This window comes from Medicago sativa, chromosome 4, assembly GCF_051527215.1.
Source record: "Medicago sativa cultivar Bolivia chromosome 4, Bolivia_mono, whole genome shotgun sequence".
Classification (NCBI taxonomy): Eukaryota; Viridiplantae; Streptophyta; class Magnoliopsida; order Fabales; family Fabaceae; genus Medicago; species Medicago sativa.
Window position 1 is genome coordinate 68764958 of NC_140752.1, and position 132642 is coordinate 68897599.

Below are 132642 nucleotides of genomic sequence, written 5' to 3' on the forward strand. Positions count from 1 at the left end.
ATACGAACATGGTTGTACTCCAACCAGTTCATACCAGGTATTGGTTCTCTACATAACAATCAACAATAAGTACAACTTAAATACAGTACAAAACTGTAAAACGACACAACACGACTCAACTACTTGGCCGGATGGACCGACCTGCTCTGATACCAATTGTAACACCCCGCTTTTCCCAACATAAAAATTTCATTTAAAATCAGAGTATTTAATTCATAACGGAATGCCACACACTACTTTAACATCTCAAAACAGATAATAATAATTATCCTTCAAATTCAACATCATGAAAATCTTAAACTGTTGCAGCGGAAAATATTTCAACATTTAAAAGTCTTGGCACGCAGGCCTTATTGGAAAATCTCATAGATTAGTTCATAAAAGAGACACGTAAGGAATAGAAGTAAAAGCAAGCCCCCATCCCGTTACGTATCAGAGCACCTAGACACCAACTGAGAATCCACTCATGAACGCCTCTAATCTTTATTACCTGCACATTACCCACGGTCGAGGCAACATATACGCAGAAGGGGTGAGATTTCATAATCAATACATTAAGCATATAATCCAATAAAATGCATTTAACAGCTTAAATATTAATATCATATCAACGATTAACAATTAGCATATTTTTCATTTCATAACAAATACAATCATCAATACCATTACTAATTTTCATCATAAATCATAATCAACTTAGCACTTAACTTGACGACACAACTCATCTTTGACCATGCAACTCTATCAACTCAACAACAACTTAACAACACAACTCTTCTTTGACCATGCAACTCTATCAACTCAACAACAACTTGACAACTTGAACATCATGAACTTCTTGATATGCAAATGCATGTGGTACCAATCAACAACAAAATGAGCATAATGGCTCTTCAACGTGTGAGCACAAAGGCTGCCGGGCCTAAAGCCCCCAACTTTAATGAGCACAAAGGCTGCCGGGCCTAAAGCCCCCAACTTTAATGAGCACAAAGGCTGCCGGGCCTAAAGCCCCCAACTTTAATGAGTATGCAATGAACTCAACTTCCAACAACTTAGACAACAACATAAACAACTCATACGACTCATAATCATGGACCACTCCTTGAATTCTACAACATAGACCGACTCATGCAACTTCAAGACACTAACAGTCAAAAGCAGGGGACAGCAACAAGATACAATATTTAATAACACTTGAATGCGTTAACATCATCTAAGGTATGAATTACATCAACATAAATACCATAAAGCATCATTATAACATTCATGCAACAACACTACTAATCTCAGTCACCTGAACAAACTTCTGGAGCTTATGAAAGTATCCTAAACAGCTCTCTTACTTACTTCTAAGGTCAACTCAAGACTACACGTGCGAAAGGATCGCATCAGACAATTTTGGGCAACTATCAGCCTAACTCACAGTGGCGAGTAACTCTGCTCGCAATGGCGAGCAAAGCGTGCATTCTGGGTTCCTAAGTCCTTACTCGCAGTGGCGAGTTATTTTGCTCGCAATGGCGAGCTTACAGGTCACTCGCAGTTGCGAGTTGCATTGCTCGCAGTTGCGAGCTATGGGTTCTAGCTCGCAGTTGCGAGTGTCCTTGCTCGCAGATGCGAGCGATGAATGTCAGTACGGCCAGAAACCTAAAAATCACAACTTTTCACCTATATTCATGATTCCTTCATCCAAATAGCATCTAATTATCATCTTAAGTAATATCTAAGGTCTGTACACTAATTTTGCATCAATCTAACATCTGTTCATGATTCAATCATCAAAATTGATCTTAAACCTAATTCTCAATTCTCACCAAAACTTAACCTAATCATGCTAAATTCATCCTATAGAATTATACCCTTAATAATATTGAAAATTAGTCTCACCCTTACCTGATAATAGCAGAATCGCAGCCCTCCTTTGGTTCTTCTCTCTTTCTGACTTTTCTCCCTTTTTCTCCAAAAACGTACGTACTACTTTTCCTAACTTATGTCTGTCTATTTATCTCTCCTTTTTACTCTTCTCACTACTAATTGCTCATCTCACCACGCAGCCCAATCTTTAATATTTTTATTTTATTTCTCATATCTTATTTTATTTAATAATAAAATAAGTCACACCAACATAACAACTTCGCAACATCACTATACTTCACGTCATTCTAGAAAATCACATAATTTATCTATAAATCATGCAAACTATTTAAATTCTTAAATCATATAAATATATATATAAATAAATATATAAATCCTCATTAAATTAAGTAAATAATTAAGACGGGCGTTACAGCACCCATGTATTATACTCCACAATGGGGGTGTCTATTTAATGTGGTGCTAAATAGGTGAAACACCAACCATTGTGGATGGTCTTAATCCCTAATTTGTTGTTATGAAATTAAATGCATGACTAAAAGCACTCTTGAATGTAAAAATTTGCGACAAAAATTGAATAATTATTTTTGTAGTGACTAAACCTAAAAAGTTATAATTTATTAGACTGAAGTTATATTATATCGTTAAATTTAATATGTTGGTTTTATAAATATTTTATTCAAAAAAAGTATTTTATTTTTTCTTTAAATTTGGCCCCTGCGTGAAATTTATGCTAGCTTCGCCGCTGGTCTATGGTGGTTTGGATATTATTAAAAACCCTGTTATTACGTTCATTCCAAACCACCCAGACACTAATTAACCAAAGAGGAGTGTTATTTGAACAACCAATTTGGTGACAACTTATTTGACAACCTTATTTTACAAAGAAAAAAGTGGTATTGACATGGAAACCATAGCAATAGAGAGATAAAGTAAAAAAAATAATGTGAGTATGAGAGAGAAAGTTGCTGCAAAAGTTATCACTAAATGGATGTTCAAATATCATTTCACTTAACCAAATGAGCTGGAGGAAGGATGTCCTCTTCTTTGAAGAACCTGTATAATGAATGAACTGATAGAAATGATCATTAATGTCGTAAGGTTCTATACCTGCAACACCGAGTCAGGACCGAATAGTCTTCCACAACAAACCAAATGTGTCACAATGAAGAAATAAATGAGTTGTCGATTCGTCATGACCACACCCAACTATGCAACCAGCTGCCTCGGCATTAAGCAAGCCACGCCTAACAATGGATGTATCAAGAATACAATGTTTTAGGAATGTTATTACCAAGAATACAATGGATGTATCAATAATGAATTGATCTAAATAGTAAGATATTTCGAACCTCTTAAACAAGTGGGAGGAGATTCAATCTCTAATTTTATTATGGATGCTATTGTCAACAGAAAAAAATAATATTAAAGACGAGTCACTTATTTTAGAGCCTTGCATGTTATGAATATTTACTGATCTATGTGTTTATATATTGTTTTGACGATTTGCTATATGTGGTTGATGACCATGTGATTTTTTTTTTTTTTGTGTTACAAAGTAAGAAGGCAAAACAAAAAAGAGAACAAAAATAAAGCAGAAATTATGTCAAATTTATCTCTTAGGATAGAAGGTGGGAACTCCTAGTTAGGAGAGTACCTTAAATATGATCCCTCTTTGATTTTAAAACCCAAACAAATATTTTGTTTTCTAAAGAACATACACGTTGATTATATTAGTGAACTCTCCGAAAAGAAGGAAGGAATTGAGGCTATTGCAGGGCTAAAGAAGAAACTATAACCAACCGTCTAAAACAAACCATGGTCGTTTAGAAACTTCGTCCATCTTCGTCTCATGTCAAATATTTCTGATTGAAAATATACCACATACTATTACTATCAATAAAGATTTAATATCTTGCTCCGTCTAAATACACACATACTAAAATCATACACATAATTAATTGTGATGTGCTAATAATGTAACTTTTTTTACATTGATGCTATATGAAAATTAATGTATTTTCCTTTTTATAGTCAAAATTGCAAATACCTTATAAAACTCATACACAACTACAAAGTTCACTACAAAAAAAAAAAAAACAACTACAAAGTTCTATATACGAATTCGAGTCAAAATATTCAATCTAAAATATCAATATTGTCAATTGAATTAGGTCAACAAACATTTATGAATATGACATTAAATCACACATATTAAATTCATTTCCTTTTCCTTAAACTCACCGATGAAATAGTAGAAAAAATAAATAAAAAAATTGGAAGTTGTACCACATTCTTAACTGCAGTGACCGTTACACACACAAAACCCCAAACACAAACGTGCTTCCACACTCACTCACTCACTCACTCCATCTATAAACTTCAATTTCAACTTTCAATCTGTGTGGACGGTTTCAAATAACCAGTATCATTAACGCTAGTGGGTAGAAGTTAGTTCTGTCCCCACATCCTCACGCGCCTAACCTGCGTTTGCATCACAATCGCTTACACCTACGTAACGTTACCTCCACACAGCACCTTCCATCTGTTTACACTGTCACGTGATCGCTACACCTTTTTCTTCGATAATCCAAAACAAAGTCACCAAAAGCAAGGTCATATTCGTCTTTTGCATATTTTTGTTATTTTTTTAATTTTTCCACCTGGCCAAAACAAAAGTCAAATTAAAATAATAATACAATACAAAAACTGAAACATCGAAGAATTTGTGACACTTTATCAGATTCATATCAATTCCAAAAAATGATCGTGTAAAGCACACAAAAAAGAGAAATAGACTCTCTCTCATTTCACTCACATTGCGTGTTGAATTTGGTAGGTTACTTCTTTTTCTTCAGATCGTGGCTCGTGAATTGTTTCATATTTTTCAACTGTTTTATTACTTTATTTATTTATTACTAGTAAGTATTTTTCTCATGATGTATCTGTCTTTTTCTTTTATTATTATTCTTCTTTATGATCTCGGTGTGTCGGTAACGATTTAATTCTATATATCTTTTTCGGTTAATAAATTCGAAAGTTTAATGCTATTCTGATTAAGTTTAGACTTTACTTCCTCCTGTGTTTCAAATGATTCAGTTGAGTTCTGAGCTTTGATTTGAAACACTTACGATGTCCCAGACACCAGACACCAGACAGGACACTGACACGTAAACACCGATGATTTTGAAAAACAGAGAACAAGGATGGATAGTGTAAACTGAAAAACAAGGTAGGACCTGTTTTGTTAGGGACCAGTAAAAAAATCTGTTACTTTGTTCTCAAGCATTGTTTAAGGTGGTCGCTGCCAGAAAAAGTTTTCTATTCTAAAAATCATAATTGGTTACTGTAGAAGGAAGGTTTCAAATACATGAGTTCTGGTGTGGCCCATCATCACTTTTTCTCTTTTTATTATTCTATTCTTTGTTTGAAGCTTTGTATCAAAGAATGGCTTTTAATTTAAAGCATATTATAAATTATAAATATGATTAGATTTTGATTATGATATAATCTCTCTCTTATAACAGAAGTCTTGTTTTTGGTCGTGATAATATTTGCCAACTAACTATGATAAAAACGTAATTAGATAGCATTCTGTTTTTGTCTTTGGTCTTTCTTTTTCTTAGTTGGATATAATCTAAAGTTAGATAGTTGTTATTGATATTGTCTAATTTTATTAACTACCGCAATTAATGGGTTTTTGTTACCTTCTTCGTTTGGTAAATCCATCATTATGATTAATTTATGATCATTATGTTATGCAACTTTTCTGTTAAATGTGTTGCATTTTAAGAAATGAAGAATCACTTTAATAATGACCCGTTTCACTTTTTCTCTTTTAGGAAACATGGGTTGTTTTTGAAATGGGATTAGCTTGTTAATTGAGGTGGAAAAAGAGGGTTTGGAAGTGAGAAAAAATGGGAGCTATTGCTGGAGAAGAGTTGTCGAAATGGGAGAAGATGAATGGAGTTAGTGGTTGTGAAGAGAAGATTCTTGTGTTACTTAGGCTTAGGCCTTTGAATGAGAAGGAAATTTCTGCTAATGAATCTGCAGATTGGGAATGTATTAATGATACTACAATTTTGTACCGGAATACATTGCGTGAAGGTTCTACGTTTCCAAGTGCCTACACATTTGGTAAGTTAAATCTCTATTTCAAATCTAAATGTTGCTTTATTTTTCTGAAATTTGTATAGAGTTGTATTTGAAGTAGTTTCAGATTCTACTGTTTCGAATCTTGACTAGAACAATCATTGTCCAAACCCGACCGAACTTAGAAGTATCAAAACCCCTTCTCCCTGGAACTGAGGATTAAGACTCGCGAAAGATTTCACTGCATTTGACTCGCCCTAGCTTAGATGTACTCTTTTCCCAATTTACATGGTCTTAACTTTTGAAAATATTTAATGTTGATATGAACATTTGGTCAATTTTTATTTGCCTGTTGGCTAAATCAATTTACATAAATTGGTAAGGTGTCAACTGTCAAACACATTTTTCCTTCAAAAAAAAAACTGTCAAACACATTTTGTTTTTCTTCTCCAAACTTGGATATTTATATCGATCTTAATTTATTATATTTGAAAATGAATTTTACATAGTTATTAAATGACAATATTTCTGAATTTTTTATACTATTATAACACATCAGATTGATGGTAATTTATCATGAACAGAGTTTTTCTGAATTTTTGTTGTGATTGGCACTTTGGCAGACAGAGTATTTCGGGGTGACTGTGAAACAAGGCAGGTATATGAGGAAGGAGCTAGAGAAATCGCTCTTTCAGTAGTCGGTGGAATTAACTGTGAGTATAAGTTATTATGTTTGCTAGTTGCTTGTGATCCACCTTCCACTTTTTGATTAACATAGGTGTTTATACATTCTTTCAGCAAGTATTTTTGCATATGGGCAAACAAGCAGTGGAAAGACATATACTATGGTTGGAATAACTGAATTTGCTGTAGCAGATATTTTTGACTATGCAAAAAGGGTAATTAAAATATTAATAATTTGTATAATTTATAATATGTCAAGCGCTTCAGTATCATTGTTCTCTGGAACTCTTGTTTTTAACATAACATAGTGCTATTAACACAAGGTTCTGCTTTGACTTGTTTAGCATGAAGAAAGAGCATTTGCATTGAAGTTCTCAGCAATTGAGATTTACAATGAAATTGTTAGAGATCTTCTCAGCACTGACAACACTCCACTTAGGTTGCGTGATGATCCTGAGGTGAATGCCTTTTAAATATATTGGACTGATTAGATACAAGTTTAATACATAAAGGTTGCATAATTAACAATTATATCATGATTGTTTTCCCTTTTTGTTAGAGAGGACCCGTTCTAGAGAAACTTACAGAGGAGACTCTACAGGATTGGGGGCATTTTCAAGAGCTCCTATCCTTTTGTGAAGGTAAAGGAATTGGCATAGCTTTCTTGTTATATATATGGTAGTCAGTAGTCAGCGACCCATTGCATCCAATGTTAAATAGCGGCGCTATAGCGCTGCAGAATTGGAATGCGTCGCTATTGTTATGCGATACACTATTAAATACAAAATGTTGAAAAGTAGTGACTATAACGGCACTATCGCACTATTGCGTTGCAGAATTTGAACGAAATGCCATTTTCTGCGATCTGCAATTATGTCATACTGATTGTTTACCTTATTCTTGCAGCTCAGAGACAAGTAGGAGAGACATACCTGAATGAAAAGAGTTCAAGATCTCACCAAATTATCAGATTGGTATGTGTCTGCTAAAAATATAGTGCTTTATGTTTCTTACCGATAGACTTCAGTTAATAGAGTGTTTTATGTAACCTTTCAGACCATTGAAAGTTCTGCCAGGGAATTTCTGGGCAAAGGAAACTCAACCACCCTATCAGCTAGTGTAGTAAGTTAACATTCTTTAAATCCATCACTTATTCAGGGGATAAAATAGTCAGGGGATAAAATAGTTATCGAATATTATATAGTTATATAATTTCGCTTTATTTCTCTGCAGAATTTTGTTGATTTGGCAGGGAGCGAGCGTGCATCTCAGGTATCATCAGCTGGGGTGAGATTGAAAGAAGGTTGCCATATAAACCGGAGTTTACTTACTCTTTCGACCGTCATTCGTAAGCTGAGGTTGTTCACTTCACCCTCGGAAGTTTAATTTATTTTGACTCTTTCTTCTACGAAAGTTTGAAATTTCGCTAACATAATGTGTCTGAATGCAGTAAGGGAAGACATGGACACATCAATTACAGAGATTCTAAGTTGACACGCATACTGCAGCCTTGCTTAGGTGGCAATGCTAGAACAGCTATCATTTGCACTTTGAGCCCTGCACGGAGTCATGTTGAACAAACTAGAAACACACTTCTTTTTGCTTGTTGTGCAAAAGAAGTTACCACTAAAGCACAGGTTAATGTAGTGATGTCTGATAAGGCCTTGGTCAAGCAATTGCAAAAAGAGTTGGCCAGGTTGGAAGGCGAGTTAAAAACTCCTGCTACCTCCAACACTGATTATGTAGCTTTGTTGAGAAAGAAAGATCAACAGATAGAAAAGGTCAAAATTTGCTGTCTTAATTCTTATGCTATTATATTAATGTTGATCATGTTACATACTCCTTACTCCTTACATGTTGATAACACGAATTTTAATTATTCAGATGGATAAGGAAATTAAGGAGCTAACTAAGCAACGTGATCTTGCTGAATCAAGGATTGAGGATTTGCTGCGCATGGTGGGGAAAGATCAGATATCTAAAAAGGTAATTCACATTTCGTAATAGCTGAAAATCTATTATTATGTTTGAGTTTATGCCTCTAAATTTGTATTTGCTCGTTTTTGTTCTGCCTTGCATTAATATTAATAATTATCTTGATTTGGCAGGAAGAAGATTTATGGGAAGATGACTGTTCAGTATCAGAGTCCTCAAGCATTTGTGGTCCCAACATACGCATTAGAGAGTTCAACAATCCTCAATATAATAGTGGAGACAGTGGAAGTATTCAAGATGGTAAGTCCTTTTATATTCCTTCCTGTATAGTAAATAGTTTGGTAAAATTGATGATGTATTCTTGAGTAGAATTGAATGATGTCCGGTCATTATTTTATTTGTTAGCTTTTGCTTGTACAGAAGAAGACCTTGATGAATACTGCAAAGAAGTTCGATGTGTCGAGTTGGAAGAGTCAAGTAGAGACAACTCAGAATTACTTGATCCGTCCTTAAGTGACAACGGGGATTTGGCTTTGACAGTATCTGGAGGGGAAAATGGAACAAGCCAGGAAATGTCTACACATTTGAATGAAGACAGCCATGATGAACAATCTCTACATGCCATGTCAGGAAACATGTCAAATTATAGAAATCACAAATTAACTAGAAGCCGGAGTTGTTCGGAGCATCACATGACTGCTTCCCCTGAGACAGGAGAAATGGAGAGGACGCCATTCAATGGGTTTGAAAAAGGATTCCCTGGAAGACCAGATGGTTTATGGAGAAAGTTCAATCCATTAAATTTAGATGGTTCAACAAGATTTTCAAGGAACGATTCTCAGTCTTCTATTGGAAGTCCGTCAGTGGATGACCTTAGAGGCAACAGCTTGAGATCATCTGGTGATGAGGACATTACTAGCATCCATACTTTTGTTGCTGGGATGAAAGAAATGGTCAAACTTGAATATGAAAAGCAGCTTGTTGATGGTCAGGTGAGTATAAATAATTTCAGTTGCCTTATTGTTTCTTGAATTTCATGTGAAGAGTTAATGATCTTTTAATTCTCTGCATAAGTCACTTCTTTTTTTAGAGGAATGATCAATGTCTCGTTCTTTAAAAGTATTTTGTATCTGCACAAGTTCTTTTTATATCCTCTAAAAAAGATATCTTTATAAAATATATCCTCTAAAAAAGATACCTCTATAAAATTTTGTTACCAGATATAGGACTTGTCGTAACTTGAATTTAAAAAATTTCTTGTATCCATGTAGTATCGTATCTGTGTCCGTACTAGGTACCCTGGGTTTCCTAGATATTAGCAAACATGGATATATGGGTTGACATGATTATATTTATATGCAGGAACTTGTTATGCCACTACAATCTACATCTTGATGCTTCACGATGTTTTTGACCTCATTCTTTTCTGAATTGCAGGGTCAGGAGACAGATAGAAAACTGAGGAATGTGAAAGATGTAGGTGTTGATCCAATGCAGGAGGCACCAGGAACTCCTTTAGACTGGTCTCTGCAGTTCAAGAGGCAGCAAAAAGAGATAATTGAACTGTGGCAATCTTGCTATGTACCATTAACCCACAGGACCTACTTCTTTCTTTTGTTTAGGGGTGAACAAACAGATTCCATTTACATGGAGGTAGAGCTTAGAAGACTATGCTTCCTGAAAGAAACATTTTTTGATGAAAACCAGTCTGAGAAAGACAGCCAGACAATCACGTTAACTTCAAGGTTCACTATTTGTCATTCCTACTTTTATTTCAGTATGTGATATATTTAGAATCTAAGTGGTCGTTTACTCGTATACCTGTGTTGACATGTGTTTGTTTTGGGACACAGTGTGAGAGCTCTTCGGCGGGAGAAAGAAATGCTTATGAAGCTTATGCGGAAGAGGCTTTCTGAGGAAGAGAGGAAAAGGCTATTTAACGAATGGGGCATTGGATTGAATTCAAAGCGCAGGAGAATGCAGCTAGCAGACCGTTTATGGTGCAACACTGATATGAACCACGTAATGCAGAGTGCTGCAATAGTTGCGAGGCTAGTGAGGTTTTCAGAGCAGGGACGAGCCCTCAAGGAGATGTTTGGACTTAGCTTCACACCTCAGCTAACACGGCGAAGCTATTCATGGAAAAGTTCAAGAGCATCTCTTCCTTAGTCATTCTTTTTTGTTTTGCGTCTCCAAAGTGGCATTGCTAATATACGTCTTCATTAGGAGTGTGTACAGCAGGGTTAGAATTTTTTTTTTTATCACAGTTTCTGATTGATCTTTGTTCACTTGTTCAAACGATACAAACTACTCACTTTAGAGGAGTTAAATACCGAAACAAGTGTCTCTCCATTGAGATAGATATGTGTATTACTATTAACCTACATTCTAGAGGGTTGTATTGTATTGTATCGTATCGCCATTATGGTTATGTTGTACCAGATGACGAATTTGACTGTCTTTTCTTCTCTTTCCTCCTTGCTGCAAATTAAGGTTTGTTGTGTTGCTTGCTGTGTGTAGACTCTTTTAATCATTTTCCTCCTCTGGACATATTAAAACATCGTTTATAATACATTATATTTATTTTTATTACTCATACTTGAGTAGTTCAGTTTAAGATTTTTTTTAAGTGTTGCAGCTACAGGAACCCTTAGATGTAAGGGATTCTTTCTTCTAACAAGGGATTCGTTATTAAAGGAGACTAGAGATTAGAGAGTATATACATGAATGAAAGTTGCTTTTCTGACATCAAAAGTTTCCTAAAGACACAAGTAAAATACTAAAATGCCCCCAGCGGTAGTTAACTACCGTTGAGGACCCGGCGGCAGTTAACTACCATTGAGGACCCAGCGGTAGTTAACCACCGCTGAATTCATTTCTTCAATTTATGTCTCAACGTTTGCTAGTGCCATTCCACTTTCTCTGTCTTCTTTTCTTCTTCTCCATCTTTGTTGCTTTTCTTCAATTCACACTACCTACTGTTGGCATCAATTATACATCATATTTTCACTACAATACTCTTGTTTCATCAATTATACAGCCTCACCAACTTTTTTCCTCATCAATCTGTTGAAGAATTGCATCTTTTTCCACAGCCAAGCTTTTGTTTTTTTTTCTTCATATCCATAAATAACAGAAATATTGGACTTTTGTTTTGAGTTCCTCTTTTCATTTGTATCTTGCAGCAATTTATATCCTCCAAGTTTTGACAAGTAAATAACATAAGTTTTTGAGTAATTAATTTATGATTGTTTTTCAACAAATCAACAAAGATGAAAAACATTTTTGAGAAATTGAGAAATTTGCATCTGTGACAATGGCTTCAAAACTGCATCCATGTGAATATCAACCACAAAAAAGCCAGTTTTTCAGATTCCATAACAAAACATAAATATCAACCACAAAAAACTTGTCCAGTTTTTCAGATTTGGAATCAAGTATCAAATGCAAGTTGATAGGAATTGAAAGTCAGGTTAGCTTAATCACAACTAAAACCATTCAGACACTATAATACTAAAAAACTATGGTTCATGAATGAATCAAATAATCATCAAAATCTTCATAAAGAAGTGGCTTCTTGAATATGAAAATGGAAAACATATGTTTCATTTCTATCTAACACTATAAGACTGTGAGAATTTTATTTGGGTAGTGAAGAAAAACAATGAAGATGGAGAAGAAGAAGTGCTGTGTAGTGTGAGTGTGAACTGAAGAAAAGATTTCAGCGGTAGTTAACTACCGCTGGGGCCAGCAGTAGTTAACTACTGCCGGGTCCTCAACGATAGTTAACTACCGCTGGGGGCATTTAAGTATTTTACTTGTGTCAATGTGAAGTTTTTTATGTCAAAAAAGCAATTTTCTACATGGATTCAATGAAGAATCTAGCTCGAGAAGCTACTTGTGGCAATCTCAAGAAAGGGTTGATTCTCATGAGTTAAGTGCTTAAAAAAACCATCAATATTACAACATCTGGAGTCACCGGTATCCTTTTGTTGGATAATATTGCAAGCAACAATGACACGAACTAGATTGCACAAACGAAAAACAGTGAACAATCAAATTTACACTGGTATCCTTTATTTGGAACATAAATATGTTTTGAATAAAAAAGATCTCAGAAAAATTAAAATACTGCGTTATCCAGTACATATTAACTATCTAGAACAAAATGTAAACTCTAAATTTGAGTTTTCCGAAAATACGGTATGGAGAATCAAATTTCAAGTTTTTCAAAATGTTTTTGCTGTTCAGCTAAATGTGAAAAAACTCAAATTCCATGTACGAAAATATATAAGACTTGACATAAGTTTATAAAGAGTACTCTCATTTTACAAGCCAACTTTTAACAACGAATTAGGACTAATTTAAAATCATAATATGGTGTAAGAGTCTGTCCATTCAAGGCTATGCATCCACCATGTATAGTCACACACCAAGCATTAATAGCGATTAGCGAGTGTACTGAAAAAAAAAATCAACGAATTAAGACTAATTACTCCCTCCGTGCTTAATGTAACCCCCTTTGCTTTTTTCACATTTCTTAAGAAAAATTGTCAGTGTAATTAATGTGTCTGTTTTATGTATTAATATTACCAAATTGTCTTTTGTTTGTATGTGTAATAAATTTGACTATTCATATTTCAATACAAATTAGTAGTATTAATTAGGGGTATGTTTAGGAAAAAAGTAATAAATGCATCTAGTAATTTGAAAAAGAGTTTACATTTAGGGACAAAAATAAAATCAAATGGGTGTTTAGATATAGGGACGGAGGGAGTAGAAATCATAATACGGTGCAAGAGTCTATCCGTTCAAGGTTATGTATCCACTATGTATAGCATGCACCAAGATTAATAGTGAGTGAATTGGAAAGAAAAAATAAAATCAAGTCGTATATGTAAGTAAGTATTTGTAAATAGTGGTATTTCTCGCCTTACGAACTACTCCCTCCGGTCCTATTTACAAGAGAAAGTTGACTTTTTAGATACATTGAATAATTTATGTATCTAGTCAAGAACCTAAACCAAATACATAAATTATTTAATGTATCTAAAAAGTAAATTGTCTCTTGTAAATAGGATCGGAGGGAGTAATTTTTTTAAGGGTTAAATATGTTTTTAGTCCCTATAAATATGTCAACTTTTCGTTTTAGTCCCTCTAAAATTTTCCTTCAACTTTTAGTCCCTATAAAATTTTCAATCACTACTTTTGGTCCCTATTTTTAATTTAATTTTTGTATTTTTTTAATGAAATTGTGCAGAAATGTGTAAAATATTCTAAACAAAAATTCCTAAAATAAATTAGAATTTTTTAACAAAACACAAATTAAATATGAATTTTTAACCTTAAAAAATATAAAAATTCATATTAAATTCATGTTTTGTTAAAAAATTCTGAATTTTTTTTGGAGTGATTCTTATAATATTTTGAATTTTTCTGGAAAATTTTATTAAATAATATGAATTCTACATATGAGTTTACTTTAAAAGAGTGACCAAAAGTGAAGATTGAAAATTTTATAGGGACTAAAAGTTGAAGGAAAATTTTAGAGGGACTAAAACGAAAAGTTAACATATTTATAGGGACCAAAAACATATTTAACCCTTTTTTAATGATGATGGATCGTTCTAAGCCTAAGCCTAAGCTAAGCCATTACCGAACTAGATAACACTGATTCGAATGACAATTAACTGTCATGGGGGTAAATGGGTCATTTTGAAGTGGATGAGAGAAATTTGAAAGCCTAAAGAGTAACTTTTCTAAGACAAAAAAGATCTCAAGCCCAACTACTGTACACACCGGCAGATTTTCACTAAAACAAATCAACTATAAATATGCTCACCAAAACGATTAAATTGGCTAACATTTTAACTCAAAGTTCAAATCAAATTAACCTACTATATAGTGAATTATGTTTTTATTATCTTTCTGATCAATTAGTGTTAGTATTAAACATAAGTGAAGCACGTATAGTATTAAACACAAGTCTATATTACGTGACTGTTATTACTCACCAAAGAATCCAATTTTGTTCATCTCTATCTATCATTGAAAATTGGCTTTGAAGTTTCCAATTCGTTCAACAGTAATGTGCATAATAATGTCTCTCATTGCAATCTTCTTGCTATTATGGTCCATCAGCTATGGATATCACAACTCAACCATAAAAGCAATTATGGATTACGTGTTGGAGTTTTGCATGTTTTGTGGTTTCTATCTTTTCGCTAAAGGCATTCAAACAACTGTAGAATTGATTGTATGGTACTTTTATTTTTATTTTTATTTTTATTTTTTAGAGCATTGATTGTATGATATTTTTTTTTGTGGTGGTCAGGGTTTTAACCCCAAATTTTGTATATATTATACATTGTCCCTATCAATTGAGCTAAGCTCACGAGGACGATTGTATGGTATTTATCACACAAGGAAAAATATGAAAATCATGAAAATTATTAGTATATTGCAATACGAAAGTGAATTTCAGAATATGAAAATCGGCTTGCTTTGTGTTTTTTTTTTCTTTCTAATATATATTCTCTATTAGATGTTCTTTACTTTCTTGGTGTAAATTTTTTAGTTTTCTTTCTTAATTAATATTTCTTGATGTCTTAGGAAATCAAAAAACATTGTTGTCAATATCTCTCCTTCAAAAAAATAAATATATATTTACTATAGCTCGGACTTCAGAGTTGTATCTCAATTCTATAAAATAAATTAAACGACCAAATCATATATATTAAAATATAGCTGACTATTATTTCTTAGGATCCTGTTAACCGGTGCTCCCGGGGCATTGGTTAAGAAACTAAATGTAGAAAGAAAAAACAAAATTTGCACTGAAAAAAAAAAAACATTTTTTCAACTTTCAAAAAGTAGAATACACAATTTTCGAAGTAATATTTCCTTTTATAATTTCTTAACAAGTGCTCCGGAGGCCCTTGTTAACATTTCCCTATTTCTATATCATTTGATTATTGATTATAACTTGAATCATTTTAGTATTCATATATGACATATCATTTTTAGTTTCCCTGTGTCACGTGTCGGTTGTTTTGCCATGGGGCACTAGTTAAAGAATTATAAAAGAAAATGTTTTCTTGGAAATTATGTATTTTATTTTTTGAAACTTGAAAAAATTGTTGTTTTTAATGTTGACTTTATTTTTTTCTATCCATTTTTACCTGTTTAACTAGTGCCCCGAGACAGTGGTTAACATGACACATATTTTTATTGATAATATATTTTACAATTTATAATAAGATTCGATTCACCGTTCTAAAAATAGATTTATCACTTCACAATTGTATCTCGATTTGTAATGAGATCCAAACCAACCAGAGTGTATTGAAAGCATCCTACAAAATTGTTTCTCTATCTTGGTTCACCATATAATTTGAGGTTAGACCAGTCCCTTTGCACTTTCAGAAGATTTTCCACTATAATCATACAAGATTACAGTTACTTAGATACACAAGTCAAAGATTCCCTTGCCTCACACAAGAGAACTTCTACAATCAGAGTTTACAAAGAAAGTTTGATCACTTACACTTTGTACTCAAATGGTGGTAAACTAACTATAAGCTCAAAAGACTTCTGACACTTAAGAAATTCTAAGATATGAAAGTTTGTAAGAATTTTTCTAACTGTTTGTGACTATATACTTTGACAGAGTTTGGGCACTTGTAAAATTACATGTAGTCTCTTAAGCTCTTAAAATTGCTCAGGTCCTTAAATAGGAGATAATAATAGAGTTGTTGTTTGAAGAGGTGTCAATGTGCAAATCGTCCTTTATAAGCTTTGGTCAAGTTTGAAATATTTTGCCTCTGATAGATAATTTTGTTGAAAAGTACCAGAGGGATCCTTTGCTTCTCGGGGAATGATTTGTTGCATTCTCTTTGTCTTTGAAAAACATTGTTTATTTATGCACGTTGTCAGAAGAAGGCAACCAATACGATCAGAACTTGAAAGCGACGTTCCTTCAGAAGACAAAATTGGTCAGAGTGACGTGTCCATCAAAACTTGCTTTCATCATAATCTGGTTTCATCAAATTTTGTTTCCATCAGAACTTGTTTCTATCAGAGTCTTCAAGGCTTGGTGCATCTTGTGATTAGAGCTTTGACTTTTTGTTGATCTTTCTTCATATCATCTTCTAAGTCTTAAGAGCTTCTCTTGAGTACCAAAATGATTTCCTTTGCTTTCAGAGTTTGATGTTTCAAAACCAATAACTTGACTTTGAAGTAAGAATATAATTATATGGTCCTGCACACTTAAACACACATTATAGTATCAAATTGTTCTTTCATAAGTTGTTATCATCAAAACCTAGAAACATTGTTTTAAAACCCACTTTCATTCAACATGGATTTGTATGATTTTGCTCTGATAATGAGCTTCAAGATTGTAGCAATTATGCGGAAGGGCAGTTGTAGTTTCTAGCAAATATTATTTTAAATTTTTGCTTCAAAGCTTGTCTTCATGTCTTAGCAAATTTTTGTCTTTGAATTCTTTTAAAAGAAAAATAGCTCCATTGCAATAAACTTGGTCTAGAGAAATTAACGTTGAGGAATTGAACAATTCAAAATTGATATCATTTGGCAAACCACTTAACTAGTGGATTTGACTTGATGTTTTGATTGTCAACCAAATTAAGATGATATTGATCTAGTAGTTGGATCAATGACCGAGATTTGAGCTTGATCCAGATGGAATGATCTGAACAATACTCTAGATTGACTTCCTGAGTATTGATCCACACATATTATCTTGAATGTTGTCCCAAACAAAATGTTTTGCTACTAGGGGATGAGAACTGTTTCGCTTCACTTGCTTTGCTTTGTGACTATCACTTTGCTTTGGTGTATTATAGACATACGACTTTAGAGTTGATGGACTTTTGACTGTAGAATGCTTTCGAAAAATCTTCTTCCATTCCAAAGTTTCAATATGTTCCCAGAGCTAAGTGATCATATGATCAACATCAAACTTCTTTCTTCACATTCCTTAAGAATGTGTTTGGAAGGAGGAATGTTTTGAGGGAATTCAAATACTTTGAGGTGAATTCTATTGTTTGGATAATAATTTGAAGAATTTTCAAAATGATGAAAATTTATGAAGTATTTTGTTCAAGTTAAATTTAGAGAATTTCAAATGACACATGAAAGCTAAGAATTTTAAATTTCTTCATTGTTATAATTTTTCAAATTTTGCATTTTGGTCTTCAAATTTTTCAAATTGACTCCAATAAATTTCCAAAAAATGGAGAATTGACCCCTCAAATTTTTTGAAATTTACAAATTGACCCATAATTTCAATTTTCAATTTTGGTGCCAAAAAAATTAAAATTTATAAAAGTTTCCCAAAAATATGACAATGAATTTTTTTTATTACTCTATGCAAACAAAATATTGAAAAATAAAAGTAATTTAATTGAATCATTTAAATTGACTAGAATTCAAAATTCTTTAAAAAAATTTAATTAATTCATTCAAACACTCTAAGTGTTTTATCTAACTTTCCATGTATATCTACACTTAATAATGTTTCCAAGAATTTGCTTTAATCAATGTTTCCACTTCAATATATTAAACACTTACTCTGTTAGTATACTTCATTTATTAAAATCAACGAAAACGATATGAAATTGGATTTTGCTGCTTGTCTATTTAACTGTAATGTGGGAAAAATACTTTGCATGAAATACACAACGAAGTCTGATTTTTCCTTAAGAAATTGGTATCAAAATTGATGGTTACTAAAAGGACCGACTCATTGTTTCGAAAGTTTTCTTGACAATGGTGGTCAGGCGACGTGTTTCATTGATGTGGTGGGTGTTTACGATATGAATTTGGTTCATTGGGGTGTCATTTGATCTTAACCATATACATATAGATACGCATCGTCGAACCAACTTACGAATCAAACGAGTCGAACTATATATAGCTCAAGTTTAACTCATTTAATTAACAAACTAAATTTTCAGCTCATTTGTCGCATGAACCAAGTTCAAGGAGTTAATTATGGCGTCGAGTTACAAACTATATTTGAATGGGCTCAGTTCATTGTCATCTCTAACGGTTGTACAAGTGTATGTGGATGAAAACACTTTCCCATTATTCATAGAGAAATGATATTTGTACAACCATTTTATGACAATTTTTTGACAACTTTCTCTCTCATACTCACATTATATTTTTATTCTCTCTCTTCCTTTTTCTCTCTCTATTGTTTTGGACCAATGAGAAAAGAGAAAATGTAAGTTGTCATCAAAGTTGTCACAAATGGTTGTACATATATCACTACTCTTATTCATATAATGAATGGACTCACAGTTTAAGGGAAAGATTGTTGTAACAAATATGATTTAGAAGTTCACATTGGATGAGAAAATTAATGTTGAACAAGATATAAATGAGATGACTCATCTACTTAATATCTTATAATGTGGTGTCAATTTCTCTTTGTCCGATTGTTTTTAGCCAAATATGATAATTTTATACCCCAACATAAAATTACTAGGAGACAAACTCATATGATTGTTCATTATTTAAGCAAGGAGGACATACTACATTATTATATCCAAGCCCCCATGACTTTCATACGTTATCCCTATGTTTCTTGAGTCATTAATTATGAGTAAAATGCAATGAATCCTTTTACTAAAGAAAAAAGTATCTTCATTAAAACAAAGTTGATTTATTGTAGAGTTTTTTCAACATAAATGTTTTGTCCAACTATCCTTGGAAAAATTAGGCCAATCAATACTTTAATTATGGTTCAATCATAAATCCTTTAATTGCTGATCCACTTAAGTTCCACAATATCATAGAGTGAAATACACGACATGTCTGGTTTATCACGCAACGTTGTGTCTATAGTTCATGTCGAAGAAAGAACCATGTGGGCACCCAAGAAGATATGCTGAAGTAGCCAAATTAAAATTCTTCATCATCAGTTCAACTTATTATTATCCAATTTATTCATGAAATGAAATCATGACCTACTATACCAAATTAAAATAAACTATTTTTAGAAAAGGCCAAATTAAAATAAACTATATGGCCTAATTTTTTCTGGTCATCAACTAGACCAATCACAACTGTTTTGTCATTTAGCATTTGAAAAGCCCTAATCGTCTGGAAGATAATGGTACAATAATATTATGACGATGACGATTCGATGATATAAAGTGTAGCATTTGCACTTTTATTGTAATGGCTTAGCTCTTCTAGAGATTTTTTTTATGATGACAACACTTGTTAAGCACTTTTTTGAGGGAGGTGAAAACTGGGAACCAATCATCTTGCCAATGATCGTTATCTTGTTTGTTTGGGGGGTGTACCCCAATGACATATTTCTGGTTAAAGCAGCAACCACACCATACATTGTGAGCCACAAAATAGCAACTACTCCCTCCGGTCACTATTATAAGCAAATTTCTACTTTTTAGATTCATTCAATGAATGATGTATGTTGTCTATATTATAGACTACATACATAATTTATTGAATGAATCTAAAAAGTAGAAATTTGCTTATAATAATGACCAGAGGGAGTATCAATTATATACTCACTTGTAACTTTTTTTGGTGGAAGACTCGGTTAATTAATTACTATTGTTTTAATTCACATACGAGGAAAAGGAAATGTAGATAAGTTTATTTTTGTTTATTTTTTCCTTTCTGAAAAAAACTATCAATGTTAGTATTGTTACCATTATGTTAGGTTTGAGGATGGAATCATTCATCTTTTTTATCATTGTACTTCTTAACTCTTTCACCTTACCCGTCAAATAAATTGTATATCCTTTAAAATATACATAAGTAATGTTAGATAATAAAGTATCGGTTTTAAACTATTCGACTTTATATTATTAAGTTAATAATTCATTAGGTTTTATTATATATTCGTTCGTTCTTTTAAAAAAATTATATATTCATTTGTAATATATGTTATGCAAGGATATAATGTCATTGTAATATTATTGAAACCCTAACCATCTCTTTGTCCTCTATTGAAACCTTAATTGTTAACAAGTAATACAATGCATGACGTGATTACACTTGTGATGACTATTAATGAGAAATGGATATCCAAGACCCAAATTTCTTAAATCTAACAGTTAACTTCACCATAAATTATTTACATATGATAAAAAAAATTAACAAAATATTATCTTACATGCATGAACAAATCCTCTATTGTAATTAATTCTTATTAGGATTCAAGCATAATAACAAGGTCGAAAAACAAGTATTTTAGCAAAAACCGAAAGTAAAAGGCGGTATATTTGTATGAATCAAAACATATTTAAATTGAAAAATGTACATAGAAAATAAATAAATAATCTATAAAATTTATGGGACCACAAATGCCATGAAATCGAAAGATGCAAACCATGAGACAACAAGTAGAATGAGTCAAAAAAGAAAAGAAAACAACAAGTAGAAAAAGCGAGAATATTAAAATCGAAGATGTCCATAAAAGCTAGAGGTTGATGATAGTTTATATTATTATCATAAGAACTTTTTTGTTTATATAAAGATCGAATCTACATAGGATTAAAAAAATACAGAAAAGAAAAGTGAGATTAAAGAAACATACAATGTGACAACAAATGTAATTTGAAAGGGATCCATTCACATTGGAATAAGAATTTTAATTTTGCTAAACCACTAAATGATATATTATTGTTTAATGAAGAGTTGGGTGATTCAAATTAACAGTCTGTGAGAAACGTTAAATAAGTCAATGAGTTAAAAGATTAGAGCTTAAACTCAGGTTATATATATTTGACAAAAATAAATTTAACTTGTTTGATTAATCAAAATAGGAGCAATACAATCCGGCAAGAAATCAAATACTTGAGGATTATAGTCGTAGTTAATGCATAGAAGATCACATTGGCTTGTCTACTATATGACCCAATCAACGAGCTTGAACATAAATTTAAAAAATGGAGATAACAATCTCTAGTGATGAAACCAAAAGAAGACAAATCGAAACAGAAGTTGTTGAAACCATCGACCACTACTTTCGCATCCAAATTAAATATAACATTGTTAAGGCTCAATTCACCAATCCAATTGATAGTTTGTGGTAGACCAAATGCTTCCTCCTCCTTGACTTGAAGAGGTGGAGGAAAAGAAACGGTTTTAGCCTTGACAAATTTCCCCTTGTGATCTCTAATACACATTTCAGCACCAACTTTGTTATGCATAAAAGTTGCATCCACGTTATATTTCCACATACATACGGGAGATTTCTTCCAACGTACCACATTTGGTCAAGGACTTGAACTTGTATTCTATTGCTGTTGTAAATTTGTCCATTGCCATTGATTGGAAAAGGAAGGGACTCGATGATATATTGTTGTAACATTTTCTTCCATTTCATCCCACAATTTTAAATCAGGACTTTTCTGTAAACTCCATAAAGTTGTACACCAGATGCTACGTTTCATCTGGGGTTTCTTTTAAACAACTTTAAATAGCTAAAATTATATATTATTGTTTAATATTTTATATAGGTAAAATTAATATAATAAATTTCATTCAAGATAAATATCAAAATTACATTGTCATTATTTTTTTTACAAGAATTAAAATTATATTTATATATACATAGACACACACTAGGAAAAAAAATTGGCAAAATAATATAAAACAACGAATATACATAAAAATTAAATTTCTCTTTTCTAGTATAAGACCCTTTTTGAGTGATTACCACATGAATTATTCTTATCTATCATATGTCGGAAAATTCTACGGTTCCATCGTCTCTTATGGTCCAGTTTTTTTTTTTTTTTTAAAGTACTTAAAAATGCCTAAAACATTTTCTATATAAAAAAATATTTGTTGGAGGAAAACAAGGGGATATAAAAAAAAATATTTGTTGGAGGAAAACAAGGGGTAAACTAAAATAACAATAAATACCTATTTTGTTGTTCTTGAAATCATTTTAATATTTTTTATTTATTTCAAAAATTGTAACTAATCGTGTATATACCATGTAGAAATTGTAATAATTGATTAAAAAAAATTTAACATCTTAAATGCTATTTTATTTTTTGTGAACCCTCGGATCCTAGAGGAAATTGACCCTAGTAATCAGAATTCAGTTGGGTGCTAAGTAAAGTGTGATTAATAATTATTCCTATCAGAAATCCAATTTAAAGTCTCCATACAATATTCTTTCTAGAGGGGGTCATTAACCACTTGAACTCAATCACTTGGTTAACATCTTAAATACTATGAAAACGAATAAGAAAGCTTCCATTTTTTTTTACTAAAATATTAGGAAAAAAAATATATGAGTGATTTCAAAGCTAAAAAAAACGAATAAGAAAGCTTCCATTTTTTTTACTAAAATATTAGGAAAAAAATATATGAGTGATTTCAAAGCTAAAAAAAAGTTGTAAAAAAAAGCTAAAAAAAGTTAGTAAGTGTGTTATTTTATATAAGTTAGTAAGTGTGTTATTTTATATTTTAGTTTTTTATAAGAATTTTTTTTTTTTTTGGTGGTGGGCGAGGTTTGAACCTCAGACCTATAAGAATTTTTTTTTTTTGTGGTGGGCGAGGTTTGAACCTCAGACCTTGCATATAATTATGCATTACCAACTGAGTTAAGCTCACGAGGACAGTTTTTTATAAGATTAGTGTTATTTTAGTTATTTCTTAGTTTTCCAACAAAGAAATATAAAAAAAAAAAAAAACTGTTTTAAGTGCATTCATTTTTTATTTTATTTGAAAAAGTCAAACTAATCCATTAAAATCAACATCAAAGAGAATTTAACTTAGAATCTTAAGAAGAACACACTCTAAAGTCTCAAGATAATATCATCATCAACCCAAATAAATTTTTAAATGCTTTTAATTGTTTTTTAGAAAGACAGTGCTTCTAATATCATCATCAACCCAAATAATCCTTGTAACTACTGATGTCCCAATTTTTTCATGTCGGGACCATAGAAGCTCCCTAATATGACATTAGTAGTTACAAGGATTATAATGAAAACCTAACATAATTTTCAACAAATTGTGTTACGTCTACTTTTTTTTTTTATTTGAAGGAAATGTTACGTCTACTTTTCTTACTACACATGTTATACTAAATACGTAAGCAGTGTCCGCATACCTAATTAACCGGTTTTCAAATTTTCTTTTCTCAGCTTCGATAGGATAATTTTCTTTAATCTCATAAAATTATTGAAAAGCACAGACATCCCTCTCTGGCTACCTAGTACTGGGTCTTAAACACGTTTCCATTATTTTTCTTTTGTACGTATTCACTTTTGTCTGCTTTCCATTCCAATTCCATGCACATTAACACTTTATTTGAGGAGGGGTAGATCATTTGGTTCGGTTATGAGATTAATGAATTTAAAGAGTTAAAAGTTTATTGTTCGAATTTTAACAAGAGATAAAATATTAATATAACAATTAACATAGGGATGTCTGTTAATTTTAAATGAAAGAAAATAAAATAGGAAAGTTCAAAGTAGAAATGTTATCATGAAAATGGTGTATTCAACAAATTGAAACTTTAAAAAATTATTTTTCTACATAAAACTTATGAATTGTTTCCTTTTTTTAATCAATAAAATAATGAGATGAGTTTTTATTGGTTTTTTAGGAGATAAAGTAGAAGAAAAATTAGAAACCAAATGTTAAAATTAAATTTTATATTCTTTCATTTGGTTGAATAAAAAATTGAGAGGAAAAAACTTGTATATATATGTTTTGACAAAAAAAAAAAAACATGTTAAGAATCTGTCTTAAACTCAATGTTTTTTCAACTTCTAAAGTATGTTCAGGGCCGTTTTGAATATTCTAGAGGCCATGTTTTAATTTTGAACCCTCAAAATTTTGGAGTCAAAAATGGTATATGCAGGAATTTAGGACATCAAAATCTTGCTTACCTCTTCTCTAGACTTCCACGCCCTTAACACCCTAAAGGATTAATACACATATCCACTCATTTTAACACGGTATTAAGTTTCACTATTTTCTACATACCTACATTCTTAATTTGCAATATACCCAAACATAAGGTGACGTGTTCCCCATAGATATGTATAGTGTATTTTTTCATCACTACCATATAATTCCTCACTCTTTCGGTGCATAATGTCTGCACATGATATACTAGTCTTATGTCCACTAACACCACCAATGCTTAAGAAGTTTTGTCCTCTTATGAAATGAGCTGATAGAATTGAAACGGAAAATCTCAGTTAGAGAGAGAGAGAGCACGATCATGTAGAATTTCTGAGGATCAATGAAGTTCAAAATGAATGCTTATTATGTTTTGAATATATAGAGGAAGTTCCCTGGTTTCATAAAAAAGTAGCTGTAGTTAGTGTCCATCCAGCCTTATGGCTTGCTACCTATCATCTTAAACCAAGCTTTTTCATACATACAAGCCCTTCCCACACTATTAAATAATATATACCGGTTGTGATCAAAAGTAATGTATTGTTGATGCCTACAGCCTCATGGTGCATTTTGAAATGTTATTTTTAAAACTAATGGTTGAAGTCCTACAGGCTACATCGGAACTTTGAAAAATAAAGGATAGATAAGGTGGACAGAAATATGCAGTGTAGTCTAACTAACATAAAAATATGTTAGATCGATCTATAGGGGTCCACGATCTAGTTTACGATAAGTCAGATAAGACATTTTTCTTAAATAGATAAGGTCTGGACTTTTTTTAGAAGCCTATTTAGCGAAAAAGACTAACTGTTGATCATAAAAATAAAAAAAAAGTCATTTAGACTTATCAGGTCATCCTAATTAAGTAAATATGAATAATATTATTTAATACTAATATTATTTTTTTTGACAAAAACAAAAGGATATTCATTCATTCAAATTGATAGAATACATCAAAGACAATAACATGATCAATATCGCTAAAAACTTAAAGGGTGAATCTACGAACAAACTCACAGCACCCAAGTTAACAGCATACAACGGCAAAATGCCTACAAATAATATGATAAAATCTAAATCACTAGAAAACCCAAGCTTCTGGATCTGCAATGTTGACGTCCAAATCATTGATTGAATTTGTGATTGTCTGAAGTTGATCTTTCAATATGAACCAAACGAACACCACACAAGAAAATATGTGAAATCAAACAATGTCGCACAAGACGACGAACAACGCAACGTCGCACTAAGACGACGAAATCACGAAAAAACACGAAAGAAAAAACTTGATGTATGTGGAAATCACTTATTTAGATTGAAAGAAAAGGGAAAAAAGATGTAGGGGTGATTCTAGGTCAAAAATTGACCTAAAATCACCCCTCCTCAATGAGTGAAAGAGGAAGAAAACTTAAAGAGAATGTGGTGTTTCTCTCACTATGTTATGAAAGGAAAATGTCTATTTACTAAGAGGGGGGATATTTTGACTCCAAGAGTTAGTTTGATTACTTACTCCAAATCTTGGCCTTTAATTGTATTGTCAATTAGTGGTTTGGATTGATTAATAGTAAATGGTATGATAGCCTATAATTTTCTTCTCTATTGGAGTTAACTCTCATCACCCAAAAATGGCAAAACATTTAATATTGAATTGATTGTTTTTTTATTCTCTTTCCTCTGGTCTTTTTCTACACGTATAAGTATATTTTTTAGGCTAAAGTGCACTTTTCCCCCCTTAACTTTCAAAAAGTTGCGATTTTGGCCTCCTATAAAAAAAATTACAATTTTGGTCCCCTTCGTCCCAAAATTGCTGAGAAGGCGACACGTGTCCCAAAAAAGGGGCCATAATCGCAACATTTTGAAAAGATAAGGGGTCAAAAGACATATTTCCCTTATGTTAGGGGGTTAAAAGAGCATATTTCCCTAAACATGGGGGGCCAAAATTGTAGTTTTCATACTTAGGGGGCCAGAATCGCAACTTTTTGAAAGTTAAGGGGGGAAAGTGCACTTTAGCCTATTTTTTATATTTGAAGGAAAAAAATTGTATATTTTTTTTGTAGGGAAAACGAAAAAAATAAAGTTGTATAGTTGCGTAGAGGGAAAAAAAAACTACCACATATGGATAACACGATATATATTGTTAACGTCAAAAAAAAGATATATATTGTTTGCTTTTTTCATTATATAAAAAAATATTACATGTTTTCTTCACTACATTATGTAGGATTATCACTTTTTGTTTCGGATCAAATGTAGGATTATCACTTAAAGAAACATGTGTGTGTGTGTTTTCACGATATATTAATACATACAAATATACAATTACATTTTATTAATAATTTATTTGAAATTTTTAGCACTACGGATGTGTTTGTATCGCCCTCTCTCTCTATATAGTTTTTCTCTACACAACTACACAAATTATATTTTATGTTCTCTTTTCAGAAAAATATACAATTTTTTTGCTAAAAAAATACAATTTTTTTTCCTTCAAAAAGAAAAACTATACAATTTATTATGCGTGTAGAAAAAAAAAAAGCAAAGGGAAGAGAATAAAACAATCAATTCAATTCCTTCAAAAAAAAATCAATTCAAAGTCATTAAATATTATGCCATTTTGGGGTGATGAGAGTTAACTCCAATAGAGAAGAAAATTATAGTCTATCATACCACTTATTATTAATCAATCCAAGCCATTAATTGACAATACAATTAAAGGTCAAGATTTGGAGTAAGTAATCAAACTTACTCTTGGAGTCAAAATATCCCCCCTCATTTACTAATATTATTATATTATATTTTATAATTTGAATTAAATTATAAATTTATTATCAATTTCAAGAATTTAAGCTTATTAGTAGACATTAATTTTTCGTATATTTAAATGTATTATTATAAACTAGAATTGAAATATGATATAATATATAGTCAAACTCTCTAAAAAGTCATGTTATATATAAAAAGTAGTTTAATCTCATTGATCTATTAGTTTCGTAGTTTATTTAAACTTAAATCACGTTATTCATTAATTTAAAAATGCTCAAAATTAAAGAAAACGGTTTTTAAATAGGATAGCATGTCATATCAGGCTTTCAAAATGTAGACTCAAACGTAAATAATAAGCTTATAACAGGCCATAGGATGCAAATCCTAACTCAACCTAACCTTAAAAGAATTTGATACTCCAGGCTTAGATCTTACAAAGCCTAACCCGGCATAACCTATTCTCACTTTTACCTTTGACATAATAACTTAGTATTGACCAAGACACAACTTGTTTCTTTTTTCCTTCTGAATTAGTCCGACTATAAAAGGCATAGTAACAAAATTGAGGGGGGGCCTTTTATTAGGCTCTGTGAAGTGGGCTTTGTTGTACCTCACAAGGTTGGTCTTAAGTATGTGATTTGAATTAGAATATTGTGTGATTCAAATCAAGATGAAAAATGAGTTATTGTTGGTTGTTGCTATGTGTAATTAGAATTAGGTTGCTTGGTAATTCGAATTTGATTGTTACATTGCATCCTAGGATTTGCTATATTGTGTAATTCGAATTATTGTGGAGAGTGATTCTAGTTACTCTGGATTTTCTATGAAAATAGAATTTTTAAATCAGTTTTAAGAAGTCCCGAGTAGAGGAAGCTCAATGGAGGATTAAAAGATTTTGGGTTGAGTGATTTTTGGGAATTGTCTTGGGTTCAAGAACAAGAGAAAAGGAAAGGGAACACAGAGAAGATTAAGGGTCTGTTTGAAATAGTTTTTGTTTTTAGTTTTTGAAATATACAAGTCCTCCCTCTTCTCACAATAGTTATCTTTTTACATGTTTTAGTTTTTTAGTCCCAAAACTAAAAAATTCAAAACAGTTTCCAAAACTGTAATTTTAAAAATAGTTTAGTAAACAAGTTTTTAATTTTCAAGTTTTTAAAAACTAAAAGAGTTTTTTGGGAAGTGTTTCAAATAGGCTCTATGACTCTTGTGTGGAGTGCTTCTTGTGAGGTTAGTGAATGAGAAACACGCTGCAAAAGAGGGTGAAGTTGTAGCCTTGTAGGGTTGAAAAATATATTCTAAAATCTAAATACATTTGGATAGTTAGGAACTGTGAAGCTCCGATACTTCAAAATGGATGACGTATTGTATCCCCTGTGTATCCTGCACCGATACCTGCCTGATACTTCCCGATACGTATCAGGAGAGTATCCGAAGATTAAATTTTATTTTTTTAAAAAAATAATTATCCGATACTTCCTGATACGTATCAGGAGAGTATCTGATAATTATCATGCACTGATACCTGCCTCAATATTTCCCAATTAATGTTAACTAAAATAACTTAACTGTTGAGTACTGATGTTTTCTTTTTTTGAGATAGTGCTTCTTTTTTAGATCGATAAAGTATACATTAACTGATATAGTATAGCAATGATGGTGCTCTTTTTGGGGTATATTGTGTATGTAATTGACTAATCATCACTCTCTTAATCTGTTATACCCTAATTTTGGACCTAAAAATACTTGATCAAAATCTCTTTCCATCTCTGATATGTGTCTTTGACTCTTGAGAGGTTGCCAATTTGATATTGTTTACCCTGATATTTTACTATGTTTTAGCTGCATGCTTTACTGTCTTTGTTTTGAAAATTCTCAATTGTGACTTTGTCAATGTTTTCTTGCATTTTAAACCATCCAAAGGGTCTTTCTTGCATTCCAAGTTATTTGAAATTGTCTCTGATCAATTGCATCTTTCTCTGCATTTTATTTCAATGTTATTTGCAAAATTCATAAAAAAGGGCATTTTAGTCATTTCCTGTGTTAAAACTCTTTTTAATCCCTAAAAATTGTCTCTGAGTCTTTTCAATTTGCTTGTATAAACTCTTGCTTTAATTCCCTGTTAAAAACCATTTTAAAATTGCACTTGAATCATTTCGAGTCATTTTAGTCCCTAGGGGCATTTTGGTCATTTCACACAAAATTTTGACAAAGAGAGGTTACTTTGAAGTACCTCATTTATGTAGCTGGTTCATTTTAGTCCATTTTGTGTTTTTATTGGTTTCACTTTACGTTATTTTTAATTTACATTTTTTTACCAAATTTTATTAAGTATTTTCATTTTAGTCCCTATTGTTCTTTTATTTTCATTATGGTCCTTTTTGTTATTTTTCTTTTTAGTCCTTCAATTTCTGATAATTGCACTTTAGTCCTTTTTCCATTTTGTTTTCCTTTCAAGTCTTTTTCAATTTAGTCCCCTGATTGTTTAAAATTGTTTCTTTAGTCCTTTTTTAAAATTGCAGATTGGTCCTTTTAGTTTTTAAAATTGCAGAAAGGTCCTTATGCCCAAAATTAGTCCAAGGCCGAGCCAAACAAGTCCAAGTCCAGGTGTCAACTTTCCATTGGATCACAAGTACACATGTCACCTATATAAAGGCCACATCACCAATTGCACAGTAATAACGCCACTCATTTTCTGCCAACTCACAAAAAACACATTTCCCAATTCTCTCTCTTCTCCTCAGAATCAAAATCATAACCGTTTTTCCAGATTCATCAAGAACACCAAGAACATTCATCAAACCCTAATTTTTCCAGAATCACAAATTGAACCAAATTGAAGTGAATTTCGTGAAGTTCTCAGAGATTCAAAGTTGAATCTTCATCATCGAACCAAAAGCACTGCAATTCCAGTACAAATTCGTCACCAAAGTAACAAATTCACACGATCACAGTGTTCGAAAAAAGAAGAAGAAGAATCGAAGCAAGTTTTGAACCAGTGAAGAAGAAGAAGAGAAGAATACCGATTTATTTTCGGTTCAAACTTACCAGAAGAATCTGAAGCGTTCTTGAGGATCTTTTCGTTCGAATCTCCAATTAAAACCAGGTAATCACCAAAAACTTCTTCGTTTTCATCGCAAAAGCTCATCGAAGGTCTATTAACACAAATAAACGGTGAATCAGAGTAGATCGGTGACTTAGAAACATTTTCCTTCGAAAAAACTTTGAAAAGATCGAAAAAAATTGAGACCGTAACTTCAAACGTAGATCTACGAAGATTCACCGTTCATTTTGTAAAACTAAGTTCAGATTCATAATTAGTGTAAAAAATAGGGCAAGTTAGGGTTTAGATCCATGTAGATCGAAGTTATTTAGGTCTCGCCGGAATCTGGAATTCACGGCGGTGACGATTAAGATTCCGATGAATCTTCATCTTCTCCAGCCGTTTCATTCCAGAAACCGGCGGTGGAAGATGATCAGAGAAGAAGAGAAGTTGCTGAGCTTCTCTCACTAGGAGAGAAGTTAGAGAGAGAAAGAAGAAGGGAAAATGAAGAAAACGTGAGAGCAAAGGCTTATATAAGCCTCAGGGATGCTTCCTCACCGTTAGATCTAGGTTTAGATGGAGCTGGATCAATCCAACGCTCCTGATGCGTTTGGATAGTCCAGATCCATCAAGGACCTTGGGTCTGGGCTTCTTTGTACTGAATTTCGTTTTCTTGCTTTGGTTTTGCTATTTCAACACTGTTTGCACCCCTACGTGTTCAAAAACTTTGATAAAAAATTCCTAAAAAAATTCCTAATGTTTTTCTTGATGTTTTTTGTTGATTCCTGGTGATTTTTACCTGTTAATATTGGCTAGAAAAATATAGGTAAAAATGTTGATTTCTTGATTAGTTTAGTACTTTTAACTTTGTTAAAATCTTATTAAAACTTCTAAAAATTTTGTGAATTTCCTTGCAACTATTTTTGACACTTGGAATTTGTTTCTCATGATATTTTGGTATGTTGAAAATTGAAAAAAAATATGTGGAAGTTTTCTTGTGATTTTGTGTTGTTTTTTTCCTTGTCTTTGTCAAATTTTGTGGAGCTTCTTGCATGTTTTGATTCCAATTCTTTTGCTCATAATAATTGTTGCTTGTTGAGTAATTTTGAGGTTTTGTTTGTTGTTCAATTTGGAATATTTGGTGCTGTTTCTGATATATGATAATTGGTTTCTTATATGGCAAGTTACTTGAATTTTAATATGTGAATTAGTGCAAAATAGACTTAAGAATATACCATAACTCTTTGGCTTGTGATTCCCTTGTAACTCACATATTAGGGCTGAACCTTAAAACTCTTTGAAAAATGTCATAATGTGAGGGTTATGAGCCTTTTGTTTGCTTGGGATTTTGGTATTTTATTAAGTGTATTTTGTCACTTTTTCTTGCCATTTTACCATGTTGTTATGCCTTTTTCCTTGCCTATTTTTCTATCATTCTATGCCTATTATTACTAACCACTTTATTCATTGTTTCATAAGCATCCCTCATCATCTTCATCTCACTTTCCATTTCTTTTCTATTGCACTTTATTTTTGGCTTTAATTCATTTTATGTGAGATTAAGTTCTCACAAGAGAAGTAGTTTGTATTTAGGCCAATGATGTAAAAGGACAATGGACTCTAATGATGTACACCGACACAAGCACCGACACATGCACACACATCACATGGATACTTTAGATGTATGTTTAGGGTATGCATGCTTTAGATGTATGTTTAGGGAATGTATGCTTTAGATGTATGCTTAGGAATCACGATACTTAGAAAAATTCTCTTTTCCAAAAAAACATGAACAACTTCACCCAAATAATTTTCCAAAGAAACCTTGGGATCAAAATCCCATTGAATTTTCCCTTTATTTTCTTAAACAAAAACTTTAATGAATTCTAATGATACTTAGGCCTTTTTGCTAAATAACTAATTCCACCTCACATTTTTCAAATCTTATGCCCTTGAGGCCTCTCTCTCTCTCTCTCTCTCTCTTATTCTTCAAAATTCCATTTTCAAAATTAAAATCAACCAACAAAAACAAAAACATTTTTTGGAAGAGAACTACATGGAGTTTGATCCCTTAAAAGGGTATGTAGGCAAGAAGTCAAAACTTCTCCAAGTCCAATAAAACAAAAATTCAAACACTTTCTTCTCCCTCCAATTCTTGACTTAGTAAACTCTTAGGTGTAAATATCATTTTTTCAAATAGCATTTAAAAATAAAGCGCGCGTGTAGAAAGTAAAGACGGTTCCTATAGGATACTATAGTCGTTATGGGTGCCTAACACCTTCCCGTAACGAAAACAACTCCCGGGCCTCGATTCTCAAGGGTTTTTCTTATTTTTCCCTTCCCAAGAAAAAATGAGATATCAAAGGTTAAAAAGGTTCAAACTTAATCAATGTTTGACACCCGAAAAACCAAGATAAAACATAATCGTCAATATTATTTATATTTATGTTGATGTGCTACAAGCCTATGACTGGTTTCTTTTGTTTGTTAATATATTTGCATATTAAAAAATGGTTATAATTATATTGTACATTTAATTATATAATTTTTTTTATTAACGTATCTCAGCCGTATCGTATCTTGATTTTTGAAATTTTTCTGTATCGGCGTATCGGTGCAATATCGTATCTGTATCGTATCTCGTATCCGGGCTTTGTAACACCCCGTTTTCCCAACATAAAAATTTCATAATAAAAATCAGAGTAATTCAACATAAACGGAATGTCACATTCTTTTCTTAAAATCATAAACTGAATAAATAAATATTTATCCTTCAAAATCCAACAACGTAATTATTTTAAACTTCGCAGCGGAATAGTTTCAACAACTTAAACATAATCTTTGGCACAAGGGCCTCAACATAAAATCTCATAAAACTTAGTTCAATAACAATTCATGAAAACTTATGAAAATAATACGTAAGGAACAGAAAAGCTATAACAAAATTCTCATCCTGTTACGTAACAAAGCACCTAAGACACATACTTGTGAGGAGTCCACTCACGACCGCAACTAGTCTTGGTTACCTGCAAGTTACCCATACGAAGAGCAACATTTTCAAGCAGAAGGGGTGAGATTTCACAAACAACAGTATTAAGCATATAATTCATCAATTACATTTAACAACATAAACATCATCAACATATCATAATAATAATCATGTAACATCATATCATCATCATAAACAACTTCATATTAATCATCGACATCAACTTCATAATCAATCATCAACATCAACTTCATAATCAACTTCTTAAATTAATCTTTAACAACTTGACGACTTTGACTCGACTATGCAACTTCAACTCGACTATGCAACTCTTAACATCTTAAATCATCATGACAATGCAAATGCATGTGGTACCAATCAGGGCATCAAGCCCCCAACATATTTGAGCAAAAGCTCCAGGGCATCAAGCCCCCAACATATTTGAGCGTAAAAAGGCTCCAGGGCATCAAGCCCCCAACGTATTTGAGCAAAAGCTCCAGGGCATCAAGCCCTCAACTTTGAATGAGTATGCATGGACTCAACATCTTACATCTTAAACATCTTGAACATCATGAACATCTTATATGACTCCAATAATTTGGACGACATCTTACAACTTTACAACTTAGACCGACATTTACAACTTTATGACATTAATGGTCAACAACAGCAAAACAGCAACATATGCAGCAAATAACAACTCTTATACATCATATAATCATTAAAGAATGAATCGCATCAACATAATCATCATAAGTAATACTTAAGGTGCATATTTAACAACATCAATAACTTTCATTTCCTACCCCAAGGTCATCTCAAGACTACACGTGCAAAAGGATCGCAAGGCAACAATTCAAGGCAACCTACCACTAGTTAGACTCATCACAACATAGGTTAAATACTCTTAACACCTTAATTAAACTCATAGTACACAAGCTTTGAAGTTTGGAGACAATCCATAAGTTTTGGTTTAACTTAGAAATAGTTATGCTGAATTTTCATAAAGTTTTATTAAGACCCACTTGGAGTATTTTCATCATAACTCAAAATCTAAAAATCATTTTTGAGCCAAACCAAGACCATTAGAAAGCTAACACAATAATCTAAAACTTTCATGTTTACACCTAAGGCCAATTCAAAACAGAAATGTGTGAAAAGACACAAGAACGCAAAAATCGAAGTCCTGACAACACGCAAACGAAGGCACAACGAAGCAGTCATCCATGAGGGGCTGCCTTGCTGCACTCAGGCGCTGGCAAGCTGCGCCCAGGCGTGGGCAGGCAGTAGCCAGTGACCTGCGCTGTAGCTCTGTGCAGTCCTGGTTTTTCCCCGGGTTTACCGTTTCGTCCGTAAAAACCTAACCGTTACCCCGATTCCAATTCCGTTTTTGCCTATGCGTTCTATTCGACAAATCCTATCATTTTTTTACTGAAAAAAATCATATTTTCAAATCTCCAAAACAGCTTATCCCAGAATCACTTATCTCCCAAAAACACTTAAAATCACTTTTTTTCTCAAAATCTCAATTTTCATCAATCCAACCCCAAAACTGGTTCTAATCATTGTACTATGAAAGTTCTAAGGTCTGAACACTGTTTTCCTACATCAATTCAACAGGTTTCCATCATCTAATCCACAATTTACAACTTCTAACCCTAATTCCCAAATTCTCACAAACTAAATCTACAACATGTTAGATGCAATTTCAGAATCACAGACTTAATATTACTGAAAGATCGTCTCACCCTTACCTTAGAAAGTAGAAATCGTAGCACTTCTAGGTCTTCTCCTCTTCTCTTGACTTTTCTCTTCTCTTCTCTTCTCTTCTCTGTAAACCTTGTTTTTTCCAAATCCTTGTTTTTGCACATAATAATCTTTCAACCTAATCTCTCCTCTATTTATATTACTAATTATTGTTCTTAAATCTAATTAGTCTCAATAACTCTCTTCTTTCTATTTCAGCCCCCAAATCTACTTATTCTAATATTTATTATATTTCTCCACTAAATATATTCTTCCACTAAATATATTCTTCCACCAAATATATTCTCCCACTAAATATAAAATAGGGGTTACTAATAAATATAAACACACAACAAAATATCACTCATCAAATAAATTAATTAAATTATAAAAAGACTCTAAACTCAATAAAATAAATAAATAACAAGGAGGGCGTTACAAGCTTCAGAGGTAAGGAATCATTAGGGAAAGAAATAAATCCTTTTTTGGTTGGTTGTTGAGTGAAAATCATTGAAGGATTGAGAGGAAAGGAGAAATATATTAAAGATTGCTCTTGATAAGTAATTGATGATATGGATCCCACAGGGTAGGGCTATAATTTGGAGGGATTTTGTTCTCCCATTCCCCTTTCACATTGAAAATAGTTATGTCCGCAAAGCTCCAAAGCAAACAGGCTCCACGAGAATTCTTACATGTGGCTAGAATTGACATCTCTAATGTTATGGTTGCTTCATAGAGTTGGTATATGATTTTTGGTCTACAAACCTACCTATTTAACCCATAATTCTTGCGAGCAAGAACCCTTAAATATTTGGTCCATTTAATTATCGGACTACCTAGCCGTTTTGTTTAGCCTAAAAATTATATACGATGTCTTTATAACTGAACTAAACTCACAAACACTTATTTAATTTCATATACTTTTCATCAATGTAAATGTTTTTCTTTAAATTTATGCATTTCTCTTCTTCTGTCAATCAAGTTGTTTTTAAGACCATTTGAATTCTTTAATTTATTTGCTTCAAAATTGTGATAGGATTTGTCTCATTTACCGAAGAATCTCACTCTCGTTTGTTCTCGATTATTTGCTGTCGAATTTAATCTCAAAGCTAAAAATCACTATCAACACACCTACAATTAGTAATGACATTATGTCACCCAAGTATTTTCCGTAATGACATATGTCTCCAATAAATTTCCATCTTCTTCCTACTGTTTTAGCACCATGCTCGAGAAATGATGGCAGGATGGTGGAGAGGGAGAGAGACAAGAAGTGGTTGCAGTAGAGGAGTGGTGAATTGGTGTCCCTTTTCGGGTATATAACATTATTAATTCTACATAAATACAATGACATGTATTTTCCTTATTGGTCACGTCAGTTTAGGATCATAAAAAAAACGTGCTTGTTATGAAAATATTGTAGATAGATAAGGGACAAAAACTTCTGCTAAAAGTAAAAAAGTAAAATAAAAAATCTTACTGTTCAATTTTTGAGTTTGGTTAGCAAACCATTTCAAATTTTCAATTTTTTTTTCATCTAAGTAGTGTTTCCTATTCACACGACGAAGTTTTACAGGCACAAACTGTAACATCCCAGACTTTTTTTCATCTAAGTAGTGTTTCCTATTCACACGACGAAGTTTTACAGGCACAAACTGTAACATCCCAGACTGCTTTCAGGATTGCCGACTAACCCCACAAACCAACACGAGTCTTTTCAGCATGCTTTGTCCTCACTCACATGCTTTGTCCTCACAAGCCAAACACGCTTAACTGTGGAGTTCTTATGGAATGGGCTACCGAAAAGAAGATGCATCTTGTTGATATGGGTAGTACTTAACAATTCTTATAAGCCTTCCTTCAACCATGTAGTCCCATACCTACACGGCCTCCGGATCCCTCTCATTCCGATGTGATTCGGTTCCTCTTATTAACGTGGGGTCATCCTTACGGATAGTGCCCGTTCCAACTGGCGGGAACCTTTCGTATCCAACTGGCGGGATATCGAAAGCCACGTTGTGGGTGTTACACAAACTCAACCTTTTTTTTTTGTTTTTGACAAACGGCACAAACTCAACCTATTGGTGCTTCATTTTCCTTCGTTTAGTTTATTTTGGCTACTCTTTCTATTTATTTTAGGGTTAAATGTGTTTTTGGTCATCATAAATATTTCAATTTTTCATTTTAGTTATTTTAAAAAATTTCTTCAACTCTTAATCTTCCGAAAAAAATTCATCTTCATTTTTTGTTTCTTCTTTAAAGTAAACTGATATATATGTAATTCATATTTTTTTAATACAATTTTGCAGAAAAAGTTATAATATTATAAGGATCTCTCCAAAAAAAAATGTTAACAAAACTTGAATTAAATATGAATTTTTATATTTTTTTGTCATCAAAAATTCATATTTAATTTATGTTTTGTTAAAAAAAAATTATTTTTTTTGGAGTGATTTTTATAATATTCTGCATAATTTTATTTAAAAAATACAAAAATCGACATAAAAATAGGGATCAAAACAAAAAGTTGATATATTTATAGGGATAAAAACATATTTGACCCTTTATTTTATTTGTGTGGGTTGGTCTATAATGTAGTCATGTAAATCTTCATGAATAGTTAGTTCTTTTTAGGACTTTTTAATGTCTTTTAAACCCCTAAAAAATTCGAAAGATAATTTTCGAATGACATTTTCTAAATTTTAACGCCAGTAAACAATTCTCAGAGGATATTTTTAAGCCAAAAGAGATATTGAGGTTGTAAAAAACCCTCATCTCACTACTACAATTTTGACATATAATAGCGCCACTGTTATAGCGCTTGTGCAAAAATGCTATTAAAAAGGCCATAGTCAGCTGTTTGATAGCGCTTCTGAAAAAACGCTATTATTTGCTACCACTTAGATAGCGCTTCTGTGTAAACGCTAATATTTAGCTACCTTCGTTAGCGTTTTTATGTGAACGCTAATATTTGGTTACCCTTCTTTAGCGCTTTTATGAAAGCAATAATATATGATTGTATAATAAAATAAAATAAAGTATATGCCTAAATTTATTTTTATTTTCACCCATTATCAAAAAAAGAACATACATCGAACTCATCTTTCTTTCTCTATCGTTCTTTCTCACTCACTCACTCACAACCTACATCAACTCATCTAGATGGGCCAGATCTTGGAACTCGCTCTCCGTCGAACACCACCATCTTCATTTGAAACCCTTTCTCTTCAATCGATTTAACCCTAAAACTCTTCATCTCCATCGTCACTCATCCTCATCTCCCTACCGTGTTTGAACCCTAATAAAATCAAAAGGGGGAAAACTCGTTCTGCACTTCAATCGTTCTTCTTCTTCCAACTGGATCATAAATTTCAATAGCTCTTCGAAGTTGTGATGAATTCAGGAAAGGAATTTGGATCCTCAACCACCGTCGGTAGCTAGCTTTGTTCCTCTCTTCGTTCATCTCGTGAGGTGTGACCCAACCACGTGAAATTCACTCCCATCTCAACCTTTGTCCAGATCAATCCTTCTTCAATCACTAATCCATTCCCATCTCACATGAATCATAATCATTGTGAAATTTGGTGTGAGATTTGGCTCTAAACTTCAATTGTTTTAACAGGAAGGTTGATGACGCCTCGGTGGCACAACACCGAGTAATTGTGAAGAAAAGAGTGTGGTATCTAGACGCTGAGAACGGTGACAGGTTTCAGCAGTCTCAAGGTGAAGATGGAAAAAGATCACAGCCGAATCCAAAGCTAAGTAACCCACGGAAATTTTTACATGGGGAACATGTTGCTGCTGTATGGCCAATTTGGCTCACTGCAATTTGTGGGGAGGCTCTCAGTGGTTGAATTCCATGAAAGGTTGACATAGATTTGATAAGGTTCCTTTCTATTAAGTACCTTGCATTTAATTTAATAGTTCATGATTTATCAAGATATGTCCATGTGGTATGAAATAAAGTCACTAGTGCAGACTATTAAGGATGTCAAAAGTTAAATTCTTGTTGAATTATTGATGAATCATGGTAGTATTTTGGCTCAGTGCACTTGTTTTATATTCATCTTTAGTAGGCCTTTTGTATATGCATGCTGGATTTATAGCTTAGGTGTGTGATATTTGGCCCTGCATGCTAGTTGCTTTCGGCTTATTTAGAATGAGAATGTACCATATGTGTTGTGTTTTTAACAACTCTTTGATGTCACTGAATATTGAAGCATCTATAAGGTTTATCAAGTCTAATGCCAGTTGAAATAGAGCTTTATTTTATTGGGGGTAAATCTTAATTTTGAGGTGGCATGCTTTTGATTTTCTAATTGAATATTCAATATTCATGTTCTGTATGATTTTGGTTTCGAGCGATATTTAACCATGTCTTATTAGAAACTCCACAACAACAACAACAACCAAGCCTATTTTTACAAAATCGTCGACAGATTTGTCTTTAGAAGCAATTCACCGTACATCGATTCTACTTTGTTTTGGCAGGGAAGCTAGAGTTGTCAAATGAAAAGAAATGTATCTTTTCTTGTTATATTAACAAGTACATTTATAGGAGGAGCTCACTGAAAGATTGAGTGTACTTTGGTCCTTCAAAGATAAGTGATATCTATTTATTTTTATAATGAAATTGACATACATGTTCTAGCGTATGAAGCTTCTATAATGAAATCATTAAGCATTCAATCCTTGCTAGTTACTACTCTCATTCTTAAGAAAGAGAATGAAAATGAATCACTTAAGAAAGTGAGAGATAGTTAGAGAAATTAATTGAAATGAAAATTAATCATATAGATGAAACCAGTGCCTTTTTTTTTTTTTTTAAATATGAGAGAATTAATATGATATAATGATCCGTGAGGACTACACAATGGATTCTATGTAAGCCAAGTGTTATGTTACAATTAATAGGAACTTTAACAGATATTTATCCCACTAGTAACTGTTAACATAATTGTTAATTACTTGGCTAATTCGATGTGCTTACTTGGCTCCTCGGTTAAATTCAACTTCATTATTTTGGTGTTAATGATGTATTCTAAAATTCATTGTTTAGTTATGAAGCAATGTGTGGAATAAGAACCTTGGGATTTTGTTTTAGATACCATTGAGTAACCCCATATCATCAATGACAAACACGTATGGATGGTTTTTATGTTAATAATGATTTTGCACAGGATTTTACATATTAGTGTTTAGTTAATGGATACATAAATGGCTCTTATAAGGTTTTGGGATTATTATATTTAGTTAATGGATATATAGGTGGCTCTAAAAAATGTTTTATGCTTTTGTAACAAAAAAAAATTAGTATCATTTCTAATGCTATCCATAGTACTAGTTTTAGTAGAGTGTGCTACAACTTGGTGCTTGTAATGGGTCTTTGACTATAATTTTCTGATGATAGACTTAGCTATTCAGAGATTATGACTCAGCTGAACTTGACTAATGAAGAGGTATTGAAGATATAGGTGATATGCTAAAACTTGACCGCCTGTCGATGAAAGGAAGGTTATTGAAGATGTTGACAAATATAGGTGATATGCTATTGATGCAACAATTGTGCGCATCATGAAGAGTAGGAAAGTTTTGGTCCATCAACAATTAGTTTTGGAGTGCGTTGAGCAATTGGGGCGCATGTTCAAGGTATACTTTGCTTGAGTTAATTTATTGTTAATGTTAATGAGTTTTGGTGCAGAAAGTACCTTAGTTGCTGTATAAATTTTATCACAACATCATAGGCTACCTACCCTCAAGCTAAAGTGCAGGCTTCCTTCCATTGATTTTATGTTAGGCTTTTACTACCTTAGTCACTTTTTATAAGATTTTTTTTTTACGAAAACAAACTCAATTAATTACATTAATAATTTTTTTTTGTTAAATGAGTATTTTGATGCTACTTTTATGTTGTTTATGTATGAAATCGAATGTTTACTTTAATAGGTCCAAATTAATTATGTTTTGCATGAGTAACCTCTCATACTTCTATACATCTACAAATGGCTCTTTACGTGTGAAATTGTTTGCCCTTTAACTTCCATCAAATCAATAACAAGCTTAGGAGTAGCCTTTTGATGACCACCAAGAGTTTCAATGGCACAAACAAAGCAACGATCAAGTTCAGGTGTCCATCTTAAACGAGGAACCTTTGATCTTACACACTACACCTTCCCTTCCACCGCAACTACTCGTTTCACCTTCTTCTTTCTAAGCTTTGCCTTATCATGGCTTGTGTTTTGATATCTACGAAGGACACATTGTCCTGACTAACAAGTTAAAATGGATTCATTCCGTAGTGTTTAGATGCCTGGCAGCCGCTGTTTTTATGGGTTTATTGTTATTGATTCTCATTTTGAATGTTAATTATTCTTTATGCTACTCTCGTTGTTAATAACATCTTTTACAGGTGAATGACTTCAACTAATGGTAAACGTGGTGTGACCCCGCATGCGAAAAAATTACAAAGCTGCATGCGAAAAATTCACAAAGCTAGAAGCCATGGAGATAATATTGAGGTAACTACATGCTTTATTAACAGTTTTTGTGATCTATATTTTTGTGATTCTATATTTTTGTTTAAGATGAATTTGAAGTTATTGTTGGACATACTTATGCCCTTGCATTTTATATGGTTCTGTTGGTTTTTGTGTTCAAGTGATGTTTGTTTACTATGTCATGTCCTTTGTTGAGATTTTTTGGACTTGTTAATGCATTGCTGGATTCATTTTGTATACCATGCAATCTTACTTCAAGTTCCTTGGAATATTCAAGGTCAACCAGTTGGGGAAGAAAGCTAAGGTTTTGTCAATTACATTGGAGTCATCGTTCGTCGGGAGGTTCCAATTAGTATGGAAAATTGGAGGAAAAAGGCCAAGGTTTTGTAAGTTACTTTAGGTTTGTCATTGTTCATATATACATATTGTGCACAGACTTTGCATTTTATGCAAGTGTACATTAGATGTCATTTGTAATTAAGATTTTGATCAACACATTATGGTTGTTTATGTCTATTAATGGATTACTAGTGTTTCTGATCTGTATATATATATATTTTTTGTCTAGTCAGTGTATTATTATGAAGCTTTTGCTTGTAGATTTAATTTTTAAAATTAAAAAAATTGGGGCTTTTATTAGCGCTTTTCTAAAAGTGCTATTAATGGAAGGTAGTTAAGATAGCGCTTTTCGAAAAACGCTAAGAAACATCTGTTTAAAAAAAGCAAAAAAATAGGCTATATTAGCGCTTTTCTGAAAGCGCTATTGATGTGTTGCTATTTAATAGCGTTTGGAAAGCGCTATTATAGGCACCTGACCTTTTATAGCGGGGGCTTTCTTAGCGCTTGAGAAGCGCTATTAAGAGCCAAAATGAGTGCTATTAAAGGGGGTATTTTGTAGTAGTGTCTTCATTCAATTGTTAGCCAGGTATATTTTTATTTTTTTTAGATTTAGGTTCATTAAACATGCTTTTTCAGTTCAAATAAATAAATATAAATAAATGTATGTATATAATAAAGAATAGAGTGGTAGTTCTAAACTCAGTAAATGGCTTTATTCTAGAATATTTCATTATGCATGTGATTGATGCAAGATGTACAATGGTGTTAGACCATATGCAGTAAATTTTGCAACTAAACAAATGGGAACATATTATACTGCCACCCACCCCCATCATGAGTAAACAGTGGAATATAACTAAGGGAAAATTCAAAGTGGATCAAATGAACTTGTGGACATGTTAAATCCATTAGCCAATAACGAGTCAGACTCAACATGGATCAAATGAAAGCCGCAAGATAGACATGTTAAGATAGACTAGAACTCATCATGAAGCACTAGATTCCTAGCTTAAAGAATAAAAAATGCATCAAAAAGTAAGGGTTTTTGGTAAGAAGTGTACCGGGAAATTTGTTGAAGATTCAAAAGTGAAAACAATCGATAGTTTTTATATAGAAAAAGTTGATTTTTAATGTTTTAATGTGTTGAATGAACAAATTCTAAGATAACATTTACTTTTATTTAAATATCTTATCAAGTGTCCTAAAAGTTTGTTAACATTTTCATAAAGTAAAGCTACCGAGTATACTAATAGAAATATGGAGAATGTTAACTAAAGCCCTATAGAAATTGCTTTATGACCTCTCAGTTTTGTTCAAAAGTCCTTTGATTTATTGGAGCGTAATTTTTTATACCGTAAAATCTACTAGAGATACAATATTGTTTTCGACCGATCAAACGCTCCTGGACCCATTTTCATAGGCCTAATCTAAAATGAACCAAGTCCAACGTTTATGCTACTTACTCGCAACACACATCGTCATCACGTGGGAGGTGCTCGTAGAAGGTTGGGAGACCCATTCAAACCTGAATGGTAACGTCTCTCACACGCTCCTGCGAATCTCGCTCCGCGGTTATGGTTCCCACGAATTTGTAACCGTCAAAGCCCTACGAGTGCCCTACAACGGCTCATGTGGCTCCATACTACATAAGGGGACTCTCTACAGTCCCTAAGGTTAGATTCTCTCTACTCTCCTGGCCCTCGTTCTAAACTCAATTACTGACTTAAGCGTCGGAGTGTCTACAGGTACACCCTCTTGTTTTAGTCAAAGCAAACTATTCGTATTGGTAGTCACATTCTAATCAGTTACGATCAGTGGCACCGATTGTGGGGATTTAGTTCTCCCCCCTTTTTACTTAAAAAAAAAACTTTTAAAAAATCACCTTGAAAAATGACTATCCACGGTGCTACCTCACAAATACGGAGCAAAATCCGCCGCGTCCAACGTGACGGTTATATATCAACGTCGTCATCTGTTGACAGTCCCAAAGAATGATAAAAACCACTGCAAACCACCACCTTTACCAGTTGAAAACTACCCTACTTTTGTCTTATTTCCTAAAGTCACATGCATTTCAACACAAGCACTAGAAACATAAGGAGGGATAAAACTAAGAGGGATCAGTACCAACCTGTGTAAATGGAAGATACAAAATGGAATGTTGATGAAGTTTCAAAGGCAAGGGAACTTGAAAAACTTGATGTTCCAAGATTCTGCAACGAAGGAAGTTGAAAGACTTGAGATTGCAAAAAGCTTCAAACTGAGAGGGAAAGTTTTGAGGGAGAACGTAAAAAACTCTCAGTCAAAAAACTTGGTAATCTGAAGCAATCATTCGGTGTGACGCATCCTCTGTGAGTCTCGGTCTAGATTAAAACTAACGGTGTATCCAATGGATCACACCGGATCGTCAAGCATCCAAACGTCATGATCAAACAACCAGTTGCAACGAAGCCTCGAAAAACTACACCGACATAACCACTCACATGCCTATGTACTCAAGTGTGTTACTAGTTGTCGCACGTGGCACTCAACAACTAAAGATCATGCACCCTCAATCTCATACCCGAGATGCATGCATTTAATGCTGAACGGATAACAATCCCACTACTATCGAGGAAATCAAATGGGCACATCCCAGATGAACTAATCAGGCCAGCATACTTAAAGAACTTATTTAAGCACTCAATGTTTGACCCATCTCGAACAATCCGACGACGAATAAAGGTACTTCGCTGATGAATCTGAATCCTTACGAGCACTACTGCTCCCCGCGAGCATGAAACTTCCTTCTGATGAACCGCTCCTTGTGAGCGCGTCACAAGCACACATTTATAATAGTTGTTTGCGAGCATTTTTCTTTGATTGTCCTAACAATAAATTTCCCATAAGAGATACATAAGCACTTCGGGGGAAACTATTCTAGACCGAGCAACGATTTTGGGGGTAACTATTCTAGACTGAGCAAACGCGCACATGCCGATTTTCATAAGGCCAGTCCAAAATGACCCAAATCTAACATTAGTGCTATTTACTCACAACACACCCCCCCTCATTACGAGGGGGAGCTCGTACCAGGTCGGGAGACCCATTCAAACCTGAATGGCAACGTCTCCCCCACACTCCCGTCAATCTCGCTTAGCAGTTACGGTTCCCACGAATATGTAACTATCAAAGCCCTACGTGTGCCCTACAACGGCTTATGCGCCTCCATGCTATATAAGGGGACTCTATGCAATCCCAAAGGTCAGATTCTCTCTACTCTCCTAACCCACTTCCTGAACTCAATACTGACTTGAGCGTTGGAGTGTCTGCAAGTACCCCCCCCCCCCCCCCATTTAGGGGGGTGATGTAAGTAAACCCCATTCGAGCATGTATAATGCGCTTTTGATAAGTCCATTTGCATAATGTTGGATTGACTTGACATATTAGTAAATTGCTTTTTTGACAAAGAATACATCCAATTGACACAAGTAAATGACCTTAATGCCCCTGGCGGTAGTTAACTACCGCTAGTAAATGCGCCGGCAGTTAACAACTGCTGGCATCCAAAGGCTGTTAACTACCGCTGCTGTCTTTCCCCCCAAAACCAGCAAACCCCTACCTCACCTATTCATTCATCACCTTACATCAGCCATTCCTATACCATGCTCCCAAAAAAACCCATTTCAAAATTTTTGTGTGAAAATCTTGCCTCAAAATCATTGCTGATCGATTGCTAAGACGTTTCTACACACAAAATGCATCAAAGAACATGTATTACAACGTTAATATCCATTACATTTGATTGATTTTTCAGGGTTTTTTTTGCACTGTCACGCGTTGTAGCGACAGTTAACTACCGCTGCGAGTGAGTGGCTGTTAACTGCCGCTGGTAACTTAGAAAATTTTGAAAAATTTTCTAAGTCGCAGTAGCTACTGCCAAATTTTTTTTTTCCATTTTTTTTTCTTTTGTTTTTTTGTTTGTTTATGTTATTATATGATATTAGATACATGTTTATTAATTAGTTTAGTAATTGTATGTTGTTTATTTATAGATAATGTTGAGAATGCGAGTGATGATGCGGGTGATCGAAAACCTAGAGTTGTCGATTCCATTAAGGTTGAAGCTCCCGCTAAGGTCGAAGTTTCCGTTAAAGTTGAGGCTTCAAGCGTCAATTCCGATGTGTGGAAACTTCATGACAACGAAGTGGACACGGCTCATTTCTTTTCAACCCAAGACACATGGAAAGATAAAAACGAATTGCTCGGTTGGGTCCGTCGATAAGCAAATAGGAAAACCTTGTGCATTGAGAAGAAAACTTGTGGTTGTGTTCAAAGGACGTCGTATGGCCTACCTTGTGCATGCTTCATTGCTATGAAAATCCGTCACAACATGCCCATTCGATTGGATGAGATACACCCGCATTGGCATAAGTTGTACATGGGTGAAGAACAAAGTAATGAAGAATTATTTTCAGTCGCGGAGGAGTGACGTGGTATCCAAGAACGTCTCCAAAGAGTTCCGTTCCAAATGAAACTAGAAATCAAAGAGGCTTTGCGGTTGTTAGCGTTTTCGGAGACCACATTGTTGTCACCACCTCCAAGAAAGGTGGCAACCAAAGGAGCTCCCAAAAAAATCAAAACCACACGTAGTAGGATCCCATCTTCGTGGGAGACTATTGATTCTCAACATCCGAAAAGTCAATCTTCACCACGGAAAAAATCTTCACAAACTAAAAGAAAAGGTGCTCGCATTGGCATTTCTCCGGTTCCGGTTCCTAAGCCTAGCTTGTTTTCAACAAGTTATGATCCATCCAATCCTATGTATTACATGCCAAAATTCATGAGACCATACATTGAGAGTGTAACACCCCGTTTTCCCAACATAAAAATTTCATTTAAAATCAGAGTATTTTGATCACAACGGAATGTCACATACTTCATTTAAAATCATAAAATGGATAATAATAATTATCCTTCAAATTCAACATCATGAAAAATCTTAAACTATTGCAGCGGAAAATAGTTCAACATTTAAAAGTCTTGGCACGCAGGCCTTATTGAAAAATCTCATAAATTAGTTCATAAAAGAGACACGTAAGGAATAGAAGTAAAAGCAAGCCCCCATCCCGTTACGTATCAGAGCACCTAGACACCAACTGAGAGTCCACTCATGAACGCCTCTAATCTTTATTACCTGCACATTACCCACGGTCGAGGCAACATATACGCAGAAGGGGTGAGATTTCATAATCAATACATTAAGCATATAATCCAATAAAATGCATTTAACAACTTAAACATTAATAACATATCAACAATTAACAATTAGCATAATTTTTCATTACATAACAAATACAATCATCAATACCATTACTAATTTTCATCACAAATCATAATCAACTTAACACTCAACTTGACGACACAACTCATCCTTGACCATGCAACTCTATCAACTCAACAACAACTTAACAACACGACTCATCTTTGACCATGCAACTCTATCAACTCGACAACATCTTGACAACTTAAACATCATGAACCTCTTGATATGCAAATGCATGTGGTACCATTCAACAACAAAATGAGCATAATAGGCTCTTCAACGTGTGAGCACAAAGGCTGCCGGGCCTAAAGCCCCCAACTTTAATGAGCACAAAGGCTGCCGGGCCTAAAGCCCCCAACTTTAATGAGCACAAAGGCTGCCGGGCCTAAAGCCCCCAACTTTAATGAGTATGCAATGAACTCGACTTCCAACAACTTAGACAACGACGTGTACAACTCATACGACTCATAATCATGGACAACTTCTTAAATTCCAACAACATAGACCGACTCATGCAACCTCAAGACACTACAGTCGACAACAGAAAACAGCAGCAACATACAACAATTAACAACACTGGAATGTGTTAACATTCACATAAAGAATTAATTACATCAATATAAATAGCACAAAACATCATTATAGCATTCATGTAGTAACACTTCTAATTTCAGTCACCATAACAGACTTCTGGAGCTTATGAAAGCATCCTAAACAGCTCTCTAACTAACTTCTAAGGTCATCTCAAGACTACACGTGCGAAAGGATCGCATCGGGACAATTTTGGGCAACTAACAGCCTAACTCGCAGTGGCGAGTAACTTCACTCGCAATGGCGAGCAAAGTGTGCATTCTGGGTTCCTACGTATTTACTCGCAGTGGCGAGTTATTCTGCTCGCAGTTGCGAGCTCACATGGCACTCGCAGTTGCGAGTTGTGTTGCTCGCAGTTGCGAGTTCTGGGTTCTAGCTCGCAGATGCGAGTGTTCTTGCTCGCAGGTGCGAGCGATGAATGTCAGTACGGCCAGAAACCTAAAAATTCCAACTTTTCACTTAATCTCCTAATTTTATCCTCAATTCAACATCTAATTATCATCTTATGGTGTATCTAAGTTCTGTACACTAATTTAACATCAACCTAACATCTTTTCATGAATCAATCATCAAATTCGGTCTTAACCTAATTCCCAATTCTCACCAAAACTTAATCTAATCATGCTAAATTTATCCTATAGAATCATACTCTTAATAATATTGAGAATTAGTCTCACCCTTACCTTGTAATTGCAGAATCGATAGCCTCTCCCTCTGGTTCTCCTCTTCTGACTCTTTCTCTCTTTTCTCCAAAAGCGTTTCACGTAAAAACGTTTCCCACTTATGTCTGTATTATTTATTTACTCTTATTACTCATCTCACCTATAAACTTACTCTTTCCACCTCACAGCCCAACTTCTAATATTTTTATTTTATTTCTAATATCTTATTTTATTTAATAATAAAATAAGTCACACCAACATAACAACTTCACAACATCAAATACTCCACATAATTCATTCATAAATCATATAACTTACTCAAATCATAAATCACATAAATTACACAAATTATAAATCATATAAGCATATATTTATAAATATATTCTAAACTTCATTGCATTAATTAAATAGTTAAGACGGGCGTTACAACTCTCCCCAACTAATAGAATTTTCGTCCTCGAAAATTTACCTCAAGAAAACAACTCTGGATAAGACTCCATCATCTTACTCTCTAGCTCCCATGTCAGGCTTTCACCAGTCGTTCCACTCCAAACAACTCTCACTAGAGGAATCTCCTTGCCTCTCAACGTCTTCATCTTGCGATCATCAATCCTCAAGGGTAAGGTCTCTACCGTAAGGTTGTCTCTAACTTGCACATCATCACTCTGAATCACATGGGACGGGTCTGGAACATACTTCCTCAATTGCGACACATGGAATACATCATGCAAATTTGATAAATGCGGTGGTAAGCCAACTCTGTAAGCCACCGTGCCAATTCTCTCTGATATCTGATAAGGACCAATAAACTTTGGAGTCAACTTCTTTGACTTCAATGCACGGCCAACCCCGGTCGTTGGAGTAACCCTCAAGAACACATGGTCTCCCTCTTGAAACTCAAGGTCTTTCTTACGCTTATCATGGTAACTCTTCTGTCGACTCTGCGACGCTTTCATCTTCTCTTGAATCATTTTCACCTTCTCGGTAGTCTGTTGAACAATTTCTGGTCCTAGAACCACACTTTCACCTGTCTCAAACCAACACAACGGAGTCCTACACCTCCGACCATACAAAGCCTCGAAAGGTGCCATCCCAATACTGGAATGATAGCTATTGTTATAAGTGAACTCTATCAACGGAAGATGACTATCCCAAGTTCCACCTTGCTCAAGCACACATACTCTCAACAAATCCTCAAGTGACTGAATCGTTCTTTCCGACTGACCATCTGTCTGAGGATGATAAGCCGAACTCAATCTCAACTTAGAACCTAAAGCCTCTTGCAAACTCTTCCAAAATCTAGAAGTAAATCGTGGATCCCTATCTGACACGATGCTTGAAGGAACACCATGCAATTTCACTATGTCTCGAATATAAATCTCTGCCAACTGAGCCACAGGAAAACTAATATTAATCGGAAGGAAATGTGCCGACTTCGTCAATCTGTCAACAATCACCCAAATAGCGTCATTTCCCTTAGGAGTATTCGGCAAACTTGTCACAAAATCCATGGATATACTATCCCATTTCCATTCTGGTACATCTAACGGTGTCATCAACCCAGCAGGTTTCTGATGCTCTACCTTCGACTTCTGACAAATCAAACAAGAGTACACAAATTGTGCCACATCACGTTTCAATCCTGACCACCAAAACAGCTTCTTTAAATCATGATACATCTTTGTAGCTCCCGGATGAATGCTCAAGCTACTCCTATGACTCTCTTCCAGAATCATCCTTTTTATCTCATCATTGTCTGGAATACAAATCCTACCTCGGAACCTCAACACACCTTGATCATCGACTTTAAAGTCACCATCTTCAGTTTGATTACTAGCAACCAACAAGTCCACAAACTTAACATCAACCTTCTGTGCATCTCTAATACTTTTTAAGAAATCGTTATCAATTTTCAGCATTCCTAACTTAACGCTCCGAGACGACATTTCACAAACTAAGCTCATATCTCTAAATTGTTCAAGTAATTCAAATTCCTTCACCATCATAGCAGACATATGTAAACTCTTCCTACTTAAGGCATCCGCAACAACGTTAGCTTTACCCGGATGGTAATTCAAGCTAAAGTCATAATCTTTCAACAATTCGAGCCACCGCCGCTGTCGCATATTCAATTCTTTCTGATCAAACAAATACTTCAAGCTCTTGTGATCACTAAACACCTCAAATCTCGAACCATACAAGTAATGTCTCCAAATTTTAAGGACAAATACGACTGCAGCTAACTCAAGGTCATGAGTAGGATAGTTTCGTTCATGAGTTCTCAACTGTCTTGATGCATAAGCAACAACTTTACCATCTTGCATAAGTACACCGCCTAAGCCCAATTTGGACGCATCACAATACACTGCAAAAGGTTCATCAGGTTTTGGCAAAATCAAAACTGGAGCCGTCGTCAAACGCTTCTTCAATTCATTAAAACTGTTCTCACAATGAACATCCCACACAAAGGCTTTACCTTTACACGTCAACTGTGTTAACGGAAGTGCCAACTTAGAAAATCCTTCTATAAATCTCCGATAGTATCCTGCCAAACCCAAAAAGCTTCTAATCTCTGTAACTGACCTAGGAGTCTCCCATTGTGATACTGCTTCAACTTTAGATGGATCAACCGCAATACCACTACTAGAAATAACATGGCCCAGAAAACTTACCTCGTTCAACCAGAATTCACACTTAGACAATTTAGCATACAACTTCTTCTCCTTCAGCACTTGCAAAACGATTTTCAAATGTTCTGCATGTTCTTCTTCTGTCTTAGAGTAAATCAAAATATCATCGATGAACACAACCACAAAGCGATCCAAAAATGCATGGAAAATGCGATTCATATACTCCATAAACACGCCAGGCGCATTACTCACACCAAAAGGCATCACCTTATATTCATAATGACCATATCGCGTCCTAAAGGCCGTCTTCTGCATATCTTCATCTTTTACCTTAATCTGATGATAACCCGACCTTAAATCAATCTTGCTGAACACACGTGCACCCACCAGCTGGTCCATCAAATCATCAATTCTAGGAAGTGGATATCTATTCTTTATAGTTACTTTATTCAGTTGTCGATAATCAATGCACAACCTCATACTTCTATCTTTCTTCTTAACCAACAATACCGGCGCTCCCCAAGGTGAAACACTCGGTCTAATGAACTTCTTATCTAGCAAATCCTCCAACTGTTTCTTCAACTCAGCCAACTCAGAAGCTGACATACGGTAAGGTGTCATAGACACAGGCTTCGTTCCCGGAACAAGGTCAATAGAAAATTCAACTTCTCTTTCCGGTGGTACATCAGGGATTTCATCAGGGAAAACTTCAGGAAAATCACACACCACTTGCAACTTATCAATCACTGCTTGATTCTCCAATGATAAGGATGCCATCAAGGAAAACATCAAAATCCCATCACGTTCTAATTGCTTCAGCTGCTTAGTAGACAAAAATTCTGCTCCACTTTCCTCTTCGGCAGAAGAGAAACGCACCGTTTTACTAAAACAGTTAATGAGAACATGGTTGTACTCTAACCAGTTCATACCAAGAATTACATCCATTCCACTCAGAGGCAGACAAACTAAATCAATCTCAAAATCACGATCAAACATAGACAAAGGACATCGTAAGCAAACAAGAGAAGTAGTCACCGAACCCTTAGCTGGAGTTTCGACGACCATTTCTCCACTCATATCAGACACAGCAAGACCCAACTTAGAAGCACAATCAAAAGCAACAAAACAATGTGTAGCACCAGTATCAATAATAGCAACTAAAGGAGTATTGTTAATATAACAAGTACCTCTGATCAAACGAACCTCATTTTCAGTCTGAGTACCAGTCAAAGCAAACACTTTCCCTCTAGTCTGAGTCTTCTTCGGATTCGTACACTGAGACCCAATATGACCCTCTTCTTTGCAGTTAAAACACACAATGTCCGCATGCTTACACTCTGCAAGTGTATGTCCTTTACTGCCACAACGAAAGCACCGTTTAATATCCTTAGTACAAGCAGTACTCTTATGGCCTTTTTCGCCACAAGTGTAACAAACAACCTCAGCACCAGCATCCTTCTTATTAGACCTCCTCTCATCATTAGCTCTTCCTTTTCCTTTGTCAGCAGGAGCACTGTAAGGCTTTGGGCGACTTTGTTGGCCCTTACCCCTCTTCTCACTCATAATCTTATAATGAGCTTTGCTGTCATCTTCATAGATTCTGCATCTGCTCACCAAAGCAGAAAAGTCACGGATCTGTTGGTAACCAATGGCTCGCTTAATATCAGCACGCAAACCATTCTCAAACTTGATACACTTGGAGAACTCAGCATTGTCCCCCGTGTAGTGTGGATAGAACTGAGCCAGCTCCACAAACTTTGCTGCATACTCTGTCACCGACATGTTTCCTTGCTTTAGCTCAAGGAACTCGATCTCTTTTCTCCCGCGAACATCCTCAGGAAAATATCTGTTTAGGAATTCTCTCTTGAACACAACCCAAGTAATAACTGCATCATCCTGCTCTAGGGTAGGTTGGAGGCTCACCCACCAGTCATCAGCTTCCTCAGCCAGCATATGCGTTCCAAAACGCACCTTCTGATCATCAGTACATTGCATAACTCTGAAAATTCTCTCAACCTCCTTGAGCCACGTCTGTGCTCCATCAGGGTCGTACCTTCCTTTGAAGGTAGGAGGATGATTTCTCAGAAAGGTCTCCAACATTCTCACATCAGCATTCGCACCAGCACCAGCATTTGGATGTTGTCCCACAGCTTGGGCTACAGCTTCCAAAGCAGCAGCAATCGCAGCATCATTTCTTCCAGCCATTCTAGTCCTCTTATAGCAAATAAGATTCGCAGCCTCCAGGTCTCTTCTCTGCACAACACACAACGTTTAGAATATCATAATAGTGGTATTCCAACTGCTAAGGACACAACTCGACTCACTACTTGGCCGGACGGACCGACCTGCTCTGATACCAATTGTAACACCCCGTTTTCCCAACATAAAAATTTCATTTAAAATCAGAGTATTTTGATCACAACGGAATGTCACATACTTCATTTAAAATCATAAAATGGATAATAATAATTATCCTTCAAATTCAACATCATGAAAAATCTTAAACTATTGCAGCGGAAAATAGTTCAACATTTAAAAGTCTTGGCACGCAGGCCTTATTGAAAAATCTCATAAATTAGTTCATAAAAGAGACACGTAAGGAATAGAAGTAAAAGCAAGCCCCCATCCCGTTACGTATCAGAGCACCTAGACACCAACTGAGAGTCCACTCATGAACGCCTCTAATCTTTATTACCTGCACATTACCCACGGTCGAGGCAACATATACGCAGAAGGGGTGAGATTTCATAATCAATACATTAAGCATATAATCCAATAAAATGCATTTAACAACTTAAACATTAATAACATATCAACAATTAACAATTAGCATAATTTTTCATTACATAACAAATACAATCATCAATACCATTACTAATTTTCATCACAAATCATAATCAACTTAACACTCAACTTGACGACACAACTCATCCTTGACCATGCAACTCTATCAACTCAACAACAACTTAACAACACGACTCATCTTTGACCATGCAACTCTATCAACTCGACAACATCTTGACAACTTAAACATCATGAACCTCTTGATATGCAAATGCATGTGGTACCATTCAACAACAAAATGAGCATAATAGGCTCTTCAACGTGTGAGCACAAAGGCTGCCGGGCCTAAAGCCCCCAACTTTAATGAGCACAAAGGCTGCCGGGCCTAAAGCCCCCAACTTTAATGAGCACAAAGGCTGTCGGGCCTAAAGCCCCCAACTTTAATGAGTATGCAATGAACTCGACTTCCAACAACTTAGACAACGACGTGTACAACTCATACGACTCATAATCATGGACAACTTCTTAAATTCCAACAACATAGACCGACTCATGCAACCTCAAGACACTACAGTCGACAACAGAAAACAGCAGCAACATACAACAATTAACAACACTGGAATGTGTTAACATTCACATAAAGAATTAATTACATCAATATAAATAGCACAAAACATCATTATAGCATTCATGTAGTAACACTTCTAATTTCAGTCACCATAACAGACTTCTGGAGCTTATGAAAGCATCCTAAACAGCTCTCTAACTTACTTCTAAGGTCATCTCAAGACTACACGTGCGAAAGGATCGCATCGGGACAATTTTGGGCAACTAACAGCCTAACTCGCAGTGGCGAGTAACTTCACTCGCAATGGCGAGCAAAGTGTGCATTCTGGGTTCCTACGTATTTACTCGCAGTGGCGAGTTATTCTGCTCGCAGTTGCGAGCTCACATGGCACTCGCAGTTGCGAGTTGTGTTGCTCGCAGTTGCGAGTTCTGGGTTCTAGCTCGCAGATGCGAGTGTTCTTGCTCGCAGGTGCGAGCGATGAATGTCAGTACGGCCAGAAACCTAAAAATTCCAACTTTTCACTTAATCTCCTAATTTTATCCTCAATTCAACATCTAATTATCATCTTATGGTGTATCTAAGTTCTGTACACTAATTTAACATCAACCTAACATCTTTTCATGAATCAATCATCAAATTCGGTCTTAACCTAATTCCCAATTCTCACCAAAACTTAATCTAATCATGCTAAATTTATCCTATAGAATCATACTCTTAATAATATTGAGAATTAGTCTCACCCTTACCTTGTAATTGCAGAATCGATAGCCTCTCCCTCTGGTTCTCCTCTTCTGACTCTTTCTCTCTTTTCTCCAAAAGCGTTTCACGTAAAAACGTTTCCCACTTATGTCTGTATTATTTATTTACTCTTATTACTCATCTCACCTATAAACTTACTCTTTCCACCTCACAGCCCAACTTCTAATATTTTTATTTTATTTCTAATATCTTATTTTATTTAATAATAAAATAAGTCACACCAACATAACAACTTCACAACATCAAATACTCCACATAATTCATTCATAAATCATATAACTTACTCAAATCATAAATCACATAAATTACACAAATTATAAATCATATAAGCATATATTTATAAATATATTCTAAACTTCATTGAATTAATTAAATAGTTAAGACGGGCGTTACAGAGAGAGTTGTGGATGTTATTGGTGGTGGGCATTGTGGGTTTAGGGCTATAGCGGAAGCCTTGGGTTTAACGCAAGAAAGTCATGTTATGGTGCGGAGAGCACTTATTCAAGAGTTGAAAGAGCATGGGAGCAAATACATCGAGATATATGCGAGCGAGGACCGTTACAACTACATCTTGGATGGATTGTATCCTCCCAAAAATCCTAGTAGCTTTGCACCTCCCGACAAATGGTTGACATTGCCGGATATGGGACACATCGTTGCATCATGTTACAATAGGCTGGTGTTAGAGATGACTACATGGAAATACTACATCTTCGAGACTTTTTTCCCACTTAGAGGACGGCCTCCGGTTAACCCGAAAAGCAACATGATTTGCCTTGGTCTAATCCCAAATCATTTTGTCCTTCTTTAATTAAAAGATGGTTGCCCACTACCTCCAACATCCCCGGAGTGGAGAAATCATAGGAGCGAAGAGGCGGCAACATGGGAGGATGAATTCTTGGATCAACACGATCGTTTCCGAACACTCATGGACATTGAGCTCAAAGAGAGACCGGTTCCACCAAAAAAGCCAACAAATGAAGACAATCCAATTATGTTTGATGACACTCCGGTTAAAGAAAACATCGAATTTGAAGATGTTCTGGAACATTTAGATGATATGCTTTTATTAGATGAAATGTGACACTTTTTGGTCGGTGTTAATCCGTTTTTTGGTTGATACGCGCCGACATATTTTTTTGGATATATAATGTAATGACCAATTTTTTGGGTGATATGTAACTAACCTTTAACTATTTATATGTATATCAATATATTTGAGTTTCGCATTTATTAGTAATTAATGTACATTACGTGTAATGTTTTGCATAAAGTGGAAAATTTGATGAATTTCAAACAATTGTTAAACGTTAACGCATTATCGGTTTGGTGTAATGTAACCGAATAATTGATAAACTATGAAATGTTGATGTTTATGATTGCTGGATGTTGTTGTTTCAGTTTGATTTCCTCCGGAATTGCCGTTTGAAATTACAGGTAAAACAGTACACATTTCCTGGGAAAAACCAAGTGCAGACTGCACTTGTTCTGTAACTGGTGTGAGCGGTAGTTAACTGCCGATGGATGCCAGCGATTGTTAACTGCTGGCGCATTTACCAGCGGTAGTTAACTACCGCCAGGGGCATTAAGGTCATTTACTTGTGTCAATTGGAAGTATTCTTTGTCAAAAAAGCAATTTTCGACATATTAACTTTTTTTGTTAGAGTATCCTCACGTGCGCTTGTTTTTATTGTTCTCACAACCTTTAAAGTGAGCATTGACGTATTCCTTAATTTCATCTTAATTTAAAACTTACTCGATTGTTTCCTTCGTGGGCGCCAACTTCCCTTTTTGTCTCTACCTACACCGTGTTTTAGTTTTTCAATTCTCCCATGTGTTTGCCGAAGATTTCTTGCATTAATTCCTTTCGTCAACTGCCAAATGCTATGTTTCGCACGTTGTTCTCCATTTGTTGCCTTTTGAACGTTATTTAAATCACTAACAACCAATTGTCTAACACCGTTATTATGTTTCCCATATCCTCTACAATTAATTATGGGATATTCTCTTCTGAAACCCTAACCCACGAATCACTGATTTTATAGGACAACATTGAATACAAGTTGCACCCCCCGGGAGCAGATTCTCTCCTGTGACTGTAGAGTCCAGTGAGATCTAAGTCATTCATTTCCAACTACTCTATGCGGGACCCTCAGCATTAAAATAATTGAATGGTATTGATGTCCACTGTTCTCTCTCAAGTGAAAATTTCACTGGAGGGGATCTGCACCCCCCCCCCCCCATCCACCACTTTAAATTATATCCCTTTTCTTAACCAACTTGGTTTTTTTGTACAACTAACCATGGAACTTCGTCTCACAAGTCATAATGATATTGTTTATTGAAATATATAAACATAGGTGCATATAAGAAGCAAAAAGAAGTGATAAGATGAAACTTAAAAACATGGGTGTGTAGAAGTTAAATTTGTTTTTCGTCTTCTTCTTCGTGCTTAGGTCTAAATAGAACCAAATGATTTCATAATTTTCACATTAAATATAAAGAGGTGAACCAAGATTGCACCATCTTTGATTTCTCTTTTGATGGTGCTTCCATAATGGTATGTCCTTGGCCTTTCCTTACTCCATCATCTCCAGCGGGAAAGGAAAAAAGGAATTTCTAACAACAAAATTTTCACACAAGTAGTTTCCAATGCTTGTGATCAATTTCTACCAATTACCATTAAGAGCGATCAAGGGTGACACAAGATGCATCAAGATCAATCAACAAGAGTATGAACTGGGCATTGAAGAGTCAAAGAAAACATGCAATGATCACTTATTACTATATAAAGGGGATAAACCAGACACAGCTAGAAAACTCCACACGAAGCTTTCCTCTATTTGGAAAGAATATTGGGGTTTGAAGGCTAATCCTCTTGGCAAGGGATTTTATGAGTTTCATTTTTCATCTGCAGATGATATGAAAAATATTTGGTCGTCTGAAACTCTTAATCTTAAGCCATGTACACTACGTTTAATATATGCTCCCCATACTTCAACCCTTACACACAAAAAACTAGCAAACAGTTTTGTTTGGATATGTCTCATGAACATTCCACAAAGAACGTTGACATCCATATATTCCTTTTGAAATCACATGGTGTACCACTTACGACTGATGACGCAATTAAGAATAAATTGTTTGGTCATTATGGGCAGATTTTACTAACTATAATTTTTTTTCTTAATGTGACTGTAATGCTTTTTATCACAATTAATTTTTTTGACCGATATGCATTAGATGTATAGATATTTTGTTTATTGTTAATAAAATGCAATGAATTATGTCCACGCGAGCTTAACTCAGTTAGTATGGACAATTTATAATATATGCATGGTTCAGAGTTCAAACCTTAGACACTCCAAGTGATTTGTGGTTATTTGACATGTATTTTTAATTCTTTTTTACTAAGGCAATGTAAAATTTTCGTGTTATGTTATTTTGACACACATGTTTAATAACAAAATTCGTCTACAAATTGAATGGTTAACATCGTTCAAATATATAGTTAATTAAACTCATCTGACAAATAACTAATTTAACCAAACTATCACAACTTATTAACATCTACACTAACAAAATCAAATTAATGTGACTGTAATGCTTTTTATCACAATTAATTTTTTTGACCGATATGCATTAGATGTATAGATATTTTGTTTATTGTTAATAAAATGCAATGAATTATGTCCACGCGAGCTTAACTCAGTTAGTATGGACAATTTATAATATATGCATGGTACAGAGTTCAAACCTTAGACACTCCAAGTGATTTGTGGTTATTTGACATGTATTTTTAATTCTTTTTTACTAAGGCAATGTAAAATTTTCGTGTTATGTTATTTTGACACACATGTTTAATAACAAAATTCGTCTACAAATTGAATGGTTAACATCGTTCAAATATATAGTTAATTAAACTCATCTGACAAATAACTAATTTAACCAAACTATCACAACTTATTAACATCTACATAACAAAATCAAATTAATGTGACTGTAATGCTTTTTATCACAATTAATTTTTTTGACCGATATGCATTAGATGTATAGATATTTTGTTTATTGTTAATAAAATGCAATGAATTATGTCCACGCGAGCTTAACTCAGTTAGTATGGACAATTTATAATATATGCATGGTACAGAGTTCAAACCTTAGACACTCCAAGTGATTTGTGGTTATTTGACATGTATTTTTAATTCTTTTTTACTAAGGCAATGTAAAATTTTCGTGTTATGTTATTTTGACACACATGTTTAATAACAAAATTCGTCTACAAATTGAATGGTTAACATCGTTCAAATATATAGTTAATTAAACTCATCTGACAAATAACTAATTTAACCAAACTATCACAATTTATTAACATCTACACTAACAAAATCGTATTAATGTGACTGTAATGCTTTTTATCACAATTAATTTTTTTGACCGATATGCATTAGATGTATAGATATTTTGTTTATTGTTAATAAAATGCAATGAATTATGTCCACGCGAGCTTAACTCAGTTAGTATGGACAATTTATAATATATGCATGGTTCAGAGTTCAAACCTTAGACACTCCAAGTGATTTGTGGTTATTTGACATGTATTTTTAATTCTTTTTTACTAAGGCAATGTAAAATTTTCGTGTTATGTTATTTTGACACACATATTTAATAACAAAATTCGTCTACAAATTGAATGGTTAACATCGTTCAAATATAATAGTTAATTAAACTCATCTGACAAATAACTAATTTAACCAAACTATCACAATTATGTTATTTTGACACACATATTTAATAACAAAATTCGTCTACAAATTGAATGGTTAACATCGTTCAAATATATAGATATAGTTAATTAAACTCATCTGACAAATAACTAATTTAACCAAACTATCACAACTTATTAACATCTAGTGGTTAGAGGAGCTCACACAATTAAATGTAGAGAAGTGGGGTGTCCGGGATTCGAACTCCGGCCCCTGCATAAATTATGCAATATCTCTACCAACTGAGTTAAGTTCACGGGGACAAATCAACCATTATTTTAAATCTTATTAAGCTAGTATTCAAAGATACGTATATAGCCCCTTCAGAAACAAAACAAATACATATATAGTCATTAACCATCCAAGTTTGTGTTCTATTATATATAATTTTCAAGACAAACAATGAATTGGTTCCAACAGTAAGAAAGATGAATTTTTTAAATAAGTGGTTAGGCATTCGATCATCGACTATTGCATATGAAAAAAATTGTTCAAAAAAGGATAACCTACATTGTGATAGCTATTAGCAACCCACATGCAGAGGCTACAGCAGAGGGAAATTTCCTGCTGGTTTCCTCCTTTCCTTTGAGAGAATGTGGTCTCCAAAGTTATCGCAATATTTCAGTCAATAAAGGAAAACCAACTAACGCAATAATTTTCCCATTAAAAACAAAACTAACGCAATATTTTTTTTTCATAAATGAAAAGGATCAATCAATAATAAAAGAAGCCACGCGGCTACTCGACGCCGATTATTCGTCATTGCAAATCGAATACGTACGTTGATTGATGTTATTAAAAAATATTATTTTTTGTTTTCATAAATTTATTTATAAACTACAAGATATATATTATTTTAAGATCACTTAAATTAAAAATGGATTTAATCATTTCTTTCTTGTGTGAAATGGATGTCGTCTACTGAAAATGCTAATCATTTTCAGTATATTTACCGAAAATGATAAGATCTCAAATTAAAAAGAATTGCAATCAATGACAAAACATTTTTTTTCTAAAGTTGAAAATTACTTTTACCATTTCTAAGTAAAAATTTAATTGTTATACAAACAATGTAATAATAACATATTGTTATATCTATCTTAATGATTAATGAATGACGTTCCATATTAATCTCTTTAAAAGTTATACCCAGCCAATTTAAAACGTTATATTCAATTTTTCTTTAAAAAAATATTATGTTCAATAAAAACATATTGTTCTTATAAAAAAAAACATGTTATGACCTTTTCTAGGTGTAAGTTGGGCATCATCACCGTACGCAACTGTGGATATTAATTCCTTACCATTATCAGAACTAAATGGGCGACAAACTTTCCATAAGAATTTTAACGTCAGAGCATGCTCAAGGTTAGGTTCGAATTTAAACGCTCTTAAGTGCATGTTATAATTTTAGTTAGACTAGAATATCACTCACTCTTCCCGTGAGTTTAACTTAGTTGATATCGATATTGTATAATATATGCAGGGATCAGGGTTCGAACCCGAAACACCCCACTTGTCCACATTAAAATGTGTGAGCTCTAGTCACTAGACTACTTAAAAAAAATCACCCACTCATCTTAAATTGTTCTTTTACAAAAATAAAAACACATTGTTATATCATCTTTTTTCTGTATTTTATTTTTTTAAGGAAGTTATCAAAATTTTATTTTAAATATATATTCTCACAATCTTATAAAATTACATTAATCTAAATATTAAATTTATTCTTTTTTTTTACATTAAAATTAAATTTTTAGTCTTTTTTTTACATTAAAATTAAATTTAGTCGTGATCCTAATAAATAAAAGAAAGCACATTTTCCACATTTCAACCATATAATAATTTTAAACTAGCTCACTCAAAAGAACAGTCATTTTAAACTTTTATTTTTTGACTGAAAATAGCAATTTTAAACAAAGAAGTCAATATATTTTTAATTTCCCCAATATTATTCTATTTTATTTAATAATAATTAAAAAAATTAAAAACTTTGAAAAGGTGGGCCCATGAGACATATTCGAGTCCAATTGATTACATACGGGCCCAATTCACCACCTTCCTCCTATCCCTCCCTTATATAAATTCCCTTCTCCTCCCATGCATTCTTCGCTCACTTCCTCCTTTCACAACACACGTCTTCTAATTTCAATCACAAATCTTTAACAACCTCTTCCCTCAAATTTCTCTCAATTTTACCCATTCTCTTGACTCATTCCCTTATTCCTCTCGTATAACCGTTTTCTCACCCTTAACCACAAACACAAACACCCATTTTCTTCATATATTACTACATTCATAGATCTACTTTTACCTTACTGCTTAATTTCCATTTCCATTTTCCGAACACAAATCTCAATTACCTCAAAGAAATCCATCTTCTTCTGATTGATAGTTGTGGGGATTAATTTTGTTACTGAGAGGTTCGTAGGGAAGTTCTCCTTTTTTGATTAGATCTCTCTCTGTCTTCTTTTGGGGGGGTAGCCGGGGCTTTTGCCTCGGCGGGTTTCAAAGCCCCCACTTTCACAATCTTACAAAAAAAAAAACCTAATTTTTTTTTTGTTTTAACCTAATTTTTTGTTACGGAAAACATGCCTGCTTTAGCTTGTGTTGATGTCACTACTGCCCTCCTTCCTCCTCCCGGCTACGCTCTCGCCGGAGATACAACAACTCTTCCGCCGCCGCTCACATTCACCACCACCGGTGTGACAGCAATCAACAACAACGGAGATGAAGTTTCTGACACCAATTGGTCACCTTCACTTTCTGCAAAATTGTTCAAAGTTGATGGCTGGGGTTTCCCTTACTTCGGTGTGAACTCCGCCGGAGATATCTCCGTCAGGCCACATGGCTCGGCGACGATGTCTCACCAAGAGATTGATTTGTTGAAGGTTGTGAAAAAGGCTTCCGATCCGAAATGCTGTGGTGGATTGGGTTTACAGCTGCCTCTCCTTGTTCGTTTTCCAGATGTGTTGAAGGATAGGCTTGAATCTCTTCACGCTGCGTTCGACGGCGCGATTCAATTGCATGGGTATGAGAATCATTACCAAGGTGTTTATCCTGTGAAGTGTAATCAGGATAGGTTTGTTGTAGAGGATATTGTTGAATTTGGTTCGCAGTTTCGGTTCGGGTTGGAAGCTGGATCGAAGCCTGAATTGCTTTTGGCTATGAGCTGTTTGTGTAAAGGTAACAGAGAAGCTTTTCTGATTTGTAATGGTTTTAAGGACAGTGAATATATTTCATTGGCTTTGGTTGCGAGGAAGCTTGCTTTGAACAGTGTTATTGTTCTTGAGCAAGAGGAAGAGCTTGATATGGTGGTTGAGATTAGCAACAAGCTTTGTATTCGTCCTGTGATCGGTGTTCGTGCCAAGCTGAGGACCAAACATTCTGGTCATTTTGGTGCAACTTCTGGTGACAAAGGTAAATTTGGTTTAACAACAATTCAGATTTTGCGTGTGGTGAAGAAACTTGAACAATTAGATATGCTTGATTGTCTCCAATTGTTGCATTTTCATATTGGGTCTCAAATTCCCACCACTGAATTGCTTGCTGATGGTGTTGGGGAAGCTGCACAGATTTACTGTGAATTGCTTCGTTTGGGTGCCCAGATGAGGGTTTTGGATATTGGGGGTGGTTTGGGCATAGATTATGATGGTTCGAAATCTAGTGATTCGGATTTATCTGTTGCTTATGGGTTAGAAGAGTATGCTGCAGCTGTTGTTCATGCTGTGAAGTTTGTATGCGATCGTAGGAACGTGAAGCATCCTGTGATTTGTAGTGAGAGTGGTAGGGCCATCGTGTCTCATCATTCTGTTTTGATTTTTGAGGCTATTGGTGCAAGTTCAAAGAGTGCCCCTTCATTGTCCACCATTGGATTGCAGTATTTAGGAGAAGGGCTCTCTGAGGAAGCACTTGCTGATTATCAGAACATATCGGCTGCTACGCTTCGTGGTGACCATGAAGCTTGTTTGCTCTTTACTGATCAATTCAAGAAACGTTGTGTTGAGCAATTCAAGCAAGGGACTTTGGGGATTGAACAACTTGCTGCAGTTGATGGTTTGTGCGATCTGATAACGGAGACAATTGGGGTTAAGGATCAAGTTAGGAAGTACCACATGAATCTTTCTGTGTTCACCTCCATTCCTGATTTTTGGAGCATAGATCAGTTGTTTCCCATAATCCCGATTCATCGTTTGGATGAGAAGCCAACTGCTAGGGGTATTTTATCTGACTTGACTTGTGACAGTGATGGGAAGATTGACAGGTTCATTGGTGGTGAGTCAAGCTTGCCACTGCATGAATTGGAAGGACATGGTGGAGGATACTATCTGGGAATGTTCTTGGGCGGGGCTTATGAGGAGGCACTTGGTGGGTTGCACAACCTGTTTGGTGGCCCTAGTGTTGTTAGGGTGTTGCAGAGCGATGGTCCACATGGTTTCGCAGTTACGCGTGCTGTGGCTGGACCGTCTTGTGCCGATGTCCTCCGAGTGATGCAGCACGAGCCGCAGCTCATGTTTGAGACGCTTAAGCACCGTGCACTCGAGTTTTGTGGACAACATGATGATGACAGTGTGGTGGATGCAGCAGGGTTGGCAAATTGTCTAGCTCGATCCTTTGATAACATGCCTTATCTGGTTTCATCATCGGCTTGTTGCTTGAATGCTGTCACTAACAATGATGGTTTTTACTACTGTTCTGGTGATGATTTCAGTGCAGATTCAGCTTCTGCTGCTACTTCTGTTGCTGGAGAAGATGAGCATTGGTCTTATTGCTGTGCTTGAGTTTCGTCTTTTAGCATTCCCTTTTCATTATGCTGTTGTTGGTTGTTGTCATGGTGGTCTTTTTTTTTTGTTATTTTAAGATTCTGTTTTTTTGGTTTAGTTACAGGATGTAAGAAGAAGCAGAACAGGGTTCTTATGTGCCTTTGTTTGCAATTTCGACATGTTCATGTTCATTTCTGTCATGTTGAATTCTAGTGTAGCCAATTAAAAAATTGTTGCTTTGATTTTTATGTTTAGAATAAATAAACAATTCAACTTCATATTCTTTTTTCGGCCAAGTTGTTTTCATCAACTTCATATTCTTTTTTCGGCCAAGTTGTTTTCATTTTCTTCTTTGGTGATATGACAGTTTAATTCTGTCCGATAATAAAGAACATAAACTATGTTACCGTGACATAATCTAATGAATTTTGTGTTATTGTTTATATGATTCAATGAATTATGTTGAAATGGATAGTTTTAATTATTTTATATCTTCTTTAAATTCATAGAAATTAATCTAAAGTTATTCTCTCTCGGCACCCTTCTTAAGAAAAGTCAGGGTTCTCAATGTTTCTCACTGAGAAAATTCAGACGGGGCATGGCATAAGGTTTTGTGCAATGTATTATTTTTGAAGGAATAATTGTGCAATGTATAAATAATATACTCGTTTCTCAACCAATATTCGATAATTTTTGTTTTTTGACAAAACCAATATCCATATCATGTGACAGAAATATAATTGTTATACAAGTTGTCAATATACTAATTAGTGTCCTTGAGATACTAGTTAAGAAAACAAATAAATAAATTCCTTCAAAAAAAAATTATATTGAAAAAAACAATTTTTACATTTGTAGTTTGACTATAAGTTTCTTCAAGATATTTTTGCTATATTTATTTCTTTTAAATGGTAAGTTTTTTACTGAAGTTTTGATGATATCCTATATTTATTAAGAGTTTTGACCACAAACTTTTTTAAGATATCCAATATTTTTACCAAAGTTTGACTAATCATTTTTAAAGATTTTAAATGTTAAGTTTTTAAAATTTCACTATAAATCTTGTTTAAAACTTTTTTTTTCTGAAATTGAAATGTTTGATTTTTTTTTAAGAAATAATTTTTTAATTTAAGAATCCTAAAAAATTATTTCAAGGACACTTGTTGATGGTTAACAAGACCCTACTCTTAAAAATATAACGATGAAGCCTAATTCAAGTTTTCCTCCTTATGCGTTTTGATTCAAAGCATAGGACTAACTCAAAGGGAATGGTCAATGTGCTAATCCTCTCTATATATAATCATAAATCCTACTTCAAGTTTTCCTCCTTACGCAGCCTTTAATTCAAAACATGTGACCATGTTACAAGATAATGGTGATATGATTTTTTTTGTTGTTGTCGAAATGAGAGCATCTCAAGAATAGAGAGATTGAAAGTGAAAGGAGAATGGAGATATCTCAAGGAGTACAACTTATGTTATTTTAATTTTAAACAACATAATTATCTTTTTTAAGTATTTATTCAAAAGAAATGTCGACGTATATCATCAATAAATTAAGAGCATAATTACTAAATATACTTCTTGAAAGTTAAACACCAAGAGATTGGTTGCAATTAGTTAATGTGCTGAAATTTTAAGATCGAATAGTTCATATAATTTTGATCATCGAAAAAAAATTGAACGAGACTTTTTATTTTATTTTTTTGATTGAACTTCATAATATTTGTAGCTCTGGGGTTTGGTATCATAACAATCTCTAAACTGATTTGAGCTAAGTAATTAAATGAGTAGAAGAGTTAAATGTCCAAAGCTCAAGTCTTGGTAAAGGAAAAAATACTAACATAACAATCAACATACTAACATTTGTTATTAAAATTACAACTTTATTATTGAAAATTAGAGAGTAAATTAAATAAACGTTTCTTATTTTTTTTATATTTTTTTTGAAGGAAAACGTTTCTTATTTTTAGTTCAAAGTTCATATCAATTATCAATGTTTCAAAATAAAAATACTATACTCTCACCCAAAAAATATACCACAACATCATTTATCTCTAAATTGCATTGCAAATTAATATCAAATATAGTTCATATTAGTAGGGGTGTGCATGACCCAATTCAACATAAAGACTTGTTTGGAATCAATGATTTTGGTTGCACCCAACCCTTTCCAATACAAAGAGATAGACACAAAGTCAGCCTCAAATATTAATCTAACTTAGTTAGGATGTTAGGGTTGACCCTCAAGTTATATCGTCTCATGCCTAATATGCATTTATAGAAGAGTTTAATTGTGTGTGTTCTTTTGGTGGTGAGTGTTTAATTGTGTGCGTAATGCTGACTAGGCATGGCAACAAAACCCATACCCGCGGTTACCCGCCCGAACCAAACCCAATTTGACGGGTTTTCCCCGTTTTGACTGGGTTTGGGTATGGGTATGGGTTTTCTCCGATTTCAAAACACGGGTATGGGACGGGTAACGGGTATATAGGTACCCACCCCGAACTCATACCCAAACCCATCCCAAATGTAAAAAATTACTTTATGATGATATGTCATGTTATTTTGTTTGATAATTGTCATTTCAATAAAAACTACCATTGATATTTAAAGGATCAATTGAATCAATCTGTTTAACAAATGTTAAAGTGGGTGTATTGTTGGATAATGTATTACAACGTTGCTTTTGGGATGAAAAAAAACTTATATTTTTTATTAAAAAAATTATTCAATGCGGGGACGGGGATGGGGCGGGGATACCCGAACCCGTCGGGGACGGAGATGGGATTCAATTTCTCATCCCCGTTAGGTATGGGTAGGGTAACGGGTAAGTATATTCAAATCGGGTATGGGGACGGGGAAGGTAAAACCCGTCCCCACCCCGCCCCATTGCCATGCCTAATGCTGACAAAAAAATTCTCTGAAAGAACACACTAGTAGAAAAAATTAACATCGTATTCTACTATTCTTTACTTGACACGCAAGGTTGAATTTTGACTATTTTTTGACTATTGTTCAACTAGCATTACTTTTGGGAATAGACTTAGGATGACTATATTATACACTAGAAAACGAAAATGAATGAAAAGAAAAAAAGGTTTGCAACATAAATAAAAAAAAAAACAGATATGTCGTATAAAACGGATAAATTGAGTTCAACTGATCGATGAACTTTATAATGATAATGACTTAATCAGGAGAACCTGAATTTGTTTTCTCGTTGAAACAACTATTGGATCGAACTTTAATTATTTTCGAACTTCGAATTATCAGAATACATTTCCTCTCGGAAGCGGGTTAAAACCGAAGAAAAATGACAAATTGATAGCAACACGCGGCAGTTGAAGTTTGGAGAAGCAACTATGCATGGCTGGAACTCTTTACGCGTAAATAGTGTGTTAATAGTTTGACCACAATTTTGTGATTTTTGTGGCTTAGATAAAGATGCTGGCTGAAATTATGGGATTGAAGATGCAAGTAATGTTCGTTTTGCAATTAGAGACACGCAAGTGTCGTAACAAGAATCTTTGTTAATGTTTTTTTTCTTATTTTATTTTTTGGGAATAAGAATCTTTGTTAATTTAGCGTATCAACTAAGTGGACTTTTTTTTTTTTTTTACTTGTGCTTTTTAAAGGCAGGTTTGTTGTGATACCATCATGACTCACGAGGAATAAAACTCTCACAAATTCTTGGCGCAAGTTATGGAACAACTTCAAGGTGTAATTAACATGATTTTAGTATGTGACAAAATTAATCTTTTGTGCTTATTATGGGGTAGTAGGTAGTTGAATATCCTAGGAAAATCCTTAGTGGGACAAACACTTAAACACACAAATTCATGTTTTTTTATATTCTTTTTTTGTTGTTGGGTTTTAATAATTTATCAATCAACAAAACGTTGCTTACTTATCTTTGATATTATATTATTTTAACATATAGTTCTGTCTTAGATAATGCCTTGCACCGAAGGTTTTCTTATAGAATGTGAATGTTCATTGATTCGGAAGGAACAAATTTTATTAACTTTAGCATTAATATAGCATAATAGAATACTAGTCAGCAGGGCCGTCCCTGAGAATTCGGAGGCTCGGCTCTGGGAATGAAAAGAGGCCAGTGATAAAATCAAAACGTATTTTTTTTAAAAGAGCAATGCTCTATTTATATTTTTTAAAAGATAAATACAACGTGCCGTATATATGCGGTACACCCATAGGTGAAAATAATTACCGTATACATGAGGAATCCCCACCTAACACCAAAAGCAAGAGGAAAATTAAACCTGCACAAAACAATCAAAAGCCATGCGCTGTTTGCACCCCCTTTATTGCAGGATAGTATACTACTGGATAGTATACTACTGGGTACAAATTTTTTTTTGGAGGCCCATCCTTGAGGGAGGCCCAGCTAGGTTGAGCTGTTTGCACCCCCTCAAGGCCGGCCCTGCTAGTCAGCAGATAGGAACATCATGAAAAATGAAGGTTCATGCTTGATTGGCATTGGAGTGATTTGGAAGGGGAACAACTTTACTAAAAGTAGTGAATTAAAAGAAAGAAAGAAAGAAAGAAAGAAAGAAAGTTAAACGCACAGGATCCTTATGATATTTATGCCAATATGTGCAAGTTATGTTAAATGTTAAATTCACTTTCTATTCATAAATCATTCACCAAAGCTATGCTTGAATATTCTGTATATATCTCGTGCTTTTATCATCATTGTGTTTTCATTTCATCAATGTTAAATTTAAATTCTTTTCATTTAAATATTCAATCAAGCATGAAGATATTAATTTTTTAAAATGTTTACTTCATTTTTCATTTCATTTAAACTCTTCAATGTGCTACTTCTAGCAAAAATAACGTGTTTGTGCCATATTTTCACCAAAAGGCATTTTCCATTTTTTGAAAAACAAAAAAAGTGCATTTAGTATTTTGTTATCGTGTTAGGCCATGAATTTTCCAAAAGGAAAAAAGCAAAGTGAGCCTAAACTCAAATACATTGCACTAGCTACGTGTGTTTTTGACAAACTAAAGGAACTCTTTGACCACTACACACCCACACTTGAATGTAGATCCGACCTTGTCAATATTTGTTCTAAATAGAGATAAAAGTAAAACATTTGTACTCCTTATCGATTTGGTTTAACTAAAATTTATTAACCAATTCAACACTTCAATGAAAGATAATCTAATTCACAATTATTGTTAGTCTTACATGGTCACAAGTCAGAAATTTTGGACAGACTCAAAAAAAAAATGTAGAAACTTACGATAAGAATTGATTCTAAATTGAAGTTAGAATTTGAAGTTTTTGTCTCTAAAATTGTTTTTTAGACTGAAATTGATTGTTCAATTCATTTTTACATAAATGTGTATTGAAGATGGGTAGAGATCATCTACCTTGATGCTACATCAAACGTGTTATTAATAAAATTCTCTATTTATCGATAAAATGTATCCAAACATGAATCCTTTAGTATTTAACTTACTTTTAGCAATAATCAATTTTACAAAACGAACTCGCTCAAATCAATTTTTATCATCATAAAATCAAACACAAACTTATTAATTTTTTTTTATTTTTTTTGGTACAAACTTATTAATTTTCTTTAAACGTGGTTTTAGTGTTGAGATGGTCAAAGGAGGTAGGGAGGTTCGATATGATGGGGTGCATGACTAGTAAGATTGATAGCGAATTCGACAAATATACCAAATCGCACAAATAGTAAAGCAGCAAGTGAAATCGTCTTCCATTGAATTGATTCGTCTTTACTACAATAAAAATATGTTCAAATAATATGACGGCTGTCGACGAGTGATTAGGATTTCTTGAATTCCCTTTGTGTGTTTGTTTAACCAATCTAGTTTCTAATCTAATTTGCAATTGAAGATTTATGTTCATGACGTTTAACAAAGTAGATCAAGTCCGTCTTCGGTACGTAATCTTGTTTATCTAATATAAAACCATAATCTATTATGTGAAACTCATATTATCAAAGTATTTGAGAGCGTTAAACAAAGGCACACCAAGTGATCCCCTATATATAGGCAAATTACTTTAGCGAATAACATATCTTAGAACAAGTTTTAAACCTTAATATCTTCGTGTGATTTACAACCTATATTCAATTCAAAGTTGATGAGAAATTTAAAGCACTAAGAGCAAGATATACTAAATAACATATCAAAGAATTATGCAATGGATCATCATTCAATCCTAATCTAAGAATATTACTTATGGTAAGTAAATACATCACATCAAAGATAAATAGGATTAAACATACATAAAGTAAAGAGAATTGGCTTCCTACTTGTTTCCAATGTTGAAATATGTCACTTTTGGTTGCACCTTTATGGCTCTGAGTCGTCAGAATTTTAAATAGTACTTAATATTGGGTTAAATAAACATTTAAATAAGCAAACAAAAAAAACAAAAAATGAACAGTGCACATAGCTTAAAAACAACAAAAGATGTTTTTTCTCTGCAATCAGCGTGCGTGGGGGGCACACATGTTTGCTAATTTCCTACTTTCTGAAACCTTAAGGCAAGTGGATCTTTATGCAGAGCGAACAAACTAGAGATATTTTTGCCTGTTTTCTTCATTCTTGATGTGTTGTTCATCTTTGATATGATCTTGAGATTTGAGACATGATTTCCCCAAGTTGTCTGGACTTCAATAACTTCATTGTGATTTGTCTTTATGCTTTTATAATATCCATAACGTGTCTTTTGCTCGTATCAACTTGTTGTTCTATACCAAAAAGGACTAAAACCTCCTATTGAGTTGTTTGTTTAGGAATTAGAGACACACATTGAATCAATACAAAACATTACGAATTCTTCCCAAAACCATGAATAACTCACTCTAAATCCTCTAAAAAAAAACAAATCTTAGAAGAGTCGGCAAAACACGAAAGTACTTCATATGACTCAATGTTAGACCTTTTTTTAAAGAAAAAGTGATTTTATTGTTATTATTATGTATGGGCCACGAACTTTTAAATTTGAAATTGAAAAGGAAGTTAAGCCCAAACTTGAATACAATAAAGGAAATTGCTCTTCTCCTTTTTTTTGCTCATTCACATGTTTAAGTGAGTTAAGTTACATTAAAAAATGTCCAACGTTAGTTAGCTCAGGTTGAAAAAGTCGAGCGTGAGTTAACTCATGTTAGACATAATTAAGCAAATGAGCAATTTTAAAAGGGAGAAGAATAATTTTCTACAATAAACTAGAATAACGGGCTTTGCATATAACCTGACATCTTGAAAATATAAAAAGAAAGTTGTTTTTCTCATATATGAATTCACTTAAAAACACATAAAATGATGCTTTTAACGGTAGTTAACTTTTGGTCTTTTCAACAATAGTTAATTACCGTTTCACATGTGCAACTTAAAAAGTATTCATAATACAGGTTTGAGTGTTCATAATCTATAAAAAGTAGCAACGTGACTCACAAGGAGGAGAAGGTATTAGCAACGTTTATATGATTTACCTCAAAATTTTTATTTTATGAATCAGGCAATGATTCATTGTTTAATATATTGTATATTTTTTGGTACAATGTTTAATGTATTATTTATTAGGGAAGAGAAAATACATTGGCCTTGGCAGCTAGCATATATATCTTTTCTTTAAAGATGAATTTTGGTAGGAAAGTAAAAAGGAAGAACACGGCACTGTCATAATAATAAAAAAAAATCAATTTTTATGTTACGAATTTAATTATTGAGAATTTGGGGTTTTGATTTTGATGAGTTTAAAAGAAGATTTGAGGTGAGCATAACATAAATTCGTGATATTTGAAGATATATTTGTGTAGAATTTTTTATTTTTTTTTATTCAAGGAAGATGATGAAGATTCAAAGGAAGAAGATGAAGATGATGGACATGTTCATCTTATTTTTGAATTTTTTTTTTATTTTTAATAAAAATATATTTAAAAAAATAAAATTATGTATTTTTTTAATAAAAATGAGAAAAAGATTTATATGTACTTTTATGAGAGATAAATGATCTAAATGAGAAAAAAAAATATAAAAGACCAAAGTGTTACAGATAAATAAGATAAAGAAACCCTAATTGCCAAAAAAAAAAAATCATAGCCGACTAGGAAATGAATATTCAATTTTTTATTTTTCTAACTTGTGATCACCCTAAAAAGGAAAGTTTAGTCAAGACTGAAGGACAATTATTGCCCATTTTAGTCAACATTGAAGACTAGCTAGGTATGTTTGTGAGGCTGAAAACAGAAACGTGCTTGAAAAATTCCAATCATGTGTATTCATAAACAGATAAGACTAGTGTAGTAGCCAATTAGCTAAAATCTAAACATCATCCTCACCAAACAAAAATGGCTGAGGGAGAAGCAACAGTTCTGAAATCTCTTGAGGATTTTGGTCCTCAAAAGAAGCCCAAAAGGAACAAGTTTGCTTGTGCTTGTGCTATCTTGGCTTCTATGACTTCCATCCTACTTGGATATGGTAAGTACAAATACAACCATACCATTAATTCATTTCTATCAATATAACATCAAAAGGAAGATTTCTTAGGAATGAAGCTATCAAATACTAGTGTTATAGTATATTCTGAAAAAAATTAGAAAACCATTTGTTTGTACAAGAAAGAATAGAGATATAAGGAAATATAAATATACAAGCTAGTTAGAAAAATTAGTTAGAATAATATGTGGTAGTAGTAGTTAAGTGTTTAGCAATTTTTATCAATCAATATGAAATTCTACAGAATTTTTCTCTCTATCAAGCATACAAGCTTATTTTTTATATAAGATGAATCATGTGATTTATAAGTTATAACAACGATGATGTTATTATTGTAACAGATATTGGTGTGATGAGTGGAGCAGCCATCTATATAAAAAGAGACCTTAAAGTAACAGACGTACAAATTGAAGTTCTCCTAGGTATCATAAACCTATATTCTCCCATAGGTTCTTACATTGCAGGGAGACTTTCTGACTGGATTGGTCGACGTTACACGATTGTTCTTGCCGGTTTGATTTTCTTCGTCGGAGCTGTACTTATGGGACTTTCTCCAAACTACGCATTTCTCATGTTTGGTCGTTTCTTTGCTGGTGTTGGCATAGGGTTTGCCTTCTTGATTGCTCCTGTCTATACCTCTGAAGTCTCCCCAACTTCATCTCGTGGCTTCCTCACTTCCTTGCCTGAGGCAAGTTTTCTATTTTTCACATTAATTATTTAATCTATGTTTTCTTCAATACCGTCGTTGAGATTACGATTTTCTTTTATAAGAGACTAAGAATTGATTGAAGTTTTTTTAACAAAGAGAATTAATTGAATTAGTTAACTTTGTGAACATTGAAGTAAGTTTAAAAAAATTCAACTTCCAGTCATCATCAACCAGCTAAACTAAATCCATGTTTATCAATGTTGCCATAATAAATAATTTAATCCATTGAATGACATGTTATTTTCAGGTATTTCTGAATGGAGGGATTTTAGTTGGATACATTTCAAACTATGGATTTTCAAAGCTCCCACTCCGTTATGGTTGGCGAGTGATGCTTGGAATCGGTGCCATCCCTTCTGTAATCCTAGCTATGGCCGTATTAGCCATGCCCGAGTCACCTAGATGGCTCGTTGCCAAGGGTCGATTAGGAGAAGCCAAAAAAGTTCTTTATAAAATATCTGATTCTAAAGAAGAAGCTCAGCTAAGACTAGCCGATATTAAAGAGATAACAGGGATCCCCTTGGACTGTGACGACGACTTTGTTTCAGTCACAAAAGTTCAAGGCAAAGGCGTATGGAAAGAACTATTTCTTCATCCTACACCTGCAGTTCGTCACATCTTTATTGCCTCCCTCGGGATTCACTTCTTTGCACAAGCCACTGGCATAGATGCTGTTGTTTTGTATAGTCCCAGAATCTTTGAGAAGGCTGGGATCAAATCCGACACAAATAAGCTTCTCGCAACTGTAGCTGTTGGATTTGTGAAAACAGTGTTCGTCTTAGTGGCCACTTTTTTATTAGACCGCGTTGGGAGGCGCGTGTTGTTGTTAACCAGTGTAGGTGGGTTAATAATCTCACTTTTGACATTGGCGATTAGTCTCACTATTATTGATAATTCAAACGCCACACTGACATGGGCTATTTCGCTTAGTATAGCAGCAGTGTTATCCTATGCAGCTACTTTCTCAATAGGATCAGGTCCAATTACGTGGGTTTATAGTTCTGAAATATTTCCGTTGAGGCTTCGAGCTCAAGGCGTGTCTATTGGTGCAGTGGTGAATAGGGTCACGAGCGGGGTCATCTCCATGACTTTTCTGTCCCTGTCCAAGGCCATCACCATTGGTGGTGCTTTCTTTCTTTTCGCTGGCATTGCAATTCTCGCGTGGATCTTTCACTACACTATGCTCCCTGAAACACAGGGCAAAACATTGGAGGAAATAGAAGGGTCCTTTGGTAATCGATGGAGGAAACCAAAAGCCAGTGCCACAGCTGAAGGAGTGAACGGAAAAATCCAGTTAAGCACCAATGACAAGAGTTATACAACTATGGATTAGCTTAGGTAGGTCCTTCGGAAGTGATGCAACTATGTAATACTACATTGCAATCCATGTTATGTGTTACTCTGGTCACGTGAAAAATCACAATCTAGATAAGCACAATTTATTCGCAATTGAATGGACCATGATTCAGTGAGCAATTAAAACTGTAAGGTCCAAAATCACATGTTATAACTGTTGATAAGATAACCATTTTAAAAGTTATGAGATATCATGAATAATACTTTGTATATCATGGATTGATTTCAAACAATTTTTTCTGCTTCAAGAATCAGAGTGAGGTTCGAATAAACTAACATGAATTTGCCAACTATGTTCAAGGACAAAACTCAATTTGCAGGCTCAAACTAAGATTTGATAGAGATAAACTTCAATTCAAATGCACTAATTATATATCTCTAGAGGTGATATATACAAATTTTGTTCATGTTGCAATACCAATATAAAAACTGGGCACAAGAATAACAAAAGTGAGCAAGGCATAAGAAAAGAATATTGACAACACAAAAAAACAAATGTCTTCATTTTTATTGATTGATAGTATTTTTTCGTATCGTCAATTTGAAGAAATACTTTGAAGTTAAACAAACATGAATTTGCCAACTAAATAAGTTCATGAACTAAACTTAATTTGCAGGCTCAAACTAAGCTTTGAGAGAGATAAGCTATATAATTCATATGCACTAATTTTATATCTCTAGTGAAGATATACAAAACTTTAGTTCATGTTGCAATACCAAACTAAAAACTCGGCACAAGAATGACAGAGGTGGACAAAAGTGGCCAAACTCAATGGCAGAAGAATATAGAGAATACAGAAGAAAACAAATGTCTTCATTTTCATTGATTGATGGCATTTTTCCTATTGTCAATTTGAAGAAAGACTTTGAAGTTATCGATATTATCTATTAAAGCCGTTGATGAATGCCACTGACATGTTGGAAGGGTTGATGCAAGGATCCAATTCCAAAGAATAAAGAATATGACAGTTGCTGTGCTAAGACAACTTCAAGAAATAATTGCTTTAAGGGCATCCTTCACATATGAATATTTGAATGAGAAACCCAGCTTCTTGGCTTGAGTAGGAACCACTCTTTGTCCTTCTAAAACCTGCAGAGAGATTAACAGTGCATTTCATGGAATTCATATTAGAAGATCGATATGAATTGATGACATGGTAACCAGAAATGATTCCTTACCACAGTAGCACCTTCTCCAAGAACAGCCTTGAGTGCAAAGTCAGGAACCGGCAACCATGAGGGACGACCCAAAACATTTCCCAACTGTTCACACAATTCTGATAATCGCACAGGATTTGGTGCAGTTCCATTGATAACTCCTAATATCCATAAACATGATTCAGGGCAATGCAATAAGCTTGTCTGTTAATCAAGACTAAGTTTGTTGAATTGACTTAATTGAGTGTATCTATTGACACAATCACTTGGGAGACCATTTGGGAGAGTTGATGGATACGGCGTATGACTTGTTCATAAGTTGTTCTCAACTTATTTTCATTAGCTCTCCAGGATAGCTTATGAAAACAGATAATAGGATATACGAAAAGACTTTTACTTTATTTATCTTTTGTTATAGAAATATCTTATACACAAACACTTATATGATAATCGCTTAATTAAGAGGTTTATCCAAACATGGCCTAAAATCTTCAAACCATTACTTTGTGCTCCATATTGGTCATATTTCACCGTGATACATTAGTTTAAGGTGTCGGCTAGAATAGATGACAGGGAAAATGGATAATCTGATTATAAGTATTAGACATTTTATTTGCAATTTTTGAAGAATTTGACAAATCCTGTTTTTGAGATAGGGCAGTATATAGTTTACCTTTGTAGGATGGATTTGATAGTGCTTCATATATTAAATTGACAATGTCATCTAGATGAATCCAGGAGAACCTGTATGGAAAAGCAAAAAAGAACCGGAACATGACTTCTCCTAGAAATTAAGACGAAAATAAAACGCAAATCGCAACAATGCATTTGCATCGTGACATTAGGAAATCGAATTCAAAACAAAAAAACATGCACATATCTTGTCAGCAACAGCTTAACTGTATAAATAGAGTTGTTTTGCAATTTAGAAAACATGCCACGGTGTAGTGGAAAATTGTTTGATGGATGGTGTGTAAGTAGTGGATTAAAAGGAAACTATAAAGAAACCAATTACGAGCGCAAGAAACTGAGTAAAATACCATTGATTTCCAGAACCTAGAGGTCCGCCAGCAAACATCATGAAGAGAGGTATCATTTTAGCTGCAGCGGCTCAAAGATGTCATTATCAGTTAAACTTGGACAACGTGAAAAATCTCATAAATTATAGATCATTTATATGTTTTTGAAATAATAACACCCCATAATGCCTGAAAAGATAAGTGGTTAGTACTGGATACCTAGTGCTCCACCATCTTTACCAAGAACAACACCGATGCGAATTAGAGCCACTCTAACATCTCCATTAGCCTTTAGAGCCGTTGATTCCCATTCTCTGCAAACCTGAAAAGATGAGCAGATTCAGTCGACGCAATCGAGAAGCTACAATTGTACATAGAGAAATGTTAGACTTTGGAATGTACTGATTCTGACAAATATGTTTATGTAATCACAAATTATTTCATCAATTGTGATCATGTCTTTCCCAAAATATAAAGGATTGTCAGAATTTTTTTAGCATGGCAAGATAGCTGTTAATTACCACATTCACATTGTCTGTGACGCCATCTGTTGAGAGGTTCAACACCATCATTTTGCAAACATTTAACAAGACAGACAAACAATATCCTTATGAAATTTGTGAGTAATAATCTTAAAATATTTTTCAGCAAAGCAAACTTGGTTTTTCTATTTTCGTATGAGATTTAAGATCTTATAATGTTTGCAATAATAATAACAAAAACAATTTTCCTTTACCTCAGCCAGATAATCCTTTCCTGATGGACTTTGTTCATCAAAGACTTGTGTCTCACTGGTGCCTGGACATAATTAAGTAAAAGGAAAATGAAAAGCATGCTCCAAAAGCAATACATTTTCTAACCAAAGCATTTATTCAACAACTGTGGATCATTTTAATTAACAATAAAAAAAGAATCAACCAGTAGAGAACCAGTTTGGGCATACAGACATACCATAATAACCAACAGCTGTTGCACTAACCAAAACTTTGGGTCGAATTTCATCTGGTGTCCTTTTTATCAAATCTACAACCTTCGCAATGAAATGAATAAATCAGCAGCAGAATAGGCAATGTTTCATGTAAGTAACTGTATCTTATGTCGATGAACATATGTATTTATCACAGTAAATTTTTAAATAATATTCCCTCAATTGGAATGCATACTTACTTTTGAGGTTACTCTAACCCTGCTCTCCTTGATTTCTTTCTTTATCTGAAGCATTAGCAAACACCATTAAGAGGTAAGGCAAAAGATAACCAAATTAGCAAACAAAGAAACCAAATTAGTTCTAAGGAAAAAGATAACCTCTAACTAGGTGTAAGTATATATCATTTAAATAGTGAGAGTAATAGAAACATGGAAATAACCTCAGAAGACCATCTGGTACTTATCGGCAATCCGGCCAAATTCACAACTCCTGTTGAACCCTGAATACAATCTTTCCATTCTGGTTCCCCTGCAATCTTGACTCCTGGAAAGTCTTTCACTGGAAATACCAAGTAAGAATTAACCGATTAATTTAGAGTGAAGTATATATTTAACTATGAGTATGCTTTGAGGAATACAAGTTATATATGAATGAAAACCAACAACAGATATGGTGCATATAAGATAAAGTAAGTTAGATTTAGGTATCATTTTGATCTTTTGAAAAAATTGGTAAACGAGTTTATGGGCACATGTTTTTGCAAAATGTGAGGATTGTTGCAAATTACTACATTAATATATTACCTTCTTACCCGGAAAAATTAGTTCTGCTTTAGATTTAGAGCGTGTCAGGACATGAACTCTGTGATTTTCTGCAAAGATTGTAGTGAAGAACAGAAATTAGCTTAATTGTTTAGCAGCAAGAATATGAGAATTCAAATGATATAAATAGGATTCTTCATTCTAAAGATAAATCTTGCAGAGTAGTGATATAATTAAGGAAGCTTTTCCACATGTTGCAAATATTTACCGGTCTTTTAACTCAAGAGCCTCGAAATCTATAACGTTATATATTTTGAAACATAGGAACTATGACCAGGAGAGTACAATACAACCCCAATGCACCTTCTATGATAAACAAATAAATGATATATATGAGAGCATTGGGAAAATGCTAGGTATAAATGTACTAAAAAACGGGCATATATTATGAAGCAAATGTAGAAAGGCCTAGTAAGTACTGCCAGAGATGGAGGGCTAACCTGCTTGCAGCTTTTGCACCAATCTTTTACCTATAAAACCTGTTGCTCCAGTTACAGATATGATCATTTGATCTCCCTGCAAAAACACACTCGGTGATGATTTTGAACGAACTAAAACAACCAATAATAATAAAAACCAGAGATAAACTTTGAACATTTAAATAAAAGTCTTAATGTGAAACGCAAATTACTAATGTAATATTTGATAGAAATCATGTCCAGGTTCAACGTGTCTTGTAGTATCATGATACCAGACATGCTGAGGCAAAATTTAATATTTTGGATCTAATTGCATATAGCTCATTCCTCTTTATACTTGGCTAATAATCTATCGTAAGGTAGAAAGCTGCAAATCATAGATATTGTAGCTAATTAATACAGCTACGGATGGCACTCCATGAAACTGCAGCCAATAACATTTATTTGGAACATTATTGAGTATGACTCATATTCGGTGATAAATGGGTAGACGCTCGAGCGTAGAGGAGCGAGTAGAGCTGAAAGCACAACAGACCATACTATTTAAACATGATTTTGTACTATGTAACCCCTAAACATTGCATAATATAAAACTATAATTAGCCAAAGTTTGAAGAGGAATGAGCTATATGCAAATATCAACTCTTGTACCTTGTTCAACATTAGATCCAAAATATTAAATTTCACCTTAGTGTTTCTGGATCGTGTGCATAATTGACCGGACTCCATGATCAATCATTGTATTTTTGTGTGATTATCTTCTTATTTTAGAGCCAGATTTTCTAAGCTAACAAACATTAAGAGCTAATGAGCTATCAATCCTAACCCAAAATTAGGTCTTTGCAACAAAATTAACAACTAGAACAGTCTCACTCAGAATGATTATATACAAGGAGGCAAAGATAATGAGTAAACTAAACACTAAACACCTTAGCATGAAGTAAAACTTTACAAACACCATTTAAAAAGAAGTAAAATCAAATGGGAAGCACAAAAAACTATAGAAGATACCTTGGAGCCTTGATCAGTGCCACACCAAACTCTGAACCTCCTAGCCTCTCTGGTCTAGTAAAATGAAAATGAATTCAGAAATGAGTTGTAGGCATAGTAAGATATGAACACTTGTGAACACCGACACTGGACACGACACTGACACACTTGACACACTGACACGTAAACATCGATAATAATTTATGAAAGTAGAAGTAATCAGAGTGTCCTTGTCCTAAGTGAGCATGGGGTGCAACGCAACACCGAGAAAATGAAAATTGAAACTTACAAAGAGGAGGGGTTGAGGAAGGTGAAGAGAAGGAGAGACGGTATGAGACCAAGTGAGAGCTGTAGCTCTACTGATTTCCATAAGATTAATCTTTTGCTATGCACAGTTTTGTGTAGTTAGTAGCAAAGATGAAAGATCCCTCTTGTTAATTCTCAGCAACAGCATCTACTACTTTGTTATGCACATCATTGAGATTATTCTTGTATGGTTTCTTCGTGGTTAATTTGGAGCCACAACAACCACCATTTCCATATCCACCACTTATTTTAAAAAGGTTTGTTTTGAAAATCAGTTAAATTATAAGGACTGACGTTTAATTACAGTTTTAATTTTGCACCAAACGAGATTAACTATCAAATATTAGCACTGCTCTTTAACAAAAAAATTCGATACACATTCATATAGTTTTTTTAGTTGAAATCTATATGGATCCACTAATTTTATTTAGAATTCACACAAACTTGAGAAACTCGTTTAAATTTCCTTTTGTTGAATAAATTAGAATAGTAATTAAACTTCACAAATGCAGCAACCACCCAACATATTATAACGTCTAAAATAATTTTTTAACTAAACATATTATATCTATTATTTTTACGTTATTTTATGTAAATGAGATACTAAAAAGTGTAAAAGGATACAATTCATAAATACGAAAATTTTTGTCACTGATCAATTAATTAGATTTTTCTATCTTTTAAATAAAAAAAAATCATACACAGAATATGTCACTATAGAATCTTTTTTTCAATTGAGATCTAACTCCACTTTGCAATGAAACCTTTAAAAAATGGAGTCAGATTAAATGAAACCTTTAATAAAAATGACAACATTTTTTATAGATTTCCTATCTATGTAACTCTCCAATGGGGTTTTGAAAGTGAAATTTCACAAGGTTCGTATTTTTCTGTGATTAACAACTGTTTTTTTTCATATAAGTAAAAAAACGTCAAGAATAGGATTGTTTTTCTCCATTATTTTTTTGTTATGTCGATGATATGTTGTAGAAAATAGGAATGCTTGCTCACTGAATTGAGAATAATGATTGATATTAGAAAAACTACTTTCATGCTTATGTGGTGTGCATCTTCAGTTCCAGCCACCATAGGGTTCATATTTCAACAAACTAAACAAGTATATGCTTTCAGATTTGATACCTTCAGTTGAGACTGAAATGGTAGAGTTGCAAAGTTTTTTTCTTTTTGACTCGGTTGCAAAGTTGTTGGAACACCAATATTTTTGTTATTTTGTATAAAAAAAAACCCACCGTATTGGAACTATGAAGGTGGGCGTATGATGTGGATTTTTACCATATCGTACCAGTATTTTTGTAGGGTAAGTTACACTAGCCTCCCCTGAGGTCTCTTTAAATGACACAGACACCCCCTCTAGTTTCTTATTTAGCACTAACCTCCCTTGGTGTTAAACACCATTTAACTTTTGTCAAATAAAAAACAAAAACAAAAAAACTCATGTTAATGTTGTCTTTTGATCTCCTCCAAACCCAAAATTTTCATTCCTCCATGGAAGCAACACAGAAAACATAAAGCTCATGTTTGTCTCTTTGGTTCTTGTCCATTGGATAGATTCCATTCTCGTACATCATGCTTTTGTGGATATCTATTGTCTTGTTCGTTTTGCTGGTATTGGAATCAAGGTACAAAAAAGGGCAATTTTCATGGTTACAATTTATTTGAATATTAAGTTTCGTCCCAAACCCATTTGCCTTTAAAATAATAACAAGCTTCAATTGATTGAAACTTTTGTGAATTGTTGGGAGGAAATGTGACAAAAATCAAAGCCAAAAAACCTTTTGACTAAGGCTTTGTTTGGATGACAAAAGAAAGTGATAGGAAAGAAAGTAAGAGCCTGTTTGGTATCACGTTCCAAACCAGAATTGCGCTTCCCGAGGCAAAGCAAACGTGAAAATCCTGAAGCTGGAAATTGGAGCTTCTGCTTCACGGTGATTTTTCACCGTGCTTTTCAAAAAGCAACGGGATCCCAAACAGGCAATAAGAGGAAAGATTGTATGAGGAAAGAAAAAGAGTGGAAAGTGAGAGGATTGTTTTGGTTGTTTGGTATTGTAGAAAGTTGAGTAGAAAGTTAAAGGACCACAATTATAGCTGTCGTCTAATATGAAAAGATCCACAAATGCATACAATTAATATTCGCAACTAAATCATTACACGCACTAGTTTCAGCAGCAGCAGTAAAAACAAAGTAGGCTCAAATAATATGGCATGATACGTTTATAAGGAAAAAGGGACGAAGCTTAAAAAGCTTTATTAACCAAAGATAAACTACTTATACAAACACCATCAAATGACAGGTGGAACTATTGCTTTCAAAGTAATTGTTAAATACTGCAACTGGTGTCCAAACATCACTAAACCGCACAACTAAAATTCACCCCCTCGCCTTCTTAATAAGAAGGTTGGTGGTCAAAGAATATTTTGCAACACAGCTCCTTACTTACTCGGCTCTAGACTGGCCAGCACGAGAAGACAAGATAATGCCAACAATAAGACCATAAAGGGCAAGAGCTTCAGCAAAGATGAGGATAAGGATCATTCCAACGAAAAGTTTTGGCTGCTGTGCGTTGGCTCTGCAGGAGAATAATTGTTCAAAGGAAGGAATTTATTAGGAATGGTTATAAACAATACATATCCCAGTATCCTACCCTATAGATAACAATTGCAGGCTAGTACAAGCAAAATACATGTTTCATCATAAATCCTACCATACTAGTACTACTATATTTTTGAAAAGGCTAAGGACATGTGGATATGTACCTCCTAAAGGTATTAAATCCTACCATACTAGTACTACTATATTTTTGAAAAGGCCAAGGACATATGGATGTGTACCTCCTAAAGGTATATTTGTATTGGTAGTATAGGTTGGAACAGGAATTAAATAGTTCAGTCAAAATTTCATAAAATGGATGTTATCCTATTTCATTTAATTCGACTTCATTCCACCCTACACCGCCATACCACCAATCCAACCACGGACTTTGAAAACAGTCAACGAATGTAAATAAGAATACAAGTCAGGACCCATATGTCCACTAATAGAATGCAATACAACATCGACAAGGTTTAAAAATTTAAACATCAATCAAAACATACCCTAAAAAAACTGCCAAGCAATGTAAATAAGAACTGAGGACCCACAAGTTCCCCAAAAGAATGCATATCTAAGTTTCACACATGATGGGCATGTTTGGATTGGCTTATTTAAGCTTATCTACTTACATAAGTTTTATGAGATTGTTTGAGAGGATTTATGAAAACAACTTATGACAATTTTCATAACCTTTTTTCAAATTATTTTCATAAGTTCCCCAATATAGCTTATAAAAACAACTTCATAGCTACAAATACAATATACAAAAACAATTTAACATTATTTTTCTTCTACTATAAAAATAGCTTATGCCTGTGCTATAAGCTACAAATAAGTTGTTTACTCAAACAGGCCCAAGTGTCAATGTGAAATTCTATACTTTAGTATCAAACCAAATCAAACAAAAAACAAATCACCCCAAAACAAATTTCAAGTTTAATCACACAAACCAATTAGAAAGGCAAAAGAATTATACCTAACACCAGCATCACCAACAATCCCAATAGCCATACCAGCAGAGAGCCCGGCAAGACCACAAGCAAGACCGGAGGAGAGATGTGCATAGCCATCAAAAAGGTAATAAGATTTGGCCTTAGGGTTAATTCCAGTACTGATAATAACAGCAATAATAAGACCATAAATACCCAAAACACCAGCCATAACAACTGGTACAATCGACTTCATCACGAGCTCGGGTCTCATCACACCCATTGAAGCCACACCAACGCCACTCTTCGCTGTTCCGTATGCAGCTCCCATACCTTCGTCCATCAATTCAATTCAAATCATCAGTAACATGAATCACATAAATCAAGATAGATCTAATCCCTATTCTCTAGTTGTTGATCACAAATCTCGAACTAATTTATATAATTAATGATGTTTTTTTTTAATAAGTCGTGCATCGAGTTGATTGAAATTCAAATTATTCAAACGGATCGGAACGCTAGATGAATAAAAAAATGAATATACAAGTATTGAAGTATGAATTTACGAAATTGAAGATTTAAAATTGATAGAAAAAAAAGAGAAATTGAAAAAGGATCGGAAAATAGGAGAGATCTTAGAGAAATTACATGAGAAGACGAGAGCAGCTGCAGCTCCAAGGAAGCCAAAGAAGGGTGCAGTTTCATCGCCGCTGAATGGAGCCATTGATACTGCAACGACGTCGTATAGATCTGATCTTGTGATATTTCTCAGAGAGAGAGAGAAGTTTCGATCTCTGTTGTGTTGTGGTAGAGGAAGATGATGATGATGATGGTTAGTGAACGTGGATGATTGGTTTGCCTTTATTTATAGTTGGTTTATTTGTTTTTTTGTTTCATTTAATTATTGGAAGATTTTCGGGTTCCATGTGGTTTGGGTTAATGGATATTATGACCCGGATCCGGATTAATTAGTGGAGCCCAACTTGTCATAAATAATGTCATGTGTTGTTACGTGTTTTGTTAATTGCTCAATGCGCCCTCCACATTTTTCACCTATTGGGGTGGTAACTACGTATCTATGAAGCCCGGATACTCCAAAATGGTGCCGTACCCGTGTCGGATAAGTATCGGATACCGATACTCCGCGGATACTCCGGATACCGTATCCCAGAAGTATCGGAATTAATTATTTTAATTTAAAATATATATTTTATCGGATACTTAAAAGATACTTGACGGATACACACAGATACTTATAAGATACTTCACACAGACGTATCCAAAAAAAATGAAGTGTATAAAAATGAGATTGTGTTGTGAAAATTTAAGATACGAATCACTATAATTACTTTTCAATTAACAAATTAAATATTATGATTTTGGTGGATGAAAGTAACGAGAGAGGGGAGATTTAATCAATCAACATTAAACAAACTTTGTTTTGAGTTCTTTTATTGATACATTTGTTGATATCCTAACATATGAATGAAAATAGAATATGATTTATACAAAAACTTTACATTTTTTATTTTGATCATATGTATTTTTTTTTTTTTTGTAAATTGTAACTTTTATGATTATATAGTATGAGTAATCAATGTTTTTTTTAAGTATTTTACACGCATATAAATTTTAATATAAATATTTTGTTAACGTATCTTAGCCGTATCGTATCCTAAATTCTAAAAATTTCGCGTATTCGCGTACCCGTATCGTATCGTACCCGTATCGCACTACGTATCCGGGCTTCATGGCTACGTATCAATGAACATTGGTTTTGTTGTTTAAAGGTGGATCGGGTGCTAGAATTTGATGGTTGTTTTTGTGAAATTTTGAGCAATTCAAATCAAAGAGCTCATAGCGCAATTATCAAACCCTGTGATTCTTAAAAGCCCCCAAAGTATGTTTTTATTTTATTTATATATTTTTTGGGTTAATTTAACTCTCTAAATTACACAATCTGGATGAAATTTGTTCTATTTGTACAATTGAGATATGTAAAATCATATAGAAAAAATAATAATTGAAGTGAACTGTTTCGGTTCTAATTATATAAGAAAAGTAACACTTTTTAAAAACTTTAAATGGTAACTTTCGAAGAAAATTTGTGTAATTAATATATTCAAAATTGAAATATTTAACTTTTTTAATGAATGATTTTATGAGCGTCCTCGTGAGCTTAGCTCAGTTGGTATGGACAATGCATAAAATATGTAAGGTCCGGAGTTCAAACCCCGGCCACCACAAAAAAAAAAAAAATTATGAGCATTTGTTAGCAAGACGCAGTGTCCAACTCGTTAGCAAGACGCATTGTACAATTAGAAAATTGCTCTTCTCCCATCAAGTTTTGTTCACTCCCAACTGAACTTCCAAAAATATTTCCATGTGATTTATGTTACGCAGGTGTTAAACCAACGCGACTTAAGTCATGTTAGCTGCAATGATACATCTCGCGTGAGTTAACTCACGTAGGATATAACCTAGCGTGAGTGAGTTAACTCAAGTAGGTTATAACCTCACTGTGAGTTAACTCAGGTAGGTTATACTTCAGCTTACCGAATGTGAGTTAAATCACGTATGTGTATTTTGGTCGGTTTGTATGGGAGGGAGATTTTTTGTTGGGAGAAGATCAATTTTCTTACAATTATCATGTCCTGGGAAGCAGCTTTGTTGGGCTTGGGCTATTCCAGACATAGTGGCCCAATTTTGAAGGCCCGTCTGCTATATATAGCATTGTCAGTGTCGGAGTTGCAGAGGTAAGAAGGAAAGAAAGAAAAAATGGCAATCACACTGAACAGCGGATTCAAGATGCCAATCATTGGACTTGGAGTTTGGCGCATGGAAGGACAAGCCATCAAAGACCTAATCATCAATTCCATCAAAATCGGTTATCGTCATTTTGATTGTGCTGGTATTTTTTTTTTTTTACTCCTTCAAATTTGGATTTCAATCTAGTTTTTTAGCTCATTGTTTTGAATTTTGATTGTGTTGTAGCTGACTACAAAAACGAAGCAGAAGTTGGAGAAGCGCTTAAAGAAGCTTTTGACACTGGACTTGTGAAAAGAGAGGATCTTTTCATTACCACCAAGGTACAATTTGATTATATACATATGTGAAATAGGTTTACATTTACACCGTCGATGTATACAAATTAAATCTTAATTGTATTGTAATTATAAAGAAAGAAACAGCAACAGGGAAAACAAATATCGTCGATAGCTATTTTAGAAAGTTGAGATAGACAGGTGTTTCAAGCAGTCAAATTCATCCATAATTGATTTTATCCCAAATAGATTAACAATTTCTACTTAGTTATTATGGCTTAATGGTATCTGGCAATTGAATCTGATTTCAGCTTTGGAATTCTGATCATGGACACGTTGTCGAGGCTTGCAAAGATAGTCTTAAGAAGCTTCAGTTAGATTATCTGGATTTATATCTTGTTCACTTTCCTGTAGCCACTAGGCACACTGGTATGTTATGTTTGGTTTCTAGTGATTCCCTTGACTTTTTAGTTTTGATGATATGTAGAAACTCTTGTTGTTGGCTTTCTCAAAGTATTGATATACTAATTGGAGTCATATATATAGTTAAAATATATCTACTTTTAGTCAAATCTGCTTTATGCTTTTTAATAAAATATTTCTATACATTCTATTTACTTGGTGAAACTGCGCCTATCAAAATTTTGGTTTGGGATATTTTAAGGTTTAACCATAGTTATCAATAGGCATGAAGAGGCAGCCAAAAAAAATGTTATAATGGGGTAGTGGAGAGTGGAATGACGTGACATGACATCTTTTAACATTTTTTTTATATATATAAATGCTAAAACATTGGAAAATTATTCATGATTCGTGAACTATTGACATCTAATAATAAAATGGCATGGCTCTTGAGCAAAACATAGAAGTAGTTAACAAGGAAACAAAAGAAGGTTAAGTCTAAAATCCCCGAAGTACCCCCATCTGAAACATCTCTTTACAAGGGTGTTTGTAGGGTCCCTCCCCTGTCGTGGCCAATAGCTGCTATTATTTGCACCTTAAATCCCCCAGCGATTGCCCGTCCCCCATCTGAACATCTCTTTTTCTATAGCTAGAGAATAGTGACAGTCACCATTATTGGCCTCTATAGATAACTGTGAATTTAACATGTGATCTAAAACACTCGTGTTCTATAATATAATTTTGCCACATTTCTCACACATGCAGGGGTTGGTACTACTGATAGTGCTTTGGGTGAAGATGGGGTGCTGGACATAGATACAACCATATCCCTGGAAACTACCTGGCATGCGATGGAAGGCCTTGTTTCATCGGGCTTGGTTCGCAGCATAGGAATCAGGTCTAATTTTGTGCTGCAAGCAATCTTCACTGTGACTTCTAGAAGTTGCTCTGGAAATCCTTTTTACGACTATAGTTTATGTGATGAATTTTACCTAATAATAAGGAAATAGTCAAATGAACAAAGATGAAAACAACTAATGACCAAACTTGATAGGTTCATGAGGACTGAAATTATCTCTCTAGTAATTATTCAGACGCGCCTTAAAATGTGCCCTACAATTCCTGCATGCACGTTTATGTTATTTTGGGATGATTACTTGCAACTTATAAGACTTAACCAAGTATTTTGCAATATTCATCATGATATTACGAACGGTCTTTCTCAGTAATTAAGAAGTGAATTGTATTGACATTTACAGACATATTCAAGACATTTTGTGTGCTGGATCCTTGTCACATGTTTCATATTACATTTAGCTATTGCCAGTTTACCGCCTACCCTAATGGAATAATAATGCTTAGTTGCTGTTGATGGGCTGTTTGTCTAATCTATTGAAAAGGGGAATGTGTTGGATAACCCGTCTTAAGTATAATTTGTATGGTCTAATATTCATGTTATTGACTTCAGAAATCTTTGATTCTATTTAATGAAATCACAATCGGACAAAAACTATTTGCAGCAACTATGACATCTTTCTGACTAGAGATTGCTTAGCATATTCCAAGATAAAGCCTGCTGTAAATCAGATTGAAACTCATCCATACTTCCAGCGTGAGTCTCTAGTCAAATTTTGTCAGAAGCATGGAATTTGTGTAACAGCCCACACTCCACTTGGAGGTGCTGCAGCAAACAAAGAATGGTTTGGTACAGAGTCATGTTTGGATGAGCAAACTCTCAAAGTGAGTTGTCATTAACAAGTTCCAACACATATTAGTAGCCTATTATCTTATCTTATAACCATTATCTATCCAAAATCAGTAAATGTGACTAGTGTTGCGACTTTGATTTCAGGGTCTAGCTGAAAAATACAAAAAGACTGCAGCCCAGATTTCTCTTCGTTGGGGGATTCAAAGGAACACTGTTGTCATTCCTAAAACATCAAAACTGGAGAGATTGAAAGAGAACTTCCAGGTATTTGATTTTGAGTTGTCTAAAGAGGACATGGAGCTCATCAACGGTATGGACAGGAAATATCGAACTAATCAACCGGCCAAGTTTTGGGGCATAGATCTTTATGCATGAGAATGCCCTTCCTTTCTAAACATGTATCATGGTCATCCAAATATGCTAGAAAACATCATGACCTTTCGACTTTGAGACTTGTATTTTGATTTGGCATATGCTAAACTTTTGGACCATCCATTGTAGCTCATTTGAGTAGATTTTATGAACTCTGCTTGGTAACGATAGTAAAATTATCTACCCGCTGTTATCAAATCTTGTGGACCAAATGAGGGAGAATCCCGAATATTTTGTTGCTTAATTTGCTTATCCATTTGTTTACTCCCATCCTGGTCCATTTGGTCATCCATGTGAGCGTTTGGTTGATAAGTTTTCGAAATATTGAAAAGGAAAGTATAAGCTTTTGTAGATTTTCTTAATTAAAACTTAATATTTTCAGTCTAGATTAGAATAAAAACTGTGAAACTTCAGGTCCTGCCTTGGTGAAAAATACAATAAATTTTGCTAACCTTTTTTAGTTCATCTCTTGCCGTAAAAAGATTAATAAAAACAATGGAAGATCAGCTGAATGGGAAGATCAACTGAATGGGTACTAACTGGTTTCTGGAGTTTTGATCTTCACGAGCCTTGTTATGCAAAAATGAAGTCGATATCTGCAACACTTCGTCATAACTAATTTCAGTGAAAAAGGTATTGAATGGTATGCTTAACACTTAAACTCTTTTTGTATTTAAAAAGGTGTTGCAAGAGTTGCAGATTTCGATTAAAAGGTAAAAGGAAAACATATGTCAAACCAATACCCACACTTAACAGTTTATCCAAACCCACACTTAAACTGTTTTCACTGAAATAATTTAGCTGCCTTCTATGTATAAATAAACTGTTTTTATAATCAAAGATGATTTAAGGTCAAGTTAATTTCGTGTAACTTGTTAGCTATTTTTTATAAACAGTCTTAAAGATCTTATTGAAATAAGTTGATAATAACTTGTGAATAATCCTTTCGTAGAAAACAGCATTTTCCATTCAATAATGTCGGTTTATTCTTTAATCACATTCACTCCTACCTCGCATCTCTTGGTCTCAAGTTAATTTCTCCAAGGTCTGATTGGGGATTTACTTCACTGGTTTTGTTTCTCTCTAGTTGTTCCAATTATTAAGTCAAAAAAATTATACTTCTATCTAGAATGGTAAGAGTACAAGTTCTTTTCTTATACAGAAAATCAATGGATAATAAAGTCAAAGTTGGCATCGACTGTCGAATATAGGGGAAAAAAAGAAACCTGAGATATTTCAAAAACTATGCCATGCCATAAATTTTCTGGAATTTACAATATATCCATAGCCATTTAATACTATGTCATGTAGTTAAGACTTGTTTTTGAATGTTAGGTGCTTTGCACCAAAAAGTGTTCAAGCAATTTTTTTTTATGGAGCATGAGTGAGTACCTAATAGGTATAACCATTCAAAAACTCAAATTAACATTGAAAGTTGAAACAACTTGAATGTAACTAATGGACTCGTGCTCATATTTTTTTCTGATGAAAAAAAAAAAAAATCAACTAATGTACATCTTAAGAGATCAAATTTTTTACTACAATATTTTGAGATAATTACACTTTGCCTCACAATCTCAGAGAATAAATGGAATAATAGCAAAACGACTGCTTGGATAATCTTCAAATTTACGATGATACCAACTATGTGTTTCCACGGCTGCAAATGCCAGATTGGTCACCTGTTCCGAACAAAAAGAAATGTGTGAAAAGCAAGTCGAATCAGATAGTAATAATTTGTTCAAAACATGAAAACCATGCTAAACCTGGTGAAGAAATATTACCACAAAAGCAAAAAGTAGCCAGATTGTTAGATTTGATCCACCAGTAGCAACCACAAAACTGGCGTATATAACCTTCAACAGTATCAAATATAGGCTTAGCTAGATGAATCGTTGCAGTATAAGCAATAGAAAAGTGTAAGTTATAGAGGCAAAGAGAAAGAGGGTTACAATTTCAGAGAGATAGTGTGGAGAGGAGACGATTTCAAACCAATCACCGCGAGGAATTACATATTCATCTGCTAGTCTTGACTCACGTAGAGAACCCTGGCAAAAATTATCCAATTCAGACAGCATCATGACAATACATTTCAAGAATGTTAGGGTAACATAATCCTACGCGCTACTGTGATATATTTGCTTTAAAATTCAATACTTTAATTTGAAGAATCATTGCATATACATAATTTTACCAAGTCCATAATAAAGTTCTCAAGAAAGGTAAGCAAAAATCACCAAGAATATTTTATTTTCTGAGATCAAAATAACTTTACTGTGACTTGTTACCATTAGTAAGTACTATAATCTCATTTAAATGAAAATAGATAGCAAGTAGAAACCATGATGGTGAAAAGAGCCAGCGGCTAGAAGTAATGAGGACATGATCAAAGTATTTGATATTCATGTTTTGCAAAACAAAGATTTATATCTCAATCAAGCAAATGATTCATACAAGAATCTTATGGCACCGATATTGATGAATCCATCCCCACGAGAAAATAGCCACACCAATCCAATGTTTCCACCCGAGCCTGGTGAGGGGATTTAAAAGTAGCGAGAATTCTATCTCCGGTACTGGCATCTGATTCTTGCCTTTGACAATGAACTCAGTCACTAGATTTAATGAGAAGTCAAAAACCTCCAATGCACAATCACCACACAGTGATAATGGTGCTCCTATGTAGAAACTAGCTTCAAAAAAGAAACAAAATCAATCATCTCCATTTTAGTATTTGATAGAGGAAACAGTGATAACTAAGAAGTGCAAGTGGAGGAAATGTTGCAGTCAGTATTTGAAGTAAAATCTTCATCTAAGAACATTTTCAGATTTCACATCCAAGTAGCACTTCAAATCCAATCTATCTTGGACTACTAACATGCATATGACATTCAGTTCACAACTGAGAAAGATCTTTTCAGGAAATTGGACATGATAAATTCAGGAAAGTAACTGATTGTATTGAACAAAGTCTATTACAGAACAAGTATCATCAGATTTGTATTGAACAAAGTCTATTACAGAACAAGTATCATCAGATATGCATGTACTCTTACGCCAAAAAATGCAGAGATCTCCGGCATTTAAAACATGGTTGTTTCAAGCAACTCAGTGTGCTTATCCTTATAGAAATTGAGACCAGGAATGCACTATGCTGAGGCCAGACTCGTAAATAGAGAAGCAACATTAAGTTTTAATCAATGCCACAAGTTACGCAGACATATACTAAATAGGATAGACATTTAATTGTAGCAACTCATTCATCTCAGAAATTATATAAACAAAATTTACAGACTAGAAACTTGATATAATTTCAGACTAATCAACCCAGCAACTCGCAACAAAGAAGTCATCTGAAGGGATTAATAGGAAGTGAGCAAGAGATCTCACTGCAAAATTATAACAAAAATTGCATTGTTGGCATTAAATAGGCATCTTAGTCTTACACATATCTGAAAAATTCATCTGCAAACCATGTAGATTGACAATGGATTAAGAAAAAAAACTCACAACAATCCAGTGATATAACCAATGATATGCATGCGAGCAGAAGGGCTATAATTAAACACATGTATAGTTTCAAAAAGCCGTCTTAGAACTTGAGCTTCCATAAGCAAAAGCAGAAAAACAGCTTGCCAAGCAACATATCCCTCCCGGAGTTTATCAGAGCCATGTCTAATAGTTAAACCTCCGGTCAAAAAACTAGTTAAAGTAGAATAAGACAATGGCTCTGCAACTAGTGGCGCCATTCTATAAGCATATATCCAAGTTGCAACAAGCAGAAACGTTGTCCATATTGAAGCCACGACATAGAAATGCAGGAAGAATCTCTGAGGAACAGTAAATTTCTGCAAAAACAATACCATAAATGTTTAAACTTTCATTCGGCCCACCAAAAAAATTAGTACAGCTATAAACCCATTAGTAAAAAGATGAAAAATTTGTACATTTTCGAAATGGAAATGAATAAAAATGAAAAGGGTTGATAAATAAGCAATGAAAGAATGAGAAAGTGGTGTTACTTGAGAAGAAGAAGATGAGTGGTGTCTGGTTTTTCCTCTCTTTGCAAACCCCAACAAGATTTGGCGAAGAAAGTTGAGTTTGGGAATGGGAATGGAAGCGATGATTATAGGTAATGTAGCAGCGATCCAAGACAACCTCAGCAATGAAACAAGAAGGGTCTTCATTATTTGATGTTGATCGTTGGACAAAAAAGACAAGTTCTTCATAGTTATATATGCGAGGATATGATACGAGGAGTGTGCTTGGGAGAGTGAATGAAGAGGTTAAGAATCTGATTTCATTCTCATCAGAAAGAGACGTGTGATGGATGCGGGTTCTCTCTCACAAGTCTCTCGTTCACTCTACAGCATTGAAGCTGCACCGTTTGATTAATCTCATCCGTCGGATCAATCCCGTGCTTCAGATCATGCCACGGAAATTGCAGGACTGCGACGGATTAATCCTATCTTGACGGCGACGCTCGGAACTACGGCAACGTGGTTGTAATAACTTTGTGAAAAAGTGATTAAGACAAAAGAGCTAAACTAATAATAAATTTAATAAACTCTCTGAAATAATAAATTTGTCCGGTTCCGACTTGGGTCAATGTAAAAAATTGAAAAACTCGATAAAATAATAAGATAATAATTTTTCGGGAGATCCCTTTATAATTTTTGGTCCCAAGAAAATCATAAATTAATAATTCATAGAAACTGAAAAAAATATATTAAGAATACATTGAACACATTTGTTCCTCTTGTTTACATTTGTTGTACTTCAAAAGTCATTATTGATTTCCAATGGATATGAACACAGTAGTTACTAATTTACGTTGAGTCTCAAGGTTCGCTGCAACGTAATTCTAAGAGGCATAGACTAATTTGCCTTTTTGTTTGGTATGTACAGTATAATTGCTTTTCGAAATGTGGCTTAGCTTGGGTGTTGGGGTATTCGTGTTTCTTTTTTAGGGTGTTCTTTGGGGGTGAGTAGTGACGATGGGCGGTGGTGTATACCGTGTTTACAGTGCTTGTTCTTTTGGAGTCTGTTTTAGGTGTTGTTTTGTTTTGGTGGGTTTATTTTCAGGGGTGTTCTTAGGTGGGTATGGTGTACCGTCTATATACGGCACCATTTGTATCTTGTTTCGTTCATACCCTGCGTCTTGCGGGGATGACGTTTAATAATATTTGCCGATTCAAAAAAAAATTACTTAAAAACTCTTTAAATTAATAATTATTAATTTATCGATAAATTAATAACTCTCTAAATTAATAAATTTCTCTGGTCCTGACATTATTAATTTATAGAGTTTTAACTGTACAATAAATTGTGAGAACACATCAACATTTAAGAGTAAATTACAATCCCCTCCCCTCAAAGATACTTGAATTACACTCGCCTCCCCTCTTATGTTAAAATATACATTCCCCACCCCTTTTATTCAAAACATATTAGAAAACTTTTCACTCTCCACCCCTAAGAGAAGCTTAGATTACACTCCCCTCCCCTCCTATGTTAAAATCTACACTTTACTCCCTCAATATTTTTTAATTTCTAATAATCTAGCCAAAAAATAATAATCTAACACAGTTAAAAAAAAATAGTATTGCAGGTCTATTTTAATATAATAAAAAATCAAATACATATTTTTCGCTATTTTTTATTTACAATTTCATTAACATGTAGTTTTAAACCCTATTATAAAATATGAAACAAACCAAAATAAAATTAAAATACGTGAAAAATTATTAAAGACAATAAAGCATAGTTATTTAAACATTAATTTTATACTCTAAATTATAAAATCAATAGAAAAATATTTAAATTTAATTATCACTAACATTTAAATTATAAAGAAATGAATTAATTTATCTTATATGCGGGTTTAAAATCAATATATATTATAAAAATATTTATTTATGTTAAAATAGACTAAAGTGTAATGCATATTTAATTATTAAGGGAGTGGTTATAATTCAAGCATCTTATAAGGGAGGTAGTATAAATTTTACTTTTCAAAGGAGGAGAGTGTATATTTTAACATAAGAGGGGAGGGAAGTGTAATTCAAGCATCTTTGAGAGGAGGGAAGTGTAATTTACTCTAACATTAACATATAACGGGGGCCTGCAAATCACCACTCTTTATTATGCCACGATTGACAGTAACCCTGACTTATCCACTGCCCAGTTCAATAAAACAGTTGATTGATCCAATCTAATTTAGTGTATGTTTAGCAGTTCCATTGTTTAGAGAGACCAAAATGTGTCTAATCAATTTTTATATGCTTATATATTTAATTCATTACCGAAAATTCGCGTGTTTTTTGTTTTTGTCTCGTATCTTTTTTTGTTGCGAAACAAACCTTATAAGTTTTAAATTTTTTGACTTTCGTCCATGCCATCACATCTGTTACAAAAACGCACACGTGGCTAACACATGTTGACGTGGCAAACTGTGACGTGACAAAATTAGCTGATGTGTCCATCCATGTAATTAGTCATCAGGGACCAAATTCAAAAACGAAAATTATCAAAGAGACTAAATTAAAAAAAAGTCAGAATTAAAAAAAAATTCAAATTAAAAACCCATTTCTCTTTCATTCTCTTCCTCACTGTCAGCTTCTTCTTCATCTTCCTTATCCTTGTTCAATTTCTTCTAACATTTTACAATTTTCACTATATTTTCTTAGTTGCAAAGTAAATATTTAATGATGTTGTTCAATAGTTTACTTTAAGGTTAGCAACCCCCAAAACACTTATGAATACTGAGCAAATGAACGTATGTATCATCAATAATCATGCTTTGAAATTATAAGAATTTAAATTTGATTTGCTACAATTTAAATTTATAATAAGGCTGCTGCTCTTCTGAATAATGTGGTTGCTCAGAAACATATGTTGGGCTCAAATTTGTTGCAAGCTTTTGCTCCAAAATAGAAAACAATACCTAAATCAGTGCTCATCACACCAATTAATACTAAAAAACTCCTTGAGAAAAGGCTCAACATTAGGCTTGTAGCCACAGATAAGCATCTCCTTGAGAATATTAGTGACTTCACCGGAACACATCAAGTCCAAATCCTCGTGTGCCTTAGTTCAATATGTTAGTAGTGTGATTACAATGACGAGGAAGAGGAAGATGAAGAAGAAGGAAGATAAAGAAGAAGCTGGAAGTGAGAAAGAATAGAAGAGAAATGGGTTTTTAATTTGAATTTTTCTCATTACCGCCTTTTTTTTAATTTAGTCCCTCTGATAATTTTCGTTTTTGGATTTCGTCCCTTAAAACTGGTGATTGGTCATATGGATGGACACATCAACTAATTTTGCCACGCCGCAGTTTGCCACGTCAGCCTCTGTTAGCCACGTGTGCATTTTTGTAACAGATGGTGACGGCAGGGACGAAAGTCAAAAAGTTTAGAACTTACAAGGTTTGTTTCGTAACAAAAAAAGATACAGGGACGAAAACCAAAAACACGTGAACTTGATCAGGTTAAATTATAGTATATGGGTCCTTTAAGTCTGAGGTTTGTAACGAATAGGTCATTTAAGTTATTTTGATCCCACATAAGTCCTTTAAGTTTTAAGTTTGTAACAAATTAATCCTTTAAGTCATTGTGGTCCTTTAAGTTTGCACCACGTCATCATTTGGTTAATAGAAGGACTAAATCGAAAACGTTTACAAACTTAAAGGACTTATTTGTGACCAAAATAACTTAAAGGACCAATATGTTATAAATCTCAAACTTAAAGGACTTATGTGTGATGAAAATAACTTAAAAGATTAATCTGTTATAAACCTCAAACTTAAAGGATCTCCGGTGTAATTTAGTCTAGATAAATATTGGTCGTAAATCCTAATATAAAGAAGGGAAATGTTAAGTTGTGCTTTTAAGGCACATGTTAAAGATTTCATAAATAAAAATTTTGTCAAAGAAATTATGTCAATTTATTTTTCTATAGATTGAAAATTAATGTTTTGTAATAAATATTTACTATTTATGGAATCTTTAACATGTGTCCTAAATGCACAAGTTAGCATGACCCTATCAAGAATATTAGTGACATTATTTATTATGTCAAATAGCATTGTAAGTCATAAAGATAGGTATGCAAGTATCTCAAGTCCATCACAAAAAATCTATTTCAATAAAGTTCACCAAATATTTATAATTTATGTTCTTGTTAAGGGTGATGTGTTCTCTTACAGTATACTAGACTTTTCACCCGTGCTGCCGCACGGGTCATATAAAATTGGAAAACTTAATTTCAACTAATATTATTCAATTTCTAAAAACCTCTCGATACACCACTTTTAAAGTTGTGTTAACTAAGTTGCGATATTTATCGGTGAGCAAAATCTTCCAACAACTTCATTTAGAGCACCATTATCGGCTGTCTTTTGAGTTTAGGTCACCCTTTGTGTCAGATAAAAGGCACGGCACCTGTGGATAATTCACCAAGTGTTAATTTCCAATTTTTAACTACGGTAACCAACAATGGACACGGTTCCATTCATTTATTTCAAAGCTTTTGGAAGTAAAAAATTAAAGAAGTAAAATAGTGACACATTTCCACTTTGTTTCAATTACACATTTTATATATCAATATAAAATATAAAGTTTGAGTATATTGTAGAATTTAGTGGACCCATTTTAGAGTTTTAGATAAGTGATATTAATATTTGAAAAATGTAATTGAGTGATTTAAAGAATTGAGAAGTGTGACTCCTTATCCCATGCAATTTCATTTGAGATGTCAATACTCCCTCCGGTCCTTATTATAAAAAATAAAACTAAAAAACATCAAAACGAATACAATCATTAATTAATGAAACTTTTTGAATATTTTTACAAATATACCCTCAAAAAAAATTGAGAAACATTACATAAACCCACTAATATTAAAATGAAAGTATTAAATGAGTGATAGAAAAGTCTTTTAAATAATAACTACGCTTTAAAAGTTGTAACATTTTCTTATAAATATGACCATTTTTTTTTTGAAAATTTTCTTATAGTAAGGACCAAAAGAAGTAATATATTCGGTGGAGTCAATTTGTACCATCCATACATACATGTACACCCTCCGGTCACTAATATAAGCAAAAATCCACTTTTTAGATACATTCAATTAATGATGTATGTGACATATAATAAAGAATTGAATGTATCTAAAAAGTGGATTTTTGCTTATATTAGTGACCGGAGGGTGTAGCATGAATGTGAATGCTCTTAAAATCCACAATTCTCAACATGATAATTTATTACCCCATCCACGGTTAAGAAAGCTTAGTATATTGAGCTTTGTAGTCTTGAATGCATACAACTAAATACCTTCACACTAAACACGCCAACAGTTGGTGGTGCATTGAAAACCGCTGGCGTTGATGATTAGACTACACCTCGTTAATATATATTGATTGATATTGATATCTCAAATGAAATTTCATGGGATAAGGTGTTTACACTATTTATGTGACTTTAGAAATACCAATGTGTATATACACTTATATACTATAATAATCATCAGAAATACATTGCACAATTTTTTAGAGGAATACATATCGTTTGGATATAGTTGCACATCACAGGAAGACTCCTTGTATTATTCATAATATAATCTTGATGGTTTTTATATGATAAAGTGAAAATTATTAACATGAGACAAATATAAATCATATATGACAATATTTTTTTATGAAAATCTAAGATGAATTTTAATAACAGGTTTATATATCACATGATATATATATATATATATATATATATATATATATATATATATATAAATTAAATTTATGTATCCCTAAAAAAAAAATCAACTAATGATATTAGTTGTTACGTTGCAGTTTAACAATTAAATTGCACATTTGTCTCCATTTGTGTCAAATGTTTCTGTTTATAAAATGAAAATAATTGACATGACATATATATAAACCAAACGACAGTTTTTTTTTTTCTTCATGAAAATATAATACCAATTTTAATCGTAGTAGGTTTTGGTTAATACTTTGCTCAAAAAAAAAAGGTTTTGGTTAATACTTTATCAATAAATCGACCATATCCTTTATCAATAAGATCAAGCATTGAAACAGCAACCACTAACCCACAGACCATGCAAAAGCACTACCCAGGACTACTAATATCGAATAATTCAAAAATACAGCATCTCGTTACTCCCAACAGCAAGTTCACCCACCATAACATGAGAACCTCACGTAGCCTTCTTGCAAAAACCAATCGTTTAAAACCACCGCCAACTTTAAAATGGTCATATGGACATCTACCAAAACTGAGACTGCAATCTTACCTTCCCACAGTCATCCATCAACCTCAAAGCAGTAGTCCTTATATCCACTGCGAGTTCACAAAATCCATTGTAAGCAAATTCCTGGTAAAATAAAACAGCTAGTTATCATATGAAAATATACCCACGTGAAGGATGGATTAAAAAAGTCATGTAAACACCTTACCAAACAACCATTCTTGATATCTCAAATGAAGACAACCTCTTCTCTTACATGCTCAACGTCGAACTCAACCACATATGTTCGACATTTCCGGCAAAGCTTGTTAACCATCGTATCAAATCTCCAACGGGGTTGGGATCCAATGGCACTGCAAAATCACCAACCAAATCAGAAATCTTATGCCAATACAAATAGAAAAACAGACTAATCGAACTTTATAGTTTTACCAGACAGGCAATGGTATGATAGCAGTGTTTGGATATCTCTGTTAGGCATGGCACAACTGATAAGAAGAAAAGCCAAAGTAATGCATGCTGATGTGGGAATTAGAGCATGTATATAGACACATAGGTGCGTGGAAAATAACATCCTTATATAGGCATAATTAGCATGGAAGGCGTGTACCTAGGTGCATGACAGAGCTCATTGGTACTCACTACATTGGAAACACGCACATTAGCATAGATGGAATAGAAAAAGCTGGACCATGCATTTAAGGAGTTAAATAAGCTGTAGTTGGAAAATTTGAAATTCAAATTTGGATATTTTGTTTTGCTCTTCTGGAAGTTAAACGTGGGGGACAAAGCATGCCATTTAATTATTTTTTTTGGTAGTGGAAGCATGCCAGTCCCCATTTAATTAGCCTGAAACAATATTGGTAATTGCAATAGTTTTGGGGGGAAATTTTTAGGGTTAGGGTTATGTAAGGGTTGTTTGCAATGGTACCTTTGGATTAGATATAAAGATACTAAACATGCATGGGAAATCTACACCCATGATTTATGTTAGTGGTAAGATTGTCAACCTTGAAACATTATTTTTGTCGGTTTTTTTTCTTACAAAACTCTATTTTGTTGTTGGTGATATACATATTTTATATTGCAACTTGTTATTATGTCAACATTACAAGTAAGTTCGTAGATCAGAAAGAATCACATAAACGAGAATCAGAACAAACCTTTATCCCCACCCAATCCAAATTGGTAGCCTTTTATCAATTGTTATGGAAAATTAAAAGGTGTAACCGGAATTATAAAAAATACATAAAGCAAAGTAAAATAAATAGAATTAAATTGGCAAAAAAATTCAATGGAATTATTTCCTTTCAAAAGCAAAATATTTAATAGAAATTGACCCATGGAACATAAAATAATAGCAATATGAGAAACATAACACGCTCATTTTTATAGAAGAAAACTTATGGGACTTTCACTATTTTATACTCCCTCCGTTTCAAAATGAATGTCACTTTAGCCAAAAAAAAATTGTTTCAAAATGAATGTCGCTTTACATTTCCAATGCAACTTTAATTTTTTTCTTCCAACTTTACCCTCTCAAACTTTTCTCTCACACAATTTTCAATGCAACTTTAAGTTTGTCTTTTTCTAATAAAGTAAAGACAGTTTAGTAAAAGCGTTGTATCCAATGATTATTTCATTCTATTTCTTAATCTGTGTGTCAAAGCCTAAAGCGACACTCATTTTAAAACGGAGAGAGTATTAGACTATTTCCAAAATATAAGCTCCACGTGAATTTCGTTCAATAAAAAAGTGTTAGATAAGGAGTATATAACACTTTTTACTGATAGTATAAAATGATCAAACAAAAATATAGTGGCAGTTTTGTTTTTAAAATGTTTAGCAACTGCGTAATAAAGTAAATAAAATGTCAAAATTAAGACAAAAAAAAAAATGTAACAAGTTTTAAAGATAAAATAAAAAAAGATTATTGTCAGAAAAATAAAAGAAATGTTTATTTTTGGTAAAGAGTTGCTACACAAACTGCGGGAGACAAGGGAAGAAAATTAGAAAAACTTGCCATACGGCAAAGAAAACAAAACAAATGAGGTCGGAATGAAATTGAAATGCAACCGAAATTCAAATGAAATTCTTATTAAATTCACGCGTAGTAGTCATGAAATCCGTGTAGTACTAATAGTCATCTTCACAAAAGTAGAGAGAGAAACAAAACAAATTAAAAAAAAAAAAAAAACACTGTGTGTGTTTGTGTTTGTGTGTAAGTCTTGTTTTTCTTCTCCTTTCTTTTCAACCTTCGTTGTCTTCACAGTAGCGAGATAAGCGCCTGCTCCTTCGGCATTTCCGCCACTTTTCAATGTTGTTGTTGTGAATATTATTTATTTACTGATTCATGGAAGATAGTGAAGCAGCTTCATCTTTCATGAAACAACAACAACAAATGAACAATCATATGGAACAATTAACCATACCACACTTTAATGCATCATCACAATCACAAATGCGAACTGTTAGTAGCAGAAATCAAAGAGGAGGTGGTATACCACCATCACACCCACACCAGATCCCACCTATTTCACCTTACTCTCAGATGAATAATCAGATCCCGGTTTCACGGCCGCAAATGCCGTCGCATAGTACAAGTCCTACACCTTCCCACACACGATCACTCTCTCAACCGTCTTTTTTCTCGCTCGACTCTCTTCCGCCTCTCAGCCCTTGCACGTTTCGCGAATCTTCCTCCACGTCGGATCATGCTGACGTTTCCATGGAAGATCGTGACGTCACTTCTCATTCACCGTTACCTCCGTTTGCTGCTAGAAACCCTTCTTTACCGCCGAGAAAATCTCACCGGCGTTCTAACAGTGATATTCCGTTTGGATTTTCTACTGTTTTGCAGTCTTCGCCGCCGTTGATTCCGCTTCGAGGAAGGGAAGTTGCTAAACCTAATTCGTCGGTGGTGAAAAGGGAAACTAATTGGGAACATAGTAATGTAGAGGAGAAGAAATCGTTGTCGCTGGAAGGTGAAGTTGTGGATGATCTTTTTTCTGCTTATATGAATTTGGATAACATTGATGCAATTAACGATGATAAAAACGCGGCTACTGGTGATAATCGCGATGATTTGGACAGTAGAGCGAGTGGAACGAAGACTAATGGTGGTGATAGTAGTGATAATGAAGCTGAGAGTAGTGTTAATGAGAGTGGGGATAGTATGCAGAGGAGGGAAGGGAATAAGAGAAGTGCAGGAGGTGATATTGCACCGACTACGAGACATTATAGAAGTGTTTCGATGGATAGTTTTATTGGGAAGTTGAATTTCAATGACGAGTCTTTGAAGATGCCTCCTTCGCCTGGAGGGTTGATGTCACCTGTTAATTCGGGTGATGGGAATTCCGCGGCTTTTAGTTTGGAGTTCGGGAATGGTGAGTTTAGTGGGCCGGAGTTGAAGAAAATTATGGCTAATGAAAAACTTGCTGAGATTGCTATGGCTGATCCGAAGCGGGCTAAGAGGTGCTGTAACTGAATTATTCAACGTTTTAGTTAGTATTGTCAATATGGATGGTTAATTTTGACTTGGATATTTTTTGGGTTATTTCAGGATTTTGGCTAATAGGCAATCCGCTGCGCGTTCCAAGGAGCGCAAGATGCGATACATTTCAGAGCTAGAACACAAGGTTCAGACTCTGCAGACTGAAGCCACTACACTTTCTGCACAACTTACTTTGTTGCAGGTGGGAACATTTATTTATGTTTGTGAATGCATGTTTTAGTTTGGTAATTTCAGCTTAGTTGCTTTTTCTACTAAGCCTTCATTTGATATTGTGGCACGTGTTGTAAAATTGCGGTGGAAATCCACCCTGTTGTGAAAGTTGCTTATTGTAGCTTCTTTGTTTTCACGTTGATAATGTTTTGGGACTAACCAGAATAGTGAGTTGAAGTTAACACAAATGCAGGTTCAAACATGGACTAATTTTATTCCTATCTTTTTTGTGTATGCAGAGAGATTCAGTTGGACTCACTAACCAGAATAGTGAGTTGAAGTTCCGCCTTCAATCCATGGAACAACAGGCAAAACTCCGAGATGGTATTTCTTTCAATCTTTTCAATCTCTCAATTTTTAAGAATTTGTAAAACATACAACATTGCAACTCATTTTATGTTTATGGCTGAAAACTATCAAGCTGAAAACTTAAAAGATGCGTAGATTTTGTTGTAATGTAAGAAGGTGGCTAATTTGGCATGCGGCGATTTGGGTTATTTTAAACACTAGAAATCATAGAATTTTTAAAAATGTGGTGAGAGATGTAGGTGAGATAGTAGACAAAATCAAGATGGAGTTTGGTTAGGCTAAATATTCCTACTTGCTTGTATTATGAATAGAGTTGGAATCCTAGGGATTGCCTTTTGAGGTAAATAACGGAATCTAGGAGCAGCAGAAAGGCTCTATAATTGGGTCGCGTCGCAGTTTTTTTGGGGGTACTTAGCAAACTGCTGCTGTCTGTGCGGGTTTATATTTCCAGCTTAAGTTTGGGTGTTTGGTCAAGGCGGTAGGTTCATAGGAGTGTGTTAATTAGGTGCATATCGGTTGTTCTCAGGGAGTCTCTTGGTTGTCTTCTTTGAACTTTAGGTGCTGTTACCATACAGTGATATGGCTATCCTTTGTATTGTGTTTTTCTCCGCCTGTTACGTCTTGTGCGGGTGGAAGGATTAATAAATCTGCCGATTCTAAAAGAAAAAGAAAAACTAACAGCTTAAGCTTTTATGAATGTAGATTCCTGACACGGTACCAAAGTTTGTATGACGAAGTGTGGTTAGAAGTTTTGTTCTCACTGTTCCAGTTTTCCTTGATGTTAATTTGAATTTCGGTACAAGACTAAGCCGCCTGTTTAGCATTGGAAGATGGGTTGTAGGAATTAAAAAGATAAGATTAGAACTTTTATTAGATACAAAACAGCGTTTGCACTATGAGAAAAAACATATTTTGGTTATGGAATGAGCATTACAGCCGGGATTTGCTGATTCCATTACTGATGTTCAATTGTTTAAGCTGCCCCTTTATTAATTCATTTTCAAATTTCTGGGGGAGAGCTAAGTAGTATCTTTGAGTCAGGTAGCTTTTCTTTATGTAGGTTACTTGGTGCATGTTTGGATCAGCAGTGAGATTGGCAGAATTCCGGTAGTCTACCATGATTTTGGCAAAAGCTACGCTTTGTAGTTTCATAAAATCACGGTGCTACCATGATTTGTTGCCGAACTCATCGTCAATCAAGATGACTATGAACACGACAATCCTATTATAACATCTATTTGGTTTGCCCTCAAATGCATGTTTACCCTTTTGCTGAAACTAACTATACATGAGATTTCCTTTACATAGCTAATTATGTTTGTAAGAGTTCCTGCCGTTTTTGGAAATAAGCATCCTGGGAAAGCAGATGTAGAGTAGTTGGTTTTCTGTTCGCATTTGGTATATTTAATATACTTTGTGATGCACACTTCTTTTCTATTAGAAGTATTAATAAAAGCCATAATATCTCGTCAACAACAATTATATACAATCTCTTGTAGTTTACACTTGTATCACAAACAATTTTAGACTTAGTAGTAGGACTTTTCATTGATTGCTTTTTGCTGATTACTTCTGATCTGTGTATCCTCATCTAATAGCTCTGAATGAGGCGCTTACTGCCGAGGTTCAAAGACTGAAGATTGCTACAGCTGAGCTGAATGGGGAGTCACTTCCTTCTAACTGCATGATTCCGCAACATTCTGTCAATCCTATGATGTTCCAACAACAGCATCAGCATCCGCAGCATCAACAACAACAGCAGCAGCAGCATCAACAACAGCAGCAGAATGGTAATGCCAACTCAAAGAACGAGTTAAAGCAATAGGTTGGGTTGGAGGTCGTGCAGACGGTTCTTGACATATTTGTTACTGTTTCATTGCACTCAGTTTCACATATTTACAGAATTCCATAGTTGTTTTGGTCGTAAGTTCGATTCGCAATGCCTATCTAGCTCGGTCACAAAGTCTATATACAAGTCCTAATTCCCGTCTTATATTTAAAATATAGCTCATATTTAATTTCAGTACATATCTGAAATTGTAAGCATTATTTGAACATGATTTGTTTTATGATAACATTTAGATGAAGTGTTACAAACTTTATTTTTTGGTATATAATGAGCATTCTATTGTTTTTATATTCAAACCGGTTTTGTCGTGAGGGACTAATTGAAGCTAAGGTTCAATGCATTAAATTAATGGCGAAATGAATAATTCAGTGATAAGGATTGAATTTTGATGCATATCTTCTCATGTACTACTGTCTATTCTATATATTTCTAACCCACCTTGAAAAAGTACAGAAGTTAGGTTTATGTGGGATACGTTATTAATTCGATGGTATATATTCTATACAATATTTTTTGTTGAACTTAATAGTTAACCCCCAAGTTTTATTTCAGTAGGTGGGACGACATGTATCATAACTTACACAATTTTTTCTGGACATTAATAATTATCAAAATAATTATGTTTATAATGATCAGATTTACATAATTTTATAATGAATTTTATCAGTTTATACTTTTCTTCAATTTTGGTGAAGAATAAAACTTTCTAATATCTCTCAAAATCAATTCTAAAATTACATCAAAATAGAATTAAACAAATTAACAATTGATCGTTCACTTAACTCATTTTCTCAAAAAAAAAAAAAAAAAGAGAAAGTAGAAGATGACACTAGATATTCTTATGTAAAAAGACCAAAAACTGAACTACTGAACAAAAAAAAAAAACTGAACCATTACTAACAGTTCTGAAACTGAACTGAAACAGTTCAGTTCGGTAACTAAAATTCAATTTCATTTGTTTTTTTTTTCATATTTTTTCAAAGGTATCAATAATAACAATTCAGTTCAGTAACCCATTTGGGTTGGCCTAGTGGTATTGGCTTGGATCTGGGAGTGTGCTCCTCCTCGAGGTCTCAGGTTGGATTCTCCCCGGTGTCAATTTGGGTGGGCTAATTTAGCTTCTTCAAAAAAACAATTCAGTTCAGTTCGGAACAGTTCAGTTCAGTTCGAAATGCAAACAGTTCAGTTCAGTTCGGTTATTTTAAATTTAGCAAACAGTTCAGTTCGGTTCGAAATGCAATCAGTTCAATTCAGTTAAGTTAATTCAAATTTAGCAAACAGTTCAGTTCAGTTCGGTTATTTTAAATTTAGCAAACAGTTCAGTTCGGTTCGAAATGCAATCAGTTCAATTCAGTTAAGTTATTTCAAATTTAGCAAACAGTTCATTTCGGTTATTTTAAATTTAGCAAACAGTTCAGTTCGGTTCAGTTTTCATCCCGAACTGAACCATGCCTACCCCTAGATATTCTCAATATACTAGTAGGGTTAATTATGTAAAAGTTCAACTAATTAGTCATCATATTTATGTCTTAGAGATCACTTCCTCAAAAAAAAAAAAAAAAAAAGTCTTACAGATCACATTTATGATGACCAAGTTGAACAAGGCATTTACTAAAATATGAATATGCAGTTGGATTCGTTTTACGAAACTGGTCTTCAGTAATAAATAGATAAGAGTTGTTTAAGTACGCATCAAGTCAGGATGGCCGAGTGGTCTAAGGCGCCAGACTCAAGTTCTGGTCTTCGAGAGAGGGCGTGGGTTCAAATCCCACTTCTGACAATTTTTCTGGAACAATTGATATTTTTAATTTTATTTTATTTTGCTGGAACAATAAAATTTTATTTTATTTTGCTGGAACAATTGAAAAGAAATCGTGTAAGCCAAAATGCAATGCCTAATTAATCCTCATGACAAAAAATCATTTTTCATTGCAGGAACTAGCTTCTCGCAGACTTTGTATGTTTTGCATCCAACAATTCAAGATTTAGATTTCTAGTGTGAATGAAATTCAAGGGTCATCCATCCACTCCTCCATGGATATATCGAGCTATGTTACAGAGGACGGAATGAGAGCATAATTTTGAAAATGAACTTGTGAATTGCATTTCTTAAACAATAAGACTCAAGACAACATGTGTCAGATTGGTTGAGGGAAGGATCCAGCTGCACGCGTTCAACGGTTTTTCTTGCTGGTTTATGGTGGATTTGGCGGCACCGTAACAACATGTGTCTCGGCAATACAACCATGTCAGAATTCCAGCTCAGCAATAACATCTTCAATTTGGCAGATTCCATCACTAATGCTTTCCGTAAAGCTGAAGGCGCTGCCCCCTCTCCTAGGCTGATCCGCTGGAACAACAACAATTGTCAGTGCACTATTTTGAATGTTGATGGCAGCTGTCTCGGTGTTCCCATTCGCGCAGGCTTTGGAGGTGTCTTTCGCGACAACACAAGAACATACATAGCAGGTTATTCGGGCTACATCAGTCATTCTCAGGACATTCTGTTTGCAGAGCTCACAACTCTTTATCAAGGGTTAAGGTTGGCGATCAATCTAAATTGTGAGGAATTGGCGTGCTATTCAGACTCCCTTCTTGTAGTCAACCTCATCAAAGATGATTTAAATCATTTTCATGTTTATGCTGTTCTCATTCAAAACATCAAAGACATCATGGCTTCTCGTAATTTCAACCTTCATCACTCACTCAGAGAGGGAAATCAGTGTGCGGACTTTATGGCTAAACTTGGAGCATCGAATGATGTTGATTTGACTCTCCACTCTTCTCCTCCAGAGGAACTGCTGCCTCTGCTTAGGACGGATGAATTAGGAGTCCTCTTTATGAGGCGCTAGCCTCTTTCCTTTTGTTTGTTTTGCTTTTTTTTTCTGTTTTGTTTTTAGCCTTGTAACCAAAAAAAAAACAATAAGACTCAAGACAAGCAGAAAATAGTTTTATTTTTAGGAAAATAGTTTATTTTGAAGAAGAAATACAAAATAGTTTTTTTTAGGAAAATAGTTGTTTGGCTATATTGACATTTAAAAATAAATAAATAATATAAATGATCAAATTATATCTCATTAAGTAGAGTATGTTAGATTTTGTAAAAAAGAAAATAAATTAAAAAAAAAAGTAGAGTATGTTAGATGGAGAGACGATGACATAATGTTATATCATATTTTTCAAATCTATGTTACACCATCTCAATGAAGATCTCTTCATTTAAGACTTGGTATCTATGAGGTATCCCCATTGGCAAAAAATTATTTTGAATACCCGATGGAAATAAGGTTTCAATAGAGACTAAAAACAATTATAATTGAAACTCTTGTTTGTAGTTTTTAATTCTAAAGTTGATTCTAACACACAGATTTATAATTCAACTCACTTTTGTAGGAATAGTATACCTAAACCCAAATCATTTTAGTACATGCAACTCTATCAATTTTCTCCAAAACAATTATATCAAAGCGGAACTCTAGCTTTTTTATATTAGAATACTGAAATGTAATGATATAGAGTTATTGATAGATGATTAATGTTCTTTCTCCGGCACACACATTCAACACAACATTCTCATCTCTACTGCATTTATCTTATTCTCATGTTGATTCTTTACCGCTTATTCGCTCAACACTCTGTCGCGTACATTGTCGCTGGTCAAAAGAATAGCTCTCTTACCTATTCTTTCTTAGGACTAAAGACTAAACCGGATCAAATGCCTTCATCATCATCTGGAGATCACTGTATTGACTATTTACACAATATATTGAGATATCCCAAGCTGCTCACAAGTTACAACAAACAAAACAGATAAATGGGCAAGGATCTATACAACACTGTAGAGACTGGGATCTACAAAACAGAACAACTGCAAGAGGTTCAAACGATACAACACTAAAGAGACCAAGATATCTAACTTTTTTTTATTAAGTGTCTAGTCTTTAACCTTCAAATGCAAATTTTTAAGAGGTTTCTTTTGGGTTATTTTTTTTTTTTTATAATGAAATGTAAACAGATTTTTTTATTTATCCCTAGTCCATGTTGAGTTGCATGCTGCTACCAATTTTAAACTATTTAAATCACCGAATTTTTCATCATCATCAATCAGTACCAGTACCACCACCACCACATAATATATACATGCAGCAGTGGGCAGAATCCTTGCTCATTGCAAATAACTATGTATAATGTTTCTTGTGATTTTTGGTTGGGCTATCGCATTAATTTTTCAAAGGACGTCTTAAATAAATTCCGGGGTTTATGAGAAGGGGAACATTACAAATTTGCTTTCTTCACAAAGGTGGAAGCATTACTTTTCATTTGAGCTCTTGAAATCTTTATATGTTCAATTTAATATGCAAATAATGGTAGTTGTAAAAGTTGACATCAAGTACAAAAATTGTACAATTATTACATAAGAATGCAAAGAATATATTGCAGTTTTAGAATTGAGACGAGAGTACAACTGATAAAGGGAATTGAGACGACAATTGTGAATTTCGGACTGTACTTCTCCAACTAAACAGTAAAGGGAAATTGTAGCAACAAGGACACTGTTTGTTTTGAGGGAAAATAGAAAACAATTTGCAATTTGTGGCAAAATCAATGGTAATCTTAAATAGGGAGAAACCAGAAAGTAAACCTAAAAAAAAAAAACAATAGAAACTAGTTGAGTAAAAACAAAGAAGAGTAAAGACAACTTTTTTTAACAAAGAAAAAGTTGAGTTGAATCCCGATCTTCGTCAAGATCTTCATCAACTCTTTATCAACTGGACCGACTACAACTTTGAACAAGCAACGCTGATATTTTTCAACTTCTCATTTTATTTTATCAAGTAAACATGAAGTTACGTTTGATTAATCACGATTGCCTTTTCTTTCAACTACCCAAAAAAAAATACAAAAGTATACAAGAAATGGAGATGGAACAGGCAAAAGAAATATCCAAAACTGTAGGAATATAAGTTGTTTTGAATAAAACCCTATATTAAGTAAAAAGAGGCAAAGGAAACACATGCAAAGTTCTTATGTCACTTTTCTTAGTTCTAGATGACAAAAGCTCCAAATAACAGATCTGAAGTTATCACCATTAAGCACTGGTCTTCAGAATCTAGATGAACTATATGGAGCTCACCGCTGTGGTTAGATCAAACAGATACCCTTAGTATTATGAAAGAGTAATACAAAATCCCAAGAAGTGCAAAATCATAATTATGAAGCCAAAATCATCAAAGACCAGTAGCAGTATTCACCTCTTTTGGATTTCTGTTGGCTTGAACCCAACCACCATCAATTTGTTCCAAACTCCCATTCAAACCATCATCAACAAAGTCACCAACCCTCTTAACCTTGAGCTCTCTTGGTTCAACAGGGTATTTCCCAGAGAAACAAGCATAACAAAAATTAGGAGAATCATTACCCAACATACTATGCAAGCTATTGATTGGAAGAAAAGCAAGTGAATCGGATCCAATAAAATCCCTTATTTCTTCAACACTCATCCTATTAGATATCAACTCCTCTGAGCTAGGTGTATCCACACCATAGTAACAAGAACCAATAATTGGTGGACTTGCAATCCTCATGTGAACTTCTTTTGCACCAGCTTCCTTAAGCAACCTCACAATCTTCGACGATGTTGTTCCCCTCACAATTGAATCATCAACAACAACAACCCTTTTACCTTCAAGCACAGCACGGACCGGTGAAAGCTTCAACTTCACACCAAAGTCCCTAATCTTCTGAGACGGCTCAATGAAAGTCCTTCCTACATAGTGTGACCTAATCAACCCTTGTTGAAAAGGAACACCGGCTTTCGCAGCATAACCAAGCGCAGCCACAACACCAGAATCAGGAACAGCTATCACAACATCACAATCAACAGGACTCTCAGTAGCAAGCACCTCACCAAATCGCCTACGTGATTCATACACAGACCTACCAAAAACAACAGAATTAGGCAAAGCAAAGTAAATATGCTCAAAGATACACTGCTTCGGCTGCGGATGCGCCATCAAACAGAGCGATTGAATCCCATTATTATCAACCACAATCACCTCACCAGGGAAAACCTCCCTCTCATAAGTAGCTTCAATCAAATCAAGAGCACAAGTCTCAGAAGCAAAAACAACAGCACCATTACTTCTCCTCCCCATAACCAAAGGCCTAAACCCAAACGGATCCCTCACAGCAACAAGCTTATCCTCGGTAACAAACACAATAGAATAAGCACCTTCAAGCTTCTCACATGCATCAACAATTCTCAAAATAAAAGGTCTATGCTTTGAAGTAGCAATCAAATGAAGAACAACTTCAGTATCAGAAGTAGTGTTAAAAATCGAACCTTTATCTTCAAGCTTAGCTCTTAAAGTACGATAATTAACTAAATTACCGTTATGAGCAACACCCACAGAACCAAAACGGTACCCAGCAACAAAAGGTTGAACATTCTTCAACATAGACTGTCCAGCAGTAGAATAACGAACATGGCCGATGGCTAAGCTTCCGGGTAACTGATCGAGTTTTGTTTCGTTGAATACATCGGAGACAAGACCAACACCGGTGATGGATTGAAGAACGTTGTTGTTAACGGTGACGATCCCGGCGCCTTCTTGGCCGCGGTGTTGGAGAGCGTGGAGGGCTAAGTAGCAGAGACGGGAGGCTTCTGAGTCGCCATAGATTCCAACAACTCCGCACTCTTCACGAGGCTTGTCGTCGTTGAGGAAAACATCCTCGTCTTGTGGGTGGTTTTTGTTGGAGAGGATGATGTCGGAAATTGGGTTTTTGGAGGAAGTGAGGAAAAGGGGTTTTCGGGTGTCGGAGAGAGAAGGGAGAGAGGGTTTTGGGAGGTTTGTGTTGAAGAAGCGGTTGTTGTTGGGAGGGAGAAGGGAGGGTTTGGTTAGGGAAGAAGAGAGAGTTTGAGCTGCGGCCATTGTTGTGAGGGAAAGCGAAAGAGAAGAGTGAGGGAGACTTGGATGACAAAGTCAGTTCTAGGTTTTCAGTGTTACTTTAGTTTAGGGCGCCCAAAATGCCACCACTATTCATTTTTCTTTTGTTTGTGGATTTTTTTTTTTTTGAGTGAATATTTTTCTTTTTAGTTATTTAGTTAGAACTTATCCTTAAATTTTAATTTACTAGTAATTTTGTCATGTTTGTGGATTTTTTTTTTTGAGTGAATATTTTTCTTTTAGTTATTTAGTTAGAACTTATCCTTAAATTTTAATTTGCTAGTAATTTTGTCATGTAAGATAATATATTATTATAGAATTTTTTTTTTTGTTTTGAATTCATTGAATAATTGAGATATTAAGTTTAGGGTTAAATATGTGTTTGGTCCCTATAAATATACCAACTTTTCGTTTTAGTCCCTCTAAAATTTTCCTTCAACTTTTAGTCCCTATAAAATTTTCAATCACTACTTTTGGTCCCTATTTTTAAGTTAATTTTTGTATTTTTTAATGAAATTGTGCAGAAATGTGTAGAATATTGTAAAAAAAAAAATCCCCCAAAAAATTAGAATTATTTTTTAACAAAACATAAATTAATTATGAATTTTTAACCGTCAATCATATAAAAATTCATATTAAATTCATGTTTTGTTAAAAAATTCTAATTTTTTTTGGGAGAGATTCTTATAATATTATGAATTTTTCTGCAAAATTTTATTCAAAAATATGTATTCTACATATGAGTTTACTTTAAAAGAGGGACTAAAAGTGAAGATGGAAAATTTTATAGGGACTAAAAGTTGAAGGAAAATTTTAGAGGGACTAAAACGAAAAGTTGGTATATTTATAGGGACCAAAAACATATTTAACCCTTAAGTTTATATAGACCAGATGCATCGTATTAGTTATTCAACAAATCTAAAAAATGTTTTTTTATTTTTATAATAGAGATGAGATAAAGTATTATTTATTAAAATAGAATCATATCATAAGTTATCTATGGTTGTCCCATGAGATAGATGTACATTTAGAGTTTTGGGTTCATAACTAATCCTTCCACTATAAAGGCTAACTCACGGTATAGGTCTAGGTGTGTTATTTTCTAACCCTAAAACCTCACACCCAAGACGCTTACTTACTTGATCGTAGGAGTTTTGTAGGTACACCACCATCTTTTGTGGAGTCGTCGATCAATGCCTACCGCCTTCAACCCTCAATCATCGCCTTAGATCAAAGTTATTAGGTCTGAAAAAATCAATGGATGCGTATGTGTGAAGCGTACTTGTCGATTTCATCACTGTTGTTCTAAGGTGCAATGGTTAACTTAAGACGTCAATACCCAGTGGCTAGCACTGTTGTTAATAGCCTGCAACACCACCAGGTTGGTGGAATTACTGCTTCGTCTTCATCATATAAAGTGAATTCGAACCAAACTCAAAATTTGAACCATGTCATTTCTCGTTCCATGACTAGAAGAATTTCACCCTTGAACATCGTCCAAGAGACTAACAACCTACTCGGTGACCTCTTAGCAACCGTCCATCAACAATCCATGATAATCACGAAGCAAGGTGAGCACCTGACATTTGGTAATCTTGTAGCTCATTGTTGAAAACCAATATCCTCGTAAACAACGTGTCATGTACAACATGTCCACCTCATGGTGATGGTCGTCATGGACAACCATGACATCTATCACGTCTTGGTCGCCTCAAAAAGAATTTTCTCTTTGTCTTCAGTCCTACGGTTCCCCACATTTCTATTTGTCTACAGTCTTGCGGATCCCCTGCGGTTCTAGTGGGAATCATACCACCATAAAAAATAACCAAACATTTTTTTATAGGAAAAATATCCAAACTTCTATCATTCTAATCAAATATGCAATAATAATAGTATTGGTGGTATGATGATAATCATAATAATAGTATACCATAAAATAAAATAAAAGTTAAGATAGTTTTTGTGATTCTTATGCTATGAAGTATAAACACTCCTTGAATTAAGAAATGTAACTTAGGTAAAATTGATGTGGACAAAAATTGTAGCTGGAGGTAGACTTTGGAGACTTAATTCACTCGTTTAAAAATTAAGGACAAAATTGGTCAAATAGTAATATTTGAAGAGTCAAAAGTGGAAATAATGGTCAATTCTATTGTGCACGTGAATTAAGTTTTGCATCCAGCACAAATTAGTTTTTACTATTGAATTAATAAATCTCACAATTAGATCAAGTGATGTATGATGAGACTTATTGATCTAATGATATAAAACACATTTGTATATGGTACAAAACTATCTCACTTATGCATATTACACAAAGCCGCAAATAATTCATCAAATTAGTAAATGTATTATATCAAATTATTAGAATTCTTGCTAACAAGTGTCTTATGAACATTGTTTAAGGAACATATGAAAAGAATTTTTATCTTAAAATTACAAGTCTAACATATGTAAAAGTCGCAACTACAGAACCTTCAACGTTAAAGTAACTACTTATGGATGCTTAGTCCTTATTGTAAGGACATTAGTTAGCTTTTTCTAATTACTAAATGAATTATATCCAATGGCTTGTTACATGCTCAAGAAACACGCTTGCTAATTTACAAATCAAAAAATACGCTTGATACATATACGCAGAATCTGAAGGGGTTGTTGTCACAAGACATTATGTAAGCAAGAAGGCCATTCCTGATAATCATGCACATGCAGCTTTCTCATTCACTTGCTATAAAAATGCCCGATAATTGAAAACATTCAAGATTGGAAAGATGCTCACAATGGCATGCTAATGCTCAAGCCAAACACACGTGAATTCTTGCATAGTGAGACTAGTAAAAAATAATCCATATATAAATACAATCAATAGACCATAGTTAATTTTTTGACAAAAATAAAACGATATTCATTCATTCAAATTAATATAGTACATCATTCAACATCGTTAAAAGTATAAAAAGATAATTTGCGTGCAAACTCACAACATTTAAGTTAATAACATACAACGACAAAATATAATAGACAATAGTTATTTATTTTATTTTTACAAAATTCGCTACTAGCTAGTATGTACTAATTACTAGTTAGTTGAGATGATTGGATTTGGAGTTGATGACTAATTAAATTATTAAGCACAAGTTTTTAAGCTAAGTTCTTCCTCTTATTTTGCTCAAATTTTCACCGGAACACATTTGCTTCACCTAATAATGTATTTTTACAAAACCTCAACCATTTGTTTTAAGCTTACAGTTTAATTTGCTGGTTGGTCATTATTTTCACTTTAGTGAACAATACTACTACATGCATAATTGCATAAAAATAACAATTATACAAAAAAAAAATAACAAAAAAAAACAAAAAAAAAACAAAAAAAAACTTTGCATCTTTTATCTCCATTCATTCAAAAAAAAAAAAAAACTTTGCATCTTTATTTGACATCTACAAATATTGATCAAAATAGGACATTGAATAGAGGGTTTGACGCTTTGTTTTGTGAATTAGGGTCTGTTTGGTTCAGCTTCTGCCCAGCCAAAAGCAATTCTCTACAGTGCCAAAAGCAATTCTAGCCAAAAACAATTATCCATGAAGCTACAAATCCTAACTTCTAGCTTTTCTAGAATCAATTATAAACAGTAAATATTATATTTTATTATTACAACCTATTATTTTCCTTTATTGCCCTTTATCAATTCTCCTTCTTTATCAATTCTCCTTTAGCTATGTCTATTTTAGTAATTATACATTCAAAAGCAATTCTACATAATTGTATCCAAACATAAATCAGTTTGTTTAATCAATTCTACATAATTGTATCCAAACATAAATCAATTCTCTCAGAATCAATTCTGTCAGAATCAATTCTATCAGAATCAATTCTGTCAGAATCAATTATATTCAAAGCTGAACCAAACACACACTTAGTCCAAAAGGCCACTTGCAAACTTAACCATCAAAGGTGGACCATAGGTCCATAACTGAGTCAACTAGACGAGGAAGGATATACACCACACTCATTTGTCAAAGTAATACCACACTTTATTACATCGATTTAGATATTTATTATTTTTTTAGGGATAAATCATTAAATGTTATTACTGTTTCATTTATTTAAAACTACTTTAGTAGCATTATCTTAGAAAATATGATATATTTATGCAACTTTTAATCATTATATATTATTATTATTATTTTAATTTTAGTTTGTTTTCTTGTGTTATAAAAGTATAAAAAAAAAATCTATAATATTTGGTTAAAAGTTAAATTAATTTAGACCATTTAAAGAAATTTTTAAATTTGTAAAAACGTTAACACGATTGAACCAAACCAAACTAACTTGTTCTTCATCAATTCTGTTTGGTTCAAATTTCGCAAGAAAAATTACAAAAACCGAACTAAACTAATTATTTATGTTCGATTCAAATTTATTTTATCTCAAAAACCAAATCAACCCCACCTGCACCCTATCAGCAATGACAAATCAAGAGCCAAGAATAAAATTAGCCTTTTATGATAGGAAGTAATTTAATAATAATGCTGACTACCTGATACAATCTATATGAACCTTATCGTTCTTTCAAAATAAAATATATAAACCTTATCGTTATTATTCATACAAGTCAAAAAACGGAGTGGCACAAAATTGTATTTAATTTTTTTTTTTAGAAGAGTATTTTTAAAACTCTTGTCAAGTAGGATATGGTCGATTAGAGATGGATGGAATATACGAACTTTATATAATTCGGTGGAAAAACCTTGCCAAACAATATAAAAGGATCAGGCACAACACTACTTCAGATAACACAGTCCATAAACCCTTTTGCAGTTTTGCTCTGTTATGATCCAAATGGAAGGAAAGCCATGTCATCAAAGTAAGGTCACTAAAATTGTTAGAGATAGGACATGTGTCACTTGATACAATAATTAAGGGAATAAAACTAACAAGAAAATATTCTCTTGACCTTCTATAAAAGGGACCAATGATTGGAAGCAAAGGCATGAAGAAAATGATGAAAGTCTCTTCTCTCTTCCTTTGGTACTCTCTAGTAGAGTAATTTCTTCTATCTTTTCTTTTCTCCTTTATGTACTAAGAACATCAATTTTAATTGAGTTTTAATCTATCAATTTTACATTTGAATTAATAATCAATTGCAGTTATCCATTTTATTTCACTCTCAATTTTGAGAACCATTACATTGGTGCTCTCATTGTCACCATGGCATGGGCTGAATCAGTAGGAGCTCATTGGAACAAAATTGAAGCCGAGTATAACGCCGATTGGGCGAAATTGGCGTATCTAGACGGTCCGGGATATACTGCATGGGACCGAATTGAAGCCAAATTTGACCTGCGACGTAAATACTTCTCCGGAAGCTCCTCCCATGGTGTTCGGAACTCAATCGAAAATGCTCCGATACAGTCATGTTCATCTCACTTCATATCTTCAATGGATGAATCGAATCGAGAACAGAATTCGCGTATGGCTGATTCTGCACGCGAAATCCGAGAGTCGTGTGCGAGAATTCTCAAGTTGTTGCAAGAGGAGACGGAAGCTACCAAAACAACGAGCGATGCGGTTCCGACTTCGGACGAAACTCTTCTGTCCGTGGAACAAATTGAGGAACATTCAGTCACCGATGAATCTGTCCAAGTGAAGAATTTAATCATGACATCGGTTTCTCCTTCAATTGATTCCGTTTCCGTTGTTGAAAGCAAATGTAGTGGCATGGAGGAGACACCACTCGATACGGTCAACAAGTGACAAGGCTTTTTAGTGATCGACCAAGGGGTGTTCAACCTCACTACCGTGCTTACCCAGCTTGATACTCATCTATCGGATCCCCCGGACTTAGTTCCTGTTCCGCCGCCGCCGCTTGCGCCACCGTGGCTTCATCACTCAGCGTACCCTATGAACTTTGACCACTCGACTTACAACAACCACATCACTTCCCTGTTGTGTCTACAAACTTGGTTGCTCAGGTTCACAAAGAGCCTATGCAATTCAATGCGATTCAACTGTGGTCTTCCGCACCCTATGACCCAGGCCCACTAGAGTCAACCTTTCTCATGATTATGGAAATTCTACCAAGGTATGCTTCAAGCAATAATTACCCAATTTTTGGTTGTATTGTGACTGCTCATAGCAATTTCTTAAGTGAAATGTGTTTTCCACCAACCGTATGCCACCCTCTTGTTTCTTTCCATTCCCAATTATCATTGTCTTTCATAATTGGATTTTCAATAATCAGCAATATGAGATTCTACGGCGCCCATAGCATGTTTGATGAAATGACTCTTAGTGGCATTTGTTATTTTTCACTTATAAATGGATCTTTACATTTCAAACAATGGGATCCGGGAACAAATAAGGCACCAGGGAGTGATCATCCTATCACAATTTTAATTGTTTGTTTGGAGGACGAGACAATTATTGGGACTGTGGGTGAATGGATTCATGAGCCTTATGATCCTTTATATGTTTGCTTCTTTGAAAACTGGTATAAATGCCCTGCAATTAAAGCTTTAAACATTCCAACATGTTTAAGGCGTTTACTAGAGCTACTATATGTTGATGAGTATCCTAATTATGTGGCACTTAAGTATGATGCAGCACTTGAAAAATCAACATTGAGTTCTTGTAAAGATGCTTGTCTGAGAAATTGCTTGTGCCTTGTGCTTTTCTGTGAAAATGGTACTGCTAGATGCTTTCACTTAGATCAGATTGGGCACTTCCAACACTTTAAGAAAGTCAAAAGTGGTTATGTTCTATGTGTTACATGTTCCAAAGCAATGCTCACTGATTGGGGTCAATTCTCTGTAAGCGCAATACATATTGCTTTCTCTTGCATAAGATTTCCTAACTTTTTCCTTGATTATGTGGGCACAAATGCTAATTTCTTGAATGAATCACATCCCACTATAATCTTTGAGTTGGCACCAAGCAGTTCCTCTTGGTCAATTTTTGTGATAGTTAACACTATGCTAGTGCTGCAAGCTGTGAAAGTGATTGATTTAGGTACTCTTTTTGAGCTAATGGAAATGAATGAGATATCTAAAATTGCAGAATTACAACCAGTAACAATTCAAAATAATGGGTTATTCTTGTTGTCCAACAAGAATGCACATTTGGAAGGTGGAAAAGGTGTAGTATGGACAGCAAACACAACTGATACTCTTTTGTCCAGTCAAGCTTTTTCGGTAGGAATAGATATCAAGAGCCTCTCCAAGTGCATGAACTAGTTTCATTATCTGGATTATGCAGCTGGTTATTTGGTTCTCCATGCCTGCTTAAAAAAATGCTTGTCTCTTGTGATTAAAGGAGCCATAGGTAGTTATGTTTCTTATATCAAGGTCTTCACTGATGGTGGGGATGATATCAAAAATAAAGGAAAGAATATGAAGTTAATGGTTATCATAGTTATTGATAGTGTTTTGGTTAAAATGAATCTTATAATTGGATATTGGCACTTCAACATTCATCATAATCCTATACTTTTCCTTGCAAACCACAAAATTTGGTGAGTTTAAATTTTGTAGCAATGTCTGATATTGCTTTTGCTGTCTTTGGAATGTTGAGTACCCCTGCAAGTGACCTGGTTATAGAATCAATGTCAAAGGGCAGTTTCATCACAAGTCTGCATGTGATACATGTTGAAGCAGGGAGCCTTGCCAACTTGTTGACTACTTTGAAGGCCATTGAGAGTAAGCAAAATTTAATTGTGATTGCATTGTCCTTGGTGAGTGTTGGAAGAGTAGGTGGGGATCTTTGGCTCAATAATATACTATTGTTGGTCATCTTTTGTGCTTGCTTGGCTTCACAATATATAAAAGTCATTCTCTTGTCTTTGGAGACTTTTATACTTCTGCATATATACATCCATGGTCATGACCTTGAGGACAAGGTCAATTTTAATGGGGGCGGTAATGTTATGATCCAAATGGAAGGAAAGCCATGTCATCAAAGTGAGGTCACTAAAATTGTTAGAGATAGGACATGTGTCACTTGACCAATAATTAAGGGAATAAAACTAACAAGAAAATATTCTCTTGACCTTCTATAAAAGGGACCAATGATTGGAAGCAAAGGCATGAAGAAAATGATGAAAGTCTCTCCTCTCTTCCTTTGGTACTCTCTAGTAGAGTAATTTCTTCTATCTTTTCTTTTCTCCTTTATGTACTAAGAACATCAATTTTAATTGAGTTCTAATCAATCAATTTTACATTTGAATTAATAATCAATTGCAATTATCCATTTTATTTCACTCTCAATTTTGAGAACCATTACATGCTCACACTGGACTACACAATTTTATGGGAGTATATGAAATAGTTTATTTCTTTTCTAAAACGAGAATAATTTAAAAACAAATAAGAGTTTATATTTATTTCATGGAAAAACTAAAACAGAAATTGGTCGAAAAATGCTAGTGTCAGTATTATTATTTTTTTGAAGGGATAGTGTCAGTATTATTTTAAACACGCAATATTCTATTATTTGAGAGTCGTGAGTTACCCAACTTGTTTGCTAGGTCGCATAATTTAGTGGAGCTCATTTAAATTTCAATTAATAATTGCAGAGGACTGTACCTTAAAAATCAGCAATTTTGAATTTCTAGTGCATGAGATTCGAATCAAGATCGAGTTTGATTCGAATCATTATAGATTTTTAAGCTATCATGGTTTTCCGATATGTGTGGTTGAATCATAATGTGAGTATAATTCGAATCACATGTGATACAACTCAGAAAATTTATCTAAAGAGAGGAATACTGGAAAAACCTAGGGCCTGACTGTTGAGAGGACTTGGAAAACATTTTAGGCGTTCAAGAATCATTAGAGGAACGATCCAAATTTTCTAAATTGAGTTCGAGTGACTCATCTTTGAGGGGTTCAGATAGAAAATGACAGAAATTGGGGAGTGTTTTTGGTGAGCTATTGAGGATAATTTCTTAATAACTTTTGTATCTCTCTTGTTCATTAGAAGAAATTGAGAAAATTGTAAAAATTATAGTTTGCTCTTGGAGAGTTCTTAAAACTAATTTCTTGTAATATTTTTGGATCTCTTTGTAAAGAATAATTCATAATGGACCGGAGGATTGCTCTCTCCTCAAGACATAAGTCAATTTTGACTAAAATGGATAAACAAATTCTTGGTGTGTTTGTTCGTCTCTTTCTATATCTCGTTTGTTGTTATGATTGTAGATTTTGCTAAAAAGATTGATTGCTAGATTTTTTATAGATTGAATATTGTTACTTGGACCGTTTGGTTGTCATTGTTATTTACTCCACACATTTTTGTCTTGGTGTGATTTATTTAACTTCACAACAATATAAAGTTCTTTATGTAATTAGTAGGTCCAATAGTCTGTTGGAACAAAATGTGTTTAACAATGAACCTTAAAGGGTTTTGATGATAACAAGGTATTAAAAATTGTAAATTGGACTAGCTAATATTTGTTCAAGTGTACAGGACCATAATTATAAAGTTACATCATCATTGGTTCTGAATGAGCAAATAAAGAGCTATGGAAACAACAAAAATTTGAAGCTTGGACGCTCCTGAAGGCAACTTGCTACTGAAGAGAAAAAGCGCTCCTGAAGTCAAGCTGCTCCTGAAGAAATAGCGCTCCTAAAGTAAGCTGCTCCTGAAGAATAGTGCTTCTGAAGACAAGAGGTCCAGAAGCCACATCATCAGAAGCTGCGTCATCAGAAGCTGCAGAAGTCATATCATCAGAAGCTGCATCATCAGAAGCTGCCTCATCAGAAGCCATTTCACCAGAAGCTGAATATCAACTGGATTTGCAAAGAATCAAGAATTGAAGAATTATCAATGCAAAAGCTGTCTATTGGATTCGAAAACACAAACAAAGGATTAGTGGAGTTTGCAACGGTCATTTCAAAGGTGTTTGAAGGCGTGTGTTTGCAATTTGGACGAAAGCGTTGACATTGTACTTTGTACGAATTGTACAACCACGTTCTCCACTACTCTGTTTTGTGTCCGCGCTACAGGACAAGAAAACAGCTCCAGAATACGGTTTCGCCTGCATAGATGTTCCTTTGGATAAGGAATGGATTTCAAATTTGTTCTTCATAGGACAACAGCCAAATCAGGCAAAAGATTATTGGTGAAAGATCAAGCTTCAACAACGACTCTTTGGTGTGCTGGCAATTTCACAACGTCTCTCTCACACCTCTATATAAAGGAGTGAAGACCTAGAGAATTGGTAATGCAAGAACGCTGAACGAAAGACTCACAAGATTTTCACAAGTACCAAACCTCTGCTGAAATTGTTCTGCATTCACTTAGAATTTCTGTGTCTCAAAGTCATATCTTAGAAATTCTTAAGTCCATTGAGTCTGTATCTGATTTGTATTGTGAGCACCTCTGATTGTATATCAAGTGTTCAACCTTAAACAATTTTCTGTGTAATTTTGTTTAGTTAGGAAGTCTCTTGCAGTTGTGCTTGAGCAGGAAGTCTCTTGATTGTGTTCTTGAGCAAAGGAAGTCTCTTGCTTGTGTGCTTGAGCATTGGAAGTCTCTTGCTTGTGTGCTTGAGCATTTGTAATCAGATATTACTCATAGTGAAATCTCCTTGGAAGTGCAAGGGGGACTGGACTACTTCCGGATTGTGGAAGGAACCAGTATAATTGCTTTGTGTCGTTCTTCTTCTCTCTCTCTGTGTTTTATTCCGCTGCATTTAGATTCTGATTATCACTTCAGAAGCTGTCTCGCTTAGCTTCTGATCAGTGTGTTCAGTTTTTAGGAGAAACGAAGAATTTTTCTAAAACACAATTCAACCCCCCTTCTTGTGTTTTTCTCACCTTCAATTGGTATCTAGAGCCTTGGTCTGTTGTGTAACACTTAACCGTGCAACAGTCAAAGATCTGAGAAAAACATGTCTACTCCTACTCCTACTGGTCCTGGTGATACTAGCTATAAACATGTCTCACATGATTATAGTGATAGTAAGAAAACCAGTATTGGAAAAGTTCCAAAGTTCAATGGAGATGCTGAAGAGTTCTCTTGGTGGAAGACCAACTTTTACAGTTACATCATGAGCCTAGATGAAGAATTATGGGATATTCTGGAAGATGGTGTTGGTGATTTAGTCCTTGATGAAGAAGGAGCTGCTGTGGATAGAAAGAAACATACTCCAGAACTGAGGAAACTTTACAAGAAGCATCATATTATCAGAGGAGCTCTTGTCACTGCCATACCCAAAGCAGAATACATGAAGATGAGTGACAAATCCACTGCTAAAGCTATGTTTGCTTCTCTCTGTTCAAATTATGAAGGGAGCAAGAAGGTCAAAGAAGCAAAGGCTCTCCTGCTTGTACATCAGTATGAGTTATTCAAAATGAAGGATGATGAAACTATTGAGGAGATGTACTCAAGGTTTCAAACCTTAGTTTCTGGTCTACAGATTCTAAAGAAGAGCTATGTTGCTTCTGATCATGTAAGCAAGATACTCAGAAGCTTACCTGCCAGATGGAGACCAAAAGTGACTGCCATTGAGGAAGCTAAAGATTTAAACACTTTAAGTGTCGAAGATCTTGTTAGTTCTCTCAAAGTTCATGAGTTAAGTCTTAATGAACATGAGTCTACTAAGAAGAGTAAATCAATAGCTCTTCCATCCAAAGGCAAGTCATCAAAAGCTCTCAAAGTGGTTGAATCTGAAGAGGAAGAACAGTCAAGTTCAGACTCTGAACCAGATGCTGCAGAAATGGCCATGCTCTCAAACAGACTTCAATATCTGGCCAAGAAGAACAGAAAGTTTCTCTCCAGAAGGGGTAACTCCAGAAGCTCAAGGAAAGAAGATCAGAAGGGATGCTTCAACTGTAAGAAGCCAGGTCACTTCATTGCTGAATGCCCTGATCTTCAAAGAGAAAAGTCAAAGGACAAGTCAAAGAGGTCTACATTCAAACCAAGCAAATTCAAGAAGCAGATTAAGCAGAGTTTAATGGCAACCTGGGATGATTTGGGTAGTGAATCTGGATCTGATAAAGAGGAAGCTGATGAAGATGCAAAGGTAGTTGTTGGGTTGGTAGCAACAGCAACTTCAGAAGCTGGGTCAGATTCAGACTCAGAAGATGAAAACGAGGTATATTCCAAAATTCCCAGAGATGAACTTGTTGAGTCACTTAAAGAACTTCTTACACATTTTGAAGTAAGAACCAATGAGTTGAAGGATTTAAAAGAAAAATATGCTGATTTGGTACAACAGCAAAAATCAACTTTATTGGATCTGAAAGCTTCTGAACAAGGACTTAGGGGTTTTGACTTCATGTGTAAAACATATGAAGATCAGCTCAGGTTCTTATGTCAGAAGCTACAAGAAAAGTGTAATGAAAAACCTTTAAGTAACCATGAAATTGCTCTTGAAGATTTTATTATATCTGGCATTGACAGAAGCAGAGTGGCTTCTATGATTTATAGCATTTACAAGAACAATGGCAGAGGAATTGGTTTTCCAGAAGTGAAACTGGAGAAAACCAATCTAAAGTCTTGTTGTGAATGCATCAAGGAAGGTCTGAAAACATTCTTTGTACCAGAAGGGGCTGAGTTGGAAACTGTTGTTCAATCAGAACCTGAAGCTTCTAGTTCTAAGGCTAAGATTACTTCAAAGCCAAAGAACTCTAAGTCAAAGGCTATGATCAAATCTGATTCCAAAACTTCAAAGGTTAGGATCCTGAAAAGATCAGAACCTATTCCTCAGAGTCTGGTGAAACCAAAATCTGGGGTTCTGAAGTCTAAGTTTCAGAAGAAGACAGTTACTGCTTCTGAAGTACCAAAACCTAAGGTGATGGTTAATCAGAAGCAACCCAACTCACAGCACAAGGTACAAGAAGTGAAGAGTAAAGCCTTAAGTACTAACCTTCCAGGACCCATAGAACAATGGGTACCTAAATCTAAAAATGTCAATGATGCAGGTATGTCTAAGAGCAGTGCCAAAGCAAAGATCATGGTACCTAGACAGTGGTTGCTCAAGACACATGACAGGAGACAAGTCCATGTTCCTCAGCCTAACAATGAAAGAGGGAGGAAATGTGAAATTTGGAGGCAACCAGTCAGGCAAGATCATAGGTACAGGAACTATTGGTAACTCCTCTACCTCAATTAATAATGTATGGTTGGTAGATGGTCTTGAACATAACCTTTTGAGCATTAGTCAATTTTGTGATAATGGTTATGATGTGCTTTTTGAAAAACCCAACTGTACAGTAATCAACAAGGAAGACAAATCCATTGTGTTCAAAGGAAAGAGAGTTGACAATGTCTATAAAATCAATTTTTCTGAACTGGCTGATCAGAAGGTGATGTGCCTACTATCAGTGAATGATAAGAAATGGATGTGGCACAGAAGGTTGGGACATGCTAACTGGAGGTTAATCTCTAAGCTTAGTAAGTTACAACTTGTGAAAGGGCTACCAGACATTGACTATTATTCAGATGCACTCTGTGGTGCATGTCAGAGAGGGAAAATTGTGAAATCATCTTTTAAAACAAAAGATATTGTTTCAACCTCAAGACCTTTAGAATTACTCCATATTGATTTATTTGGACCAGTAAGTACTGCATCCTTATATGGAAGTAGATATGGATTAGTCATTGTTGATGATTACAGCAGATGGACTTGGGTGAAATTCATAAAGAGTAAAGATGTTGCGTGTAATGTATTCAGTAGCTTCTGCACTCAAATTCAATCTGAAAAAGAATCAAAAATTTTGAAAGTCAGAAGTGATCATGGTGGAGAATTTGAAAATGAGCCATTTGAAGCTTTTTGTGAAAAACATGGAATTTTCCATGAATTCTCTTCTCCTAGAACACCACAACAAAATGGAGGTGTAGAGAGAAAGAATAGAACTTTACAAGAAATGGCCAGAACCATGATTCATGAAAACAATTTACCAAAACATTTTTGGGCAGAAGCAGTGAATACAGCATGCTATGTTCAAAACAGGATCTATATTAGACCTATTTTGGAGAAAACAGCATATGAACTCTTTAAAGGAAGAAAACCCAATATCTCTTACTTTCATCAATTTGGATGTACATGTTACATTCTGAACAACAAGCTCTACCTAAAGAAATTTGATGCCAAGGCCCAAAGAGGAATCTTTTTAGGTTACTCTGAAAGGTCAAAGGCATACAGGGTGTATAATTCAGAAACACTCTGTGTTGAAGAATCTATGCACGTTAAATTTGATGACAAAGAGCTTGAAGATAAAACTTCAAAGCAAGGTGAAAGTTTTGCAGAGATACAGGTTCCTGAAGCTACTCCAGAACCTGATCAGATAGCTGAGTCTGAAGATAGTCCAGAAGCTGAACCCACATCAGAAGCACAAGATGAAGCTGCTTCTGATGAAGCACAAGATGACTCACATCAAGAAGATCCTCCCAGAAACACATTCAAACACAAGTCTTCACATCCTGAAGAGCTAATCATTGGAAACAAAGATAGTCCAAGAAGAACAAGATCACATTTCAGACAAGAAGAGTCAATGATTGGACTAATCTCAATGATTGAACCTACAACAGTTGATGAAGCACTTTCAGATGATGGATGGATCCTAGCTATGCAAGAAGAGTTGAATCAATTTCAAAGAAATGATGTGTGGGATCTGGTACCCAAACCTCAGCACAAGAACATTATTGGAACAAAATGGGTATTCAGAAACAAGCTGAATGAGCAAGGTGAAGTAACAAGAAACAAAGCCAGACTTGTTGCACAAGGGTATAGTCAACAAGAAGGCATTGATTACACTGAAACGTTTGCTCCAGTTGCAAGATTGGAAGCAATCAGGTTACTTCTTTCCTATGCAGTTAATCATGGCATAATATTATATCAGATGGATGTCAAGAGTGCATTTCTCAATGGTGTCATAGAAGAAGAAGTGTATGTTAAGCAACCTCCTGGATTTGAGGATATTAAATATCCTGACCATGTTTTTAAATTGAAGAAATCACTATATGGCTTGAAACAAGCTCCCAGAGCTTGGTATGATAGACTAAGTAATTTCTTAATCAAAAATGATTTTAAGAGAGGACAGGTTGACACTACACTCTTCAGAAGGACCCTTGGGAAAGATACTCTTGTTGTGCAAATATATGTTGATGATATAATATTTGGTTCTACTAATGCATCTCTTTGCAAGGAATTTTCTGAGTTAATGCAGGATGAATTTGAAATGAGCATGATGGGAGAGCTGAAGTTCTTCCTTGGCATTCAAATCAATCAATGCAAAGATGGAGTCTATGTTCATCAATCAAAGTACACAAAGGAGCTTCTGAAGAAGTTCAAACTTGAAGATTGTAAAGTGATGAACACTCCAATGCATCCTACGTGCAACCTGAGCAAAGAAGATGAAGGAACTAAAGTAGATCAGAAGCTGTATAGAGGTATGATTGGTTCTTTGTTATACCTCACTGCATCTAGGCCAGATATTTTATTCAGTGTATGCTTGTGTGCAAGATTCCAATCAGATCCTAGAGAATCTCATATGACTGCTGTCAAGAGAATCTTCAGGTATTTGAAAGGAACAACCAATCTTGGACTCCTTTATAGGAAATCCTTAGATTATAAGCTAATTGGATTCTGTGATGCTGATTATGCTGGTGATAGGATTGAAAGAAAGTCAACCAGTGGCAATTGTCAATTTCTGGGTGATAATCTTATATCCTGGGCTAGCAAAAGACAAACAACTATTGCTATGTCTACAGCAGAAGCAGAATACATTTCAGCTGCAAGTTGTTGTACACAACTACTTTGGATGAAACATCAGTTGAAAGATTATCAGATAACTGCTAACAGTATTCCCATTTATTGTGATAATACTGCTGCTATTTGTTTGTCTAAAAATCCAATTTTGCATTCAAGAGCGAAGCACATTGAAATCAAACACCATTTTATCAGAGATTATGTTCAAAAAGGAATTTTAGATATACAATTCATTGATACTGAAAATCAATGGGCTGATATATTTACTAAGCCTTTAACTGTTGAAAGATTTGATTTTATAAAGAAAAATTTGAACATGCACTTTGTATCTGATTAAATACTTGCTTGCTCCTGAATAGGATTTTAGGTTCTGAAGTTAGTTCAGAAGCAGTAGTCCATCAGAAGCTCTTTATTGAGGTTCTGAGGAAAACTCGCTTCTGATGATGACGTCAGCATCTGAAGTCCAGAAGCTGGATTTATTGCTTCTGAATAGTTGAATTAGTGGAAACGTTGGAAGTTACCTTTTAAAAAGTAACTTTTGGCCCACTAACTTGGTAGTTACTCTGTGAACTTCTTACGTGGCCTGTATGTGTTGGTGTATAACTAAAAGGGCAATGATGATTTAAAAGCTTTGAAAGTACTTTTCACGCGCCCCCAATTTTGTCATTAATGTTATGTTTGTTTGTCTCTTTTGAATTGCAATCGTTTTACTTTTAACACTTTGTCAATTCACACACTACTCACTCACAACAAACACATTTGCTCTCAAACCTCTTGCGAAGTAAGCGCATTCTCTCAACCTTAGAACCCTAAAATCTTCATCTTCTTCAAATCTTCGTAAATCATCAAATGGCATCATCAAGCTCAAAAGTTTCAGAATCTACATCAAACAAGCAAAGCGTATCAGAATCTGGGTCCATCTACAAAAAGAAGACTATGGATATTCCATGGGAATCCTTAATAGTTCAAGTAGAGTCACCGGTGGATTTTGCTTCACTCAAGAAGTATGAAGTAAACATGGAAGGTTTGATAGAAACTCAGATGATGTCTGAGTATTTCAAGATGCTAAATGGGCCAACATATGTGAACTTGGTCAAGGACTTTTGGTTAAAAGCTGAAGTGTACAATGAAAAGCCTGCAAAAGTCGTAAGCAAACAAGCGGGGTCAAAGAAAGGGAAAATGGTCATGGATATGAATCCTACATCATTTGATAGCTTAGAAATAAGGTCTGAAGTGATGGGCATTCCTATAACCATCACTGAGGACGTTATAGCTAAAGCTTGTAGGATGCATGCAGAGGGAAGATTCCAAGAAATAGTCAGGAAGGAAGATGTCCTGCTAAAAGGTTACTACAACTCTCTTCTGGGTGGGAAGAAAGATGCCAAGCCTTCAGAGATGGAGATTCACAACAGAATGTTGGTGAAATTCAGTAATGATTGCTTCTTTCAAAGAGCAGGAGGGTCTGACCAACCCAACAACCAACAGAAGCTAGCAATTTATCTCATGACCAATCTTGAAAAGATAAACTTCCCCAGATATGTAATGGATCATCTCTGCTGGGCCATAAACGAAAGCACTACAAGAGGAAGAAAACAAGTACCCTATGGAAGATTGCTTTCTGAAATCTTTCATCAAGGAAGGGTGCTGGAGTTCTTAAAAAGGACAAGGAGTGCTTCTGATAAATGTTTCGAAGTTTCTACTGCTGAAAGGACTATCAGTAGCAGGAGCTTATGCTCTATGAAGTTCATCAAAGAAGCCCCTAAAGATGAAAAGTGGTTAGAGATGACAACTGCTGAAATTGAGATAATCAGGGACTTTCCTCCCATCTTTAAGGAAAGTGACTCTGATTTCCTAGTTCAATCAGTAGCTGAGTACGTCTTGGAGGAAGATGCTAGGTCTCAGGAGGAAGCTGCTCTTGCTAAAGGGAAAGGCAAGAAGGCCAAGGCAGTTGCTGTGTCAGAAGCTGCTGTTTCTGAGGCACCTGAAGGGAAAAGGGCCAGAACTAGTTCTGAATCAGAAGCTGCTCCTACTAAAGGAAAGAAGGCCAGAACTAGTACTGAGTCAGAAGCTGCTAAACCTGTTTTTATCAAGGAAAAAGGAAAGATGCAGAAGGTTGGTGCTGCTTCTATTCCACAGAAGAGGAGAAAAGGTAAGGCAGACTTGGTAATCACTCAAGAGCAGCTGGATGAAGCTCTTGAAGAAATAGAGAAAGAGGAGGCTGATCCCAAGCTGAAGAAGAAGAAGGCTCCCCTTCAACTTGTGAGTCCTATGGTTGAGATGACTCGAATAAGGAAAAGGATGGCAGATGAACGTGCTGCTGATCTTATATCAGAAAGAAAGGATCAAAAAGCTCAATACATTCATCAAAGAGATGAAAAGCTCAAGGCTTTGGGATTGGAGGACTGTGATAGGTTCTACAAAGATAAACTGGCTGAAGTAAGAGCCATTGCTGGTAAACCTACTGAAGACAATGAGGAAGACGATATGATGCTCGTCTTTGAAAATGCTCCAGAAGAGGGAACTTCAGAAGCAGTTTCTCAATCTGCTGATCCACAGAAGATCACTTCTGAAGCTGACCCTGCAGATCAGGTAATCCAGATTCCAGTCACCTCTATCCCCACTTCACCCTCTTCACCATCAGCACCTGAACAAATAGAAGACACTTCTGTCTTAGACAATCTTGCTCTCCACTACTCAGGTGAATTACCCATAGACAAATCTTGCTCTCCTTGGAAGTGCAAGGGGGACTGGACTACTTCCGGATTGTGGAAGGAACCAGTATAATTGCTTTGTGTCGTTCTTCTTCTCTCTCTCTCTGTTTTATTCCGCTGCATTTAGATTCTGATTATCACTTCAGAAGCTGTCTCGCTTAGCTTCTGATCAGTGTGTTCAGTTTTTAGGAGAAACGAAGAATTTTTCTAAAACACAATTCAACCCCCCTTCTTGTGTTTTTCTCACCTTCATAGTCTAGTGATAAAAGTCTCGCACATGAAATGTGAAGAAATACATAATTGTAGTCTCAAATATGTGATATCAAACATCTAACTATCATATAAAGTTTACTTACTATACTCATTTTAGAGAAATGTTATGAACACTCTCTTTCTAATACACTGCATAAGATATATCACGATCAGTTTAGGAAAGGAATATACCGATCAATTTGTTCCACAAAGTAACGCCACAGTGCTACACCATTTACACTTCATATCCAAAAGTTGTCCATAGTCCAGACCCTCAATTTATCTGTTTCCTGATTTGTCACACTCAAGGGCATCAAAAAATGAAGTACAAACGTGCATGATAGCAAAATTTACTGTGTGAATATCGGTGCCATTGAAGGTGAAGAAGAGTTTTTATGCTCTGGGTTGAAGTATAATATATATTGAAGGAGAGAGATAACAGTGATAGATAGTGGAAAAATATAGTCTAGTGTTGAGAGTGTACCATAAGAGAGTGTTCTTTACCTGATCTAATGAATAAAATTTACTTTCTTATGATGAGAAACTCTTGCCCTTTCCCATGCTAAATGCTAGGGGTGTAACAGTTCGGTTTGGATCGGTTTTTAATAAAAAAAATGTCCAAACAAATGAAATCTTCATGGTCAGATACTTTTTCCGAACCACATACACCACTACTAAATGCCACCTGATCTCTACCTCTACCTTGCGAATTTAATGTTTGTTGGCATTTTTTAAAAACAGTATTTACTTTTGTTGGAACTTGTTTCTATTTCAAAAAATTTGAATTTTGATTTATCCCAATTTAATTTTGTTTCGCCAAATTAAATGAAGGGTATATTAAAATGAGAGAGAAAAAAATCAAATTCAAAAGGATTTA

The 132642-nt window shown here is 34.3% G+C and overlaps 10 protein-coding genes, 2 long non-coding RNA genes, 1 other non-coding gene and 1 pseudogene across 27 annotated transcripts; 9 read left to right on the plus strand and 5 right to left on the minus strand.

Annotated features, from left to right (window-relative positions):
• The first annotated feature begins 4603 nt into the window (after positions 1-4603).
• Positions 4604-11179, plus strand: LOC146931160 (ATP binding microtubule motor family protein). 14 transcript variants are annotated; one of them, XM_085702643.1, is made up of 16 exons: positions 4604-4793; positions 4972-5104; positions 5715-6009; positions 6588-6677; positions 6763-6863; positions 6993-7106; positions 7208-7289; positions 7555-7622; positions 7705-7770; positions 7882-8006; positions 8099-8429; positions 8533-8634; positions 8757-8883; positions 8989-9575; positions 10021-10328; positions 10437-11179. In XM_085702643.1, the coding sequence occupies exons 3-16, from the start codon at positions 5790-5792 to the stop codon at positions 10750-10752; spliced, it is 2637 nt and encodes an 878-aa protein (XP_085558769.1). In that variant the 5' UTR covers positions 4604-4793; positions 4972-5104; positions 5715-5789; the 3' UTR covers positions 10753-11179. The 14 variants fall into 14 exon arrangements, with proteins under 14 accessions (XP_085558769.1, XP_085558779.1, XP_085558768.1 ...); XM_085702653.1 differs by having other exon boundaries at positions 9004-9575; XM_085702642.1 differs by having other exon boundaries at positions 4604-4707.
• A 28375-nt stretch (positions 11180-39554) lies between these two features.
• Positions 39555-42102, plus strand: LOC146931161 (uncharacterized). The gene is made up of 3 exons (XR_015008363.1): positions 39555-40706; positions 41467-41575; positions 41832-42102. It is a non-coding gene; the product is annotated as an uncharacterized LOC146931161 (long non-coding RNA).
• Positions 42103-62069: 19967 nt separating this feature from the next.
• On the plus strand, positions 62070-64999 carry LOC146931162 (arginine decarboxylase). Its single transcript, XM_085702656.1, has one exon. It carries the CDS (start codon positions 62550-62552, stop codon positions 64737-64739), a length of 2190 nt encoding a protein of 729 aa, XP_085558782.1. The 5' UTR covers positions 62070-62549; the 3' UTR covers positions 64740-64999.
• An 8036-nt stretch (positions 65000-73035) lies between these two features.
• On the plus strand, positions 73036-75520 carry LOC146931163 (polyol transporter 5-like). Its single transcript, XM_085702657.1, has 3 exons — positions 73036-73204; positions 73564-73910; positions 74179-75520. The coding sequence occupies exons 1-3, from the start codon at positions 73075-73077 to the stop codon at positions 75262-75264; spliced, it is 1563 nt and encodes a 520-aa protein (XP_085558783.1). The 5' UTR covers positions 73036-73074; the 3' UTR covers positions 75265-75520.
• Positions 75521-75775: 255 nt separating this feature from the next.
• Positions 75776-81086, minus strand: SULA (NAD(P)-binding Rossmann-fold superfamily protein). The gene is made up of 13 exons (XM_085702658.1): positions 80912-81086; positions 80644-80697; positions 79654-79729; positions 79204-79263; positions 78832-78950; positions 78632-78676; positions 78416-78494; positions 78201-78262; positions 77684-77786; positions 77486-77546; positions 77119-77189; positions 76467-76606; positions 75776-76377 (listed from the first exon to the last, which is right to left on the minus strand). Exons 1-13 carry the CDS (start codon positions 80990-80992, stop codon positions 76276-76278), a joined length of 1053 nt encoding a protein of 350 aa, XP_085558784.1. The 5' UTR covers positions 80993-81086; the 3' UTR covers positions 75776-76275.
• A 2083-nt stretch (positions 81087-83169) lies between these two features.
• LOC146931165 (V-type proton ATPase 16 kDa proteolipid subunit) lies at positions 83170-85306 on the minus strand. The gene is made up of 3 exons (XM_085702659.1): positions 85117-85306; positions 84516-84801; positions 83170-83516 (listed from the first exon to the last, which is right to left on the minus strand). Exons 1-3 carry the CDS (start codon positions 85190-85192, stop codon positions 83384-83386), a joined length of 495 nt encoding a protein of 164 aa, XP_085558785.1. The 5' UTR covers positions 85193-85306; the 3' UTR covers positions 83170-83383.
• Positions 85307-87226: 1920 nt separating this feature from the next.
• Positions 87227-90192, plus strand: LOC146931166 (NADP-dependent D-sorbitol-6-phosphate dehydrogenase-like). Its single transcript, XM_085702662.1, has 6 exons — positions 87227-87379; positions 87463-87557; positions 87824-87941; positions 88680-88812; positions 89435-89654; positions 89767-90192. The coding sequence occupies exons 1-6, from the start codon at positions 87247-87249 to the stop codon at positions 89995-89997; spliced, it is 930 nt and encodes a 309-aa protein (XP_085558788.1). The 5' UTR covers positions 87227-87246; the 3' UTR covers positions 89998-90192.
• Positions 90193-91446: 1254 nt separating this feature from the next.
• Positions 91447-94199, minus strand: LOC146931167 (3-oxo-5-alpha-steroid 4-dehydrogenase family protein). Its single transcript, XM_085702661.1, has 6 exons — positions 94017-94199; positions 93505-93842; positions 92449-92683; positions 91947-92042; positions 91779-91850; positions 91447-91676 (listed from the first exon to the last, which is right to left on the minus strand). The coding sequence occupies exons 1-6, from the start codon at positions 94179-94181 to the stop codon at positions 91572-91574; spliced, it is 1011 nt and encodes a 336-aa protein (XP_085558787.1). The 5' UTR covers positions 94182-94199; the 3' UTR covers positions 91447-91571.
• Positions 94200-99806: 5607 nt separating this feature from the next.
• On the minus strand, positions 99807-101189 carry LOC146931168 (uncharacterized). Its single transcript, XR_015006616.1, has 3 exons — positions 100690-101189; positions 100466-100610; positions 99807-100383 (listed from the first exon to the last, which is right to left on the minus strand). It is a non-coding gene; the product is annotated as an uncharacterized LOC146931168 (long non-coding RNA).
• Positions 101190-102424: 1235 nt separating this feature from the next.
• Positions 102425-106435, plus strand: LOC146931169 (bZIP transcription factor 29-like). Its single transcript, XM_085702663.1, has 4 exons — positions 102425-103731; positions 103820-103952; positions 104221-104305; positions 105889-106435. Exons 1-4 carry the CDS (start codon positions 102611-102613, stop codon positions 106113-106115), a joined length of 1566 nt encoding a protein of 521 aa, XP_085558789.1. The 5' UTR covers positions 102425-102610; the 3' UTR covers positions 106116-106435.
• A 1400-nt stretch (positions 106436-107835) lies between these two features.
• Positions 107836-107919, plus strand: TRNAL-CAA (transfer RNA leucine (anticodon CAA)). The gene has a single exon. It is a non-coding gene; the product is annotated as a tRNA-Leu (tRNA).
• A 466-nt stretch (positions 107920-108385) lies between these two features.
• Positions 108386-109009, plus strand: LOC146931171 (uncharacterized). The gene has a single exon (XM_085707638.1). It carries the CDS (start codon positions 108386-108388, stop codon positions 108989-108991), a length of 606 nt encoding a protein of 201 aa, XP_085563764.1. The 3' UTR covers positions 108992-109009.
• A 2095-nt stretch (positions 109010-111104) lies between these two features.
• On the minus strand, positions 111105-113277 carry LOC146931172 (amidophosphoribosyltransferase, chloroplastic-like). The gene has a single exon (XM_085702664.1). The coding sequence runs from the start codon at positions 113069-113071 to the stop codon at positions 111368-111370; it is 1704 nt and encodes a 567-aa protein (XP_085558790.1). The 5' UTR covers positions 113072-113277; the 3' UTR covers positions 111105-111367.
• Positions 113278-117836: 4559 nt separating this feature from the next.
• Positions 117837-121351, plus strand: LOC146931173 (uncharacterized; annotated as a pseudogene). The gene is made up of 4 exons (XR_015008001.1): positions 117837-118133; positions 118238-119126; positions 119501-120280; positions 120577-121351. The product of XR_015008001.1 is annotated as an uncharacterized LOC146931173 (transcript).
• Positions 121352-132642: the final 11291 nt, after the last annotated feature.

What these genes read in the sequence shown, in the direction of transcription:
- LOC146931160 (XM_085702643.1), top strand. Translation starts at nt 5,790, where the DNA reads ATGGGAGCTATTGCTGGAGAAGAGTTGTCGAAATGGGAGAAGATGAAT. An exon ending in TCCAAGTGCCTACACATTTG is followed by an intron (nt 6,010 to 6,587) that starts GTAAGTTAAATC and finishes GCACTTTGGCAG; the next exon opens with ACAGAGTATTTCGGGGTGAC. An exon ending in AGCAGCTTGTTGATGGTCAG is followed by an intron (nt 9,576 to 10,020) that starts GTGAGTATAAAT and finishes TCTGAATTGCAG; the next exon opens with GGTCAGGAGACAGATAGAAA.
- LOC146931162 (XM_085702656.1), top strand. Translation starts at nt 62,550, where the DNA reads ATGCCTGCTTTAGCTTGTGTTGATGTCACTACTGCCCTCCTTCCTCCT.
- LOC146931163 (XM_085702657.1), top strand. Translation starts at nt 73,075, where the DNA reads ATGGCTGAGGGAGAAGCAACAGTTCTGAAATCTCTTGAGGATTTTGGT. An exon ending in TTCCATCCTACTTGGATATG is followed by an intron (nt 73,205 to 73,563) that starts GTAAGTACAAAT and finishes TTATTGTAACAG; the next exon opens with ATATTGGTGTGATGAGTGGA. An exon ending in TCCTCACTTCCTTGCCTGAG is followed by an intron (nt 73,911 to 74,178) that starts GCAAGTTTTCTA and finishes TGTTATTTTCAG; the next exon opens with GTATTTCTGAATGGAGGGAT.
- SULA (XM_085702658.1), bottom strand. Translation starts at nt 80,992, where the DNA reads ATGGAAATCAGTAGAGCTACAGCTCTCACTTGGTCTCATACCGTCTCT. An exon ending in TTCCTCAACCCCTCCTCTTT is followed by an intron (nt 80,698 to 80,911) that starts GTAAGTTTCAAT and finishes TCATTTTACTAG; the next exon opens with ACCAGAGAGGCTAGGAGGTT. An exon ending in TAAAGATGGTGGAGCACTAG is followed by an intron (nt 77,547 to 77,683) that starts GTATCCAGTACT and finishes GAGCCGCTGCAG; the next exon opens with CTAAAATGATACCTCTCTTC.
- LOC146931165 (XM_085702659.1), bottom strand. Translation starts at nt 85,192, where the DNA reads ATGGCTCCATTCAGCGGCGATGAAACTGCACCCTTCTTTGGCTTCCTT. An exon ending in AGCTGCTCTCGTCTTCTCAT is followed by an intron (nt 84,802 to 85,116) that starts GTAATTTCTCTA and finishes TGATGGACGAAG; the next exon opens with GTATGGGAGCTGCATACGGA. An exon ending in GTTGGTGATGCTGGTGTTAG is followed by an intron (nt 83,517 to 84,515) that starts GTATAATTCTTT and finishes ATTCTCCTGCAG; the next exon opens with AGCCAACGCACAGCAGCCAA.
- LOC146931166 (XM_085702662.1), top strand. Translation starts at nt 87,247, where the DNA reads ATGGCAATCACACTGAACAGCGGATTCAAGATGCCAATCATTGGACTT. An exon ending in ATCTTTTCATTACCACCAAG is followed by an intron (nt 87,558 to 87,823) that starts GTACAATTTGAT and finishes ATCTGATTTCAG; the next exon opens with CTTTGGAATTCTGATCATGG. An exon ending in TGGATGAGCAAACTCTCAAA is followed by an intron (nt 89,655 to 89,766) that starts GTGAGTTGTCAT and finishes CTTTGATTTCAG; the next exon opens with GGTCTAGCTGAAAAATACAA.
- LOC146931167 (XM_085702661.1), bottom strand. Translation starts at nt 94,181, where the DNA reads ATGAAGACCCTTCTTGTTTCATTGCTGAGGTTGTCTTGGATCGCTGCT. An exon ending in GGTTATATCACTGGATTGTT is followed by an intron (nt 92,684 to 93,504) that starts GTGAGTTTTTTT and finishes TTTTGAAGCTAG; the next exon opens with TTTCTACATAGGAGCACCAT. An exon ending in ATCGGTGCCATAAGATTCTT is followed by an intron (nt 92,043 to 92,448) that starts GTATGAATCATT and finishes AATTTTTGCCAG; the next exon opens with GGTTCTCTACGTGAGTCAAG.
- LOC146931169 (XM_085702663.1), top strand. Translation starts at nt 102,611, where the DNA reads ATGGAAGATAGTGAAGCAGCTTCATCTTTCATGAAACAACAACAACAA. An exon ending in CACAACTTACTTTGTTGCAG is followed by an intron (nt 103,953 to 104,220) that starts GTGGGAACATTT and finishes TTGTGTATGCAG; the next exon opens with AGAGATTCAGTTGGACTCAC. An exon ending in ACAGGCAAAACTCCGAGATG is followed by an intron (nt 104,306 to 105,888) that starts GTATTTCTTTCA and finishes CTCATCTAATAG; the next exon opens with CTCTGAATGAGGCGCTTACT.
- LOC146931171 (XM_085707638.1), top strand. Translation starts at nt 108,386, where the DNA reads ATGTCAGAATTCCAGCTCAGCAATAACATCTTCAATTTGGCAGATTCC.
- LOC146931172 (XM_085702664.1), bottom strand. Translation starts at nt 113,071, where the DNA reads ATGGCCGCAGCTCAAACTCTCTCTTCTTCCCTAACCAAACCCTCCCTT.